This window comes from Trachypithecus francoisi, unplaced genomic scaffold (assembly GCF_009764315.1).
Source record: "Trachypithecus francoisi isolate TF-2019V2 unplaced genomic scaffold, Tfra_2.0 Lachesis_group13, whole genome shotgun sequence".
NCBI classification, from domain to species: Eukaryota; Metazoa; Chordata; class Mammalia; order Primates; family Cercopithecidae; genus Trachypithecus; species Trachypithecus francoisi.
In genome coordinates, this window is record NW_022681458.1 from 68213918 (window position 1) to 68358096 (window position 144179).

Below are 144179 nucleotides of genomic sequence, written 5' to 3' on the forward strand. Positions count from 1 at the left end.
TGGGAGGCTGAGGCAGGAGAATCGCTTGAACCCAGGAGGTGGAGACTGCAGTGGGCTGAGATCATGCCAGTGCACTCCAGCCTGGGCGACAAGAGTGAAACTTTGCTTAAAAAAAAAAAAAAAAAAAGGATATAGAACAAGAACTCAGGTGACAGGAGATAACTAGAGGTTTGGGAGTGAGTTTGGAGATGAGGCTGACATTATAGAACGCTGTGTTTCCAGCTTCTGAAGAAAAGCTCAGGGAACCGAAAACTGAAAAGAAACCCTAAAGTGGCACTGTCTGATATGACAGCCACTAGCCACATGTGGCCATTCGCATTTAACTTTAATTAAAATAAAAAAAACTTCAGTTCCTCAGTCACACTAGCCACATTTCCAAGTTCCTAATGGTCACATGTGGTTAGTGGCTATGGTAATAGGCAGTGCACACATAGAATATTTCCATCACCACAGGTAGCTTTTTATGGGACTGCACTGTAAAGATACAGAGAAATATATATTTGAGAGAAAACCAGAAAGCTGATAATGTTCAAGGGAGGAGAGAGTGTTAAGAAGGAAATGTTTACAGTGTTAGATGCTGAAATTGGGTATAGAATTATATTAGGAAGGCAGTAAGAAGACAGCAAGTTACTGAGACTTTGGACAAGGAAAGGGAGGAAAGAAAAAAGATAGTAGCTAGGGACAACCAGTTACATGGAGGATTTTTAAAGATAGGAAGGAATGTTTATCCTTCAAACATAGCTATGTTTAAAGACAAATGGACAAAGGCCTGTGAAGATGGTAAGTGTCCCCAAATCCAAGCCTGCCCTTGCTTCTCTTTGTGGCTCTAGACTCAATTTGACAACAGTCTGTTGGCTATCCATCTCATGGAAGTCCTGCTAGTGCCTCCAGCTCAGCACATCTAAGACCAAATTCATAATGGCCCACCACTTACTCATGCCCTTTTAAAATCCTTTATTTCAGTTCATCTTTCCATGTACTAAAAGCTGGCAAACTTAGTTATATTTGAATCATTCTCTCTTGCTTCCAGCCCTTTGATCAGTCACCTGAGCATACTTACTTATTGCAGTACTTCTCCTATCAGGTACTTTTTTTTTTTTTTTTTTTAGTTTAAAATAATGCTTAGTTTAAAATAGTATTTCAGGCAAAGAGAACAATATAGAGAATACAATAATAATACACTCAACCTAGCTTAAGTAAAACTTGCAAATGTAAACAAAGCCCATGGGAAACTCATTCAAATCCCATTCTCTTCATACCAAGGGTAATCACCATTTTAAATTTAGCACATCATTCCTTTGCAATTACAATGTTACTACATATGTACATACCCATATATAGTATAGAATATAATTTGGTACATTTAAAAACTTTATATAAATACAGTAGTAGCATGTTTATCCTTCTATAACTAGCTTTTTTCACACAATATTGAGATTTATCCATGATGGTCATCTCTTTTATTATGGATTGTTCTGTTTATATATTAATGCATATATTATACATAGTTATGTGTGTATAGATTATACATATATATGTGTGTATAATTGCATTTTTTATTCCAGCTGTTTGGTTGGAATGAAGTGATGTTATGGTGCAGCACTCAGCCATTTTAGGGGGAAGTGGAAACATTCTGTTCCTTAAAGGCAAGTAAAAACTGCCAGCACAGAATTTCCTCAAATTGTTTTGGAAGAAAAAGTATAAATAATATCCAGCACTGTGATTCTCTCCGTTAAGCAATTGCAATTTTGGGTTACTATGTAAATGTAGCAGTAGGTGCCACTGAGAAGCAGTTTCTATTAAGAAAGTAAGTATTTTAATTAAATTGTATTTCAGCCGGGCTCATGCCTGTAATCCCAGCACTTTAGGAGGCAGAGGCAGGCAGATCACAAGGTCAGCAGTTTGAGACCAGCTTGGCCAACATGGTGAAACCCTGTCTCTACTAAAAATACAAAAATTAGCTAGGCGTGGTGGTGCGCGCCTGTAATCCCAGCTACCGGGGAGGCTGAAGCAGGAGAATTGCTTGAAGCCGGGAGGCAGAGGTTGTAGTGAGCCAAGACCAGGCCATTGCACTGCAGCCGGGATGACAGAGCGAGACTCCCTCTCAAAAAAAAAAAAATTGTATTTCATGACTTGACTACAATACTGAAATAGGTAGGAAAAGGTGTTCTTTCAAGAGACTATCCTCATTTCCAGCCATTTTAAAAAGATATTCCATGACAGTAACTCAAGTGTGGTCTAAGAAGGTTCTCTGAATCTGACTAAAGTAGCGAGTGATGCTTTTGGTATATGCATCTTTTGTTGTTAAAAAAATTGATACATTTGTACACATTTACGGGGTACATGTGGTATTTTGATACACGTATACCGTGTTGTAACGTCAAATCAGAGTGTTTAGGGTATCTATCACTTTGGACATTTTTTTTCTGCCCCCTCTCCCCTGTCACCTTGAACATTTGTCATTTCTTGTGTTGGGAACATTTCAAATCTTCCCTTCTGGTTATTTTGAAATATATAATATATTGCTATTTACTATAGTCACCCTACTGTGCTACTGAACACTAGAACTTATTCCTTCTATCTAACTGTATGTTTGTACCAATTAACCAACCTCTCTTTGTCACCCCACCTCTATATACATCTCTTAAAAGCATCCCATCAAAAGCAGTATAGTTAGTTCAGGTAGGTCATTTAAAAATTTTTTTTAGACAGTCTCTGTCTTGCTGGAGTGCAGTAGTGCCATCTCAGCTCACTGCAAACTCCACTTCCCAGGTTCAAGCGATTCTCCTGTCTCAGCCTCTTGAGTAGCTGGGATTACATGTGTGCGCCACCATGCCTGGTTAATTTTTGTATTTCAAGTTGAGACGGGGTTTTACCATGGCAGTCAGGCTGGTCTTGAACTTCTGACCTCAAGTGATCTGCCTGCCTCGGCCTCCCAAAGTGCTGGGATTACAGGTATGAGCCACTGCACCCAGCTAGGCTATTTTTTTTGTGTGTAAGTGTTTTTTGTTTGTTGAAATGGTCTACAGATGTGCCAAAAAAGAAAGAAAAAAGACTCATGTCTTATATCATTTGCCAACTGGTATGAATGAAGAAATGAATTTAATTCCTGTGGCCAAATACTTTGTTCTCTAGGTGGCTGGACTAACACTTTGCAAAAATGGTATGGCAATAGTGTAGAACATATCCCCACTCCTGAAAAAACAAACAAACAATCTGAAAATACCTGAAATATCCTTTCTAGGGAAAGAGCTACCTTCCACCCAACAGATCCAGGTAGGAACAGAGTGATAATAGTGACTTCCCTTCCTCTCTCCCAGTCTATTTATTTTCACTTTTCACCTATCCTGCTCTTCAGGGCACCCATCTCTTTTTCCCTTCCCCCCACCCCAAATCAGGTTATTTTGTGACTTTTATTTCCTTAAAAGTTTTTGTTGTAAAATAGTACACAGGTTATACCATTCAACTTTGAAAGTTATTTTTCCACTTAAATGAGACTACAAGGTCTTACTATTAGGAGAGATGAACCTTATTCTTGGACTCAGAATTTTGAGTCTCGTTTCCGCATGTTTGTGGTTTTTAGGTCAATTCCCTAGAAATTTGATCTTTGTACAATTAAGAGCAAAGTAACCATACAATGCTTCTGATCCTGTGAGCATAGGCGGTTAACTGCTTTGGAACTGGGATGCAAACTCACTATCTCACAAATGGATTACCTATTAAGTTAGTACACACAAAATCTAGTTCAAGTGCTTCACAACCTCATCCACCAAGCACATCATCACATATCACATATCACACAGAACACAATTATCACAGTAATGGGAAAACTGATTCTTGAGCCAGATTTCTAAAAAAGAGGTATTGTGGACAGTGTTTCCACCTCTTGAATTTAACTTCTTTGTTGGCAACTATACTTGAAGGTAACAGGGAGAGATATCTCTTAGTTGGCAAAACACAGACATAAAACCTCAGCATTTCCCCCCAGGATGACAGCAAGATATCAAGGATGCCAAAGAAGGAAGGAGTGTTAACCTAATCCAGTGAGTGAAACAAGATTTTAAAATACAACAAAAATGTTCCAATGGGGGAAAAAAGGTACTTCACCAGTTCACGACTTTAAAAACGTTGGCAATGGTTGATGGGCTTGTTTCAGGAGATATCTGACTTGGTACCAAGAGGATTAAGAGGCTGGGAATAATACGTTTGTGCAGCAAAATGATTATGTGACTGACTTTTAAAAAACAGTATTCTGCCCCATTGGATACATACACATACCACAGGTAAAATGAAATATACTTTTAAGTGCCCGTTTTGGTGCCACTGGGCAAAATTAATACTCTCCTTCCGTATGTGAGGTGACTTGAGATTTCTTTTTTGCTTTAAATGCCTGCCTTCACGGTACGTGAAAGTGGGAGACTGGTTGGAAAGCTGGGGCTAAGGGGGCTGGGAGCGAGATGGCTGTCTGTGAATCAGAAAGCTGGATGTGTGTGAGAAAAATCCTCCTCCAGCCTCGGAGGGGGTGTCTCCCCTAATACCAGCTCCCTCCCCCCGGGCTCGTGGGGCGGGTCTGGTTTGCTCAGTAGCGGCAGCGGCCGCAGCAGCAGCCCCGGGGCTGAGCGGCGGTGGCCTCCTGGCAGCACAGGCAAGCGGCGGCTCCAAGAGCGCGAGGCCCTGGGGAGATCCGGCCGAGGCTGCTGCCGGGATGGAGGAAGCCTCCAGTGGAGCCGGAGCCACCGGGGACGAATTTCCTCCCCAGCTCAGCTCCCCTACAGCTTGGCTAGGCCTGCTCCGAGCGCCTGCGAGGTGGAGGAGGCCTACGCCTCGGGCCTGGAAGCGGCAGCCGGCGAGAGAGGCGGACACAGCGGGGTAACCGGCGAGCCGTAGCCGCTTTCGGAAACCTACGCTGCCACGGCCGCTCATTGTCTCTCCCCTTCCACCCGGGGGGCAAACAGGAAGCGCGCCGCCTGGCACAGCGACGGACGGGCGCCTAGACCAATGAGCACATCCGACGGAGAACACGGCGGCGAATGAGGGCCAAGAAGAGGGGCGGGAGTTCCGGGCAGGCTGTCACCCTCTTCCCCCCTTTTGGGCTGGAGGCTCCACCTTTTGTGTTTCCCGCACAGTCAATCAAAATAGGAAAAAAAAATCCCCGGACCGCTCCGGCCGTGTCCGCCGCCGCTTCCCGCATCCTCTCCCGCCGCCGCCGCCTTCGCTCCTCACCATGTGTAAGGCGGCGGGGAGCCCCGCCTGAGGTGCCCTAAACACACTATGACCGGTACGTAAAGCCGAGAGAGCAACCCTTGCTGCTGCCGCCGCCGCCGCTGCCGCCGACCACAGCCAGCCCGGGGCCGCTGCCGCCGGTCCGGGCCCCGTGTGTGCGACCGAGTGTCTGTGAGAGGCAGAAAGCTGCACTCCCCTGCGCCTCCCTCCCCTCCCTGCCAGCCACCGTCCACCCCCGAAGCCCCAGCAACGCCGTTTCCCCGCCAGGCCCCAGGGCGGGCGGCCCGGTCCGCCGGGAGCGCATCCCCCTGTGTGCGGGCGCGGGCGGGTGTGTGTGAGTGACTGACGGTGCGAGAGGAGCGAGCGCGAGTGAGAGCGAGCGGCGCGAAGGGAAAGGGGAGGAGAGGAGAGGGGGCAGGGGCAGCGCGGGGAGGAGGAGGAGGAGGGAAAGAGGAGGAGGAGGAGGGTTACAGGCAGCGGCGGGCGGGGGCAGCAGCAGGAGGGGAGGAGGGAGCCGCCGCCGCCGCCGCCGCCGGGGGGCGGGTGGGGGAGGGGAAGGGGCCTGGGTCCGGGCTTTGGGAGTAATTTCGCCTCGGCCCACGGGCCCCCTCCCTCTCCGCCACCCGCCTTCCTCCCCACCCCCACCCCCCCGCGCTGTGCCTGCAGCTCCCGAAAAGCCCGTGAAACAAGAGGAAATGGCTGCCTTGGACGTGGACAGCGGCGGCGGCGGCGGTGGCGGCGGCGGCCACGGCGAGTATCTGCAGCAGCAACAACAGCACGGAAACGGCGCGGTGGCGGCGGCGGCGGCGGCGGCCCAGGTGAGGAGCTGCTGAGCCCCGGCCCGGCTCCCCCCTCGCGCCGCTTTCTCCTCCCCTCGCCTCTCCCCTCCCTCCTCGCCTCACCCCTCCCTCCTCGCCTCTTCCCTCCCCTCCACTCCCCTCCCCCCGCCTCGGGAGCTGCCCGCCCGAGGCGCCAACGCTCCGACCCCGCCCGCGCCGCCCCGCCCCGCCCGCCTGCCGCCTTTTTGTGCGCGTGTGAGTGTGGGCCCCAGCGTGCCCTCTCGGGGGTGGGTTCCGGGCGGAAGGCGGAGGCCCGGCGCGCAGCCCGCCGCCCGCCTGCCCGCAGACCGGGGAGTCGGGGTTCGGGGAGCGGGGGACGCCAGGCGGGGGCCGGCGGCGGGACCAGGAGGAGGAGGAGAGTGCGGGCTGGCGCTCGCCCGGGCGCAGTCGGCGGGGACCGAGTCGCACTTCCTGTGCGAGCGGCGGCCCGGCCCTAACCGCCACCCCCTCCCCCTGTCTCCCTCTCTGAACCCGCCCATTGGGGGTAGGACACTCAGCCGTCACCGCTCGCTCTGCTGGCCGCTACCTGCAGCAAGATAGGGCCGCCATCGCCGGGCGACGACGAGGAGGAGGCGGCCGCCGCAGCCGGGGCCCCCGCTGCCGCCGGAGCGGTAAGTCCCGCGCGCGGCCCGCCCCCGCTGAGGCCCGGCGCCCGCCATCCGGGGCCCGTGGCGCGCCCGCCCAAAAGGCCTCCCCGGCGCCCGCGCTGCCCCCGAGCCGCACGGGCCGCTGGGCTCCAGGGCGCCCTTTCCTGCTCTTTCTTTCGCATCCCTGTTTGGATCTGAAGCCAGCCCAGGCTTTCTCGAAATTGTCACTGCGGCACCTCGCGCAAAATTCTTCACAAAATGAAGTCTGAGAGGGCGGGGGTAGAGGACTCCAAAATGGATGTTTGAGCAATTCATATCAGTGCTGAAAACTCCTTCGCTGAACACTACAAAATTTTCAAGCACAGCCTATCGGCCATAGATAGTATCAACTAGAAGCAGTGTCTTTAGTTTTTAGTATTTTTGAACCTGGAGCATTTTCTATTGGAAGTTACAGGATCTTACTGTTTTAAATCATACATTATTTTTAAAAAATGAGGGTTTATTCTTTGAATTACCCTTTTGTATGCAGGAGTGAACACTTTGCTTTTTTAGTGACCATTCAAAATCGTTGAATTTTAGTTTTTGCAGACTACTTAAATTTGCAGTGACTTTTTTTTGTAAGAGGCGTAAGTGAAACATTTAGCAGCCTTTGAAATTAGCAAGTTGCTTAGATAGTACTTTATCTTTTGAAATTGAATATGACTATCAGTGTTAGAAAAATATATATAAGATTGTATTTACATGCATGCTAATACTGCAATACTTACAGTTGAATATGATTGGCAAAAGTATATTTTCGTTTTATTACGACTGCTAGTCAGGTAAGATGTGGGATTCCTTCTGTAGTGTTTTCACAGTGTCGGGGCAAGGGGAGGAGCTCGCCTGTGTTATGTGAGGGGTTAATACAAATAGGGTAGGAATAGTTTTTAGACTGTTAATTGTGAATTTTACATTTAGATCATTACTGTTGTGTAGATTTGTTCACCTGTTAAAATAATGAAAACCCTCTCGTGTGTGTGTGTGTGTGTGTGTGTGTGTGTGTGGTGGATCATAGGAATTGATTTGTGGAGTGATATTTTGAATAGTCACTGAAGAAAGAGAAGTTTAGTATTTGGTATAGTCTACAGCAAATGCTTAGTATGTCCAGATTTTTTTTTTTTAAGTTAAACCAATGTTAAGCTATTATTGGTAAATAGATTTGTAATTTTAGTGTTTCGTTATAGGGGATGTGAATAGTTTTAGTGTCTTTTTTCATAAGCAGATTAAGATGTAAAAATGTAAAATTGTATTAGGTACTGTTATTTTTAAATACATTTATGGATTGGTAGGCCTTTATTTCACCTCATTTCAGCTTCACTGAGGGTTGGTATACCTTTTTTATGAACTGTATCCCTCTAGTTCCAAAGTGCCAAAAGAAATTGACTGTATCTTAAACTGCGTAAGTAAAATTGAAAAGCAGATTGCTTCTACTGATCTTTTTTATATTTCAAATGGAACAAAACTTTTCTTGTAGCTGTAATTTGTAAAGTTTAGGTATCAGTTTACAGATGGGGGAGGGGAGAAGTAAGGAACTATGGGTGAAAAATGTGTATGTACATGTATATGTGAGTCTGAGGCCCAAGGATAGAATACTGTCTCCAGCCTTAGCCAGCTGTGGCCATATGCTTGTAGGGAAGTTTCCATGCTGCTTTAGCTGCTTCTCTGAATTACCAAATCATTCCTGACAACACATATTTTGCCAGATGAACATGAACTAAAATCAATCTGATAAATCTGAGATTTATCAATCAAATCATACTTTGCCAATCATAGTAAAATGAAAATAGTTTTGCCTAAAAAAAAATCCTAAATCATATATTTCTTTATGATGTTTGGTACCTGCGCCCAAGATTTTTCGCTTTGAGTAAAATTGGTAAGACTGGCTTGTGTATATTTGCCTTAGCAAATAGAAAAATTATTTTTCCAGTGCAGATATGAACTTGACATTTTTTCAGCACATCTTAGAAAAGGAAGGAAATTTACGTGAGTTCATGAGCTTAGATAATCTTTTATTACTCAAATGATTCGGAATTATGAGAGGTTATAGCTGTGTTTTTAAATAATTGTATTTTGGAATAACTTTAAATTTATAGAAAAGTTGGAAATATAGAACTAAGAATTGTCTCATACCCTTCATCCAGCTTCCCCTAATGTTAGCATCATGATGACACATTTGTCCAAACTAAAAAATGAGCATTGTTATGATATTACTAACTAGACTTTGTTTGCATTTCACCAGCTTTTCCACTAATGTCCATTTTCTCTTCTGGGATCCAGTCTAGGATTCCACATTGCTTATATATTGTGTTTAAACAAGTGGAAATACACACGTACAGATCAACTTCATGCCAGTTTAGCTTGGTATTTTGAGGTTAAAAGGGCCTTGAAAAGCCAATCAGCTGTGCTGAAGATTGCTTTTAATATTTGGATTTTGAATTTGGAATTTGTCATAAAAGAGCAACCTAGCCAAGGGTGTTTGCTTACCCACAGTACATTGCTGAAGAAGTCTAGTCACAAAGCAGTCTCACATGTAATGTTCTACAATGTGGACTCTGAAAGATGGTTTTATAGCAGTGCTCCTTTGTGCTTAAGTTGTGTGGCTAATTTTCGTAGTAAACCAGAAAATAGAAAAAAGTAGACCTTTGTGCAAGTATTAACTTTGACCAGTTTGCATTTATGTGAACTTGTGGATTTTTAATTTACCTTATTTGCACTTTAGTGGAATAAAATAAGTGACTATTATTTTGAGACGGAGTGTTGGCTCTGTCGCCCAGGCTGGAGTGCAGTGGCGCCATCTTGGCTCACTGCAAGCTCTGCCTCCCTGGGTTTACGCCATTCTCCTGCCTCAGCCTCCTGAGTAGCTCAGACTACAGGCGTGTGCCACCATGCCTGGCTAATTTTTTTTTTTTTTTTTGTATTTTTTAATAGAGACGGGGTTTCACCCTGTTAGCCAGGATGGTCTCAGTCTCCTGACCTTGTAATCCACCCGTCTCAGCAATCTACCCGCCTCAGCCTTCCAGAGTGCTGGGATTACAGACGTGAGCCACTGCGTTTAGCCTATAAAATAAGTGACTATTATGAAAGTGATTGCCTGATCTTTGGTTTAGGTTGTAAATTTAGTGTTCCTTAATTTGGCACATAAATGTTGTTGAGCTAAAAAATAAGTAATAGCTTACTTCAAAAAATGTTATTTTGCCGTTATTTAAATAAGACCTATGCTGCTGTTGTATCTAATTCATTGGGTAGGGTAATTCTATTTGAAGTCTGTTTCAGTTCTTTTAGTGTTCTTTGAAGATTTTAAGAAACTTGAATATTTGCTTAAGTTCTTAGTTTGTTTCCACCTCAGCTTCACACTTGTTCTTGTTTCCAGTTATGCTCCTTCCTTTCCTGTTTCTGGCTTTCATAAAGGCATTCGTAGGAACTAAGTTAATGATCATTTCCAAATACTATGCAATAGATGGTGTGAATTTTTTCTTTTTTCGTTTCCACAGGTATATTTGTATGTAGAGAGACTTAGAGTGCCTTAGTTACAATTTCTTACCGTACTAATGTCAACATTCATATTAGTTGGTGTTTTGTTTGTTTTTTGAGAAAGTCTCACTTTGTCTCCCAGTCTGGAGTGCAGATGCGCTTTTACAGCTCACTGCAACCTCAACCACTGGGCTCAATTGATCCTCCCACCTCAGCCTCCCTAGTAGCTGAGACTACAGGCACATGCCACCACAGTTGGCTAATTTTTGTATTTTTTGTAGAGATGGAGTTTTGCCATGTTGCCTAGGCAGGTCTTGAACTCCTAGACTCAAAGAATCCACCTGCCTGTGTTTTGTTAGTTGTCCAGTAAGAATATTAGGTATTGAGAGAAACACTGGTGGATTTTTAGTTTAGTTTGTAAACTTATGTAGACATAAGTTATGTAGAGGATTATCTTGCGTCTAAATCAAATACTAGTTCTCGTCTAGGTTGCCTGTTTTAATTTTTTTTACTTTTATTTTTTTGAGACTGAGTCTCACCCTGTCACCCAGGCTGGAGTGTGGTGGCGGAATCTCGGCTCACTGCGACCTCCGCCTCCCGGGCCCAAGCCATTCTTCTGCCTCAGCCCCCGAGTAGCTGGGACTGCAGATGTACACCATGCCAGGCTAATTTTTGTCTTTTTAGTAGAGGCAGGGTTTTACCATGTTGGTCAGGCTGGTCTCGAACTCCTGACCTCAAGTGATCTGCCCGCCTCAGCCTCCCACAGTGCTGGGATTACAGATGTGAGCCACCGGCCCAGCCGTGGTTGTATGTTTTTAAATCTCCTTTTCTTCTTTTGTTTTTGTGGTATTTCCAGTAGTCTAACATCAAACATTTTTCATACTTGTTTTTTTTTTTTTGGTCTCAGATGATTTTCTAATTTATTCTTCTCCCATTTGATATTTAGTGTACTTCATCTCTTTTAGTGGTATATTGGTGATGAAATTTACACGATTGTGCTTTACAAGGCTTTGTAGTTTTGAAATATTTGGAGCTGATTCATTGTGGAATTGTGGAAATAGGTTTAAAATTGGTTTAGACTTTTTCATAGAAGGCTCTTAATACCTCAAAATTTGTTTTGATCTGTTCTGTCATTGTGTTTGCAATGATTTTAAAGTAAAATAACTATTCAGTAAATATATATAGATCTTACTGAGTGCTGGGAATTGTGCTAGGCATTTTAATGGATATTTTTCAAATCTATTCTCATAATCTTAGCAATCACAGTGATCTTGGGATTGCACAGTGCTCAGTAGTTTATAAAACTTAATATTTTTCTTATGGTTCTTATGACCCTGCAAGGTAATGTTTTTCCAGTTGTTGACATGAGGAAATTGAGTTGCTCTAACTCACACAATTCCACAGTGTAGTCAGAACTAGAACTCAGTTCTGAGCTCTCTTTTTTCTAGTGTAATATATTATTTGTCGAGTGTAGTTTTAGCATAATTCATCTAGTAGTTTTCTGATTGAGTGTGTTTTTTCCATTCCATTTAGAAAATAGGGTATTTAGGCCGGGCGAGGTGGCTCAAGCCTGTAATCTCAGCACTTTGGGAGGCTGAGACGGGTGGAGGAGGTCAGGAGATCGAGACCATCCTGGCTAACCCGGTGAAACCCCGTCTCTGCTAAAAAAATACAAAAAAAAAACTAGCCGGACTAGGTGGTGGGCGCCTGTAGTCCCAGCTACTCTGGAGGCTGAGGCAGGAGAATGACGTGAACCCGGGAGGCGGAGCTTGCAGTGAGCTGAAATCCGGCCACTGCACTCCAGCCTGCGTGACAGAGCGAGACTCCATCTCAAAAAAAAAAAAAAAAAAAGGGTATTTAGCAAATTTTTTACAACTGCAAATTTATTACATTGAAAAAGTCCCTTTTTTTGCTTATTTTCCTTAAATTACCTGTTGCTTTTTTTTTTCCCCCCCATCGTTGTGCTTCACAGGTATTTTAATATATGCTTTTCATTTCAGGCTTATTCAGAGAAATTCAGAATACATCATTTTGCTCTAGGTTTAGAGATTTTCCTTCAATTAATGGCCTGAATTGCTGGGAAAAATGGCATTACAGTTTATTTTTATCTAACTTCTAGAGAGGGGATGACTTGGGCAATATTTACTCAGATTTGTCATTTGAGTAGCTGTATTTATTTTCAAGGAATTTCTTGACTAGAAAGCTGTTCAATGATGGTTGAATATCTGTCTTTATTACTATTTTGTAAAAAAAAAAAAAACTTTAGATGCTGTAAATTTGACTTTTTTTTTTTTTTTAAAGAAAGTAAAGGGGACATAATGCCAGTATTGTAAAACTAATTTGTGTCTGAGTTACTATGTTCTTTGATAAAAGCTCAGTACTTCTAAATTTTATGCTGGTCAGAAAAAATTTCAGTGGATCCTCCAGGTGAGCAGTAACCTTAAGAAGATAAAGATTGGATTTTAGACACACTTTAGATTCTAGTGTATAGGTTTAAATATTTGTAGTTGACTCAAAATGCCAAGAGACTGAAATGAAACATTCGTCACTGTAATGTTAGGAAAGGTGACTTAACACATTGTAATTTCTATACCAGATTGAAGTTGCAGAGTGACATGTGACTTTAATGTCTGATGCTTCATTTTAAAATTTAGTAAGTATAATTTGAGTGTATTTAAGACAGATCACTATTTTAGATCAGGCCTAGAGATTTGTATTGGGTTCCACAATTTCTCAGCCTTTAGTCTCTCCTCCCTTTCTTTTCAGTCTCCTTCACTGAGTCTTAGTTTATCTTTATAAAACACAGATGTGATTGCACCACTCACTTGCTTATAAACCTTTTATAGCTTTCACTCACTATCTACAGGATAAAGTCCAAACAATTTAGTGGGATCTGTGAAGCCATTTACAAGCCTTGATAAAAATGTCTAGTTTTGTTCCCCATTGTTTTCCTCTATGAATATGAGCCTTTTTGGGATCTTTTCTTCAATTCCAAACTTCATATTATTTTTTAGGATTTCTTTTTGTCTGTGGTTTTATTGTTTCTGTGCCTTTATTAGTGCTTCTTTTTTTAACTCACTACAGGAAAATCTTACATTTTAATACTACTTTAAAATATATCTATATGAAATCTTTTTTCAATCTTGTATCTTCCACAGTGTTTTGATTATATGACTAGTCTGTGCTACTTTTCACATTGTATTAGCATGGATGTGTGTATGTCTGCTTGGATTGACAGTGAACCATTTGAAGATTGGGATTGTATGTCATGGGTTTACTCACATGTGTATTTCATCTTGGTAAATTACTTTCAAATATTTGAGTTTAGTCATTTAACTGTGGTTCATCCACTGAAATAACTAACTATATACTTCTCAACTATGTCTTCATGAAAATTAGGTAGTGCGTTTCTTTAAGAAACTTACGGGTTTTTTTGTTTGTCTTATTTGCCTTAAGTTTTATGGAATGGTTTATGTTGAGATAACTGTGTATGTCTTAACTGATTTTTTGGTCATAGATTCTCACTGAGAATATAATGAAACCCTAGATTATCTTTCTCTCCCTCAAATTGTATTAGTAGTTTGTCAGAAAGTTGGCATGCTGTTTTAAAGGGCTTCCTTGAAGCCCAATCATGGATCTTAGGTTGACAGTGCTGGGCTAGATATGCTTATGTTCACATTGTCTAATGATATGTGGAGTTACGGAACTCACAGGTAGATCTAGAAGGAAGTAGGAGAAGGATGACTTTATTTTGATGATAAATTACATAGGTCTTATTCCCTATCTTTGCCATTGGTCTTGGGGGTAGGAATGACACAAACATGATACAGTGTTTAAGGGCCTGGGTTTTGGAGTTAAGCTTAGCCTAGTTTTAAATCCTGTCTTGTCTATTTGATAGCCATGTGATTTTGTCCCTCAATTTTCTCAGCTGTGAAATAGGGATAATACCTATCTCATAGGATTATTTTAAGGAGTAAATTACATAATCCTGTAAACCCTTCTCATAGTACTTGGCATATAAAAGAAAACCTTAAATGTTAGACATTATTGCTATTATTCCCTTAAGAAAATCTGCTCTTGGACATTGACAGGTAGGGTTTTATTGCTTTCTGCTTTTCTACATTGGATGTTTTCCAATCTTGCCTAATCCATAAACTATGGGGATGGTAACTGAGCTGCTAGTAGGTCCAGAAGCATACAGACTGTGGCTTTACCTGCTATTCTAAGTTTGCAGAAGAATGCCAGACATACACCAGAATACAAAAGATATATGCCAGGCATTCTACTGAGAACTTACAATAGTAGGTAAAGTCACAGTGTGTATGCTCCAGCTTCTGATTCTAGAAAAACCTTTCAGATGGGGCTATGTTGTCATGTGGTCACAGGGCAATGACTTTTTCTCATTAAGTTTTTTTAACATCTTTATTTTTCAATAGTTCATGGAAAAAGTAAAGAGTTTGATAGCTTAATGGAATAGCTCTAGCAATGAGTTTACTTCAGAGTATGTTAATAGATGCCACAAAAGAGTAGATTTCATTGTTTGGTTTTAGGTTTATAGCAATAATAAATCTTTTCTAACTCGGATGACTTAACACACTTTGCTAATGTTTCCTTTTTATACACAAATATAATGCACCTGATTTAGTCATAGCCATCTCCACTGTTGTGTTTTGTGTTTTAACTATGTAGTGTTAGAGATCATAGATGCAGGATTAGAAGATTGGTCTGTGGTTGTGATGAACATTCTGAGAATTTTTTCTGTCCCACTCAAATAGGATGAATTGTCTTTGCAATAACAAAACTAGAAATGATAATTGTAGTTCATATAGTACTGCTACTGTATTTGAACCCTATTGTGTTTTAAGATAAGTTGAATTTTCAGGTAGTAGGATTTATACCAGTTTTTAGAATTTTTTGAGGGTTGGTTTAAATATACCACAAAAACATCACGTTTTTGTTTTCTTCATCCAGACAGGTGATTTGGCTTCTGCACAGTTAGGAGGAGCACCAAACCGATGGGAGGTTTTGTCAGCCACACCTACAACTATAAAAGATGAAGCTGGTAATCTAGTACAGATTCCAAGTGCTGCTACTTCAAGTGGGCAGTATGTTCTTCCCCTTCAGAATTTGCAGAATCAACAAATATTTTCCGTTGCACCTGGATCAGATTCATCAAATGGTACAGTGTCCAGTGTTCAATATCAAGTGATACCACAGATCCAGTCAACAGATGGTCAGCAGGTTCAAATTGGTTTCACAGGCTCTTCAGATAATGGGGGTATAAATCAAGAAAGCAGTCAAATTCAGATCATTCCTGGCTCTAATCAAACCTTACTTGCCTCTGGAACACCTCCTGCTAACATCCAGAATCTCATACCACAGACTGGTCAAGTCCAGGTTCAGGGAGTTGCAATTGGTGGTTCATCTTTTCCTGGTCAAACCCAAGTAGTTGCTAATGTGCCTCTTGGTCTGCCAGGAAATATAACGTTTGTACCAATCAATAGTGTCGATCTAGATTCTTTGGGACTCTCGGGCAGTTCTCAGACAATGACTGCAGGCATTAATGCCGATGGACATTTGATAAACACAGGACAAGCTATGGATAGTTCAGACAATTCAGAAAGGACTGGTGAGCGGGTTTCTCCTGATATTAATGAAACTAATACTGATACAGATTTATTTGTGCCAACATCCTCTTCATCACAGTTGCCTGTTACGATAGATAGTACAGGTATATTACAACAAAACACAAATAGCTTGACTACATCTAGTGGGCAAGTTCATTCTTCAGATCTTCAGGGAAATTATATCCAGTCGCCTGTTTCTGAAGAGACACAGGCACAGAATATTCAGGTTTCTACAGCACAGCCTGTTGTACAGCATCTACAACTTCAAGAGTCTCAGCAGCCAACCAGTCAAGCCCAGATTGTGCAAGGTATTACACCACAGACAATCCATGGTGTGCAAGCCAGTGGTCAAAATATATCACAACAGGCTTTGCAAAATCTTCAGTTGCAGCTGAATCCTGGAACCTTTTTAATTCAGGCACAGACAGTGACCCCTTCTGGACAGGTAACTTGGCAAACGTTTCAAGTACAAGGGGTCCAGAACTTGCAGAATTTGCAAATACAGAATACTGCTGCCCAACAAATAACTTTGACGCCTGTTCAAACACTCACACTTGGTCAAGTTGCGGCAGGTGGAGCCTTCACTTCAACTCCAGTTAGTCTAAGCACTGGTCAGTTGCCAAATCTACAAACAGTTACAGTAAACTCTATAGATTCTACTGGTATACAGCTACATCCAGGAGAAAATGCTGACAGTCCTGCAGGTGAGTCTTAAGTTATGTCATGCCATAAATAAGTTCAGTGAAAATACACAGAGGGAAATTTTTTGCTTCAGGTATTTATCAGCATCAGGCTCACATTAGAAGTAATGATCAATGTTTGTGTGAAAATACGTTTGTATGAAAGTAGACATCAAAGTATCTTCCAAATTATTGTTCTTTGAAAGTTTGTAGTTTTTGAAGTTAGGGATTCATTTTTCTAGTATGCCAATTACATTTATAGTTTTTTCTTAATTTTTTATTTGTTTTGACATTTGATTCAGACATTATAACATTTTTATTTGGCAGGTAGGCTGTCTTGGTTGGCCTTAGTGTAATGCGAATTAAAAATTTTATGCATTATATTTGGTCGAGGCATCAGGTTGGTACAGTGAAAACATGGTACAGGGAATAAATATGCCTCTTAGCCACTTGCTAGGTGTGTGATTTTGGCCAGGTTATTTTTCTTTTGCAAACTTGGTTTCCTCCTTGTCTAAAATGGAGATGTTGGCCTAGGTAACTGTCTAGGTGACCTTCCAGACCAAAAATTCTTTGATTCTGTGATAGTGGTCGTTACATTAATCTTAACTGTGCTAGAAATAGTTGTCAATAGTATTAGTAGACATTTCAGAAGTCTACTCTTTGAATGTTGTATGAGAATTAAATAATAAAGTTTAAAAAGAGATAGTGTAATTTTTACCCTATTAATGTTGTCTGTCTAGATAACATATGATTGAATGTTTTGTTGTGCAGTAAGTCCTGAACTTTATTACTTTAATTCTGTTTTGTATTTGGATTTCTGTGGAGATTGTACTATTAACATTCTTTCACCAGGTCAGTGATTGTAAACTCTTAAAAGTGGGACACTTTAACTGAACTGATTCACGTAACTCCCATCACCATTTAAATTTAAAGATTATCTTTTTTCTTTTGATAAATTTGTGATACATGCCTAGAAAATTGGAATGGCCTTAGAACCTCAGATCTGTATTTGGAAATCCTTTAATTACATTTGAGCCTTCTGAAGCTGTGATGATTTTTTTTAGGGGTTGGGATTAGGATTTCTGAAGCTGGTTTAGAGCAGTGGTTTTTTTTTTTCTTTTTTTGAGATGGAGTCTCGCTCTGTCACACAGGCTGGAGTGCAGTGGCGCGATCTCAGCTCACTGCAACCTCTGCCTTCTGGGTTCAAGCAGTTACCGTGCCTCAACCTCCTGGGTAGCTGGGATTAGCTCCTGACTAGCTGGGATTGCAGGTGCATGCCACCACGTCCAGCTAATTTTTGTATTTTTAATAGAGATGGGGTTTCACCATGTTGGCCAGGCTGGTTACAAACTCCTGACCTCAAGTGATCCGCCCACCTTGGCCTCCCAAAGTGCTGGAATTAGAGGTGTGAGCCACCACTCTGCTCTTGGCCTAGAGCAGTAGTTCTTAAAATGTGATCTGTGGACCATTGGATATCCCTGAGACCCTCTGAGAGGTCCTTCTTATCAAGCTACGCTAAGAAATTATTTGCCTTTTTCTCTGTGTTGACACTTTCAGTGGTGGTGGATAAGACTGCTTGTGTCTTAGCTTATATCAAGGCAGTGACAGCAGACTGTAATAGTTGTTGCTATATTCTTCATGACCATGCACTTGCAGTTAAAGAAAAATCCCAGTTTCACTCAAGAATGACCTTGATGAACAGTAAGAAATTTACTAAATCTTGACCCTTGAGGGCTGCATGTCTTTTAAAAAATAATAGCTTTACTGGGATATAATTCACATACCATAAAACTCACTGTTTATACAATTTGCTGGTTTTAACTATGGTCATAGAGTTGTACAATCATCATCACTATCTAGTTTTAGAGCATTTTTATTACCCCAAAAGGAAACCTATACTCTTCAGCAGTCACTCTTCATTCCCTTCCCCTCAGACCCTGACAACCACTGCTCTACTTTCTGTCCCTTTGGATTTGCCAGTTATTTCGTATCAGTGTAATTGTACAATATGTGACCTTTGGTGTTGTGGTTTCTTTCATTTAGCATGATGTTTTCAAGGTTCATCTGTGTCATAGTATGTGTCAGAACCTCATTTCTTTATATGGCTGAGTACTATTCCATTGTATGCATATGCCACATTTTATTTATCTGCCGATAGACATTTAGGTTGTTTCCACTTTTTGGCTCTTACGAATAGTGCTGCTGTGAGCATTTGTGTAGGTAGCATTTTGTGTGGAAATGTTTTCTTTTGAGTATGTACCTGGGACTGGATTGCCGAGTTGTATGGCAGTTGAGTTTAACTGGTTTTCTACCATACCATTTTACATTCTCATTGACAGTGTGTTGAGGGTCCCGGTTTCTCTCTAGCGCCACCAACCTTTTATTGCACATCTTTCTGATTACAGCCATCCTAATGGGTATGAAGTGGTATCTCTTTATGGTTTTGGTTTGTAGTTACTACTACATGTCTTTGTAGTATTCTCTGTGATGAAATGGGAAATACGCTTTAATAAAGCATTTTTGCTGCATATCAAAATAAGAATTGTTTAAAAAACCGCTTTTTTCCCCTCAGTTATACAGTTCTGTGAGTTGCAAGCTGAACTAGATGCTGTTTTCATCAAATACTGTTTTTACTTTAAAGAATGATAAACTGTGGTTTTGAGATTAATGTAGTTAAGTGACAGATATTTCCTCAAAAAAAAAAAAAATTGAAGTGAGCCTGTCATGTGAAGGAAAAAAACTGGAAAGCATTTGCTGCTAATGACAAAATTTGCACTTTCCAGTGAAAATTAGAATTTTGGGAAACTCAAATCTATTATGAGCTTGATACCTTCTTAATACTAAATGTTTTTCTGATGAGATGGATAGTGATACTAACAGCTTTTTTGATATTGTATTTTAATGAAATGTGCTAACACTTGGAAGATGTGTGTGGTAGTTCAGTGAATCAGCAGATTTCAAATGACCAACTCATTATATTACAAAATTGTTCATGGGTAAAAGATCCATTCAAAGTGCAAGATAGACCAATAACAGTATAGAAAGTTTACAGTAGTGTCAGGTTCCACATTTGTACTGAACTTTAAGAAACTGCCACCTTTAAATTTGTTGTAGTATTCAAAGAAAACCCACAATTGGCTGAAAGAGTACTTTATTCTTACCCTTTCCAGGTACGTATCTGTGAGGGTAGATACTCTATTCATAAATAAGCTTCAGCCCGAACCATGTATTGCAAGAGATTGAATGCAGGAGCAGATCTGAGACTTTAAATGTCTTCTTTTATTCACTCTAGACATTACAGAGATTTGTGAAAATGTAAAACATGGTTTTCTCATTAAACTTTTTTTGTTGTTTTGAAAAATGTTTTTCATAAAATGTTAATTTATGTTAACGAAATGGGTTTATTTTTAAATGAATTAAATTTAAATTCGTTTATGATTCAGTAAATATCAATTTACACATACACTACATGAACAAAAGTTTTTTGTGAACGTCAGTAAATGTAAGTTTGGAAAGGAGTTCTGAGACTAAAAGGTTTGAGAGTTAGGTGACAGATTACTAAAGACATGAAAGATAGTTTTTAGAAACCAGTTTTTAATGTGTTTACAAAATTCATGTTACAGAGTTCTATAGGTGTTAGAAAAAAAATCTCTAGAAACTTTGATTTTTGTGGTCATAAACTGATTTATGTTGGTCATGAAATGATGTTGTTATGAAGCACTAAGTTCTTCAGTAATTTCTTTTCAAATGTTACCAGAATAGAAACACTGTATGTATTTAATACAAAATGGAATTTTAGTTTATTGAATGGTGTCCAAGAAGGGTAAAATAAATACTCCAGAAAGCCATTAAATTTGAAGTTTTTCCTGATTTTAAAGGAATGGGGATATTAGTTGTGAAAGTAAAAGTTAAAGAAAGTGAGAATAAAAATGCTGGATAAGACATAGCATATTTAGTAATAAAAACTAGGAAGTTTTCATTTTGAGGATATAAACTTTCTCTTGGTATACTTTCTAATCGGCAAGAAGGGAGATACATTAAGATGCTTTTTCTCACCAGAAAATCAGAGCAAAACATTAGTTTCAGTGTTACATGTAGTATGCCCAGATGAAAATGCTGAAAACTTTGACATCCTTGGTTTGCCTTTTTTTTTTTTTTTTTTTAAGAGACAGGGTTTCTGTCTTCTAGGCTGAAATGCAGTGCCGTGATTATAACACATTGTGATCTCAAACTTCTGGCCTGAGCCTCCTGAATGTGTAGAACTGCAGGCTGGCACCACCATGCCCAGCTAAGTTTTAAATGTAGAGATGACATCTTGCTATGTTGCCCAGGTTGGTCTTGAACTGCTTGGCACAAGGAGTCCTCTTGCCTTGGCTTCCCAAAGCGTTGGAATTACAGGCATGAGCCACTGTGCCTAGCCTGTACTGTACTTTTGATAAGCATGACATTTATGTAACAATTTCCCAAAATAAAGGAGAAAGTATTTATTTATTTATTTTTTAAACCAGGGCTCTGGAATTTGCCTTTTTGTTTGTTTTTGTTAAGTTTAAAGGACCCCTTTAATAAAAATGACCTCTACTCCAGCCTGTTTTAAGCAGTAAGTCTGACTGGTTCCTTCTTTTTTGGGGTACTTTTACTACTCTTTATCCTTTAGAAACCAAATTTCCATCTTCCTGGAAACATCAGGCGCCAAACTGAAACCCTGCTAATCTTACATATTTCTGTCCATTTGTGGCTCACTGAGAAAAGCATGCTGCTTTAGGAAACTTCGTTGTCTCATTTTTACTTTATCATTGCTGTGTATTTGAAACTGGGTAAGAGGAGGCAAAGTATGAATTTATGTATCTTTCCAGTGTCAAAATTTTCCCCCAATTTAAGCCAAGACTTAATTCAGTCTCAAATTTTAGTCCTCTACCAGATTTTGTTTTATCTAAAATACAGTTTTTCAAGACTGGGCACATTTAAAATGGAGTAAGGTGTTTGAAGTTGGAAGAAGAGTTTATAGAAGTCATTTCTTCTTAAAAGCAAACAACTTAATGTTTAGAATTCCCCATTCATGAAAAACGACAGTTGCAGGTTAACTGGTAGCTGTCTTTTTGTATTAGAGAAAATAGAAACCTTACAAAAGGTAGGAATTTTTAACTTAATATTTAAGGTTTTTTTTTTAAATTATACTTTAAGTTCTAGGGTACATGTGCACAACGTGCAGGTTTGTTACATATGTATACATGTGCCATGTTGGTGTGCTGCACCCTGTAACTCATCATTTACATTAGGTATATCTCCTAATGCTATCCTTCCCCCCTTCCCACATGCAGAAAAGCCCAGAGTTAGATTCATTGCTGAAAACAAGAGCCCAGTAGGGCTCATTTTTGCTAAAGGGGAGCTACAGAAAGTTGTTGCTGTTTGTTATCCTGAGGTATGACTTAAATGAAGATTTACAGAGATGAGACGACAATGCAGGAAAATAGGAGGACATCAGCACAGTCTTACGACCACCACATATGAACCAGTCTGAACCATTGAACTGTTAGCTGAGTGTTTGGATTTGTAATATAGCCAGTATTACTACTTGGAAGACTTATATATGAGTTCTGGGGCTTGCAAAAATGGCAGACCCATAATTGTAATACTGAGAAAGCAAAAAGTTATATTCAAGATGATCCTGAAAACCTAAATTCCAAAATACATGAAGGCAAAATCTATGAAAGATAGCTGATAAAATCAACAATTAGGAGATGAATTCATGTCAGATTAAAGAAAATAAACCATTCTGTTAAAGACTTTAAAAATCAGTATGCTTGTAATTGTCAGTGAGATAAAAGAAGCAATAGCATCTATAGAAAAGAAGTGAAACAAAAACAGTAGATATGAAAAAACAATCAAATCCTGGACATGAGAAACACATTTCATTGATTCTAAGACACATTTCTGAAATTGGGGTGCATCTTGCAATTCAAGGCATGTCAGTGTTTCTCTGTCTCTCTCTTTTTTTTAAACTGGTAGTGCTTTCTCTTAGATGAAATATTAAAGTTTTTCGAAAAAAGACAACCTTTAGAATGGATTGAGCAAATAGTAATATTACTGAGGAATTTACCCAGAATACCACACAGATAATGAACGAGCAGTTAAGACACGGAGGATAGTTTGAGAGCCACCAGTGTAGAAATTTCAGAGAAAAAGAATAAAGTGAATGGCAAGAGAAGCAACGTTTGATGAAATAATGGCTAAGAATTTTCTTGTGTTGAAGAAATACAATCTACAGATCAAGTTTTATTTCAAGTATGTGGATAAGTAGAAATAAGTTCATCTCTGACTTAAACTGAAATCACAGACATTACAGAGATATTACATTAACATCTTAAATGTTAACAGAGAGAAGACAGATAACTTACAAGGAATGATAGATAGCCCAGCCAAGCATGGTGGCTCATGCCTGTAATCCCCCCAAAAAATAAAGCCAGGTGTGGTGGTATGCATTTGTAGTTGTAGTTACTGGGGAGGCTAAGTTGGGAGGATTGCTTGAGCCTGGCAGGTCGAGGCTGCAGTGAGCTGTGATTGTGCCACTGCGCTCCACACTGGTGACAGAGTGAGGTCCCGTCTCAAAAAAAAAGAAGGCATATCTTTCTTTTTAGCCACACAGATGTCAGAAGATCATGGAGTAGTATTCAGAGTGCTGAGAGAAAATAACCAGCTGCCCAGAATTCAGTGGGCAATTAAACTATTCAAGATTTAGAGTTTAGTGAAGATGTTTAAAATACTAATATTCAAAGACCTTTATTGAACTGACTACCGTAGGATTAAGTAGAAAAAATGGATCCTGAGGAAATGAGTTGGAAATGATGAAATAACAGTAATTACAGAAATGGATTTTAAAAATTGGTAATTTGAATCCCAATGTGGTGGTATATGCCTTTAGTTCCAGCTACTCAGGAGGCTGAGGTGGGAGAATTGCTTGAGGCCAGGAGTTTAAGACCAGCTTGGGCAAGATAGACCACCATCTCTTAAAAAAAAAAAAAAAAATTGATAATATTGGTAACTTAAAAATGTAGAAAATTTCAAAAGTACACAAAAACAATACGTAATGAGCCTTCCATGTACCCCTTTCTCAGCTTTAGCAATGATGATCACCCTGCTATTCTTCTTTCCTTTATTTCTACCATTTAAAGTTTTATTTTTGCTGAGTTAATCAATTTATTATTATTTTTGAGACCGTATCTTGCTCTGTCACCCAGGCTGGAGTGCAGTGGTGCAATTTTGGCTCGTTGCAGCCTCCACCTCCTGGGTTCAAGTGATTCTCCTGCCTCATCTTCTTGAGTAGCTGGGATTACAGGAGCCTGCCACCATGCCTGGCTAATTTTTGTATTTTTTAGTAGAGATGGGATTTCACCATGTTGGCCAGGCTAGTCTTGAACTTCCAACCTCAAATGATCCGTCCACCTCAGCCTTCCAAAGTGCTGGGATTAAGGCATGAGCCAACAGGCCTGACCTTTGCTGGGTTATTTTAAAGCAAATCTGACATCATATAATGTCCCAAAATACTAATGGAGTGGTTCTCAGTGTGTGGTCTGAGACCCCTGGGGGAGGTGTCCCTGTGATCCTTTAATGGGAGAGTGAAGTCAAAGCTATTTTCATAATATTAAGATGTTATTTACCTCTTTCACCTCACAAGTAGTGTACAGTGGGGTTTTTTATTAGGGAAGCTGAACATTTTTGCATGTTTATTGGCTATTTGTGTTTTTTTGTTAAATTACCTTTTATGTTTTCTGCTTATTTTCCCCAACTAGTATAGCATACTTCTTGTATACTGTATACATAAAGATGTTGTAAAATGTCTTTATATGTCTGGGATATTAATCTTTTGTCCCACACTACAAATAGTGTCATCATTTTTTTGCCTTCAAGTTTAGTCATGTTGGGTTGAGGTATACATAAATTCTTACTAGACTTTTTTTTAGTATAATAATTTAGAAACTTTGAGGTGTAATGTTTGAATTTAGTTTGTATTGATTTACATGTCTTCTGATGTAGTGGGAACAGTATGTGGAAGAAATTGGGAATTTTAAATTATACTTTCTTAGACTAGAAGATCTAAAATGCATTATGTGACCTTTAAAGTAATTTTAAATATATGGTTTTGGTCACACTTTGGTTTCTTAGTGTTCTATGGAAAAATAGTGTTCATAGTTCTATGAGACCCATCCTTGAGGATGATACTTTCCATCAACCTGAAGTGTACGTAATTTAGTAAATTAGTAAATACTATAACCATTTACTTGTTCTGATATAGCTGTGTGATTTAAACCATATAATTTTAGAGAGCTCAAAGAATTCAACTTATTAAATGCATCTTGAATAAATGGCTGCTCAGTGTTTTTTGTGGAGACAGGGTTTCACCATGTTGGCTAGGCTGGTCTCAAACTCCTAGTTTCAAGTGATCCAGCTGCCTTGGCCTCCCAAAGTGCTGGGATTACAGGCGTGAACCACTGCCCCACCATTGGTGGTTTTTTTTTTTTTTTTAAATACTTTTCTCTTTAATTTGTTTTCTGGAGTAGTGTATTTAGTATGTAATTAACCAAATTTACCCCATAATTTAGTCAGCAACAATAATGCAAATAAGGATTCTGGATGAACGTAAAAGAATGGAAATCACCTGATGTGTGCTCTTCATTAGAGTGTTGATATATTTTTCAGTAATGCCGTATTTTAATCCAAGAGGAGAACTTTATTACAGCTTGTTCTCTAAACTGCCTCATCATTTTAGTGGTTCTTGGGTACAATTTTTGTATTCAACTTCATGTTTTTTGAGACAAGGTCTAGCTCTGTCACCTAGGTTGGAGTGCAGTGGTGTAGTTTTGGCTCACTGCAATCTCCAGCTCCCAGGTTCAAGCAATCCTCCTGAGTTAGCTGGGACTACAGGTGTGTGCCACCACACCCGGCTAATCTTTTGTATTTTTTCCAGAGATGGGGTTTTGCCATGTTGCCCAGGGTGGCCTCGAATTCCTGAGCTCAAGCGGTCCGCCTGCCTTGGCCTCCCGAAGTGTTGGGATTATAGGTGTGAGCCACCATGCCTGGCCTTCGGCTTTATTTTATGAGGGTACTTAACGTGTGACATTGTTTTCGTAAATCTCATGAATTCTCTGATTCAGTGTGTGGTCTGAGACCCCTGGGGGAGGTGTCCCTGTGATCCTTTAATGGGAGAGTGAAGTCAAAGCTGTTTTCATAATATTAAGATGTTATTTACCTCTTTCACCTCACAAATAGTGTACAGTGGAGCCATGTGTACATAGGACCATCATTCTCCCAGCAACCTAGGTTAGTCATTGATTCAGTCAACAAATGTTTGAGGGTACAGTCACATGCTGCATAATGATGTTTCAGTCAACAACAAACCACATATACGATGGTGGTCCCATAAGATGTAAGACTTTTATTTTTACAGTTCCTTTTCTGTTATGTTTAGATACACAGATAACGTACCATCATATTTATAGTTGCCTGTAGTACTCAGTATAGTAACTTGTTATACAGGTTCTTAGCCTGTGAACAACAGACTATACCTATAGCCTAGATGTGTAGTAGACTATACCATCTAGGTTTGTGTAAGAAAGAGTGTGCGATGTTTGCACAGTAATGAAATCCCCTAATGATGTATTTCTCAGAATGTATCCCAGTCATTGACAAATGGTTTTATACTACAATATTCTAGGTAGTATTCTTTGCAACAGTGAAAAAGACTTAAGTCCCTACTCTCATGAATCTTGTATTCTAGTGGATGAAGACAAGTAAGCAAGTATAATAATTTCACATAATTAGTGTTATGAAGAAAATAAAGCGGCGCTGGGAGTGGTGGTTCACGTCTTTAATTCCAGCACATTGGGAGACCATAGTGGGAGGTTCACTTAAGCTCAGGAGTTTGAGAGCAGCCTGGGCAACATAGTGAGACCCCCCATCTCATAACAAAATAAAAATTAAATTAAAAAAGAAAATAAAGCAGAGTTATGGAATAACTGTGGAGTATGGTGGTTATTTTAAATATGGTGGTTAGGAAATCCCGCCTTATAAGAAAATGAAATTGAGCTACAGATCTGAATATTGATAAAGGAGCCTGTCACTGACATTTGGAGGAAAGAGTATTCCAGGAAGAGGGAATGAGCAAGATGGCTGGAATTTCGTGAATGACGAGTGTTAGAAAATAAGATTGGAATCAGTTAGGGGCCAGATAATATATGCCATGGTAGGGAAATTGGATTTATTTCATGTCTCATAGGAAAACATTGGCAGGTTTTAAGTAGGGAACTGGTATAATTTATGTATTTAAAAGATCACTCTAGCAGGTCCCTGCCTCAGTAAGCATAAGGCTGATGGAGCAATAGAGTCATCCCTCAGTATCCAATGGGGATTGGTTCTAGGATACTTCCTACACCCCCTAGAATATCAAAATCCCCAGATGCTCTAGTCTCTTGTAGTATTTGCATATAACCTGCACACATCCTCCCACAAGCTTTAAATCATCTCTAGGTTACTTACAATACCTAATATAATGTAAATGCTATATAAATAGTTGTACTGTATTTTAAATTTTGTGTTTTTAAAAAAACTTTTGATTTGCAGTTAGTTGGATCCACAGATACAGAACCCGTGGAGGGTTGACTATACAATCAAAAGATGATAGTTTGGCTAGGCTAGTAATGGGGAAAATCTGGGGAAGGGTGGAGTAAAGTGGGAATTAAGTCTATTATGGCTTTGTTAAATTTGAAATGACTATTAGATCTACAAGTGGATGGTTCCAGTAAATAGTGGAATATCAGAATCTAGTGGTCAGGTTGGGCTGGAGGTAGAATTTAGGGTGTCATTACTGTATACAGATATGACTCAATGAAATCATTCACGTCATAGTTTCTTTTCCAGTCGCCCAGGCTGGAGTGCAGTGGCATGATCCTAGCTGACTGTAACTCCCGCCTCCTGGGTTCAAGCGTTTCTCCTGCCTCAGCCTCCCAAGTAGCTGGAATTACAGGTGTGCGCCACCACGCCTAGCTAATTTTTGTATTTTTCATTGGGATGGGGTTTCACCAGGCTGGCCAGGCTGGTATTGAACTTCTGACCTCAAGTGATTCGCCTGCCTCGGCCTCCGAAAGTGCTGGGATTACAGGCTTACAGGTGTGAGCCATCGCGCCTGGCCCCAACTGTTGACTGCATTGTAGAATCTCTCAGAGAACTTTCTAGAAATGCCAACAACTTGTGTTCATCCTCCTCCCAATTCTAGTTTAATTGCTCTACATGAAGCCAGAAAAGTTGTGTCATAAAAGTCCCCAAGTGATTTTGAAGTGCAGCTGGTTTAAGAATTTCTAACTTAGTAGAGAAAGAATATACATAGAGAAGAGCTTGGGAAATCATATTCTGAGCCTCAGGTTATTTCTGTAGACTTTTTAAATGTAGGGTCTGGCAAAGTATCAAATGTAACCCACCAGGCATATGAGAAGGTAAGACAACATGAATGAGAACCAGCAGAAACAATGGAAATAGACAAAAAACTACTTAACTGTGGTCTAGGGAATACAAGCCACGCTTGAAAAAATTTTAACAGAGTTGGAGACTGTAAGAGAAATGACACTGCAGATTTGTAAAAGAACCAAATAGAAATTCAGGAATTGAAACTTAAGTATCCAAAATTGAAGGAAAGCCTTAGGAATGAGTCTTAGGGCATTCTCAACATTTAGAGGGTGAGAAGTAGAGGGAGAACTCGCAAAGGAAACAGAAGAAGCTTCCATGAAAGCCAAGTATATTTTGGAAGCCAAGTGAGTAAATTACTTAAGAACAGAGGAGGGAATGCTTATCCCTTTCTTTTCTTTTTTTTTAGACAGGGTCTCACTATCACCCAGGCTGGAGTGCAGTGGCATGATCACTGCCTCGACCTTCCAGGCTCAGATGACCTTACCACCACAGCTTCCCAAGTAACTGGGACTGCATGTGTGTGCTGCCATGTCTGGCTTATGTTTTGTAATTTTTAGTAGAGATGGGGTTTTGCCACGTTGACCAGGCTGGTCTCGAACTCCTGGGCTCAAGGTATCCACCTGCCTTAGTCTCCCAAAGTGCTGGGATTACAGGCGTGAGCCACTGTGCCTAACATTATCTATTCATATATCGTGGAGCGTACATAAGATGAGAGAGAATGGGATATTGGATTTAGCAAGATAATGATTGTTGGTGACTTTTAACAAGTGGTTTCATTGGAGTGCTGACGAGGAAAGCATGAGTAGAATGATTTAAAAGGAGAAGAGGATTTAGTGAGAGAAATTACAATTTTTTTTTCTCTTGTTATAAGCAACATTGAAATAGATGGTAGCTGGAGGTGGACCTGGTTGAGGGGGTTGGTTTTCTAAAAATGTCGCCACAAATTAATGATTGGAAGCTGCTTATGAAGATGTAATGCCTGATGATCTGAGTGAGTGGAACAGTTTCATCCTGAAACCATCTCCCCTTTCGGCGGTAAAATTGTCTTCCATGAAACTGGTCTCTGGTGCCAAAAAGGTTGGGGACCACTGTCGTAGACTACTGTTAAGACATCTAATCTAGGCTGAATGTGGTGTCATAATCCCAGCACTTTGGGAAGCTGAGGCTGGGAGAATTGCTTGAAGCCGGGAAGTTGAAACCAGTCTGGGCAACTAAGCAAGACCTTGCCTTTACCCAAAAAAACAAAAAATTAGCTGATCACAGTAACGTGTGCCCATAGTCCTATTTGCTCAGAGAGGCTGAGATGGGAGGATTGCTTGAACCCAGGAGATCAAGGCTGCAGTGAGTTATGATTGAGTCATTGCACTCCAGCCTGGGTGACTCTCTCTTAAAAACAACTTTTATTTTCCACGCCTCCAATCTTTCCTTTTTTCTGGTGCATCAACACAAATTTCTTTTTTTAAAAAAATTTTACGTTTTTTATGTTTTTAATTCCTCTCCCAAAATCAGATGTAACTTTTTTTTTTTCGAGATGGAGTCTCGCTCTGTTGCTCAGGCTAGAGTGCAGTGGCACGATCTTGGCTCACTGCAACTTCCGCCTCTGGCTCAAGTGATCCTCCTGCCTCAGCCTCCTGAGTAGCTGGGACTATAGGCCCACGCCACCACACCCAGCTAATTTTTTGTATTTTTCATAGAGACTGTGTTTCACCATGTTGGCCAGATGGTCTCAGACTCCTGACCTCAGGTGATTCACCTGCCTCGGCCTCTCAGAGTGCTGGGAATACAGGCATGAGCCACTGTGCCTGGCCAGATGTCACAAAAATTTTTAATCTTCAAAAATGCTGCAGTGGATATCCTTATGCAGATGTATCATTTCTTTTGTTTAAGTATGCATATCTGAAGCATATACATCTGAAAGCAAAATCCCAACGTTGGAGAATATGTGCATTTTTAATTTTGTAAGACAGTAGAAACTGCTCCAATACATCATTTTTGTATCAGTCATTTTCCCTAAACACAGATCATGTTGTTCTTTCTGTAAAGTCTTGACTGGCTCTTCCATTACCTTTAAATTGAGGTCTCTTGAGTCTACTTATACGCTCTTGCTGTGCATGCCAGATACTGGAGTTACAAAGATGAATATGATAATTCTTGCACTAAAGGTGCTCATAATCTAACAGGTTAGACTATGATTTCTCAACCTCTGCACTGTTGATATTTTGGGCCTGGTGATTCTTCATTGTGGGGTTGTCCTCTGCATTGTAGGATATTGAGGAGCATTCTTGACTTACCCACTAGATGCTGGTAGCACTCTGTACCTCCTGCAGTTGTGACAATAAAGAAAATGGCTTCACACATTTGCCACATGTCCCCTGGAGGACAGTTCTTCATCTCCCCCTTAAGAATCATTGGGTTAGACAGACGTGCACACGATTCTAGTATAATGTGATAAATGGTATATTAACATTGAACCCCACAGCACTTTAGAAACAGGAATAGTGGAGTAACCTTCAGGTTGACATCTTTCAAGACTTAGCTCAGATACTACCTCATCCTGCAGCCTTCCTTGCTTCTTGCCACCTTTGAATTACTGCTTGTTTAATAGCCCTTGTCCTTTGTCTTGTATTATAGCTAACATGTATTTCTTATTTTGGAATTGGGCAGTCATTTCTTACTCATCTTTTTTTTCCTACCTCCTTTTTTTTTAAATGGATAAAATGAAGAGATGCCAGTAATAGATACAGAATAAACGTAGATTTGTGTGGAAATGTATAATGTAAATGTTACCTATTTGTTTGCTTGCTTTTTTTTTTCTTTTTGGAGACAAAAGTTTAGCTCTTGTTGCCCACGTGGGAGCACAATGGCACTATCTCAGCTCACTGCAACCTCTGCCTTTTGGGTTCAAGCGATTCTCCTGCCTCAGCCTCCCGAGTAGCTGGGATTACAGGTGCCCGCCACCACGCCCGGCTAGTTTTTGTATATTTAGTAGAGACAGGGTTTCACCATGTCGACCAGGCTGGTCTTGAACTTTTGACCTCAGGTGATCCACCCTCCTTGGCCTCCCAAAGTGCTGGGATTATAACTTTGTTCAGATGTGATAGTTGCATTCTGTTTGTTTCATACTTCTGCCAGTTCTGTAATTGTGTTAAATTTGTAGCTTTTTAAAAACTCTTGACATTCAGAATTATGTTTCAGAAGCCAACATATAAACCTGTAGTGGAAGAAACTAAGAGAAGCAAAAGGAACATTAGGTTTAGTCTTACCTGCGTGTGAGAGAATTTAGGAGAATTAAATAACTTGCCCCAAAGTCATTTTTTAACACTGTAGATTTTGTGTATTTTTATTCTAATAACATGATGAGAGATTTTTAAAATGTAAATTCTTTATCTTTGAGCAGTACATAATGAAATATTTGCAGATGAAATGTTATATCTAGGATTTGTTTCAAAATGGCAGTTTGGGTTATACATGAAATACGGTTGTCCCAGAGTTTGTGGAATTTGGGTGATGGCTACATGGGAATTTGTTATACTTTTCTACTTTGGTATATATTGGAGATTTTCTAGAATAAAAAGATTTTGAGAATGTGAGTTTTAGCCTCATGTTTTTAATGAGTAGAAAATTTGGATTAAAAATATTATAAAATTTCTTTTTAAACATTTTTTTCTCAGACTTTAGTGAGCATCAGAAGGATTATTTTAAAAATTTTTTCAAGAAATTTAACGTTAAGTAAGATTGGACTTTAATTTTGGTTCCAACATCTCCTGTGATGTTTGGGTTAGTAAACTTTGTTCATAGTAACAGCTTGGGCAGGGTTTGAATACTTCCTTGATTCACAAGTGGAAGAGGATTTTATGGTTCTGTTGTGAAAGCCTTGAAGATGAAGTTTTTACTGTTTAGGCTATTTTCCTGCATTATCTCTTGTGTTAATGAAGAAGGTAGTTGATAAATTTCAGGGAATAGCCAGTCACACAAAGCTGCAGTAGAAGTGTTCTTGGTTTTTCTTGCATATAAAGGGGAAAGTCAGATACATTTTTAATAAATGTCTTTGCTGCTTTCATTTGGCAGCCTTTTTTGGGCACGGGGATAATAAAGCCTCAAGAACTTGAGAGAGCGGGTGAACAAGTTTCTTACATTGAAACTGTATTTAGTCAAATATGTACTTTTTTTGTATTGTCTGTAAAAGTATTCATTTTCTCAGGAAGCTTACAGATTTATTGGAGTATTTAAGATAGATACATGGAGCAGTAATCAATATAAATCAATGTAATAAGTCACTAAATTGCGTGATACAGGTAACTGTGTAGAATTTCAGAGGAAAAGAAAATCAAAGAAGGCTCCAGGAGACCTAATAGAGAAGAGAGAAGAGAAGGGTAATGGGGAATCTAGATTTGTATAGGTAGAGAGATGAGAGGAAGATGTTTACTAACAAGGTTTAAAAAAAAAAAAAGAATACAGGCAAGGCAAAGCATTTCTCCAAAAATGGTTTGTAAGATATTAATAGGTGTTATTAAATGTTATAAAAATGCTCATTAGCATGTTAAAGTTTCTGAGAAATCCTGTGGGAAATGAACGTATTTAAGGAAAGGAAGCAGCATTTTTTTTCTTTTTTAGATTATACCTCTGTAGTGATTAGTATTTCATTGGGTTAATTGTGAGGAACTACTTTGGGAAATGCTGTTATAGCATGAATAGAAATCTAGGCAGTTTGGTGACTAGTGGCTGATAGGACACATTTGAGTAAGTATGCTGAGAGAATGAAAAGCACTGAATACTATTGGTGAGGGTTTCACTATTTTTAACCTTACTTAAGTAGCCCATGAAAGTTTTTGAACAGATGAATAACGTGAGTAAATCAGTGCTTGGAAGACATATCTCCAGAACAGAGTGGAATGGGAAGAAACTAGCACCAAAGAAGGTAGGAGCGGGGCCAGGCGTGGTGGTTCACTCCTGTGATCCCAGCACTTTGGGAGGCCAACGCAGGCGGATCACCTGAGGTCAAGAGCAGCCTGACCAATATGGTGAAACCCTGTCTCTACTAAAAATACAAAAAAATTAGCCGAATGTGGTGGCGTGCGCCTTATAGTCCCAGCAACTCGGGAGACTGAGACAGAATTGCTTGAACCCGGGAGGCAGAGGTTGCAGTGAGCCGAGATTGCGCCACTGCACTCCAGCCTGAGTAACAGAGCAGGACTCCGTCTCAAAAAAAAGAAGGTGGTAACAGGCTACTTTAGTTAAACGGAGAAAGGAAGGAAGGAAGAATGCCAGGCATTTCAAAATACGACTTTATAGGATTGGTGATTAACTATCAGGAATACAAGAGATGAATCCATTGTTTTAAAGTTATAGCATTGGCACATTTGTGGGGGAAAACTGATCTGGTGACCCCAAAATGATACTAGTTTGAATTATGGTTGAAATAATTGTTGCTAGTAGAGATGGAGGGCTGAGCCTAGGACAAAGGAATGGAATTCTGTAGGAGAGGGGTGATAGACACAGTTGAGGTCAGGAGAATTGATAAAACTGAACAAGGGAATTATAAAAAGGAAGATGCTTTGGAATATTTTGGGCTTGGAGTGGGGACCATAAAACTGTTATGTTAACATCAGTAAAACATGCAGGAAATGTGTATTTTCTACCATTTCTAAGATACTCTTTTGGGATAATAAAGTTTTAGTGGGTAATATATTTCTTTGGGTAACAGGAAAACAGGATTTCTCTTTCCCCTGACATTTGGCGTTGGAAAGTTTAGTTTGGACTCAGCTGATAGTTTGGTGTTGGTGGTTCCGTTGGTTGGGTTTTGGTTTTGTCTTACTATTTTCCGTCAGGAAAGCATCTACATGGATTGTCTGTCAATTCTAGATATCACCTCTGCTTTATTTAAAAGAGCTTCTTTTAGCCTGAACTGATCATTAATAAGTTAGAACACCTAGCTTTGTATTTTTTGGAAACAGGGTCTCACTCTGTTGCCCAGGCTGGAGTGCAGTGGCATGATCATAGCTTACTGCAGCCCCGAACTCCTGGGCTCAATCAGTTCTCCCGCCTCGGCCTCCAATTACAGGCGTGAGTCACTGCACCTGGCCTAGAACATCGACTTTAAAACAGGTTTTGGAAGAAAGAATTAATTGCTGGTATCTGATACCAGTTAACATATCAGTACACTTATTCCCTAAGGAAAATTTGCCGCTATATTTACATAAGCCCTTCTTTTTGGTGCTTTTTAAATTTTCTGCCATTTAAAGTGTTTAATTCCCATTACTTCATGTAATTCAGTCATTCATTACCTTGGATCCTCTTATATGCCAAAATTCCTTCTTGAATGTTTAAGTGAAGATGGAATAGAATGTATTTATTTTTAGAAGAAAGGAGTTTCAGCCTTAGAACTGTAAAAGCAAAGCTTTTGACCTTGAAGGTAATACCTTATATTTGTTGATAAATAAGTAGAGAGCTGATTTAAATTTTTTTTTTTTTTTTTTACTTTTTATGTTTTACAGTGATGGGGTCTTGCTGTGTTGCTTAGGCTGGTCTTGAACCCCTCGCCTTGAGTAATCCTCCTGTCTGCCTGCTGAAGTGCTGGGATTACAGGCCTGGCAGTTGACTTTCTATGTTACAGTGTTAATAAATGGCAGAAGTTAACTTTAAAGGGTGTAAGGAAATCTTTTTGAAAATTGGTGAAAATATCTTTAGTTTTGATTAGCATTATGTCATTTATTTCCTGCTTTCTCCCTACTTTTTATAAATAAATTTTTTTTTCACTCCTATTTAATTTTCTTTCAGCCTACGCTTGTTTCAACAACAGTAATCACTCAAAAAGACTTGGTAAGAAAGTTTTAAAGAGGATTTGAAGTACCTGATGGCCAAAATGAATTTTAAAAAATGGTATTTGATGTCTATTCCCATTTTTGCTTTTTTTCCATTCTAATCAGTTAAGTTTTTGCTCTTACATATTTAGAGGCAAGTTCTCTCTCACCCAGAGTGGAGTACAGGGGTACGATTATAGCTCACTGCATCCTCAAACTCCTGGGCTCAAGGGATCCTGCTGCATTAGCCACCTGAGTAGGTGGGACTGCAGGTGCCCAGCACTGTGCCTTGCTAATTTTTTTATGATTTGATTTTTTGTTGTTTTTTTTTGTTTGTTTGTTTTGTTTTTTTTTTTTTTTTGAGACGGAGTCTCACTCTGTCGCCCAGGCTGGAGTGCAGTGGCCGGATCTCAGCTCACTGCAAGCTCCGCCTCCCGGGTTTACGCCATTCTCCTGCCTCAGCCTCCCGAGTAGCTGGGACTACAAGCGCCCGCCACCTCGCCCGGCTAGTTTTTTTGTATTTTTTAGTAGAGACGGGGTTTCACCGTGTTAGCCAGGATGGTCTCGATCTCCTGACTTCGTGATCCGCCCGTCTCGGCCTCCCAAAGTGCTGGGATTACAGGCTTGAGCCACCGCGCCCGGCTGATTTTTTGTAATGGTGGAATCTCACTATGTTGCCCAGGCTGGTCTTGAGCACCTGGGCTCAAGCTATCCTCCCACCTCTGCTTCCCAAATACTTAGGACTACATAATCCAACTCTTGATTTCCTCTTTTCATTTGCTTTTATTAAATCTTCAGGAATTTTGTTGAAGGGCAAATGATGTTCCATGGTAAAGAAATTTTATTTGTCTTAGATTTACTGTTTTATCTAGTTAGTAGAAGTAGTTTATTCAAGTAGAGCTCTACCACTTTATCATATCATTTGCTTTTTGAAGCAGGCTTATGTCAGAACAAAAGGAAAATAAAGGTAGAATTTATTGAAAACATAGTTTGAAAGTTTTAAATTGTGATTTTATAAAGGTTATTTTACAGATGTTATATATAATTTTATAAATGTTAGTTATTTGTACTGTCTTCCTGATATATCTGGTTCTCTTTTTCACCCAAGTTGGGTGTAGCCATGGCGCTTACTTTGGCCAATGAAATATGTCATGGTGATTGATCCATTGGTCAGGAAAGCATGCAGTACACCCTCAGCTGATTTATGATGGATGTGAATGAAAAATAGACCTTTGTTTTAAGCCACTGTGATTTGAGAGGTTGTTACTACAACTTAATTTTGCCCTGCTCTGTTATATAGGGGAGCCACTAGCCCTGTGATGCTATTAAACACTCGAAATGTGGCTAGACTGAATTGAGATGTGCTGTTAAGTGTAATAAAATACAAACTGAATTTTGAAGTTTTAGTATAAAAAATAGAATGTAAAACATTTCATGAATAATTTTTATTATTGATAAAACATTGGAATTTAATTCTTTGGATATATAGACATGCTTTATCTTATTGTGCTTCACAGATACTAAAAATGAAGGATGTGGCAACCTCACATTTGAGCAAGTCTTTTGACCCCGTTTTTCCATCAGCACGTGATCACCTTGTGTCTCTGTGTCACATTTTGGCAATTCTTGCAATATTTCAAACGTTTCCATTTTTTTTTTTTATTTTTGAGGCAGAGTCTCCCACTGTTGCCCAGGCTGGAGTGCAGTGGTGCAGTCTCGGCTCACTGCAAGCTCCACCTCCTGGGTTCACACCATTCTCCTGCCTCAGCCTCCTGAGTAACTGGGACTACAGGAGCTCACCACCACGCCTGGCTAATTTTTTGTATTTTTAGTAGAGACGGGGTTTCACTGTGTCAGCCAGGATGGTCTCGGATCTCCTGACTTCGTGATCCGCCCGCCTTGGCCTCCCAAAGTGCTGGGATTACAGGCGTGAGCCACCATGCCTGGCCTTCATTATTATTATACTTCTTAACAGTGATCTGTAATCAGTGGTCTTTGATGTTACTGTTGTAATTGTCTTGGGGCACAACAGACTATGCACCCATAGAAGGTGAACTTAACTGATACAAAGGTTGTATGTTCTGACTATTCCAACAACCAGCCGTTTCCCCATCTCTCTGCTTGGGCCTCCCTCCTCCCTGAGACACAACAATATTAAAACTAGGCCAATTCAGGGCACAGTGGCTCATGCCTGTAATTCCAGCACATTGGGAGGCCAAGATTGGCAGATCACTTGAGGTCAGGAGTTCGAGTCTGGTCTGGCCAACATGGTGAAAACTGTCTCTACTGAAAATACAAAAATTAGCCAGGTATGGTGGCAGGCGCCTGTCATCCCAGCCACTTGGGAGACTGAGGCAGAAGAATTGCTTGAACCCGGGAGGCAGATGTTGCGGTGAGCTGAGATCACACCACTGCTCCCCGACCTGGGCAAAAGAGCAAAACTCTGTCTCAAAAAAAAAAAAAAAAAAAAAAAAGAACCTAAGCCAATTAATAATAACCCTACAGTAGCCTCTAAGTGTTCAAGTGAAAGGAAGAATTGCACATATCTCACTTTAAGTCAAAAGCTAGAAATAATTAAGCTTAGTGAGGAAAGCATATTGAAAGCCCAGATAGACCAGAAGCTGGGCCTCTTGTGCCAAACAGCCAAGTTGTGAATGCAAAGGAAGGGTTCTTGAAGGAAATTAAAAGTCCTATTCCAGTGAACCATGTGATAAGAAAGCAAAACAGTCTCATTGCTGATATGGAGAAAATTTTAGTGGTCTGGCCAGATCATACCAGCCACAACTTTCTTTTAAACCAAAGCCTAATCCAGAGCAAGGCTCCTAACTCTCTTCAATTCTGTGAATGCTGATAGAGGTGAGGAAGCTGCAGAAAGAGTTGGAAGCTAGCAGATGAGTCCATGAGTTTTAAGAAAAGAAACTGTTCCCATAACATAAAGGCAAGGCTGCAAGTGCTGATGTAGAAGCTGCAAGAAGTTATCTGGAAATTAAGATCATTGATGAAAAGGGTCACACTAAACAGCAGATTTTCCGGCTGGGCACGGTGGCTCAAACCTGTAACCCCAGCACTTTGGGAGGCTGAGGCGGGAGGCTCACGAGGTCAGGAGTTCGAGACCAGCCTGGCCAATATGATGAAACCCCATTTCTACTAAAAATACAAAAATTAGCCGGACTTGGTGGCGCCTATCTCTAGTCCCAGCTACTCGGAAAGCTGAGGCAGAAGAATCGCTTGAACCCAGGAGGCGGTTCAGTGGTTGAGTGGTTCAGAGGTTGCAGCGAGCTGAGATTGCACCTCTGCACTCCAGCCTGGGAAACAGAGCGAGACTATCTCAACAACAAAACAAAACAAAAAAACCGCCAGGCTGGTCTCGAACTCCTGACCTCAAGTGATCCACTTGCCTTGGCTTCCCAAAGTGCTGGAATTACAGATGTGAACCACCATGCTCAGCCAGCAACCACCATCTTGATCTGTCAGCAGCAATCGACATTGAGACAAGACCCTCCACCAGCAAAAAGATTACAATTTACTGAAGACTCAGATGATTGTTGGCATTTTTTAGCAGTAAGATTTTTAAAATTAATGTACTTTTTGTTTTTTTAGACATAATGGTGTTGCACACTTAATAGACTGCAGTATAGTATAAACATTATATGTACTGGGGAACCAAAAAAAATGGGTGGCTTTGTTAATTGCAATATTAGCTTTATTGTACTTGTCTGGAATAAAATCTGCAGTGTTTCTGAGGTATGTCTCTATTAGGTTAAATGAAATATATTTTGCTTTTGAGTTTTACTTTTTTAGTGTGGCTGTTAGAAAATTTGAAGTTACTTATGTGAGTTGCATTGTATTTCTATTGGACAGCACCTATATTATTACAGCCTATCATCACTTAAGTCAAAATTTATACAAAGAATAGTATGCTCTAACAAAAAAACTTCAACTGTGGCATTGACCTGAGAATCAGGCAGCAAGGAAACTGATGTTAGATGCTAGGAACATTATGATGCAGAGAACAATATATAAAACTTACCTGCAATAACTTGGAAGGCAAGTAATGTACCTAATGCATTTGTAGCTTTTGGGACAAGGTTGGAAAACAAATTGCATTTTAACTGGTACTGGTTTCATTTGACAAGGTGTTATATAACAGAAAGAGATGAGCTAGAAAATAATTGTTTAGTTTCCAAGTATAAATGAAAAGCAATACAGAGGGTCCAGAAATTTGGGAATTTGTAGGATTAGAAGAAGTAGTTGCTGCTGCTCCTTTTTTTTTTCCTTTTTAAATAAATTAGAGACACAGTCTCCCTGTGTTGCCCAGGCTAGTCTCAAATTCCTGGGCTCAAGCAGTCCTCCCACCTTGGCCTCCCAAAGTGCTGGGATGAGCCACTTTGCCTGACCAGTAATTGCTTCTTACCTCCAATCAGTAGGAGACACAACTGAAAAGGCTTTTGAGTAAATAATTAAAATTCATTTTTTGGCAGGATCCAGTCAGGGTTATGAACATCACTTCCATTGTTAAAATGTCTGAAAGGATTAAGGTAATTCAGAGTAAAGGCCAACTTGAGAGGGAATTGCTTTTCAGTTGGGTTAGGGGAAAGAGACTAAAAGGTATGGATTCCCTGCTAAAGCCAGGTAAACTCAAGGTACCCATAGTTAGGTAGAGAGAAATAGACACATTGTCTCATGGGGCAAGAAAGCAAAGAAAAGTAGTAAATCTAAGAGGCATATCTTAGAAAAAAGCTTTGTTTCTGGACATTGGCGCTTGGAACTGGATAGTATCAAATAGATAAGCCTTCTAATTTTTTCATTTAGAGGCATAGCCAGAAGTCTGAATAAAGTATATAACTGCTTAATACATAATGATCTTGCTCTCTGCCCCGTGCCTGCCTAACCTATTTGCTTCCTGAGAATTCTGCTCTGCTAAGGAGTCACTTTCTGATACCCACTTCACTTTTAGCGGTAGAAGATAACAGACCAGGAAAAGCCTTCCAGAAGGCAGAATCTAGAGGCACAGAGAACAGCAGACTTAGAAACTCCTCCCAAGGGTCAATCAGAGCATTCCCCACCTTCCAGGACAGAGAGCCCTTGCACAATCTGTTCAGCCTGGCTTATGAATTGCTGTGAACGACTGACTGTTGTCTTATTTTCTTCTTTTGAACTGGAACATTTTTTATATTCTGTCAGTGTGTATTGTGTGTGTGAAGGGAGGTAGATTACTTGTTTTAATAAATAGGTCTCTGTGAAGAGGGGCTGCATCTGGACTTGATATAGAGGTGATTTCCCCAACAACACAGATCCTGTCCTTTGAGCTTGCTGCTGAGATTGGATGGGATATTTGGATTACCTTCTGAATGGAGGGACAGGTGTGTTTTTTCGTGTGGGAAGAATAAATATTTGACTACAGGGGACTAGGGAGTCATGATTCTTCATAAAATAATCATAGAATTGCCCTTTCCTTTAATTCTTGATGTCAGGCATGGCCATATACTTTTTTGTAACAAAACGTGAGTGGAAGTTTAAGAGCAGAATGTGATATTCCACGTTTTCTTTCACCTTTGGCGAGGCAACCTTGGAAGCATGTATCAAGTGTAGCCTGGTCCCCTGAGGCGCTATCATGATCAGATCTCCCTTACCAACCTGAATTGGACATTTGAAATTAGTGAAAAATAAACTTTCGTTTTATCAAAGCCATTGAGCTTTTGTGATTGATGTTACTGTAGCACAACTTCACTGATTCTCATTAATGTGTTAGATTGTAATTTTGGTCAACAAATGTTCACCCAATATAGTTGTTCAATAAATGTTTGACTCAAATATGTAAAAATTTGAGGGCAAAAGAAAAATGTAAAAATTCTAAAACTGCCAAGATCCAGGTCTTTGGCTTTTATTCTTTGTGTGATAACCAACTCACATGTTGACTACGGGTCCTCTAATTATATAGGTAATATGGCAGGGATTATTCAGGTAGCAGACACAGGGGAAAATAGAAAACAAGCTTGTAAATAGGAGTTCAAAGCAGTACATAGGTGTGGTTTAGTGGATCATTTAAAGCATTGTTTCTTCTATTTCTATTGATACCAACTCAAATTAGGATTGTTTACAGTCTGCAGAAAGTGTTGGAATGGAATCGTTTTGTTTAAAGGCAGTTTTTTTTTAATGAAGGAAGAAACCCCCAAACCATGTTTTTTTGTTGTTGTTTGGTGGTTTTCCCCCTAGCCATTGCAGCAGTGGCAGAAACATCAGTTTTAGTCCAGTGCTAGAGCAGAGCCTTTTCTTCAGATGACATCTTAGGCAGAACTCCAGTGTATAAAACTAATATTAATGGGGCTGCTCTGACTTTTATGAGGACCTGGGGCCCTCTTCTCTGCTGACACAGTATCCTTTATGGAAACAGTTTGAAATTCCCTATATGAAGCAGATATACCTGCCGTGGCCATCTCTTCATTTTCAAGAGTTTGGGTTTCTTAAGAGTAGCCACGTGCCTCATCTAAGGCTAAGAGTAGCCTTAGATCTTTCTTTAGTCCTGATTTATTTAATGTTTATATACAGTTTTAACAGTTCCGACTGATTTCCAAGTTTAAAACTGGCTTGGAGGATGTACAGTAGAAAGGATGATGGGTACGGTAACCTGGTAAGTGGAGAATGGAGAGTGGATATCACCAGAGTTGGGAAGAAGGCAGGAAAAACAAGTAGAAGAAATGAAAAACTGTAATTATGAATGTTTTCAGTTCAGTGTTCTAGGGCCTATTTGATACCATAAATTAGTTTTAATGATGAATTGGAATCATTAGACAAAGATTAAATAACATTCTGAGCTTCCTGCCAAGGAAAGTAGGTAAATGTGTAATTGATTCTGTAGGAATTTTTGTTCAAGATATGATAACTATTTTAAATAACTCATGTCCTAAAAGTTTTGAATTTTAGAAGTTTTTGATGTATTTTTAAAGCAATACACAAATAATTAAAAGTAGTTTAATTAAAATATTTTATAATTAAAGCTTAAAAGGACCTCAAGTTAAATTTGAGAAAATGAATTTATATTGTGATATATGCCATTACTGTTACATTTCAACAAGTTATAAGAATGATACAGGCCGGGCGCGGTGGCTCATGTCTGTAATCCCAGCACTTTGGGAGACCGAGGTGGGTGGATCACCTGAGGTCAGGAGTTCGAGACCAGCCTGGCCAATGTGACGAAACCCAGTCTCTACTAAAAAATATAAAAATTAGCCAGGCGTGGTGGCAGACGCCTGTAGTCCCAGCTACTCAGGAGGCTGAAATAGGAGGATTGCTTGAACCCCGGGAAGTGAAAGTCGCAGTGAGCAGAGATCACATCACTGCACTCCAGCCTAGGTGACCGAGTGACACCCTGTCTTAAAAAAAAGATACGTAGTTGATATGGTTTGGATCTGTGTCCCCACCCAAATCTCATGTTCAGTTGTAATCCCCAGTGTGGGAGGAAGGACCTGGTGGTGATTTGATCATGGGAGTGGTGTCCCATGGTTTAACACCGTCCTCCTTGGTGTTGTCTTGGTGATAGTGAGTTCTTGTGAGATCTAGTTAAGCGTATGTGGCACCTCTTGCCACCCTCTTGCTGCCCTGGTCATGTGACTTGACAGCTATCCCTTTGCCTTCTGCCGTGATTGTAAGTTTCCTGAGGCCTCCCCAGAAGCAGAGCAGATGCCAGAATCCTGCTTCCTATACAGCCTGCAGGACCATGAGCCAATTAAACGTTTTTAAAAAATAAATTACCCAGTCTCAGGTATCTCTTCATAGCAGTGGGAGAACAGACTAATACAATAGTATCTAAAAAGCATAACCAGTTCTGTTCTGTCATGGCTATGTTTTTAGAATATTGTAATAACTTCAGGCCATTCAATTGAAAAGTTTTAACTGCAGTATGCAATTAGAATGACTTAGTTAATAGAATTAATGTGGAAGCCAGATAATTTTAAAATTATCTGGGCACTGTGGCCCAATTTATTTTTGGTAGAGACAGGTCTTACTGTGTTGCCCAGGCTGGTCTCAAACACCTAGACTCAAGTGACTTTCCCTCCTTGGCCTCCCAAAGTGCTGGGTATTATAGGCATGAGCCACCCTGCCCCTCCTCTGGTGCATTCTATAGGATGCTTAGCACTTGTCCTGTTGGAAGACAGGGCTTTTCTGGGAACCACGTGCCTCATTTTTGCATTCTTGGTGAGTAGCATAAATACATATATAGAACCTGAAAGAAAACATATATCTATTTGCTAGAAGGCATAAAAACCGAGAATAAGATTATAATAGGTACATCTATTAAACACTAAGAGATGAGGTTAAAAAATAATATATATTATTGCTATTTTGTATGTTTCCTTCATTGGTCTTACTAAAGAAGGAGGCTTGAAAAGCAGTGTATTTTGTCCTCAAGTAGTTAGACTAAGTTAGACTAGACATTGTGATACAATGTTTAGATTAGGTGATTGGGAGGTGGGAAAGGAGGTTAAACTACATTAAGATCCAATTTCTGTTGTAGTCATAATTTGTTTGAATCAAGAGCTGTTTGAATACTTAACCTTATTCATAATAGGCAGCTTCAGATCTTTAATTGTCCCTAAAAATTCAGTCTACTCTTGAGATGAACATTTAGTACATTTTAGTACATTTGATTTGAGAGTTGTGAGTTACTGCTGCTTATAGCAGATCACTTTCCTGCTGTTTCTTGGATAGCAGTTAGGAATTACTGAGAACTATCTTTTTGTGTGTGTGTGTACTATTTTAACCTGGTAGAATGGCTTTTAAAAAAAAACCTTTATAGTAAATTTAAAGTAGTCTCTCTTTTTTTTATCTGAAGGGGAGAGGAAAACTAGTCCCCAAAGCTTATGGGGACAAGGTGGAGCCTTAGGAAAAAGTATTGTGTGTTATAATAACTTGTAATATTGCTGTGTATCCTTTGTAGTTTCTCTGACTACCTGTGACACTGAGGATTTTATCCATTAGGTTTCTGAAATAAGTCCTCTGTGGGAGTGGGAAACAACAGGGGAGATTTGCCAGATTAAAAAAAAAAATTGTGAAAAACACATAACATTAAATTTACCATCTTAATGTTATGTATATTCACATTGTTGTGTAACACATATCTAGAATTTTTCATCTTGCAAAATTGAAACTCTTTACCTTTTAAATACCAACTTCCCTTTCCCTCTCTCCCCCATTTGGCAACTGCCTTTTTTCTTACTGTTTCTATGATTTTGACTACTTTAGGTACTTCATATTCATGGAATCATAGCTGTCCTTTTGTGACTAGTTTATTTCACTTAACATAATGTCCTTGAGGTTCATCAGTGTTGTAATGTGTGACAGGATTTCACATGCTACATACACATACTATATACATACAATAGAATATTTCACATATAATAATGTATGTGGCTGGGCGTGGTGGCTCACGCCTGTGATCCCAGCAGTTTGGGAGGCCGAGGTGGGCGGATCGCCTGAGGTCAGGAGTTCGAGACCAGCCTAACCAACATGGCAAAACTTGGTCTCTAATAAAATTACAGAAATTAGCCCGGTGTGGTGTTGCATGCCTGTAATTCCAGCTACTCGGGTGACTGAGGCAGGAGAATAGTTTGAACCCGGGAGGTGGAAGTTGCAGTGAGCTGAGATCACGCCCCTGCACTCCAGCCTGGGCAACAGCAAGACTCTGTCTCAAACAAACAAAAATAGTCTATGTATGTACTAAAGTTTCTTTATCCTTCCTAGATTTTTTAATTCACTTTGATTTAGTTAAACTAAAACTAATTAAAATTGCATATATTTATATACAGGGAAGCTAACTTAGAGCTTCTCTTCCTGTGAACTGGCCCTGGTAGGGAGTTGATCTTTAGCAATATATGCAATATAGTTTTGCGCAGTTTTCCATCTTACATCCTGGCTGCATCCATTTTCAACTGTGTGACTTCAAACTATATAACCTCTTTGTTTTCTCATCTAGAAAGGAGGGGGAAAAATAATAACCTCAGTGTAGTTGGGAGCATGACATGAGTTAATATATGTAAGTACTTAGAATAGTGCTCAACAAGTAGTAAATCCTTACCTTATGTGTTTAGCCATCATATTTATCATTGGGGAGAGTAGGACACTGTTCCCTTAACAAGGGCTTAACTAGTACTCCAGATTTAATAAGGTGAAGTGAATATCTCACTAGTCAGTGTACTAATTACAGGTCACATAGTCTTTTTCTCACATATTTGTGGTAAGACTATAAAATGAGATCTTCTGTAATACATATTAGAAAATCAGTCGTTTCTGGTTATGTTCATATGTATGGTATATGAGATAATTTGGAAAACTATAAAAATGAAAGATTAATAAAAGATTAATTTCAAATGGGAGGAAAGGAGCAGTTTATAGAAGAATAATGATCCAAATCTAAGGAGATGGCATTTGGGGGAAGAGATTGCTTGATGTTAAAGCAGAGATGGTGATTATCTATCAATCCATCTATATTTTTAAAATAATTATTATATTTGGTAAGGGGATAACATTTAGTTTTAAGAACCTACCCCTAAAGTATTAACTTCTTTTAGTATTAGTGAAGTAATATTTTTAGGAATTCATATCTATAATTTAGAACTATCCCCTTAGAAGAAAAGTTGAAAAAAACCTATGAAATATCCATAAGAATCTGAGGAATAATGAAACTTTATAATACATGAGCTATTGTAGGATTATCCGGTGGTTCTGTTAGATGATTTTTATGGCAGGTGAAGCTGATTAAAGGGAAAATGTAAATAAACTTTTAGAATCAAATGAAGTAATTTCATCAGTGCTTAAAAAAGTTGAAGGCAGAAAATATGAAAGACTTTGATAAGAACAACAAAATCTTAATGGCACACTATTGATAAAAGATAATGTCTCATTTTATCAACCATACTGTAATTCATATTTATCTAATGTTAGCTATTTAAATTAAATACGTGTGTTCCAGACTTGATAAATTGGTTAAGAATTTATCTTAAATGTTCTATTAGCTCTATTGATAAATAATTAGCAGTTAATTTTAGGAAGAGATATTTAGGATTTTCTTGTAATATTTTTAATAGAAATCTAGGCATGCCCTGAGTTATTGATACTTAACTAATATTGAAAATTAGCCTTATCTTTGTAATCATGTTTTTTGTGTGTGTATGTGTATATTTCATTATTTAAATTTTCTGTTTTCTTCTCTTCAGTTCTTGCCCAGGTGTGCAGAAATTGTTTTTCTTTTGTACATATCCCTTTTGCAAGCTTATTTTATTGGTAGGCCTTGAAAACAGCCATAATCACAGGACAGAGATACTGTCAGTGCAATACCTCGCCAAATGAAAAGGAAACATTTTGAGGTGGAAAATAGACACAATAAAAAAAAAGTGCTGTTTATAAAGTTCTTAAATGTGTCATGCACATTTCCTTGTATTTCTGTTTTCATTGCTTAAATTTTTTGCATACTTTTCCTCAAATATTAATCAAATTTAAATAAGCACATTCATTTCTTTATACTGCTAGCATGCACTATTGCTACAGAATATAAAGGCTGATTTACAAATATTTCAGGTACCTATGTGTCAAATCTACCTTTGTGGGCTGACCTAGGAACTGTACTGCCAGTTTTATAATGCTTGCTTTTACAGCAAAACTCTTGGAAACAGTTACCTGTACTTGTTTACAGTTCATCTCCTTCCACTTTCTGGAGTCTGTACTAGGCAGGGTTTTGTGCTCACAGTTCTTGTCAAGATCACCAGTGATTACCACAATGTTATATCCAAGGATCATTTCTTAGTCCTTATTTTACTTGACTTTTTAAGTATTTGACACAGTTATGTTCTTCTCGAAATGATTTCTTCAGTTTGGCTTCTGGACACCAGTTGCCTCATATCTCACTGGCCGCTCTCAGTCCTCTTTGCCGGTTCTTTTTAATCTCTGCTTGTCAAATTTGGAGTGCCACGGAATTTCCTCCTGTCTACATTATATTCCAGATGACTCCCAATACCTAACATATATGCTGATATTGTCAGGCCATATTTCTACCTGAACTCCAAACCCATTGACTGCCTTATCAACACCTTCATTTGGATATTCAATAGGCATTCAGAACTTTCATATTTCAAAATAGGCCCCTGACTGGCACCCCTCCCCTGCAATCTTTTCTACCTTCAGTTTACCCTATCTCAGTCAATGGCAAGTCCATCTTTCTAGTTGCTCAGGATTAAAACAAAAGAAAACAAAAACCTTGGGAGTGTTTTTAACTTCTTTCTGTTCTTGCTCCTCACATGATAACCTGTTATCAGTCTGTTAGCAGATGTCTTTGACTCTGCTTTAAACATATTTTCTGACTGACCAATTCTACCCCTCCTCATCAATACTCTAGCTTGGGGCCACCATCATCTCTTTTTAAGACTGTGTCAGACCATTCCTGTATTACTATAAAGAAATACCTGGTACTGGGTAATTTATAAGAGGTTTAATTGACTCAATTCTGCAGGTTGTACAAGAAGCATAGTACTGGCATCTGGTTCTGGGAAGGCCTCAAGAAGGTTTTACTCATGGCAGAAGGCAAAGGGGGAATGGGCACGTCACATGGTTAGAAGTAGGGGGAGGTGAGAGACAGAGAAAGAGAGTAGGAGGGAAGGTGCCACACGCTTAACCAGATCTCTTAACTATTGCAAGAACAGTGCCAGGACAGTGATGCTAAACCATTTACGAGAAATCCGCCCCCTTGATCCAGTCACCTCCCACCAGCCTCCACCATTGGGGATTACATTTCAACATAAGATTTGGTTGGGGACAAATATCTAAACTATGTCAGGGTCTTGCTTTGTTGCCCAGGCTGGAGGGCAATGATGTGATCATGGTTCACTGCAACCTGAACCTCCTGGGCTCAAGTGATTCTACTACTTTAGTCTCCTGAGTAGCTGGAACCACAAGGCATGTGCCACCATGTCTGCCTTGCCTTTTGTTTTGTTTTGTTTTGTTTTGTTTTGTTTTTGGGTAGTGACGGGACCCCTCTCTGTTGGCTCAGGCTGGTCTTGAACTCCTAGGCTCAATCGTTTCTCCTGCCTCAGTCTCCCAAAGTGCTGGTATTGCAGGCATGAGCCAACACACCCAGTCAGCTTGAACTTGTGACTTGCTAACTGCCTTATCCTTAGAACCTAGAACAGTGACTGGCACGTTGTAGCCGTACACATAGTTGTTGAATGAATAAAATTATATTCTAAATTTCGTATTATGAATTTAATTTGTGGGATACACTCATTTTAATGTTTTTTTTAATTTGTGTAAAAATGGGGGAGGTTTAGTAAACTGTGGGAACTAGAGGTAAAGCAAAAAAATTGTCTTTAACAGCTCCTAATCACCTATAAATTACGTGAAAATATTTAATTTAGAATAATGTTTATATTGAAGTATAATGTGCATTCAAAGAATGTACAGATCATATGTATATAACGATGAAATTTTACAAAATGAACACATAGGAGAACTACCACCAACCCAGAAATCTCCCTGTACTCAGTCATATATTTCCCTCAAAAGTAGGCAGTCACCACTCTTCTGTCACCATGGAGCACCCACTCCCTTAACATTTGAATAATGTTTTTTTAGACTGGGCTCGGTGGCTCATGCCTGTAATCCCGGCACTTTGGGAGGCTGAGGTGGGTAGATCACCTGAGGTCAGGAGTTTGAGACCAGCCTGGCCAACATGGTGAAACCCCTGTCTCTATTAAAAATACAAAAATTAGCCGGGCATGGTGGCGGGCACCTGTAATCACAGCTACTCGGGAGTAGTAGCTGAGGCAGGAGAATCACTTGAACCCAGGAGGCAGAGGTTGCAGTGAGCTGAGGTCATGCCACCACACTCCAGCCTGGGTGACAGAGCAAGACTCTGCCTCAAATAAAATAAAATAAAATAAAATAAATAATTTTTTAAAGAGCAGTTTAGATGCTTAGTAAAATTGAAAGGAAAGTATAGAGATACACCTTACCTCCCTGCCCCTGCACATGTATACCCTTCCCTATGTCAACATCCCCCATCATTCAAAGTGGTTCATTTGTTACAGTTGATAAATTTGCTTGATGTATTATCACCCAAAGTCCATACTTTACATTAGGGTTCCCTCTTCGTGTTTATACATTCTGTAAGTTTGAACAAATGTATGCCATGCATCCACCTATATTACATCATACATAGTATTTTCACTACTCTAGAATAAAAATACCTCTGTGCTGTGCCTATTCATCTCTCCCTGCCTTTAATTCCTGTCAACCGCTGATCTTTTTTACTGTCTCCATAGTTTTGCCGTTTCCAACGTGTCATATGGTTGGAATCATTGCCAGTTGTTATGAATCTTACATAAATGAAAATTTCTTTATATAAATATCACACACGATCCCATTCCCTGTGTATAAAGGGAATACATAGCGGGTACGAGGGGCTTTTGTTCGAAATGCTTTTGAGAGTCATTTCTGTTGCATGTAGGTTGTTGTTAATGTTCATTGTTTTAATATGTTCCATTGTATGAACAAATATGATTTATTTTTCCATTCCAATACTGGTGGATATATGAGTTTTTCTAGTTTAGGGTGATTACAAATAACGTTGTGTAAGTTTTATACTTGTATTTTGGTGTTAAGTGTATGCATTTCTGGAGGGTGTGTACCTAGGGGAAATGGTTTGAGCTATAGGGAATACATAGTTTCACTTTTAGAAGATATAGACGAAAGATTTTCCAAAGTGGTTGTACTGATCTACACACCTACCATCACTGTGGGAGTTTCAGTTGTTACACTTCTTTGCCAACAGTCTGTACGGTCTGTTTTAAAATTTCTAGTCATTTTGTGGGTGTGTAATGATACCTCATTGTGAATTAAATTTTCATTTCCCTGATATTTAACAATGTTGAGTACCTTTTCTTACTTTTATGGGTCATTTTGATGGATTATTACTTTCGTTCCTCCTGAGCCTGATAAATAGTGGATTTCTAAGAATGACTAGCTACCATGTAGGACATTAATACAGCACAGTAAAATAGTGTTTTCCTGTCATCTATACTTAGATATGAAGGAAGATGTAAACTTATGTGCCTGGTACTGATGACTTATATTTAAGGTACCTGTATTAAGTTGGTATGCAAAGGAGAATTATTTAGGGCCTACTACATTAATTGATTTTATGGTGAGAATTTGAAAGTATACCCAGATGTGTATGAATGAATTCAGTGATTAGAAATTGGGTATAACACTTTTTGGGCAATTAATTTATTGTCTTTAGTGAGCAGTTTGTGGTCTCATCTGTATCAGCTTAATCTTGTAACATCTCATTATGTATTATTTGAACATAGAAGGCATAGAAAAGTAGAGGACGAAGTTTTTCCAGATCGATTATTACCTATATTGGAAATTTCTTCTTAAGGAAGATTTGTTCATTTAGGGAGATTGTATTTTCTGAGAACTTTGAGTGAAGCAATTATTATCTAAAGGGACATATGAACTAATTAATGTAATTAATTCTATAAGCATTTATACAGGAGATTACTCTCCAACTAGTCTTGAAGGATAGGTAGAGGTTAGTTAGATGAAGAACAAAGTAACTAGAAAATAGTCTAGGCAAGAGAAGTAGTGCATGCAAAGGTGTGACATTGGGAGAGGACATGTAATTTCATGCTATTTTTTTGGGCCATTTGGTTGCTTCTCATCTGTATTTGTTTTTTGGTTTTGTTTTTGGTTTTTTCCTGTAGATATTAGGATCAAGGAAGAAGAACCTGATCCTGAAGAGTGGCAGCTCAGTGGTGATTCTACCTTGAATACCAATGACCTAACACACTTAAGAGTACAGGTGGTAGATGAAGAAGGGGACCAACAACATCAAGAAGGAAAAAGACTTCGGAGGGTAGCTTGTACCTGTCCCAACTGTAAAGAAGGTGGTGGAAGGTATGCATACATGAAACATGCGTATTTTTAAGAGTGCTAATATCATTCTAATGTTTGAAATGCTGCATGCTATGTCATTTAATTATGAGAAATTATTCATTACATGATCATTTTGGGTGTGTGTGTATGCGTGTGGCAGAAGTTAGAGAACAAAATATATGGAATTGGATTTTCAGTTCTAAATGTTTTTTAAACTGAAATTAGTAGTTTGCTGTTTCAAAAACAGTATAGCAGATGCCATTTAACAGGCCCATACCAATCAGAAATTAGCCTGTTTGCACACCAGCAATGGAAGTTGCCTTAAAAATATAGATAAAAAGTTGATTTTAAAGATTAAGTTCATCTGTGGCTGATAAGCATAAGTATTTCCATTTTCAGTAGAAGTGAAAAATAAGCCTTAATAGATTGAATTTTTTAAAAAATGAGATTGTATTTCAATTCAGTCTTTTTAAAGGTAAACATTAAGACAGAATAACATGACTGGAGTAAACTCAAAATGATCAGAAATTATGTTAAATGTGGATGTACTGAGCTTAATAATTTAGAGATTGAGACTCAGATCATCTTAAAAAAAAAAAAGGATCCAGACTGATGTTGATTATAAGGAACACCTCAAATAATTGGCACAGAAATATTGAAGATGAGGGATAGGAAAAGATTTATCAGGCAAGTATTAACAAAAAGAAAACTTGGATAGCAGCGTTAATATATCACACGAGGTGGGATTGAGGTGAAAGCCCCAAATAAGACAGAGATGTATTTCTTGTTAATAATACTAAATTTCCACTAAGAAGATTTAATAGTCACGGTCCCTTTTTTGTGCAGTTTTGAAATATATAGAGCAAAAATGGATAGAACTCTAAAGCCATACTTAACCAAATACCTTGTCATGGTGAAAGTTAACATACCTTTCTTAGAAATGCACTGTTTAAGTAGATAAAATGTACTTTTAATACAGTTAACAAACTTGATCTAATAGAGCTTTTCTATCTGCCTTTGAGTTGCACATTGGCCAGCCCTTTGCAGTAATAATAATAATTGCTAACAACTGGTAACATTGAGAGCTTACCGTTTTCCCAGTGGTGTTAGAAGTGAGACAGAGAGAGGTTGAATGACTCTTAAGAGCACACACAACAGGGATTTGGACCTAGTTTTACCCAGAGCCTTAACCGTTAAACTGTGCTGCCACTAAACTGTGCTGCCTCCCAAGTGACTCTCCTTCTACATCGGATCCTTAGGCATTCATGTTGTAATTAGTTTAAAAGTTTGTTTTTTGACATATTTTGATGAATTAAAATTGTGAATTCTAGCTAGGCAGTAACTTTTCTGAAATTCATTTTAGAGGGACTTTTAAGATAAATTATTCACAAAAGTCAAATCTAATGGAGGCCTTTTGTTTCACTTATTCTTTATTTTAAAATGAAAATGTTTTAATTTATGTTTATTAAACTAAGACATGCTCATAAAAATGCAGAAATATAGGACATTTAAAAACACCAGAATCCCACCCCACTTCAAGATAAGCTAGTAACATGTTTGTATATGTCCTTCAAGATGTTACGTGTATTTTAAAATAGAATCATCATCTTCTCACTGTTTTATATGTCTGTTCTTGTTTTGATAATTTTTGTGACCATATTTTCAAGTCTGTATAGTCTGCATCGTTTTTATGACTGTATAGTATTCTGTTGTATTCTATTGTATGGATGTAGAGTGATTTAACATCTTTTGTTGGGAATTTATTGTTATAATCTTACATGTATGTCTTGCACATTTGTCTGAATATTTTGTTTGTATAAGTTGGCAGAAGTGAAATTGCTGGGTTAAAGGTAATTGTCTGCCAGAAAGGCTAGTTTGTACTCTAACCAGCAGTGTGTGAGAGTATCTAGTTTCCCACATCCTTGCCAACAATGAATTTTACAATTATTTTTAACCTTTGAAAGTCTGACAGATGAAAAATACCTTAATATTGTCTTATTTAGTATATTTTTAAATTACTTGGTGAGGTTGAGCATTTTTGGGGATATTTTGCCATTTTAAAATTTATTTTTTGAATTGTTTCTTTTTTTTTGTGAATCTGTTAATTTATGTAATTGTCATGTGCAAATATTTTTTCCCAGTTTTACATTGCCTTTAACTTTTTCAGTGGTTTACAGAAGGCATTGTTATTACACAAGTAAAGAAACAGTTCCATCACTTACAGCTTGCAAAGCACAAAAATTTTAAGTTGATCAGCCTTTCCTTTATTAGATACCTTGTTACCATGCTATTACAAGTTTTCCATATTCTGAGAGTTATAAAAATGTTCATTTATATTTTTTCTAGAACTTTTGTGACTTCATTCTTCAATAGCTCACTTATTCTAAGCAATAAAAATTGAGATTCCTAAGAAAAGAAACTATATTGTTTCTTAGAGCTTGTTTGAACAAAATTCAGGTAGTATATGTGTGATAGATACACTTGTATAAATGACAGTTTTGTACCTAATTAATAGAAGCATAACATATGTAGTAAATCCAGACTATTCTGAAGTATTCTGCAAGGTGATACAGATAGTAGCTAAAAAAATTTTTTTAGAATTTTTTTTTTTGCAACCTTTTTTTTTTTTCAAAGAATATGGGCAAGGAACTAATTTTATTCATCCTTAGAGAAGTAAATTTTATTTATTTGTTTACCTTTTAAAGTAAGGTGTAAAATATAAAATATTTAAAAATTGTAATTATTTAGCAAATATTTATTGAGCGGAACCGGCTTTCAGAGACTGTTTAAACTAGTGAGAGACAAATAATTGTAAGTAAAATACGTTCTAGAGGCATGATTGTTAAATAGGTTTTGTATGGATTAAACATCAGTCCATATTTTTAAAATTGTGCACAATCTGTTTTCTTTGTCAGCATTTCAGTTTATGTCCTGTTTTTCCCACCCTGAGCAGAAGAGAGTGTATTTACTTAACTTTTCTTAACCCCTCTACCCACAGTTTAACTTCCACTCTATGTTAGCATTATTAAACTATTGGGAACAAGTTTAGACACTCAAGAAATAGAAATGTAAAATTATTAGCTTTTCCTTTATTATAGGCATTAGTGGTGTAGATATTAATCAAGAAGAAAACTTTAAATCTTTTCTTACCTGAAGTTTGTTGAGAAATTCACTTCAGTTCTCTCCCTTCAAGCCTTCATATAACATGCCGTAAATCCACATCTACCATATCTATATCTTATCTTGAATCAAATTTTCTTTTTAAATAGAATTTTGGGCCTGGATGTTGAGCTTTTTCCTTAAATTATATATGTGTGCAACCCTGCCCCTATGTTTTTTCTTTCTTAGATGCCTATCCCATTTTCAAATATTTCTTATCTCCTAATAATTCAGTTAAAAATACCTTCCCTAGCTTCTTGCTTCTTTGAGAACCCAGATTTGTTGCTGTTAATTTGTTAGTCTTGTGCTTTGTTAGTGTTCCCATGCTAAATTTTGCTAAGTTTGTGAAATACACTTCTGAGTTTGTAAAAGCGCGTTGATTGACCTGAGTGGTAGGCTTAGAGGAGAGGCATGAAATAATGAATACACGAGTGAACTGAATTGGGTTCTCTGTGAAATTGCTATGGTGAACACGATACGTAAAATTGGTTTGTACACCAGTAGCCACAAACATTGCTGTTTTTCTTAGGGCTTTTTAAATAATAAAATAAATTTAAAAATCTAAATTAAATGGAATCAATATTGGCTTTGGTTAATGAGACTTTGGCATTGCAAGGGAGCCAGAAAAACCTGTTTCACTCAACTCAGCTCTTTGAAGAGAGTTGTAGAAATTGGGGGTGGACTGGAGCAGAAACTAGAATTGTGTTAGATTATGACATCCTTGCCCTTGAGACAACAGCATGACTCCTCCTTGTCTTTACTTATGCTATTCCTCTGCCTGGAATGCCTTCCCTCCTTTCTATCTAAATCCTACCCACCTCCTCCACGAAGCCTTCTCTAACTACTGGAGCCCACATTGATGTCTCCCTGTTCAGAACACCTATGGCATCTAACAGCCAGCACTGCACCGTTTAGCACTGTTTGTCCTATGGCAATTTCACATGCTACTGAGTGTGAGTACATTAAAATATAAATGTGGGGAAATATGCATTTTTCCAGTAAATTTGAAAAACGATAGGTGTATTGTATACAGGAGGATTTACAGGCTATAGAAAGTTTTACAGGATATGACTAAACTGTGAGACTGGGGGAGGAGGGGAGTTGGGGAGGGGGCTAAATGTACTTTTTAAAAAAAAAACTCAGAAACATTGTAAAGTTTATAAAAATTGTTTTGTCCAAAGTGTCATGTTTTTTAAAAACTAATTTATTCAGTAACTAGCCTAATTTTTTAAAATTTATTTTAAAAGGTTGAGAAATAACATTTTCTGTAGTGTTTAATACTATTCAAATTATCAAATTCTGGGATCAAAAGTTTTCTTCTTGCTTAGGCTAAGATACCTCTGTTCACCCATCTAATCTCGTATCTTCTAAACCCTGTTCTTGGTATTAAATACTGAAATGTAATAAATGTCAAATTTGGTGATGTGGAGAAAACTGTATTTTATCTCTTGTGTCTAATTTTGGCTTTTACATGGTTAATATGAAGGGAATTTTAAATGTAAAGATAATTTTGATTTGTATTTATTTCATCTAATGCTAAGGGAGTTCAGACCATTGCTTTAGCTAGATTTTAAAAAAAGCTTTCTCCAAGCCAGTGTATATTCAGGGTGTGGCCACACAAATATGAATAAATACTCTTAAATCATGTTAAAGTCTGCTAAAGCTTCCTGTATCTTTTAATTGTACCTGTGATCAGTTATACATTCATTCTTTGGTTTAAATATATTTTTGATTATCTGACACCATGACTTTTGAATACAGACCACATTTAGTTTCCTATATAATTAATTGGATAAGGCTTATGCATAGAATTTGAATGGTTCTGCTAGAAGAATAAATAGCTTTATTGTACATTCTTTACATATGAAATGTCCTTTTAATTACATAATTCTTGAGCATATTTACATATGGACAGCAATCACAATTCTGGAGTAAGGTTAATATATAAAATGTATATGCTTGAAATACATAAATTTTCATTTAAACTGATTTTAAATGGTTTTGGTTTCTGATTGACTTCATAATGATAATGTCTTCTATTTAAAATTCAACATGGGGATATATGATATAAATGGTAATGTCCATTTGAATATTTTCATATAAGGTATATATTATTCTGTGTGTGTTTTTTAGAGGTACCAATCTTGGGAAAAAGAAGCAACACATTTGTCACATACCAGGATGTGGTAAAGTCTATGGGAAGACCTCACATCTGAGAGCTCATCTGCGTTGGCATTCTGGAGAACGCCCTTTTGTTTGTAACTGGATGTACTGTGGTAAAAGATTTACTCGAAGTGATGAATTACAGAGGCACAGAAGAACACATACAGGTTACTAATATTTACTTTTAACAGACAAAAATGAATTATAGGGCTACATAACTGCCTTGACATTTTTTTTTTTTTATTATCAGCATTTCTTACTGAACTGAATCTTTAAAATACAATGAGTTACATCCAATTTTTACCTTTAGGAACACCATCTTAACACAGATTCCAAAGAACAAGTCAGTATGGCTTATCTTCTAAAATAAAGTTATTTAAGTAGACTTTGGGTAGCTCTTGTTGACATTATTGAATGCTTTAAGCCACATTTATGCTATTTTTATTCTGTTAACATTTTTAATTAGTTACCAGCTTTTACTCTTCATCTATCCTATTCTTTTCTTTCTCCTTAACACTAACAAAAAATACTCCTGTTTCTTCTGATATATTTGGGCATTTCACCTTCTCTTTTGTTTTTAGTATCTCGGAGGTAAGGGAAAGGTATTTCACTGAGGAATAACTAAGGCAATGTTGATGTGAAGACTTTCTCTCATTATATTATTTTTACATAGTGTTGTGTGGTTGTTAAATGAAATGGACCTATGACTGATCTACACTGAAACCTAACAGTATTAACTTAGAGACTTAGTTTTCTCCTACTACCATGTAAATGATTACAGTGTTCATCAGTCTATGCTCAACACTGGAAAATTGAAAAATACGTATTTACAATCCCTAGAAAGCTTGGAAGAAGCATGGTGAAATGGAGAACAACATGGATTTTGAAGTCGTCTGGATTCCAATCCAAGTTCCCTATTAGGTTAAGCGAATAAACTATCTCTGACATTGCTTCACATCTCCTACTTTGGCCCTTCAGTATTGTATGAAATTACCTATGAGGTCTGTAGTAGTACACAGATGCTCTAATTGTTTTAGTTCCTCTCTCTCATTGGGTAGGTAGAGAGATGAGATGAACCTATATGAAACTGCAACAGACAATTAAAGTAGGTAAGGCTACTGGGCATGCCTGTCCATGCCTGTAATTCCGGCACTTTGGGAGGCCAAGGAAGGCAGATTCCTTGAGCCTCAGGAGTTTGAGACCAGCCTGGACAACATGGTGAAACCCTGTCTCTCCTAAAAAGACAACAAATAGCCAGGTGTGATGGTGTGTGCCTGTAGTCCCAACTACTCAGATTCATTTTTTCTACGGATTACTTATTCTTTTTGGATCTCAAACTTGTCGTGTCATTTCTTTAATCTAGAAATACCCTGTTGCTTTAATTCATATTTAAGAGTTGAAGGTTTAGTATCATGAACATGGCACGTTAGTATTTTAGTTATAGCGTGAAAGAATATACTTTTATTTAGACTTTAAAGTGTGTTATAGATGATTTTTTTTTAGCTGGCATCTTAACACAGGTATTTAAACAGCATAGTTGAGATATTAAAGTCTTATTTGAATATCCATCTATTATATAATACATGTTTGAATTTTGCTATTCATCAAAAAGTAAAGATGAAAGATTTATTTTAAGGAGAAATATTCTCTAAGAGAAATCTGACAGGGGTAGCTTGTAAAATGAATACAGTTTTAATAGACCCCTGCTCCCATTCTTACCTGTCAGCATTGACTGACTTTCTGTTTTAGGGGAAATGGTTGAGCTATTAAAGTTGAATTTTTAAAACCAAGTAACTTAATTTTTTTCCTAACAGGTGAGAAGAAATTCGTTTGTCCAGAATGTTCAAAACGCTTTATGAGAAGTGACCATCTTGCCAAACATATTAAAACACACCAGAATAAAAAAGGTATTCACTCTAGCAGTACAGTGCTGGCATCTGTGGAAGCTGCGCGAGATGATACTTTGATTACTGCAGGAGGAACAACGCTTATCCTTGCAAATATTCAACAAGGTTCTGTTTCAGGGATAGGAACTGTTAATACTTCCGCCACCAGCAATCAAGATATCCTTACCAACACTGAAATACCTTTACAGCTTGTCACAGTTTCTGGAAATGAGACAATGGAGTAAATATTACACAAATACTTATTCATTGTGGTTATTTTTATACAGTAGTGAGAAGAATATTGTTCCTAAGTTCTTAGATATCTTTTTATTGATGTGCAAAAATTTTTGGATTGACAGTAACTTGGTTATACATGACACTGAAATGCCTTACTTTGTATGATATTCCATAGTATATTAAAAATGGTAAAATTGCATGGGTTTTGTAGGTACTTTTGGAATCTAGAAGAAATGAAATTTTACCAAGTTATATAAAGAGAAAATTGAATTTAACAATGCGAATGGTAGTCTAACCAAATGCATCAATCCTGTGTGGTTTAGTGTAAAAATGAGAACATGTTGGTATTTATCTATTGTAAGATAAAAAAGCTGGTGGGTGAAAGAAATCATGTTATGATAAAAAATTTTGTAATTTTCTTGATGACTGGAATTTTTATTATGCATAACTGACAAATCAAGTTTCCAAGCAAATGTTACATAGTGTAGGCTTTACTTAGCTTATCAATTTGTCATTTTGAAGCTAATTATTTTAATTAGGTTAACTATGTACAATATTTTAAGCATTACTCTTGTAAGATTTTGAAAACTACATTTTAACATGGAACTCTAGGGATAGTCACCTTTTAAATCCTGTTGAAAAGCCATGTTTAAGATTTAATTTGCCAAAATAATGTCTTGTTAATATTCTTTCAATAACGAAGTTGGGCAATATAACCAATGTTTGAAAAAGTTTAAAATGTATAAGTTGAGGCATTTGGGTGGTAAGAGAATGTTATAGTGAATTATCCCTTTTCTTGACTATTGGAGGACCAAAAAAATAAGGTGTATTGCGTCTTAGCAGTGATTTTTATCCAATCTTGTTTCCAAAAACCATGTCTCCCAGGGCCTTAAAAGCCATCATGTAAATTACCAGTAAAGTATAACATATGCAAACATAACAAAATCACTTCCATAGTGACGATACTCCAACCATATGGATATTAGTCATAGAAAACTAGAGGTTTTATGGTATTTTTTTAAGTCTTTTTTTTTTTTTGTCTAGGTAGTCAGTCTGCACTTAAATATCAATCATTTTCCTTTTTTGCTTCTTCCCTTAAAATTTATATGTATCCAGTACATTTAATTGAGAAACGTATGTTTTTTATTATGCTGTATTTTCTTTTGATTTTTTAATTATTGTTTATATTTTCAATTTAAAAATGTACAAAATAAAGTTACATTGCTGGTCTTGTAAGAGCTATACAATTTTCCTAAATGTATACCTGTAACTGCAGCAGTTCACCTATTTCAAAAATTTGGAATTGTGTTCATTTGTTATTCTTAAGACCACCTCAAATTTAAAGGCTACCTTATTGTACGTTTAAAGTGTATTATAACAGTGTGGTAGTTAATAAAACACTATTTTTTTTTCTTTTGAGTTTGTTGTATTCCTATGCATTAAAAATATTGCAGTGGTATGGGGTAAGAGTTGGTGGTTTATTTTTCTTCAGCTTGGCTTTTTATTTTTAGATTCTTGATTTTAGACACTGAATTGTAAACAGGCATGTTTATTTGAAGAAGAGATATATGGAGACACTGGTCATTTACTAATTTTTTACTTACAGTAAGTAAGATTGAGCTTATTAAATACAATTTTTGGAAAAAAGTCTTAGTGTTAGCCCACATTGATTCATATCAGTTTTATCAGTACCATTTTGCAGATTTTTTTGTTTCCTGTTTTAAAGCAATGCAGAATATTTTGATTTATCGAAAACCCATATTTACGTTTAAACTCCTGAAAATGATAAGACAAGCGTTGGTAACCATGGCAGGAGTTACTTGAAAAAGTTGTGTTTTGAATTTGCATGTGTTTGATCATGATAAAGGCAGAGTAGGAAGAAAGTAATGTGATTGTATATTCTAGATATTTTAAAGTAAAAATCAAATTTATTAACACATGTATACAGTGGGGGTAAATATGTCCATTTTCTGTTTTCCAGGCCCAGTCTGACTCTGTCTGTAATAGCTGATTGCATTGGAGAACTCTAGACATGCATAAACATGGACAGTTTTTCTAAATGTGAGACTTAAGCTTGTGATGTAAAATAGGAAGTTCTACTTGGAATAATATAAATGAACCACTAGAATTTACAATTATTTTGAAGTTACAGGGATTAGATTTTGAATCTTTAAACTCCTTTAGGTAATTTTTAGAATTTTTAAATTAAGATTAATGTGAAGAGAATGAAGTGAGCAGCAGGTGGTTCATTTGAGCAAACTGCCCATTAAGTCAGATTAAACCATTTGAGTGATAGCAGAGACGTTTTAAGTAAGTAATACTGAATTTTTACAGTAAGTTTATGGTGTATTTTGAATCCATAGGTATTCATGCATATGTTATGAATTCATAGAGAATGAATGCAATGAAGAAAATAAGTAGTCTTGAAAATTATTTAAATTTTTAGATTTTTTTAGTGCCCACTAGGAATATATTAGTGAACTTTGGAACTTTTACCAAAGTTATGTAACCTCGGTGTAGATAATTTTAAATATTTCTATTTTTATATTTTAAAATGTTGAATATACTCTGGAAACATTTGAAGATTTGCTCTGATGTCAACTTTTTCTGGTTATAAAATCTATTAATATTGTATATAAGTATAATATTTCTCAGGGTAGGTATACTCTAATAGGTGTTAATTGCTTTATTTTTGTAAAGGCTAGAGTTAGTGCATATTGAATATATTTATGTACAAATAGTTCCTATTGTAACGTTTAGTGGACTCGATTATCTGTATACCTCAAATTTTAATTTAAGAAAATAATCACTTGAAGAGCATCTAATTTCCTATAGATTGAGGCTTAATTATTGAAAAGTGACTCAACCAAAAAGCACACAACCTTTTAAAGGAGCTACACCTACCACAGAAAGTCAAATGCCCTGTAAATAACTTTGGTCTTTCAAAATAGTGACAATGCTTAAGATACTTAAAAATGCACATAACATATAATCTGAAAGCATGTCAAACATTTCATAGAAAATAGTTCTGAAACAGTATTGTTCATCAGAAATTGCTGGGGAGCATTTTAAAGATTCCATAGGCCTGGTAGCCGCCTCAGCTTACTAAATCAACATCTCTGGGGATGGAGTGTATATGTGTTTTGAAACAGCTGCTCAGGTGGTTCTGTTAAACACTCCTGTGTTACAATCACTTAAAATAGAGCAAGCATCCCCTTAGGCTCTTAATTGTTGTTTAAATTCCAGTACTGCCTACTCGAGATCCAAAAGTTTTGTTTTTTGAAAAATTTGTATTGTGTTCAATATTTGAAATTTGGGGTTGCATAAATGATTATGGAATCACATTTGGTTTTAAAATATATAAACTGACATGTTATGCTACCTGTTAAAGAATTTGGTTTTCAGTTTTAATTATATGAAGCTGGTAACAATCGTTTTCATTGTAAAATAATTATTTTTCACTAAACAGTATGTTTAAAACTTACTGCCATGAATGAGTACTAAGTCTTTTGTTGTCTGACGATAAGCATGAAACAAATTAATTGATATCTTGGGTACAAAATTTGATATTTTGATGAAATCACCTCAATTTTGTTTAGTGTTGAAACAAAAATACATTGACCCTTTGCCTTGTTCAGACAGATTTGCATATGATGTAAATATATATTAGTGGCAGATGCAAAGTACTGTAGAAACCTAAAAGAGGGAGAATTCTGCATGAAGTCTAGGAAACTCAGCAGCAGAAATGGCGTTTGCAAAGGTACAGTGTGGTATGTTGTGTGATGGGGGTTCTTTGTGAGGGACAGAGTGGATAAAATTTTAAGAGGGGCTACCAAATTGCAAAAGAGAAGAATTTATTTTTTTATGAGTGATTCCTAGTTTTTTTGGGATCCTACACCTCCCCAAAAAAATTCAAGTCCAGGGTTTATTGTTTGTTTTTTCCCTATATTTGACAGGGTCTGTCTCTGTCACCCAGGCAGGAGTGCAGTGGTGCAATCATGGCTTACTGCAAGCTCCACTTGCTGGTCTCAAGCAATCCTCCCTACTTCGGCCCCTTAAGTAGCTTGGACCACAGGTGCGCATCACTATGCTCGACTAATTTTAATTTTTTTTTTTAGAGATGGGGTCTCACTATGTTGCCTAGGCTGGTCTTGAATTCCTGGGCTCAAGTGATCCTTCCACTTCTGCCTCCCAAAGTGTTGGGATTACAGGCGTGAGCCACCACGCCTGGCCAAATGTGTGGAGTTTAATACACATAACAAAATCGGAGTCTAAAGGATATACGAGGTTGTTTTTTTCCCTGTTGCTTTTATTTGATGTTATAAAGTCTTTATGATATGAATATGTTTTTAAAACTGTAAAAGCTGTCATGTATATTGTCATGTAATAAGTCATGCCACTTCATTGTGTTAAATACGTTTAGGATACAGTTTTTGATGTTAAGAATGATATCCTGAGAAGGCCTATCTCCTTCAGCCCGTCTCCCCATTTTTCACCTTTTAACTCTTCTAAATCTATTCTAAGACATACTAGATGTGTGATATTGATAGTTTTCTTACCTTCTTAAAACCTGATTTTCATCATTCATGGAGGCTAACCATAGTTACTCCCTCTTCATAGGATTGTTGTATTAAAATATAAGCAATTTAGCATAGTGCCTGACTTATGGTAAAGATTCAAATGGTAACCTTCCAATGCCCTCCTCCCCGCTTAACTCTGCAGATTCCATTTTTCTGTAGTGAAGTGTTTTAGAATTTTCATTGTTTGACTATGGTTCGTGCATTAATTTTTCCAAAATGAGGGGGAGTCTTGTTTCTAATGCAAAAATGTGAAAAGAACAGTTGGGACCTAAATTGATAGTGGATAAAGTGTCTGAAGTGACTGCCCTATCAGAAGAGGATGGAATAAGAAGAAAAGACTGAGGCACATAGATGTGTATTTTCTTGAGGATATTACACCCCCTATGTAAGATTCTATCCTATTTGAACATTTCTAAAAACCAGCCGAAGAATCTTCAGGTTCATTTTGACTGAAAGATAAAATTTAGCATCGAAGTGGTTTTTAAGGTTGGGAAAGGCCATCAGAGAAATGCAGTTATTTCTCCCCACCACCCTTCTACAAAAAAAGTCTAAGCCTCCAATTAATAGACAACAGGGAAATACAGGAAGTGTTGGCTTAGTGACCTTTTAGGATACCCGCCCAACTTACATCCCTTTTCTGAGCATTACTTTCTGCCACCTTCCATGAGGAGCTGTTCAGAAATCAGACAAGGAGTGGACATCTGGTCAAAGTTGAGCCAATTAGATGATTTCTCCTGAGAATTTGGAATTGGAAAACTGATGTCTTGGAAGGTCACATCTGGAACATAATATGGGAGGCAGAGAAAGCAAAGATGACATTCAACCCCAGAAGAAAAAGAAAATGGCTTGCTTGATTCCTGATAATTTGGCAGTGTTTGTTCCAGTGTCTTGCATTTCACTGTCTGCATTTCATCCTCCTGGGGATCCACAAGATAGCCTTAAAACCTTACAGAGAGACCCCCCAACTTAGTTTTTTCTTAAGCAAGTCAGTAGGCTGTTATTTGCTACCAAATAATGCCAACTAAGACAACTGAGATACAGTAGACTTGATCCTATAGAAAAGGGTCTCCAACCCCTGGGCCACAGACCGGTGCTGGTCCCTGGTCTGTGAGGAACCAGGCCATAACAGCAGGAGGTAAGGGAGCATTCCTGCCTGAGCTATGCCTCCTGTCAAATCAGCCACAACATTAGATTCTCATAGGAGTGCAAACCCCTTTGTGAACCCCACATGCGAGGGATCTAGGTAGTGCCCTCCTTAAGAGAATCTAATGCCTGATGATCTGAGAGCAGTTTCATCCTACAACCATCCCCGCCCCCCCCATCCTCCATCCATGAAAAAATTGTCTTCCACGAAACTAGTTCCTGGTGCCGAAAAGGTTGGGGACTGCCATTCTGAGAAATAGCAACAAAAAGTCACGTTTATTGCCTGCCAAGTGAGTCAGGTTTAGATGAGGCAGAACTTAGTATAGAGCTGGGATGAATCAGACAGGGTGGGCCTTGAAACACTGGTAGAATGTGTCCAAGAAAACTGATTAAAAGGCTGAGAAGTCCCTCTACAGTTTCAGGACACCCTCTTAACAGATGGTTGTATCTTTATCTGTGGTTGGTCTTGTGGAATATTGACCTTCTGCCAGCATTAGCCTATGTGTCTATCTCACACCACATCGTGTATATTTTCATTGTGTATTTGGACTCAGAATAAATTTGGGCCTTTTAATTATGGTATACCCAATTACTTAGTCCTACTCACACCCTGATCCTTTAAAAATTCTTGATTGTGTTAACTGCATTTTTCTCAAGTTTACTCCTTGTAACTCTGTGTGGTTTTTTAAATCTTTATTCATTTAGTAAAATTGAAACCTTTCATAGCACAATATAGTGATTAAGTGCATAGGCTTGGGACTTAAACACACGTGGGCTTGCTTGTCTCCCAGTTCTGCTGCTTACCACCTATGTGACCTTTCACTCTTTATCTTTCCACTCAGCCTGTTCTCTCACTATAAAGTGAGACTGATGCCAGCATCATCTTCACAGAGTGATTATGGAGATAAATAAGTTAATGCATGTAAACCACTTTCCATAATGCCTGGCACATACTATATTATGTATTAGTAAATGTAAGCACTGAAAAAATCACTATTCTTCCTACACTTGAAAATAATTGTCTTCATAGTGTATTAATGAGTTAATTCACCTTGATCCATCTAGTTGTCAGCCCGTATTAACTGCTAGTATTTGTATTGTGCCTTTATTATGAAACATTTCAATTAATACAGAAAAATGCAGAAAACAATGTAATAAATACCTAAGTATCTGTCATCCAGCTTTTATAATCTTACTTTTACCTATATATGTTTTTTCTTTTAAAAGGGAATGATTATGGTTGAAGTCTGTATAGCCCTGTCTCATTTCATTTATCTCCATTTACCCACTTAAGTAACTGCAGCTCTGAATTTGATATTTGTCAGAATGGTTTTATATCCTTATATGTATATATGCATACCTAGGATTGTTTTTCTGATTTTGAAACTTTATATAAATGCTATTATTCTGTACAAAACCTTCTGGGACTTGTTTTACCACTCATGTTTTTGAGATGTATTCACACTAACATGTTTCTCTAACTCATTCATTTAAATGCTGTAGTTCATTATCACAATGTATCCATTTTCTTCTTGAGCATCTCAGTTATTTCCAATTTTTGACTTATAAACAATGCTGCAATGAAATATTTGACATATTTCCTTGTGCACATGTGAGCATTTCTTGAGATAGGTATCTCGAACTTGAATCAGTGGCCAACAGGATATTCTTAATCTTCAGTTTCACCAGATACTTCCAAATTGATCTCCATAACATACATACCAAATTATACTCCTACCAGCAGTTTATAGTTCACATTTTTTCCATACCCTCCCAATCCTGCCTTGGCAGATTTTTTTTTCCAGTGAATGACAATGAAATTTTGGGATTTGACAAAATGATTCTAGATTCATCCGGAAGAAAAGCAAGTATAAGTAAGAAAGTTAAAAGGGACCTGAAAAACTAAGCCATGCGTATATTTAAAAATTGGTACCAGTAGGCATAATCAAATATTTGTTAGCTGTAGCAGAAACAATGCATGTTTTTCTCAGTGGTTCCACCTTCTAGCTCTCAGTCAAGCCCTGCCCAGGTGTGGTGGTACTCATAGTCTCTTACTGTAGGGGGTCTTCTCACATAGTAGACAGCTCTCTTGAGTTGAATATTGAAAAGAAGGCTTGGCTTGGGGCAGTGGCTCATGCTTGTGGTCCCAGTACTTTGGGAAGCCGAATCGGGCGGATTGCTTGAGGTCAGGAGTTTGAGAACAGCTGGCCAACGTGGTGAAAACCCGTCTGTATAAAAAGTACAGAGTTAGCTGGGGGTGGTGGCGCATGTCTGTAATTCCAGCTGCTCGGGAGGCTGAGGCACGAGAATCACTTGAACCCAGGAGGCATAGTTTGCAGTGAGCCTAGATCGCACCACTGCACTCCAGCCTGGGCGACAGAGAAAGATTTCGTCTCAAAAAAAAAAAAAAAAAAAAAACTTAAGTCCAGCTGTTTCCCTGCTGTTCATTTTATCCGAGAACTGGGGATATAGGCTACTGCACATGATGGGTTGATGGATGTGAAATGATAACTCAGGACTTTAATTCTAATTTTTCTATATTCTGGTGAGGTTGAGCATATTTTTACAAGTTCATAATCCATTTTCCTCTGATGGGAGTCACCTGTTTGAATCCTTTGCTCTCTTGCTTTTTGGGGTTATTTGCAATTTTTGCATTGATCTTTAAACATTCTTAATAAATCCCAGGTACATATTATTTTATATGTATATTATATATATTTTAGAGATTGCTGATAGTATCTTTTCTCAGTCTAAGGCTTATCTTTTAATTTTGTTTATGGTGTTTTGTGTGTTGTTTTGCAGAAGTTTTATTGTATCTGAATTGTGGCTTTTCTGTCTTTCTGAAGAAATTCTTTACCTACTGTCATACAAATTTTTCTCTAAAAATTTTATGATTTTGCCTTTCCATTTATCTTGTTAATTCACTTTGAAATTACTTTTGTTTATGGCATGAAGTCCATTATTTTCCATATGGATAATCAGTTGTCTTAGCAGTTTATTGAATGGTCGAGTGTTTCCCTGCTGATTGTAATGCCCTCTGTCATTTATCCTAAATTCTTGATATCCGGTAAGGAGGTCTCCTCTGCCCACCCTTCTCCGTATTTCAAAATGGTTTTGACTGTTCTTTACCCCTGGCTCTTTCTGTGAACTTTAGGATTAAATGATTACATAGAATTAAACAATCAGGTTAAGATTTTTGATTAGAATTACACTGAATCTATAGATTAATTTGGGGAAAGAATGTTATCTTTCTAGCCATGATCATTCTGTATCTCTCCATTAATTCAAGTATTTAATGGTTTTTAAAAATAAATGATTGTCTCTGAAAATTCTTACACATCCTTTATTGCACTGATTCCTATGTAGCTTTATGTTTTAGTTGTTGCTTTGGAGAATAGGCTTCTTAAAATTAAATGTTAAATTGATCAATGCTGCAATATATAAATGCTATTGATTTTTATAAAATGATTTTGTCTAATAATCTTACATAATTCTTTTGATATTCTAATAGTTTGCCTGTAGATCCTATATGACTTTCTATGGAGACCGTCATATTGTCCTCAAATAAGAAAATGTTTGTCTCTTCATTTCCAAGTCTTATGCCTCTACTTTTAATCAACAGCTTAATGTTAAACAGAAGTGGTGGTGCCAGACATCTCTGTCCTGATTCTATTACTATTTACTTTTCTTTCTCACATGTAACTATAACATTATTCAATTCTTATGACATGGTGAGATAGGTGGAATAGGCATTGTCTCCATTTCTAGTTAAGGCTTAGCAGGCCAGAGTATCACTCAAAAACACACAGCTAGTAGATGTCAGAATATGGATTCCAGATTTTCTAGCTTCAAATCCTATGTGATTATCTCAAGTATCACAGCTGTCTTCATACAACCTAAAACAGGATTGATGGCATTTATTTATTCAACAAACATTTGAGTGCATGTTGTATACCCGATACTCAAGATGAAATGATCATTTCATAATTTCTAACCTGAAGGTTATAGTAAGAGAAGCTGATGACATTCTGACTATAATCACCTTTCTGACTTTAAAAAAAAAAAAAAAATCTATCTGGTTTCTCTAGTTTCCTGTACTCTTTTCATTCTAACAACATACTCCTTTTATTTCAGTGTTAGGGAAGGGCTACTTTTTTTTGTTTTTTGTTTATCCTTAAACATGATCCTCTAAGAGCTACAGTATAACTCTGCTAAATATCCACAGATGTGACATCTGGAGCACCATGCCCCAAGCCTGGGAGAGCCTGCATGTAGGCCTTGTCTACTTGACATGGTTAGATTCATGAGGAGACCTAATAAACCTTTTATGACTTTCAAAGAAAGAACATAGGGCCTTACTTGCTCAGGCTCTAGTGTTAAGCTTGAGGCTCACTTGATAAGCCAAATTCAGGGCAGGAAAAAACTAAGAAAAGTGGATGATAGGAGTGTATCTTTCTAACCAAAGTGTTCCTCAAATCTACTCCAATATTGGAGACAGTGAGTCAACCCTGAAATGGAGACTAGAAACTATGAGGCAGCAACATATGCACAAAACCAACTGTTTTTTTTGTTTTGTTTTGTTTTGTTTTGAGACAGTTTCACTCTCTCACCCAGGCTGAGTGCAGTGGCGTGATCTTGGCTCACTGCAATCTCCACCTCCCAGATTCAAGCAGTTCTTCTGCCTCAGCCTCTGCAGTAGCTGGGACTCCAGGCACATGCCACCATGCCCAGCTAATTTTTTTGTATTTTTAGTAGAGATGGGATTTCACCATGTTTTGATCTCCTGACCTGTGATCCGCCCACCTCGGCCTCCCAAAGTGCTGGGATTACAGGCGTGAGCCACTGCGCCTGGCCAAAACCAACTTTTTAAAGCAATATTCTGACCTATAAATCATTATTTAACTGATGATGTACAGCAAAAGCGATAGTAGGTGTGGCCACCACCCAGAACCAAGGTCTTGTGTTACCTAATCTCTTCGCTGCTGGGCTGGTTTCTTTTTCAATTGGCAAAGGATAAAGGGACAGTTTTTTGAGATATTTCTCTATCCTGGAATTTAAACTTAGGACACAGAGGGCAAAGCCTTGGAGGAAAGAAGTGAGCCATTAACAGCTATGGCTGTGGAGAAAGAAGGTGTCCTAGAATGTGCGGGAACATCATGGGGCTGGACTCAGCCTGCAGCGCCAGTGCTGAGCGACCTCTTTTAACACTCTGTACTTAACCACCAAAGGTGGTATACAGTCTTAACATTATTTGAAGCTGGCTTTTTGGACTCTGACCCAGTGTGATTGCAACTTCTTTGTTCTTGAGGACTTTTCCCCACAACAACGGTGAGATCTGGTGGGGAGCAAACTGCAAACTTGAATTTCTCCCTGGTTTTGCTCTACAAGGGCAGAGAAAACTGTCCCTTTGCAAACAGTCATAAAATTAACAGGGTCACGGCATGGGTTCTATCAACTTGCTAGACTGTCAGGCAACCAGCTGCAGAAGGACCTAGGCCTTGCTTGTCATTGAGCTCTAAGAATTAGCAGCATCAGGTTGCTAACTCCTTTGCTTTTGGCAGTTACTTCTGCCTTAGTTTCCCTATTGCCCCATGGGCAGGCAGCTAGGTGAGTGAAGTCGGGGTTTGGCTTGTCTCATTGCCACCTCCTCACGCACAATCAGGTTCTTGAAAGAGTTGCCCACACACTTTTCACTTCCTTTTCCCCTACTCTTCTCAAATAACTCCCATTTGGTTTCTGCTCCTTCACTTCACTGAAGATGGTCTTGAAAAGGTCAACAGTGACCTCCTTGTCACTAACCCATTAACATTTAAAGATTCACATACTGCCTGACCTCAGTGTTCACATCAGTTGGTTGTTCTCCATTTCTTGAAGTGGACTCTTTCCTGATATCTACCCATGGCGCAGCTGTTTCCTTCTTCCTCTTTCCACTTCTGTCTCTCCTTTGCTAGCTTTTCTTCTTGTACATGGCACTTAAATGTCGAATTTTCCCCAGGCTTGATCCTGAGCTGATTTCTCTTCTCACTCTGCACTCTTTTACTGGATGATCTCATTTGTTCTGGGAATTTCCTTTTACTCCAGACATGGGCAACTCCCAAGTTTTCCATCTTCACTCTACTCCTCAATTGAGTTGCAGGTAAAATATTGAATTACCTATTTGGCCCCTGCTTTGGAACTTCCACAGGTACCTCAAACTTCATGTGTTCAGAATTCAATTTCTGAATGTCTACCCCTAACCCTGGACCTTCAGTATTTATCTCAATGAATAACATCATATGCTTCTCAATGCTCATGCCAGAAAGGGGAAGGTTAATGTTGACGCCCTCTCCTTCCCATTCCCCATATTGATCTTGTTGATTGTCCAAGTGTCTCAAAGCCATGCATCTCTCTACATCTCCTCTACCAGCATCTGAGCAAGAGCCATCATTTTTTGCTTGGATTACAGCAGTATCCTGGAATTTGGGCTCCTCGTAACCACTCTTCCTGACTCCGACTAGTCCACACTCCAATCAGCAGCCCAGAGTGATCTTTGAAAATATCAGTCTCCTTAAAACTCTTTTTTGGGCCGGGCGCGGTGGCTCAAGCCTGTAATCCCAGCACTTTGGGAGGCCGAGACGGGCGGATCACGAGGTCAGGAGATCGAGACCATCCTGGCTAATACGGTGAAACCCCTTCTCTACTAAAAAATACAAAAAACTAGCCGGGCGAGGTGACGGGCCCCTGTAGTCCCAGCTACTCCAGAGGCTAAGGCAGGAGAATGGCGTAAACCCGGGAGGCGGAGCTTGCAGTGAGCTGAGATCCGGCCACTGCACTCTAGCCCGGGCAACAGAGCAAGACTCCGTCTCAAAAAAAAAAACAAAAACAAAAAAAACCTCTTTTTTGGCAGTTCACCTAACATCCTGAGGCTTTGCCATGCCTGGCTGGGCCTCTGCCGGCTTCCCCAGCCTCCGCACACGTGAGCCTGTCCCTTACTTGCTGTGCTCTGACCAACTACCCTTTCTCACTCAGATGGCTCAGGTTCATTCTGCTTGTCTCTGCATCCTGTGCTCTCGGTTAGGGCTGCATTACGACTTTCATAGGTCCTAGGCACTTTTGCCTTATAGACCTCTTCATAAATATTTTTAAAAAAATTATGACTATATTGGTACAAAGATGAATATAATCTAGGTTGGTTTCTTTTTTATTGAGAAATTTACATAAACCATTAGCACTAAAAATTTTTAATTGACAAAAATTTTACATAGTTATGATGTACAGCATATTTTGAAATATATACTTATACATTGTGTAATGGCTAAATCAAGCCAATGAACATATGCATTACTTCACATGCTTATTCTGTGTCAAGAACACTTAAAATCTACTGTGTTAGAAATTTTCAAGTATACAATACGTTATTAACCATAATCACCATGCTGTACCACTAACCATCTTAAAGCATACAATTGAGTGGCATTTCATACACTGACAATATTGTGCAAGCACTACCTCTACCTACTTCCAAAACATTACCTCAAAGAAAATCCTGTGCCCATTAAGCAGACATGTCCCCATAAGCCTCTCCTCCCAACCCCTGAGAACCGTTAATCTGTCTTCTGTCTCTATGGATTTACTTGTTCTAGATGTTTCATATAAATGGAATCATATAATATGTAACCTTTTGTGTCTGGAATCTTAATGTAGTGTTTTCAAGGTTCATTCACATTGTAACATGTACTAGTAATTAATTCCTTCTTGTGGTTGAATAATGTTCCATGGTATGTATTTACCACATTTTGTTTACCCACTCATCAGTGATGAACACTTGTGTTTTTTTTTCCTACCTTTTTGCTATTATGAGTAGTGCTCGATACGGTTTAGCTATGTCCCCACTCAAATCTCATCTTGAATTGTAACTCCCGTAATTCCCACATGTTGTGGGTGGAACTCCGTGGGAGGTAATTGAATCATGGGGGCGGGTCTTTCCTGTGCTGTACTCGTGGTAGTGAATACGTCTCACGAGATCTGATGGTTTTATAAACAAGAGCTCCCCTGAACAACCTCTATTTTCTTTTTTTTTGTTTTTGGCCAACCACCATGTAAGACATCCCTTTGTTTTTCCTTTGTCTTCCCAGCCATGTGGAACTGTGAGTCAATTAAACCTCTGTCCTTTATAAATTACCCAGTCTCGGGTATGTCTTTATCAGCAGCATGAGAACAGACTAATACAGTGCTGCTGTGAACATTCGCGTACAAACACTTGTTTGAATGCCTGTTTTCAATTATTTCGGGTATATACCTAGGAATGGGATTGCTGAATTCATTACTGTCCTGATCTTAAAATAAATTAAAAACATGTTCATGGACCCCTAAATGTGTTGTGAGCCTAGGCACTGCACCTACTATGCCTGATGGCTATGTTGACACTTCATCCTATTCCTTCTGCCTGAACTGCTTCTAGTGCACCTTTGGTGCACCAGGAGAGGGGTAGCCCTACCTAGCAAATTGTCCATTGGGAAGACAAACTGTGCCTCGTAGAGCAGAAAGGGCCCCCAGTAGGATGGACAGTGGATCTATTCTCAATTCCCATCCTAGAATAAACATGGGAGGAACATGAATTGGTTGCAATAGGCAACCTGAGCTCAAAGCAAAGAACCATTCTGCACATCTGTGCAATCTGTTCAATATCCCCACTTGCTCCTGACTTGCATGTAGGCAACCAGGGCCTTTTTGAGATGGACCTTCACTCTGTTGGCCAGGCTGGAGTGCAGTGGTGTGATTGAAGCTCACTGCAGCCTTGAACTCCTGAGCTCAAGCTAGGACTGTAGGTGCACACCACTGTACCTGGGTAGCCAGGGCCCCCTTGGTTCTTATATACTTTCCACCTCACTTACCTTCTCTTGGGGAGCCTGACCTTAAAAAAAGAAAGATAACTGATTCCCCTAGTTTTGAGTACAGCACTGGTGGTGGTAGACAGTAAAATACAAACAAGTATTACTTATTATGCTGACATTATTATTTTTTTCAAGACCTTGGGATTATATTCTTGTGTTAACTGGTAAATGTCAGGTAAATTTTGAACTTTAGGAAGAAATGCCAAGTAGAATAAATTATAGTACAGGGACTGGGTGCAGTGGCTCATGCCCATAATCCTAACATTTTGGGAGGCCGAGGCAGGAGGATTTCTTGAGCCCAGAAGTTCAAGACCAGCTTGGGCAATATAGTGAAATCCCATCTCTACTAAAAAAAAAAAAAAAGAAAAGAAAACCAAGAAATTAGCTGGGCATAGTGGTGAGTACCTGTAGTCCCACCCTCTTGGGAGGCTGAGGTGGGAGGATCACCTGAGCAATGGAGGTGGAGGATGCAGTGAGCTGTGATCATACCACTGCACTCCAGCCAGGGCAACAGGAGTGAGACCTTGTCTCAAAAAAAGAAAAAAAAAAAAATTAAACTAGAGAGTATGAGGCTTTCTCTCGCACTCGGTCATATATCTCCTCTGGTATTTTTCCAGCAACCCAATGGTAGCAGAAAAGGAAGAGGAGTATTGTGTTTTGTTTGACACTATTCTTTCTTTTTTTAATGTTAACCTCAAAAGTCTTTTTCTTTTCTTCTTTTTCTTGCATGTTAAATCACGGAACCTAGTATGAGGTTTCATTAAAAAGGAACCTAAATGTACCAGCCTTATGTTCTAGACTTACCTCTGTCTTTCTTACTTGTCTGCATACCAGGTGGTTAAAAGGAAGGGTTTGGACGGATCATGTTATTTGCATCGATGCTTCCCTATGCTTACATTTGTAACAAGAGAAGATTATAGTCAGAAAAATTTCCTAGTTCCTAACCAATTTTTTTTAGTCAAACCCACAATATTTTCCATTCCTCCTTTTAATTGCATTTGTTCTGTGGTTTGGGTAAGCAGACCACATTGCTTGCTGCCTAAATTATTTTCCAACTACCAAATTGCTATGTCCCTGAAGATGTCCCAAATCATCTCCTACATGTTTTTAGGCCGGCTGTCTTCTAGGACATTGAATTATATCCTTTATTATGATGTATAATTATAGCATCAATGTCTACACACCTTTTGTTACAAGCATATGCCAGTTATTTTTCCTGTTTCAAGATTATTAAAGCAGTTCTTACGCATTAAAAGATACTGTCAACAGAGTACGTATTGAAAAGAAGATCAGGGGAAAATCCAGAGAAAGCAAAGTTTCCATAGATTCTCCTCTAACTTTACACTGGCTACAATGCCTCTTAATATGTTTTAGTTAGTTTGTTTCTTTAATCTTTTTTTTTTTCAATTCTCTCCATGAGTTGAGTATAATATGTTTTTATTAGTAATTGGTGAATTTATCTATATTCTTTTGAAATATTTTGTGAAATTGCATGTGTCATTTTGAAGCCTACATACTCAGTTATTTTATCTTGTCAAAATTAGCTCCATTTGGAGATGTGCAAATGGTATTTGTCATTACTTAGCAAGTGTTTTACCATGTTGAATATTTGCCTCTCTACTTTTGTCATGAGCTCAAGATGATCATAAATGCCAAGATACTACAGAATGGCTAATGGGTCTGGGAAACCTGGGAACATGGGCCAAGACCATCAGGGTTTCTTTTCTTTTCTTTTCTTTTCTCAATGCAAAGAACAGAAACAGTACAAAAGGCTTTCTGGGCCAGGCACGGTGGCTCATGCCTGTAATCCCAGCACTTTGGGAGGCCAAGATGGGAGGATCACTTGAGCTCAGGAGTTTGAGACCAGTGTGGGCAACATGGAGAAACTCTGTCTCTACAAAAAATTTTTTAAAAATTAGCCAGGCGTGACCAGGCAAGGTGGCTCACTCCTGTAATCCCAGCACTTTGGGAGTCTGAGGCGGGCGGATTACCTGAGGTCAGGAGTTAGAGACCAGCCTGACCAACATGGTGCAACCCCATCTCTACTAAAAATACAAAAATTAGCTGGGTATGGTGACATATGCCTGTAATCCCAGCTACTCGGGAGGCTGAGGCAGGAGAATTGCTTGAGTCTGGGAGTTGGAGTTTGCAGTGAGCCAAGATTGTGCCACTGCACCCCAGCCTGGCCAACAGAGTGAGACTCTGTCTCAAAAAGCAAAACAAAACAAAAAACAAAAAATTAGCCAGGCATGGTGGTGCATGTCTGTAGTCCCACCCAGTTACTTGGCAGGCTAAGGTAGGAGGATGGCTTGAGCCCAGAAGGTGGAGGTTGCAGTGAGCCAAGATCGCACGACTGCATTCCAGCCTGGGTGATACAGCAAGGCCCTGACTCAAAAAAAAAGAGACTTTCTGAACACAAGATACTGTGATTTTCCCCAAAACTCTATATTTTATGAGAGAAACTAAACATGAAAAGGTTTTCTGAGTCTGTTTGATAATTTTTCCCCCCTCTACTTTAGTTTCACTTTGGTTTTACATCTTTTGCTAGGATTTTTAGGTCTGGTTTTAAAAGTTTGAACATGGGACTTGGCCCCTGCACAATCTTAATTCTCAATGATAGGACCTGCTTGCCAAAATCATTCCATCTGGTGACCCAGGAACAGGCAGGAAGTTGTAAGAAGGTACATTGTAAAACTCAAAGACAAAATCTGGGCTATTAAAGTCTGGTGGCAAGAAGAGCTCTAGGTCTTTGCCCGTCAGGAGTGGAAAGCTGGGTGAAGAAGACAATTGTGTCTGTGCTGTGAGGACAGTGTTCATGATATTCCTAATTAAGATAATAAAGCAGAACCTATCAAGGCTTTACCAGAGTTAATTAGCTGCTGTTTCATTACCTTCTAAGGTTTCCTCTGGAAAGTCTCGCAAGAGGTGTTTTATGAGCAAGTTATCACTGTTTATGGATTTCGGTGATTTAGATCAGATTCATGACCCACAACTGCGTTTACCATTATGAGCAGTATAGACTTTATTTTTCCACATTTTGTGCACTGCATATCAATTTTTCTTTCCTTTGAGTAATGCTTAAGAATGATGTTTTGAGAGTTATTTTATGTGATCTTTTACAACTGAAATGAAAATGACAGGAGATTTTGAGATGGGTAAACTCATCTTTGTCCTCCTTTGAAATCCTGGGAACTCAGAGTTCCTTTTGAGTGCTAAGTGCCACGGCTTATGTACTGAATGTTACAGAAGAGTAGAAGAGAAGTTCCTCAAGCCAGAGGTAGGGCTCGTGGAAGACTTCCCAGAGGGGTGATAAAAGCCAAAGATGAAGAGTTGGTTAGGCAAGAATGGCAAACTAGACAGGAAACTCAATGTCTCTATTTTGCCTAGCACTAATTCCTCAGGCTTGGCAGAGAGAACCTGTTTCAGTAGAGTGGATAGTCCATAAGTATTTGTTGCGTGATTGAGGGAAGGGGCTAACAAACAGTGTGCTGTTCCTCTAAAGTAACATGCTTGCATCAGACCCTCTGGTGACATGATACCTTCATCCAAATCAAACATTTTGGGCAGCAGCAGACTTTGGGAAGCAGAGCTAAGAGCAGATGGTGCCTCAAGTTAATGTCCCCTATATGGCTGCCTTATCTATATTTAACACCTGTATTATGTCTTTGGGAAAATTGGAAGAAAAAACCAAGGAGGTAAGTGCTTGTCAAGGTTGCTAAGCTTCCTCTGAAGCTTAGCTGAGAGGAAATTGGGCTCTCATCCAGGCTCACTACAAGTGCATGGTGCTCTCTGGGGGTGGCAGTAATCTTGGGAGGACACCAGATAATCACTGACCTAAACTAAGGCTCACCTTCAACTACTAGCTAGAGAAAAGCTACAGAAAAGAGGTTGGGAAAAACCAAGCATTTGCTGGTTATTATCCCCAGGTAATGTTCTCTAAGGCTGGTGGGATTTTCTTCGAGCCTCTGTGTTAGTGAAATGATAGGAGGAACTAATATATCCACACTGCTCTAAAGAGAAAACTGTGCTAATTTACTACTTTCTCCTGGTCAAAATATGCCAGAAGCAGTTAACACTGTCCTGAAAGCAGTAGGAAGAATTACCTTGTTTTAATTTCCCTAACTTTGACTCTAGCCTTTCTTGCAGTAAGTAACTTAGCAGGGGACAACAATGTTTTAGTTTTGATTTTTTTATTGAGTAGTATTCCAGCCAGATTATTTCTTCCATTGTCCTTTACTTTTAACCACCCTAAACAATATATCAATATGCACAAAAATTATCAGTATAGTTTGCACCAGTAGCTCTGTCTTTGGAGGTAATTTGATGACTGCTTTAAAGCTCTTTCCTGAGCTAGAGAGCCTTCTGTGCTCTGCGTCCTGCCACCTTCAAAACAGGCCTGAGTACCAAGAGGGCGATGGGGTGATGGTAGCCTGGATATACAGTTAAGGCATGTATTAGTCCATTTTCATACTGCTATGAAGAAATACCCGAGACTGGATAATTTATTAAGAGAAGACATTTAATGGACTCAGAGTTCCATGTGGCTGGGGAGGCCTCACAATCTTGGCAGAAGGTGATGGAGGAGCAAAGGCACATCTTACATGGTGGCAGGCAAGAGAGCATGTGCGGGAGAACTACCCTTTATAAAACCATCAGATCTCATGAGACTTCTTCACTATCATGAGAACAGAAGGAGAAAAACCCACCACCATGATTCAATTACCTCCCACTGAGTCCCTCCCATGACATGTGGGGATTATGGCAGCTGCAATTCAAGCTGAGATTTGGGTGGGAACAGAGCCAAACCATATCATTCCACCCCTGGCACCTCCCAAATCTCATGGTCTCACATTTCAAAACCAATTAAGCCTTCCCCAAAGTCTCCCAAAGTCCCAACTCATTTCAGCATTCACTCAAAGGTTCATAGTACAAAGTCTCATCTGAGACAAGGCAAATCCTTTCCACTATAAGCCTGTAAAATCAAAAGCAAATTAGTTATTTCCTATACAATGAGGGTACAGGCATTGGATAAATATTCCCATTCCAAATGGGAGAAATTGGCCAAAATGAAGGGGCTACAGACCCCATGCCAGTCCAAAACCCAGCAGGGCAGTCAAATCTTAAAGCTCTGAAATGATCTCCTTTGACTCCATGTCTCATATCCAGGTCACACAGATGAAAGAGGTGGGTTCCTGTGGTCTTGGACAGCTCTGCTGCTGTGGCTTTGCAGGGTACAGCCCCCCACCTAGCTGCTTTCATGGGCTGGCCATTGAGTGTCTCTGGCTTTTCCAGGCACATGGAGCAAGCTGTTGATGGATCTACCATTCTGGGGTCTGGAGGATGGTGGCCCTCTTCTCATAGCTCCACTAGGCAGTGCCCCATGGGGCCTCTGTGTGGAGGCTTGCACCCCACATTTCCCTTCAGCACTGCCCTAGCAGAGGTTCTCCAAGAGGGCTTTGCCCCTACAGCATACCTCTACCTGGACATCCAGGCATTTCCATACACCCTCTAAAATCTAGGTGGAGGTTCTCAAACCTCAGTTCTTGGCTTCTGTGCACCTGCAGGGTGAACACCATGTGGAAACTGCAAGGCTTGGGGCTTGCACCCTCTGAAGCAATGTCCCAAGCTGTACGTTGGCCCCTTTTAGCCACAGCTAGGATACAAGACCAAATCCCGAGACTGCACAAAGAAGCAAGGCCCTTGGCCTCGCCCACAAAATCATTTTTTTCTCCTAGGCCTCTGGGCTTGTGATGGAAGGGGCTGCTGACATGCCCTAGAGATATTTTCCCCATTGTCTTGGCGATTAACAGTTGGCCCCTCATTACTTATGAAAATTTCTGCATCAGACTTAAATTTCTCCTCAGAAAATGGGTTTTCTTTGCTATTGCATCATCAGGCTGCACATTTTCCAAACTTTTATGCTCTGTTTCCCTTTTAAACATAAGTTCCAATTCCAAACCAAACTGATTGCTTTTAAGAGCACCCAAGTCACCTCTTGAATGCTTTGCTGCTTAGAAATTTCTTCTGCTAGATACCCTAAATCATCTCTCTCAAGTTCAAAGTTTAATGGATCTCTAGGGCAGGGGCAATATGCTGCCAGTCTCTTTGCTAAATTAGGATAGCAAGAATTACCTTTGCTCCAGTTCCCAATAAGTTCCTCAAGTCCATCTGAGACCACTTCAGTCTGGACTTTATTGTCCATATCACTATCAGCATTTTGGTCAAAACCATTCAACAAGTCTCTAGGAAGCTTCAAACTTTCTCACACATTCCTGTCTTCTGAGCTCTCCAAGTCTCTAGGAAGTTCTAACCTTTCCTACGTTTTCCTGTCTTCTTCTGAGCCCTCCAATCTGTTCCAACCTCTGACTGTTACCCAGTTTCAAAGTTGCTTCCACATTTTGGGGTATCTTTATAGCAGTGCCCCACTACCTGGTACCAATTTACTGTATTAGTCTGTTCTCATGCTATAAGACTGGGTAATTTATAGAGAAAAAGACGTTTAATGGACTCAGTCCCACGTGGCTGGGGAGGCCTCACAATCACGGAAAAAGGCAAAGAGGAGCCAAGGCATGTCTTACATGGTGGCAGGCAAGAAAGCATGTGCAGGGGAACTGCTCTTTATAAAACCAACAGATCTCATAAGACTTATTCACTTTCACAAGAACAGCATGGGAAAAACCCCCCAACATGATTCAATTACCTTCCATGGGGTCACTCCCATGACACATGGGGATTATAGCTACAATTCAAGCTGAGATTTGGGTGGGGACACAGCCAAACCATATCAAGGAGGAAGGCAATGAGGTTTCTTGTCACAGTCTCAAAGTGGAAGAGGATTGTATAACCAGAAAATGTCAACATGCCCTTTTCCTCCTTGGGCAAAAAAGCCTTAAAAATTATTTTGGTGAAGGGCTGCCCTTGCAAAACTTTTGCATAAATTAGAGAAAGGCATTGCTCTGGGCAGCTGCAGCCCCTGCAGGACTTGCAGCTTGGCAAAGGGAGCTTGGGCTGGATTTAGTCATTACTTGTAACAGGTTGTCCAGGAACAACCTGAATAACTGAGTGATGGCCCTGATCTGTGTGTCCCATAAAGAATGCTTGTATTATTCCTGAAAATGGTAGTTATGAACAGGTATTGTTGGCAGGGTTGCTGTTGACACTGTGCTGTTTTTTCTCTTGCTCCTTTTCTCTCTGCTACTCTTTCTTTTCTCCCCTAGTACCTTTGAGTGGGATCCCCAGAGTCAGCACATGTCTCTTAGACTTCAGACCCTTCCTTTCTTCTAGTCATTCATTAAAAATTACTCACTCTATGTCCCATCCCTCCAAGACCCTACCATGGGACATACATTAATTTGATTAATAAATTGGGGCTAAGTTGCTAATGATTAATAATATGTTAATAGTATATTACTCCTTCAGAGAGCACTGAGATGAATATTTATTGATTAGACCATAGCATTTACATTTTAAGAGAGCGAGGTCTTAACCCAAAATGAGATGAATGCAGTGAATTTCATGTTCTGTGGCATGGCCAATAGAATCATGTTTTAGGGCTGAGTTTTCTTACATTTCTCAGAAACACTATTTAGGTAGGTGGTCTACTTATGGAAAAAGTGAATTCAGTTGATAACCCAAAGTGGCATTCAAAAGTATTGGGCAAATTGAAGAGGCATATTTACAAACATTTCAAACTTTCATTTAAAAAAATACTAATGGCACTATTCTAACATTTTGTAAATTGCAGCTCTTATTTGCTTTCCTGGCTGAACACTTTTCCCCTTCTTTCTTTTCAATGGCCTGTGAATTTACTATACTTATCTAAATTTAGTATTGTGTTAAGTGTAGTGAATTTATTTGCACCCTTGTCCAGGAACTACCAGAAAGTCCTGGAGTAAATTAGCTGCCATCATAGCGTGGTTCAGAAGCTCATATGATGTCATCAGGTCCTTGGGTCCCTTTTCTTCTTTTCCTTGCCCTTTAATCTTCAGTGACCCTCTAAACTTTCACCTTCTATATTAAAAAAAAAAAAAAAAAAAAAAAAAAACTCTTTTGGAATAATTTAAAACTTATAGAGAAGCTACAAAATAGTGAAGAAAGTTTCTGGATACTCTGCACCCAGCCTCCTCTCACATTAAAGTCATGCATGACAATAAAACAGTGACCAAAACTAAGAACTTAACACTGGTACAATACATAAAACCAGATATTAAATTTCACCAATTTTTCCATTAAAGTCTGTTCCAGCATCTAGTCGAGGGTCTCATGTCACCGCTAGTTGTCATACCTCCTTAGTGGCCTCCATTTAATGACATTTCCTCAATCTTTGCCACCTTTCATGACCTTGACACTTCTAAAGAGCAGTGGCCAGTTATTTTGTAGAATGTCCTTCAAGTTGGGTTTGTCTACTCTTTTCTTATGATTAGCCTGAGGTTATGCATTTGTGTTAAGAATATCTTAGGAATTATTACAGGCTTCTGAGGCCATCAAATTAGTTGTACACAATGTCAACATATCATATTATGGAGAACATTAACCTTAAGTGATGTCTGCTAGGTTTCTCCAATGGAAAGCTATCATACCCTTTGTCATTACTAAATACCTTGAATTAGATACTTTGAGACTATGCAACTATCTTATTTCTCCTCAAAAATTTCCCCACTAATTTTAGAGACCATTGGCGTACCTTGCCTGCAAAATTTCTTACTGTACTTTTCTAATAGTAATTTTCTATTTCCCTCGTTTCTTCTGCATTTATTAGTTGGATTTTTTCTGTAAGAAGAGCTGTGTCTTTTCTGTTGATTTGTTCAGTTATTTGTTGAAAAAATAAAATTTATTGATACCATAAATGTTTATTTTATTCCAGTATTATAATGCAATACTTATTCTGTTGATCAAATGGTTCCAGGTTTTGCTTTGGGAAACTCTTTTATGCTCTCTAATATGCCTTCATCATTTTTTTTTTTTTTTGAGCTCTTGCCTACTTTACAGCACCAAGAGATATTACAGGCTCATTTTATATTTTCTCTACCCCAGCCATGGATTCATTCACTTCTCCAAGGAGTCCCAGTTCTTTTTATTGGAGAATGGTATTTAGAACCCAAGATCTGACTGGTAGGTGTGCTCATCATTACTGGGATGTCATTGCATCTATGCCTGCTTAGCAGATATGGCTAGCAAATATATGTATTTTTCCCATTATACATGCACACATACATATATCTGTATTTATTTCTGTATTATCTATCTGGGTATATATTGGGGAGAAAAACCCAGTATATGAGTTCATACTGGTACCTCCAATTCTAATCCCCAAATCTCAAGGTTCATTCTAGACTTCCCCCCCTTTCCTGATTTTAATTTCTTTCTTTGATAGTGAGAAACCTGGCTTTCTTAATCTACAATATATTTACCTATTTGCTCAACCCTAGTACAAATATATAAAGCAGTTTTCCAATTGTTAACCTATGCACCTATGAGGAACTCCTCTATCTTGATTCTGCTTTGTCCTGTGAAAGCCTGTCTCTCATCAGGTTCTATCCATGTGCTGGCCTAGCATCTCCAAGCTTATATTCTCCCCACCTTAAAGAAAGAGTGCTTCCTTTCTCTTTCCCAGAAGTTTCAGAAAAAGCCCTGAGGTGGGTTCTTATTGGACTGACTGGGTTCTATGCTTATCTCTAATATATTGACTGTGACCAGAGGAATGGAATAACCTGACTGGTTGGACCTGAGATACATGCCCAGCTCTGAGCCTCAGAGGTGGTGATTGGCCCACCCAACCCACGGAGAAGAGTGTAGGTGAGGAGTGGTTATCTAAAGAAAATAAGAATCCTCTTATCAGAATAAAGGAAAAAATTCTGTGCAGTGTAAACCCACATAGATCCACTGCATCCTCAAATGAGACAGTAGCACGGCAATGCCAATTGAGGGGGTAGCAATATTTTTTTTTTTTTTTTTGAGGCAGAGTCTCGCTCTGTCGCCCGGACTGGAGTGCAATGGCCAGATCTCAGCTCACTGCAAGCTCTGCCTCCCGGGTTTACGCCATTCTCCTGCCTCAGCCTCCCGAGTAGCTGGGACTACAGGCACCCGCCACCTCGCCCGGCTAGTTTTTGTATTTTTAGTAGAGACGGGGTTTCACCGTGTTAGCCAGGATGGTCTCGATCTCCTGACCTCGTGATCCGCCCGTCTCGGCCTCCCAAAGTGCTGGGATTACAGGCTTGAGCCACCGCGCCCAGCCGGGGGTAGCAATATTGTGGGGACATCAGGAGTGGAGGGTTGGAGAAGTGTAGGTAATACTGCATAGATGCAACTCCCACAAAACAGCAGTTTAAAAAGATGTATGGGCCAGGCACGTTGGCTCACGCCTGTAATCCCAGCACTTTGGGAGGCTAGGGCGGGTGGATCACGAGGTCAGGAATTCAAGACCAGCCTGGACAATATGGCGAAACCCTGTCTCTACTAAAAAAAAATTACAAAAATTAGCTGGGCGTGGTGGCATGCACCTGTAGTCCCAGCTACTCGGGAGGCTGAGGCAGGAGAATTGCTTGAACCTGGGAGGCACAAGTTACAGTGAGCAGAGATCACGCTACTGCACTCCAGCCTAGGCGACAGAGTGAGACTCCATCTCAAAAAACAAAAAAAAACCAAAAAGTATGTTCAGTTGATATGAAAAGGAATCTTGCTCCAATTTAACAAGAATGACTGCCAGGTTTGTTAAAAGGAAATAGGTGTTTGAATAACTTGATAACTTGAATGCTTTTCATCCAAATTTATGTTAAAACTCTATGACATATCTTCTAGACTGTTTAGTTCCAATAGGTCACTTTGCCTAAGATTTGGGCAACTGCCACCTTGTGGCCAAGACTGCCCCATGGATTAGGAGGGGGCAGCTTGGGCTTCTGGCGTTGTTGCCAGCAGATGTCCAAGATCACTTTTCTATTGCTAATAAAATGACTACAGCTTAAAGCTTCTATACAGTGGAACAACTTAGAAATCCAATCTGTTTTTTTCAAGATTTGAAAGCCATAGAAAACTTTTAAGTAAGATATAGTAGAGGGTTTTGTTTTGTTTTTATATGTAGAGTTAATAAATGCTATTTAGTCTTGGACTATCAACTTATTCTGAACCTTTCCTTCAGGCTAAACTTGTGGGATTTTACTTGCTCTGGTCTCCAGTCCTAAAAAGAAACCAGCTGTATCCTGTAGTTGGCCACCTGTCCTGAATGTGAGAGAGTTAGTTCCAAGGACAAGCCTAGGGTCTCTGTCAGCCTCATTCTAGGCAGGAGGAATGTTTCCTTGGTGTGCCTGGTAACCTCGCTGCTGACGTTTGCTCCCTCTTTTACTGCCATTTGTGTAAATAATACTTCATTTACATAGAAAGGAATTTCTCTAATTAAATGTTACATTTCATTAATCTAGAATTCTGCTAAAAATCGTATTTTAGCAAGATTTGTGACTACCAGCCTCTTTTAAAAATGGTCTGTATCTTTAAAGGGGCTAGGCCCTTTTTTTCTTCTGAGATGTTAGAATGTATCTATAATAGATGACAACAGTTTTTATGCAGCTACCCAGTGGTTTAATCACAATGCAAAAACAACACTGCTAATCTGAACAATCTACATGGATGACAACTCATTGAAATAACTATCAATTAACAACATAATTGTCAGTTATAAGTTGCCAACATTAAAATAAGCAATTGTTACTTCTATGAGGCTTTTGTGCTTTTTTTCTCCTCCTCCGCAGGGTGTGGATATAGGGTAGGGGCGTGGGTTGAAAAGTTTAAACTGATGACCAAGTTACTTGTTGTTTTAATCATTAGATCCTCTTCCTTATAGGTTACTCTGAAGTGAAAACAGTGGTACTAGTCATAAAATTCCACTCCAGGCTTGGCAGGTCAACCTGGCCTTGGTTTTGAAATCTCTGTAGCATCAAATGTGATGCCAGGTCTCTATTCCCTTTAATCAGGGCCTGCTGTGGACAGAGCGTGACATGTGAGTTCTCTCCTATTCTGTTCGATCAAGATTGTGTCAAAGCAAACCCAGCCTCTGTATGAAGGCAGAGTCCACTTTTGCTCGAGCAGCTGAAAAGAATTTAACCCAGTATCGTCAGGATAATGGCCTCAATGTTTCCTCTCTACATGATTTCAGCTGAGAGTCCCCTCACCCCAAGCCTCTGTGGGTGAGCGAGCAAAATGTGCAGCAGAAAAAGACTCAGGACTTGGTGGAGGAGGGGCACTGTGAAAGTCAAAATTGCCACAGCCACATTTTGTGTTTCTATCGCTCTCACTTGGTAGAAGACAGGTGGCCAAGTGGACCCAGGTTCCTGGTCATGCAGGAACACCTTCAGGAGGAACTACCCCAAGGTAGGACTCCAGCTTGTGCTTGGGCACAAAACACTTCATGGTGCAAAATTATGCACCACGAGCCAACACCTGGAGCTAGCTGAAACTGGAATTATGACTGAATTACAACCGGCCCTTTTGCATTAGGCCAATCGATCTGCATCATCAATTGGTACTTCTCCATCTGAAGACAGTTTGACTTGGAACTTGCAACAAATAGCCACCTCCCACTTTGGGGGGCATGGTGATGGAATGGAGAAAAAATAGGCTTTTGAATTAGATTCCTGGAATTAGAATAGTGGTGCTATGAGTTACTGTCAGAGCATGGCCAGGCTTCTTTCTTGGGTCTTTAATTTCTTACCTCTAAAATGATGACAATAAATCCATCTTGCAGTGATGGTTAGAGTATTAAGTCAGCTGACACAGGTTAAGCACCTTGTGTGTTGTTGGTGCTTACAAGTGACTGGTCATGATTAATTTAGAGAGACAGCAACAAAGAGTCTTTTTTTTTTTTTTTTTTTTTTGAGATGGAGTCTTGATCTGTCACCCAGGCTGGAGTGCAATGGCACAATCTTGGCTCACTGCAACCTCTGCCTCCTGGGTTCAAGTGATTCTCGTGCCTCAGTCTCCCAAGTAGCTGGGATTACAGTCATGTGTTACCACGCCTAGCAAATTTTTGTATTTTTAGAAGAGACGGGGTTTCGTCATGTTGCCCAGGCTGGTCTCAAACTCCTGGGCCCAAGCAATCCACCTGCCTCCACCTCCCAAAGTGCTGGAATTACAGGTGTGAGCACCAAGCCCAGCCCAAAGACACTTTTATTGGCCTAAAAATATTTAAGTTAATGAAGTAGCTTTGCTTCTTTGATCACAATGAAAGGAAATTTAAGTTAAAAATTGTTAAAATTGTCATCAATATTTTCATTTTAAAACTTAAGATTCAGTGGACTGTTGTTACTATGCATAATAACTTTATTAATCATTCACTCTTGAATCAAGCTTTTCTGTGCAACCGAGTAGGTGCTATTTATAAGTGAACAAGTTTTACAAATAGTCTGTGACATGCACAGGTGACATTTAATAACAGTATAGCAAATATCCTTTGTGTTCTTCCCATGGTTATATCATTTGACTGTATGTACATAGCATAGTCAGCATTCCAAAGAAGTCAAGAACTCTCTGTTACCCTAATATCATGCTTGGAGAAGATATGACTCTGCTTTTTATGCTCATCAGCTTAGGGTGGGGGGGACTTTTTAGGTGCCAAAGAATAAGGTTTCCAGTTATTGAATATTTTGCATGTTTTTCTTTTCTAAATGCTTCTGCTAAGGCAGCCTACTGTTGTGCTTGTTGTGTCACTTGGGTGCCTCTAGACATCTGTACACTTCTCCAGCTGCGTGGGAGACACACTTCACCTTGTGGCTCCTCCTTTCAAAGGTTGCATGTGCTGCATGGAAGAACAGTTGACTTTGCTGATAGGGAACGTCTCATTGCACCCCCTTTCCACACCATCTGTCTGACCTGGACCCATTCCAAACACTATGGCTTTGCTGGCAGAATGGTCTTCCTGCTACAGAAGTTTTGTAATCTGCTAATTGACAGGGTAAGGAAAATTTATATTTGGGTTACAGCTGAAAAGTTGGATGTTTCTTTGATGGGGCTTTAAATGCTGACATATGCTGCCTTGGTTTTTGATTTTAGGCATCCCCGTCTGAGCACAATCACATGCTCTCCCCTGTGTTCTCTGCCTCATTGAGAATATGGCAGCCTTTGGAGAAGAACACCAATATGATCTACTAGGGAATTATCATCTACTTAGTTTACTCATTAAGCAATGATTTTATTATCATTATCTCTTTGTAGTATGAGACAGATGGCAAAGAAGGAGTTTGCTTTATTGAACAAGATGCAGTATTGGGCATGGCAGATCTCCCTGAATGGTTAACATTTTCCACAGTCACTCAGTCTAATAAGCATCTTTGCTTTTGTACAGGGTCTGATTCTACACTCAGCTGCTAATTTAAGTGCAAAGCTGTTAATTTTTTTTTTTTTTCAGGGACAGCATCTCACTATGTTGTCCCAGGCTGGAGCACAGTGGGGCTATTCACAGGTGTGATCACAGCATACTACAGCCTCTAACTCCTGGGCTCAAATGATTCTCTGCCTCAGCCTCCCGAGTAGTCAATTCTTTTTTTCTACAGGTGGGCTGAGGACAGAAAAATCCTAAAGATGGAAGTATCGTTAAAATCGTGCTGATCCAGTTAACGTTTGTGGTTGCCCTCATCTTGTAATTGTGCTTTAAAACTCAATGTAAGCAACCCCCACTGAAGTGAGTACAGTCACGCTTACTGATCCAGACCTGAGTCCTTCAAGCGGCGTCCTCTGTGCACAAAAGCTACATGCACAAAACTGAAGGCAGTGCATGAGTGTGGTATGACATCTTGCCTCTGGAATCCTGGGGCCCTTCTCTCAGTTGCAGCCCCTTCAACCTGCCCTTGAACAATGATCAGCAGAAAGATGAGAATGAAAGAGAAGAAAGAGAATTTCTTCCATACTTTTCAAAACTTCAAAGAAGTTGTCCCCAGTCTGGTTCTGATGATTCATGTCTCAACGCAAAGCACATATAAATATCTGAAATCTGCATACTGATCGGAAATAGTTTTTGGGAAGTTGGATTTAATCCCATGAGACAAATGATCACTACCAACAGCGATCAGGGAAAACCAAAGTCCACAGCAAATTTTAATTTGGCAAATGCATAAAATGTTCAAAAGAGCAGAGGTCTCATTTACATTCCTCCCTCTTATATGGGATTTTCTTCTATATTAGTAATTAAAGGGTGCAGGCTATCGAGCGCAACTGTATCACATAATAGCCATCGGGGGCACACTAACAACTTCCTTGAAGGAACGCACACTAGGGTGTTTATGGTTCAGTGTCACATAGACTCTCTTTGATCTAAATTAGGATTCATTGGCAAACTCACAATAGGCTCCACATGTACCCCTCTCAACCTCTTTCTTTTAATCATGGAAATTAAAGATGGAAAATACCCATTAAGTCACTTAGTCCATTTCTCTGTTAGGGCGAAATTGTTGCCTGTGATACACGGGAGTGCTTGGTCCAGCTTAAATGTAAATGTCTTAGCCAGTATGCAGCCTCCTGATTTTATCATTTTCTTCTTTCCCTTCAGAGGGGAAGAAATATAAAACAGAGGCGGAGATTTCCTCCCTTCCTTATGGGTCGGAGGTAATGGTCGTGGGATGGGCAAATGAACTCACATGCTGTCAGCTTTCTGGAAACCACACCACTTGCTATGGCAATTCCATCACTCATGAAGCACACAGCTAATTCAATCCCCGTCTCCAACACGTTTTACTTTTCAGCTCAATGGAACGATTCTGATTCCTGAACTATTCGTATAAACTTGAGTGAGCAGGTATTCCAGATTTGGTGAGGGAGAACAAGGCCCAGGGAAGGAGAACCTTTCTCTTTTAGGCTCCCTCTTTGATTAGTTGGAAACAGCACAGCCCTCCCAATTGGAGTGTGAAGTCATGGGTGCAGTGTGAGCTCACGATTGGGGCACTGCCTATCTTATTCTGGGGAGTGGCCAGTGGAGGTATTTTTATCCTTTGAACATTTGGCACCTGAAAGCTGTGAAATGTGTGTCATTGCACAGTGAATTCCCTCCCTGACTCATGTTCCACAACGGAAGGAAAATTGTCACTCAGCATCTGCCCACATCTCTAGCTGTTGAAGTGAGTTCTATGGGAAAGTTGCAAAACCCCAGTGACCAACTCTCCAGTGAGGTCTCTAGGGGACACATAGCAGTGGCTGAGATGAGACTTCAAAAGGGAAATCATGAGCCGTTATTAGGTTTGCATTGGGTTTGTTTTAGAGATTTTCTTTTAATCTGTTAAAATCACTAGTGAAATTGTACTGCCTTAGGAAAATTGAATAAGGGAACATTTCCAATTCTGATGCAGATGTGCTAGAGTGTGATTGTTCACATTATAAGACGGAAGTCTTACCTCCAAAATTCACTCAGTGGACTTCCCTCCTGCATCTGAAGGAGGATCAGGTTTGCAAAACCCGATGTACTTATCAAGAAGGCTTCTGATTGTCTAAAGCAATGGCAGGGTTCTATCAGACAGAAAAAGTGCTTTCAGTCATGTCCAAACACCATGGATAATACTAACTGTACATTCACAGAGAGATAATGTTCAGGGCCTCTATCATGTGTAATATATTCCCAAGATATTTCTGATTTTAAATATCCCATCGGTGGTAATATATAATGAATCTTTGAATGGATGCACACATACAAAATCAGAATCAGTTCTAACTTGATGGTCTAGCGTCAGAATCTACTGAATGCAATTCTAATATGGGATCCTATCTTTTGCTAATGAAAATGTCAAGTTTTAAGGCAGATGTGGCCGAGACTGCTTGTTGTTCTCCCAGTAACCATTCTCCCTGATTTTTAGTGCCTGCATCTCCCACCCACCAGTATGGCTGGAGAACTGTATTCTGGCCAATGAGATGTAGGGGGAAGCGGCGTGGGGCATTCCTGGATGGTGTCCTTATAGAGCACCATCATATCCCCTGCTCCCCTTCCCTGCCACCTGGAAAGCGGCCATGGTGGTTGGAGATCTAGCTGCCACCTTTAATCCCAGGAATGAGGATCACATCCTAGGAACACCTGGAAGGTGCCTGCACCCCACATAATTTCGTGGAGTGTCCAGACTAACCCTAGAGACCCTTCCTCTGGACATTTTTGTACATGTATGAATAAAACCTAGTGTGTTAAAGTCACTGTTTTCTAAGGGTTTTTGTCACCCAAATCTAACCCTAATCCTAATTTTGTCACTGGTCTTAACCTTTATTTTGTTTTTTGCACTTTTTTTTTTTTTTGAGATGGGGTGTCACTCTGTTGCCCAGGCTGGAGAACAGTGGCACGATCTCAGCTCACTGCAATCTCCATCTCCTGGGCTCAAGCCATCCTCCCACCTCAGCCTCCTGAGTAGCTGGGACTACAGGTGCATGACACCATGCCTGGCTAATTTTTGTAATTTTTGTAGAGGCGGGAGTCTCCCTATATTGCCCAGGCTGGTCTCAAACTCCTGAGCTCAAGCTGTGTGCCTGCCTGGGCCTCTCAAAGTGCTGGGGTTACAAGTGGGAGCCACTGCACCTGGCCTTAATCTTTATTTTGATACAACTTAACATCTTCTTAAAGTCTAGGTATTTCAGTTTCAGTTGATAATCAATGCTGGTTGATAATCATGTTACATTTATTCCTCAGTTGATAATCATGTTGCAGTGGATAATCACATTTCATTTATTCCTCTGAACATGACCTTGAAGGGTTTGCAGATAAAGGTGCATGGAAGAACCCCAAACTTACAGATTCCCAAATATGTGATTAGGCAAAATAACAAGATGGACATTGAGAGTGGGAAGCCTCATTCAGTTTCTTGCATCCATTCTGTTTGCAACATGTAGAAATATGTACTTCCATTCCATAAATGGTTTAATGAGAACCCAGGCAAAAATAATGGTTACTATAAATAAAACTCAAGAGTGAGGGCCCAAAGTCAGGACGAGTCAGGACCAGGAAAACATAAAAATGGATGGAGGGACAGATAGTGAGTTCCAAAGTGGTGTGTATCCACAGACTCAACTGTGGTATGGGAAAACATATGCTAATACTAGAATGTTTAGGTATGTTTAGCCAGAGTCACTCTTCATCCCAAAAGGAGAGGCATGAAGATTTAGTCATATTTAACATGGAGACTGGCGTATGCTTCACTCTACCAGCCCACAACACCAAGGGAAGACACGGGGCCCTGAGGAAGGCGGGGCAGGAGCTCCACACCACAGGGAAGCCGGCAGGGCCACCTCCCTGCTTGGGCTGCTCTCGGCAGGCTGTGGCATCCTGCAGTACACTCATGCTTGTCATCTCACTCATGGCCAAAGCAAAAATATTTACTATGGTCTATGAGACCCAGCGGGATCTGGCCTTGCGTGAAGTCTCTGAGTTCCTCTCCGACTCCTCTCGTTCATTTCTCTCCAGCCACTTGGGGCTCCTTGTTCCTCCCACAAACCAGGCACACTCCTGCCCCAGGGCTTTTCCACTGGCTGTTGACTCTGCCTGTAACGCTCTTCCCCTAGACAACTGTCTAGCTGGTTCCCTCACTTCCTTTGGGTCTTGATTTCATGTCACCTGCGTCCGGTTCCATGGGTTTGTGGCTTATACTCTTCATGTTTATGTGAATCCTCACAGAAGGAGGATAGCAAGCTGAAACTTACTTCCGCACAGAAACTGCTGCTTTCACTTCACATGCTAGCATTATATTCAAGCAAATAAGAAAATAGCAAAGCTGGTGCTTCTCCTACTACTCAGACAAGTTCTTTGTTAGCCTCATTAGAAGTAAATGTAATGACAGTCCAATCTAACTGGGTGTGAAAGAAGAAATTAAAACAATTTGAAATTATTAGAAGACTTTTTTTTTAAGACTGTTTCACTCTTGTTGCCCAGGCTGGAGTGCAGTGGTATGATCTCGGCTCGCTGCAACCCCTTCCTCCCAGATTCAAGGGATTCTCTTGCCTCAACCTCCCAAGTAGCTGGGACTACAGGCACCTGGCACCACGCCTGGCTAATTTTTGTAGTTTTGGTAGAGGCAGGGTTTTGCCATGTTGGCCAGGCTGGTCTCGAGCTCCTGACCTCAGGTGATCTGCCCACCTCAGTCTCCCAGAGTGCTGGGATTACAGGCGTGAGCCACCATGCCCGGCCCCTAGAAGACCCTTTGAAATATGGATTTACATCCTCAGTCATTGACAATGAGCCCTGGCCTCTGTGTATATTATGCTTTAAAATATCAGGTAATAATAGACGTACATGTATTTTATCTGTGTATTTATTTAGAGACAAGTTCTCACTCTGCAGTGGCACAATCATAGCTCATTGCAGCCTCAACCTCTCAGCCTCAAGTGATCCTCCCTCCTCAGCCTCTCAAGTAGCTGAGACTACAGGCATGTGCCACCATGCCTGGCTAATTTTTAATTTTTTTGTAGATATGGGGTCTTGTTATGTTACCCAGGCTGGTGTCAAACTCCTGGATGCAAGTGATCCGCCTGCTTCAGCCTCCCAAAGTGCCATCATTACAGTCATGAGCCACCATGCCTGGCCATGTATATGATTTATAAATAAATAAATAAATACACATCTAGTAGGGAGTTGTCCTTAAATTTTTCCCTATGGGGATGGTGAGATTAAAAAGTGATTTTGAGATCAATGGTATAGGCGATCAAGACCTATGCTATATTTGAATTTTGATTTGACTGTGAGCTTCCTAAAACCGTTAAAAAATGTGTGAGAGAGAGAGAGAGAGAGAGAGAGAGAGAGAGAGAGAGAGAGGGGCAGGGCGCATTGGCTCATGCCTATAATCCCAGCACTTTAGGAGGCTGAGGTGGGCAGATCATGAGGTCAGGAGTTTGAGACCAGCCTGGCCGATATGGTGAAACCCCATCTCTACTAAAAATACAAAAATTAGCTAGGCGTGATGGTGCACGCCTGTAGTCCCAGCTACTCAGGAGGCTGAGGCAGAAGAATCACTTGAACCCGGAAGGCGGAGCTTGCAGTGAGCTGAGATCACGCCACTTCTCTCCAGCCTGGGTGACAGAGGGAGACTCCGTTTCAAAAAAAGAAAAAAAAAAGAAAGAGAAATGAACAGTTAGGACATAACTTTCGTGCTCAGGAGTGACAGACTGTTTCCTCAAGGGAAGTAAAGCTTGTCTCAGCTTTCAGAAAAAAAGAAGAAGAAATTTTTTAATGGGGTCTTTCCTGTGGGGACCTGGGTGATACAGTGGACAATATCCTCCACATTTTTCCCACGGCAGATGCTGCGAGTTTCATTTGACTGTTTCTCAAAGGACTTTTGAGCATTCTGTAATTGTTGGCTGTTATTACTGTAAATGCTGTGTCAGTGATTGGGGTCTACGTAGTGCTAGGTTCATTTCACAACCAAACAGTTTAGTTTTCACTTTGCCCTGTAACTATCAACTGGTGGTTGAACGCTTGGCTGATCATTTTTCACCCTTTGCCTGGCATAAGCATTGGCTTGGGTGCTTCCCCTTTCTTGTGCTCTGATTTCTTAAATCTGTGCAAAATGCTTGTCATAGTATTGCCTGACAATATATATCAGTCCATATTTTTCTTTATGAATGTTTATTCCACAATTTGATCTACATCATTGAAGCAGCAGCCTTGTGATTTGTTTTCACCGTATTCTCCTGAGACTCCCAGCCGGGCCCCAATCTTCTGACCTTGTGGGCCTCTTCACTGAATGAGGTTTTCTCTAAAGTTGCCTAAGCCGAGGCTTTCCTGCCTAACAGACTGAAAACTTGCAACACTGAAGCAAAGAGCTGCTCCTGTTGGTTATATTTTGGGGCATTTCTTGCAGCTCAGATGGGAAATTTGAGATACATTTGTGTAATGTTTTAGGAATTTATCCCCTGCTCTCCCTACCACGGTATCCATCAGGTTCTTCCTATTCAACAATTATATGCACTGGCTTTCAAAAAGAGCCCCCAGGATGGGCCCTCTAGTGGGGGGGGGAGCCCCATCTTCAGGGATGCAGTTAGACATGCTTGTGCTTGTGGCCCAGTTGAGACATCTGGGACCTCACTAAGAATGAGGCTTAAGGAAGATGCCAAAGGGCTTTTAAAAGATATGAATCTCTGAAACCACAAAAAACCTTATGCTCTATATCCGCACCCGGTGAAACCAGGGCTCACCTTTCGCTGACACTCACTGATGTAGCTGCATTGGTTGTCTGGATGTGGAAATCCATCCATGTGCGCCATTACGTGGCCACTGCCCCAGGCCCGCTTCCTGTGCGCTTTCCCTCACCCCAGCTGCTCTGGATGCCACAGGAAGCCTCCATTCCTTCCCCACCATCCAGAACCTCACCCCTGGATTAAAGTAGATGGAAAGGCTGACTTTTGCACGGCCTCACTATACTGTGGGCCTGGCCCAGCGGCCTCCTGTGTCTCCCCTCTCAGAGTCTCTTTCCTGCTTGCCCCCCACATCCTTGATTCCTCCGGGGCATTCACTGTCTCTACTGGAGAGTGCTTTTGCCACTCACAGAAATGACCTGGGGCAAGTCCTGTGGCCTCAGATCATCCACTGCCAAATGGAGTTGCTGTGTGAAATGACTGAGGCCCTGGGCTTAGCATATGGGAACCTCACAGGAAGGTGAGCTCCCTCCTTTTCCTTCTCCTCTTCCTTCCCCTTCCCCTACTCTCTTTCTCACTATCACCTTCACCATCATCCTGCACCCTGGGACCCAGTCCTGCTCTCAGCCACTGTTTGCCAAGCCCCATTAGGGCGGGAGATGTGAATTAAAGGGCTGGTAGTGCTCAAGTGTGTTCAGGAAGGGTCGAGAGGGGCAGGTGAAAACTTTTATCCTTCCTGCTTCAATCTATCCACTTCTTGAGTCTTGGGGCACGTTCAGGAGAATGAGGGTGTGTTCCAAATTCCCCAGTGACTTCCGGGAAACCTTTCTAGTCTTTTTATCCTGTAAAAGATAGTTTCCTACACGCCCTGCCTTGCTTCTAAACACTTCTTTTGAAGCACAGTAGTGAATAAATGAGGGAAGCTCCCTGCTGGGCCTTCTCTATGATCTCCTACCCCCTTGCTTGTCTGCGTCGTAATTGTTACTTTTTCTGGCAAGTCTGATTTCAGGGGCTTTGTTAGGTGCTCTGACAGTGGTTCCCAAACTGGTCTGCACATTGGAACCACCTGGTTAGCTTAAGCAAGTGCAGATGCCTGGTTCCCATGCTCAGAGGTTCTGATTTGATGGGTGTGGGGTGCTGTCTGGGCAGCGGGAGCTTTAAAAGCTCCCCAGGTGATTCTAAATGTGTGGCTGAGTCTAGAACGATGGTCACAGCAACCTAATGCCATGGGGGCACCAGGACACTGGAGAGATTCTTGCTGAGTCTTTTGGTACAGGCGGGCTGTGGACTAATGAATGAATGGTTAAGCGAATAAATTGTTATTTACTGCCTGTTTATCATTTCCTGAAGGCAGTGGTTCTCAAACTTTAAAGCATATGAGAATTCCCTGAAAGGCTGTGTAAACCCAGGTTACTGAGTCCCACACCCAGATTTTCTGGTTTAACAGGTTTGAGGTGGTTGATTTGTAACCAGTTCCCTGGAAATGTTGTTGCTGAGGGCCCAAGGACCACACTTTGAGAACCACCGCCTTAAAGCGGCGTTTCTCCACCCTCCCTGGGCACTTGTTAATAAGCCAAGATTCTTGGGTCCCACTCTAACCTGCTGAATTGGCCTCTCCAGGGAAGGTGCCTGGACTGTTTGGTAACCAGGCATGTTTTTGTTCTTATTGTCAGGGGGCCTGGAACCAATACCTTAAAACAACACCAAGCGAGGAACCAGACACACAAGCCTAGGTTAGAATAATAAATGTTCACATTTAGAGTTGACAGTGGTTTAGATGGTAATTAAAAGGACAAAAAGATCCCCCCAACACCCCCAGTGATATTGGGCCTGCAGGTCTGTGTCGAGCTTCAGACATAGGTCTCTGTTCCTCAGGATGGCATTTGGTACAGTTGTCAGGAATAGGCCTACTTTAAATGATACCAAGTGAAATTTAGAAGATGAAGGGGTAAAACTGATTACTATGGTTGGAAACGCTTGGTGATACAGGATAAAAATAAGTACAACATGTCCAAATCCAGGATGATAGTTCATGTAACTCCTAACAGAGATATTATTTGTCAGATTGCTTATGCCTGTATGCAAGGGCATGTGACTGTCTGTGCAGTTTAGGCACACAAAGTACCAAAATATGGTGTGAAGGCTGGCCTGACAAATTATGCTTCAGCACATCGTAGTGGCCTGCAGGCTTCTCAACACATTTGGCATGGATGCCATCTAGGAAGGCCAAGAGGAGGTGACCAGAGATGAATATGATGCGGAGAGCATTGATGGTCAGCCTGATGCCTTCACCTACTATTTGGATGCAGGCCTTGCCAGAACCACCACTGACAATAAAGTTTTTGGGGCCCTGGAAGCTGTGGATGGAGGCTTGTCTATCCCACAAAGTACTAAATGATTCCCTGGATATGATTCTGAAGGCAAGGAATTTAATGCACAAGTGCATTAGAAGCACATCACAAGTCAGAATGTTGCAGATTATGTGCATCATCTAATAGAAGATGAAGATGCTTACAGGAAACGGTTCTCACAATACATAAAGAACTGTGTAACTCCAGACTTGGTGGAGGAGAGATATAAGAAAGCTCATGCTGCTGAAGGAGAGAATTCAGTCTATGAGAAGCCCAAGAAAGAAGCTAAAAAGAAGAGGTGGGACCTGTCTCCCAAACTGTTCCCTGCCCAGAAGAATGATCAGGTAGCTCAAAAGCAGGCAGGCTTCCTTAGAGCTCAGGAGCTCTGAGGTCTGCTGAGTGCTAAACTTAACAATTTTCTATGAAGATTTTTTCAGATAAGACAATAAACGTATTGACCAAGCAGAGAAAAACAAAAGGCTAAAGTGAACATATTAGTAGAGCGATGCTGAAAGCATTCTTTCCTTATATCATAGGACTTCCCCTTCTTTTCATCCCACACTCAAGCCCTAGGCATTACTATTGGGTCTTCCAGTGGATGGCATGAAATGAGTTAGGCAAAGCAATAAATCTCTTGCTGAATATTGGTCAGTATTATAGGCCTTTAAAAAAATAGAATATAATTGATCTCAATTTATTTTTGAACACTGTTCAACAAACGGTTTGGAGGCTGGGGAAGAATTTATATTTGAAAGCTAAAGACATATACCTCAATATTTTCTGGTTTAAAGCAGTTAGATCAGGCACTTATTGGTCAATGTTCAATCTTTGGGAGTTTCTCCCTCTTCCACCTTCTTCTAGTCAAGCTGGTTTCAGGAACAGGGAATGCTTAGGTATCCAATGTGCCAAGGGAGAGGGGATAGCTGGTCCCTAATTCTGAGGGTCACCTGCCAGTGGTCTTAATGGCCCAGGCCACATTGCTGTGATTATTCCAGCAGTCCTCAGGACTGCAGGTGATTTTTCTCCTGGGCTGGAAAGTCTTTTGCTAGGCTGACAATAGGTCTGTTCCTTAGACCTTCAAATAGATGCTTTCTAAGCCCTGCAGGAAATGTTCTTCTGATGGGGAGGTGGGAACCTGTATACACATTGGTAGATGTCCATGAATTTTCTTGGGCTTGGGAATTTAGATGACTTTTGCTGTATTACAGATCCTGCTTTTTAGTGATTGACCAGGGACAGAATGCAGGTCACTTGCTTCCTGGAGCAGGATTTGGTATGCTGGCTCATCTCCTTTCTCTGTCCCCACCCTATGCTTGGCCATAACTCCATGCCATCTCTACATGGCTCCCTGTTTCTTTCTATCTCCATATGCTGATCTTAGCTTCTCCAGATCCAAGAGACAATTTGTTATAGGAAGAACTGACAGAGTTGAGCCAAAATCTGCTGTCTTTAGACTCAGGTCTGATATACAACTCAATTCCTAAAGACTAGAAACGCCAACCCATGTAGGAAGCATTCTGTTCATGTCTGCATTTGTGCATGTATTTGTGGAGCCTCTGCTGTGCGTTGGCATTGTGCTAGGCTTTGTGTTGGGTGCTGCTGACCACAGAAAGGTCCCAGACATAGGAATGCAAAAATAAAATTGCAATAGCAGGCAGCCTTTAATTAAGATCAAAGTACTGATGATCTAAGTAAGTGTTAGGTAAGAATGTGACTGTGCACTGGAATAGTAAGAGAAGACTTCTTTGAAACAGTAGGTCTGGGTCAAGCCAAAGCTCAAGGAGGGGAATGAAGCTGACAAAGTGGTGAGACAACTGGATAAGACTCTACCCCCCACACTGATGAAGCATTGGCCATTGCCCTCAGTAGCCCACGAGTGCCCAGGGAAACGAAAGGCTGGGGCAGGTGAATTCTAGTGAGTTGATAGATGTCATGGTCCGTTACAAGCTGGAGGAGAAGATGATGTGGGGAATACCAAAGAAAGTGATGTGAAACACGAGGGGAGTGGAGTTTGATTCTGTGCCACCATTGAGATACTACATTTCATGTTATTTTATCAAGAACAGATGTCGGTGTGTCAAATTGATTCAAATGCAGAAAGGCCGAACTGTAGATGCACTAAATTTGCAAAGCTTTAGGGAAACTGGAAATTTTATAATCTGCTGATTTTAATACTCCATCAGTGTAGTATTCTTACCTAAGAAATGCAGAATATGAAGTCTGTTTTTCCTTTCATAAAACTTAAGGATGAGATGTATGAGGGAAGACAACATAGGGAATATTTGTGTAGAACTAGTCGTAAATTCAAGTTATCTGACTGTGTAGCCAGGTATGCTCATTGGACTGACTCCAAAAAGTTATCAAGGGAATATGAGCAAATGCAGCTTTTGCTCCTCAGAGTTCATCAAAATCCATATCTTTTACAATTCTTTTTATGTTGGCCCTAAAATGCTACTTGACTGAAATAATCTTCCCCTCGATAGCAAAGAATGTCTTATAAGCTACAGATTAATTGGTCAACTTGACATTCCATGTTCCCAATAGCTAATGCTAGTGCCCCTTTTCCTAGAACACAGATCTTGTGGATGATTTATGGGTGGGAATGACTTAAGGCTCAATTACCCTCCGTTTAACAACTCCTGTAGTGCCTCTTACTCGGAATTGTATTGCATTTCCCATTCCGTTCCCTGTGCTTCAAATAATTTTCCTCTCCATTTTAACGTGCTAACTTCTTCCTTGACTTTAAGATTCACCTTGGAAGAAAAATGAACATTTATTGATGCTTCATGTACCAACCTAGCCCAAGGCTTTGACATTGGTTATCTATGTAAAACGATCAACAGCTCTTTGAAGAAGGTATTATTTTTGTCACCACTCACTCACTTTTTCATTTTACAATGGAGAAACCAAGGCTCAGAGGAGTGAGGGAACTTGCCTATTGCCACATATTGGGGTAGATGTAAACTGAAGTGACTGTGAGGCTCAATGATCTCCCCTCATCTGAGCAAGGCTCTCAATACCCATGAGTGGACATAGGCACCTGACTCTTGTCAGTCCAACTGAATCATTTCTCAGGGGATTTGCAACTGGAATTGCAGAAAAAGGGTTAATCCTACTCTGATGGTTAAGCTGGGGAATGAAGACTGGCTCCCAGTTTCACTACACAGGCAAAGCCAGTCTGGTGGAAATAAAGCTAAATCACCGAGAAATGCAGAGAAGAGAGAGAGAGAGCGAGCACATGAGCATGCGAGCATGATGTGCGCTGGGGTTCGCAAGTCTCTGATCCCGTCTCTGATGTCCAGTGGCACCTCCTCCTTCCAGATGGGTGTGAACCTTCTAATAAGTTTCCCGTTTTGCTCAAGCAACTAGCTTGGGTTGAGTTTCTGTCTTTTATAATCAAGTGTCCTAATTTTGCTGGTGAGCAGGACAGAGTTTCCAGATCACATGTTTTTTTCTGTCTGCCATATGACGTGCATTGAGTTTATCATCATCAGGACTTTCCTGAATTAGTTCCATTGACAACTTGTAATCAGTTCATTTGGTCACTTCCACCCCATGACCTTCTTACATCTGGGGGAACAAGGAGGAAGGCAGGAGTTTGCCAGTATAAAACTGTATTCCATGCTAGGGCCACAACAAATGCTGTGTTCCATTCAGAATGTGAGTTACCTGAGAGCAGAGACGGGACTTTTGAATTATGATATGTAATTATGGAACACTCTAATTGTAAGCACATTTAATAATGTGACTTTGAAGACTGAAACTAAATGAAGTCTTGTAAGAAAATCTGGAATTATACTGTCTTAGAGTTCACAAAAAGGCATGTAAAATAAACCCTCCAAGCTCATGAAGTATGCACAGGGCTACATTTGGTTGAGAGAGAGAAAAACAAGCAGAAAGTGTTTGGAAAGAAGGTTAACAACAGCAATATGGTAGGGGAGGATGAGTGAAAGCCCAGTGGTCCTCTGACTGTTTGCACATGCAACACCGCTCTGGTTCCTTAGGACTTGGGAAATAGACTATATAAGGAAGAGGTTCCTCACTTGAAGGAACTTTTGTCTGTTTTAAATATTAGGTCAGCTGAGAAGTGTGGATTCAAAAGACAGGCTCAGTATTTGGAAGGGGGCACTAGAGACTTCAATAGGCTGGATCATCTCAGTCACTCCCTTAAGCTCCCTTGGTGCTGGACTCCTCCCTGCTAATATGAAGATAGTCACAGACGTTCCCTTCTGGCTTTACAAAACAACTGACCTATGAGGATGAATGGAAAGGGAAGGATTCCAATTCTGTTGGAATCCCTATAGATATCTCAGATAACATGCATCTTCTGGAAAAGGCAGAGGACACTTGATTAACTTTGTTGCTGCTCTGCTCAGTTGCGGCTGATAGAGGAGATGCAGCACTGGGAGCTAGAGGCCGTTCGACTCAACCATTTTCCACCACTGAGTTGTCTTTGTCAGCTGCTTGTAATTAAAAAGACGAAAACAATTCTTCCATCCCCACAAAAACTCCCCACCCCTGGCCTTTTAAAAGGAGTAAAATCAAATCTAAAAATAACAGGAGGAGACAGGCTTAAACTAACAAGGAAATTCTGGAAAATCAGAAGTGGAGCATGGAAGCAGTTTAGCTGAAAGCATCTGTGCAGAAATTGCCTGAGTTGGAACAGACGAGACAATCTGTGAGATTGTCCTTTGTAACCTCAGGACTGGATTTCAGATTTCAGCTTCTGGATCCCAGTGGAAAGTGGCTGATTCCTTCTACCACAGGGGGAAGAGAAAAATGCAGAAACATGAGTCTTAGGAACAGAGGGAGAAGGTGGCATCTCTGATAGGTAGGGAGGCAAGTCTTTGTGTACTTTTCAGAAAAGCTGGCAGTGAACTGAATTCAGTGAGGGGCTGGAAAGGAGCCAGGGGGTCGGCTGAGGGCAAGAGAACTTCCTGCGGGAGCTGGTGTCTGCGCCTGGGCTTCCTGGGAGGCGGGTCCTGGAAGTGAGTCCTGGCCGCACAGGGATTACCAGCAATTGTCTTCCAAGAATGCCCAAAAATGTGTTTGGAAAGAGGAGAGGAGTGCTGAGGCGGGGCTAGAGGAAGGTGGCATTTCTTGAGGTTGAAGGCACCTCCTGGGGAATCCTGGGTCTGTGCAACTAAATTTGTGTGACCTGTTCCGTGGCAGGAAAGTAGACTTGCTGGAGAGTGGGCAGAACCTTTACAGGGGAAATACCTGGTCCAGGTGTCTCAGGAGCAACGCCAACTCATCGCATTCATCAGAATACCGTAGAAACAAACAGCCCTACAGCTGCCTTCACTCCTAGCTCTGCTGCCTGTTTCACCGAAGCTGGCAGGGGGCTGTGCTCCACACAGTCCTGGACAAAGACTCCCACGATAACTGAGGCCCCACTACCTTGTAGCTGCACTGTCTGGGGTGTGTTGCCTCCGCATCGCTCTGGAGGAGCCCACATGGACTTTTCTGAGCTTTATCCCATCCATGGCACTCCTTTTTCCTTGAAGCTCATTGGGTAGGACTAGCCCCATGCCCTGCCCAACTGCAAGAGGGCTGAGGCCGGGAGTTCACCATGTGCCCCAGTCAAGCACTGGTGAGGCTTCACTGGCCACATGGCACTGGTCACCAGGCAGTGCTGAAGGGGTGACTTACGAAAGAACAGTTTAGCACAACCTCTGACAATACAGAGGAGATGGAGGGATAGTGAAGCACCAGAAATATGCGTACTTATAAGTACAGCACAGTCTTCCTAGAAGGTCATTGTCTGGCATGAAACTGGCCCTTTGCCAGGTGGGACAAATCAGTTGTGTGTGAAAGGGGCTGGAATCCAGGCCGGTGTGATTCCTACAGTATTGTTTTGGTGAATACTCCTGGAAACTGACAGAGTTAATTTGCAGGGTGTCAGAGTATTTGTCTTTTTTGTGTGTGTGATTGCTTACTCACAGTATGAAGAGTAATGAAGGCCTGTTTTTTATGAAGAATATATTGTTTAAGCTATTTGGGGTTAATATTGATTGCATATCCATATGAAGTCAGACATAATACTTTGTGTAACCCCCCCACCAACCACACGCAAAAAGAGGTAGAGGAGAGCTGAAATATAAGAGTGGGGATGAAACTTTCATTTACGCATCTCTTCCAAAGAAATTAAGCACTCTGCATATAATCAAAATCCCACATGAGGGCAAAGTGGCACAAAGTATGTAAACTCATTGAATTTATGGCTGCATATTTCCAGATAGAAGGCTTTTTCAGTGTTCCAAATGTTTTTGTCATTTAAATGTATTTACAACATCTTTGGATAAAGAAAGAAAGCAGGGGGCCAGGCATGGTGGCTCACACCTGTAATCCCAGCATTTTGGGAGGCTGAGGCCAGCGGATCACCTGAAGTCAGGAGTTCAAGACCAGCCTGGCCAACATGGTGAAACCCCGTCTGTATTAAAAAATACAAAAAATTAGCTGGGCGCAGTGGCATGCACCTGTAATCCCAGCTACATGGGAGGCTGAGGCAGGATAATCGCTTGAACCCAGGAGATGGAGGTTGCGGTGAGCTGAGATGGCGCCACTGCACTCCAACGTGGGTGAGAGAGCGAGACTTCGACTCAAAGTAAATAAATAAATAAATAATAAATAAATAAAGCAGTGATTAGAACATTTTACCATTTTATTTGTTTTGGGTTTTCCTGTGGATTATTAAGCAAATAATCTACCTATCACATGAGGCCATTCTGATGTTAATGCATTGATGGTACCTGCTGAATTTAGTCCCAATGAGTCTATTTTTTGAAAAAGATAACTGCTTAACAAACATGTCCTGGTTTGTTTTGCTGAATGAACCAATTACTATTTTTCTTACTACTTAAAAAATGCCTCCCTAGCATTCAGTGTCATATGGGTTTTAAAACTTTAACTACAGTAATTCACCCAATGCACACTTCTTGAGCATGTCCTTCATGCACCAGAAATATGTGTACTTATAAGTACAGCACAGTTCATGTACATCTAATTCCTAAGAGGATTTTTAAAAATTGGATCTAGAAGACTTAAAAAATGGAGCTAGAAGTGAGGAGGGAAAGATTTTTTGAGAGACAATACAAGTATTTCAGAGCTTCAGAACAACTTTAAAACCTTGCTACAAGGAAACCAGCCACAGTCTAACAGGGTAAAGTTGCCACCTTCCTTCGTAAACCTGAGTACTCCTGATGGGGTCCAGTCACCATGAGGTGGATGCTGAGTGAGAGGATGTTCTCCTTCTTCCAGCAGAGAATGTCCTCTGGGCTCTTTGCCTGCCACATAGAGCACCTTTCCTTTGGCACTGAAGTGCACATTCTCTGTTCCAAGATGACTCTGCCAAGCTCTCCAAGAAACAAGAAAGATTGCCAGGGGGATGAAGTGCTGGAAAGTAGTGGTCACCAACATTGATATATTCTAAGGATATTACAAAAAGTAATAGCAAATATAATAATGGGAAGTTTTCTGACTCTTCCTGCGTCATGGCACAAACATTTCAGTAGCACTTGGGGGAAGTGCTGTGACATGTGGCTGCTTGAGATCATGTTCTGAGGAAATTGCTATCCGAAAGTCTCACGGATCAAAAGAATTAGGATCTTCGGATGTTTCCAGAGAGAGCCATACAAAGCCTATTCGCATGCAATTTCAGCTATCCCTGTTTTTTTTGTTTTTTTTGTTTTTTTTTTTGAGACGGAGTCTCGCTCTGTCGCCCAGGCTGGAGTGCAGTGGCCGGATCTCAGCTCACTGCAAGCTCTGCCTCCGGGGTTTACAGGCGCCCGCCACCTTGCCCGGCTAGTCTTTTTTTTTTTTTGAGGTGGAGTCTCGCTCTGTCGCCCGGGCTGGAGTGCAGTGGCAGGATCTCAGCTCACTGCAAGCTCCGCCTCCCAGATTCACGCCATTCTCCTGCCTCAGCCTCCCGAGTAGCTGGGACTATAGGCGCCCGCCACCTCGCCCAGCTAGTTTTTTTGTATTTTTTAGTAGAGACGGGGTTTCACTGTGTTAGCCAGGATGGTCTCGATCTCCTGACCTCGTGATCCGCCAGTCTCGGTCTCCCAAAGTGCTGGGATTACAGGCTTGAGCCACTGCGCCCGGCCTCAACTATCCCTGTTTTTAAGAGGTTTCAGAGCTGTCTTTATAAGAACAGTTTGGCATGGCCACTTCTTAGCACACTTCTGCACCATAGAGAGCTGCACTTCATGTATTGGGGGCACCACTGAGAGGTGATCAGAGGGCAGGGTCTTTGTCTAGGCTCTGCTGCTAACCAGCTATGTACCTCTAGCTAATCTATAGACTCTTTTTCATGACCTGTAAAATCATGAAACCGATGCTTCTTGAGGATCCCAGCACTGCAAGTACAGGATACAGCCAACAGTACACATTCATGCATTTTTAAAAAGAGGATGACCAGCTTTTACATTTGGGTGATCCTGTCATATTTTTGTCGATTTTCACAAAGGTTAGTTACAGGGGTCTCAGAAGTTGAGCCAGCAAGGTCTCCAACAACTCTTTGAGCCTGGCTGTGTTGTGCCCTGGGCAGGTCCCCTGGCCATGCTGGTGACCCGAGAAGCAGAGAAAGGCTCTTCTCTGCTAGGATGGAAGAAGCCAAGCACCAATGGTATTAAAAATTCATTCTAAGAGGCCAGGCATGTTGGCTCATGCCTGTAATCCCAGCACTTTGGGAAGCTGAGGTGAGTGGATCACCTGAGGTCAGGAGTTCAAGACCATCCTGGCCAACATGGTGGCGCATGCCTGTAATCCCAGCTACTTGGGAGGCTTAGGTGGGAGGATCGTTTCAACCTGGGAGGCGGAGCTTGCAGTGAGCCAGGATTGTACTCGGTGACAGGGTGAGGCTCTGTCTCAAAAAATAAAATAAAAAAAAGTTCATTCTGAGAGAATCAAGACGTGGGGAGTGTGCAGAGAACATGATGGCTAATGAGTGCTAACTGACTTCATGGTGAGACCTGGCCTGTAGCCTTCATCACAGTTGGCAAGATTGTATCTGTTGGGCAGTGTTCAGGGCCATGTACGAGCTCAGATGTACTTGGTGCCAGCTCACTGTTGCCATTTGGCTTGGACTTGGTAATCTGATAGTTTAGTTTATCCTTTTGAGTAGGAGAAGATGGAACACCTAACTATCTTTTCCAACTATAACTAAAACCCAGTTGCTCCTAGAACATATAAAATAATAATATGACATGTTTTTTCTTGAGTGTTTTGCAACATTCTCTATTGCTCTGGATTTTGTTTGGCCTGCTCCACCCCGGGTCTTCCCTATTTCAGATGATGGCAACTCCATCTTTTCAGTTACTCAGGCCAAGAACCCTGGAGTCATCCCACATTCAACTGGCCAGGAAATCCTCTTGGCTCTACCTACACGATGTCCAGAATCCAACTCCTCCTGGAATCTCACTCACAGTAAAAGCAAAATTCCTATGATGGTCTATGAGGCCCAGCAGATCTGGCCCTGTGCTGTCTCTGAGCTCCTCTCCTATTCCTCTTGTTCATTCCTCTCCAGCCACACAGGGCTCCTTGAACCTCATGCAAACCAGGCACACTCCTGCCCCAGGGCCCTTGCACTGGCTGTTTACTCTGCCTGCAACACTCCCCGCTGTCTAGCTTGCTCCCTCACTTCCTTTGGGTCTTGACTCAATGTCACCTTCTCAAGGAAGCCTACCTGGGCTCCACTATTAAAAGTGCAGACTACCACTGATAGCGCCTATTTCCTTCCTGCTTTACATTCCTGCATGGTACTGACACCAACAAACATCCTGCGTGTTTTTACTCAATTTGTTTTCTTTCCCCATTAGAAAATAAGCTTCTTGGAGGCAGGGATTTTTGCCTGGTTTGTTTGCTGCGGTATCCCCAGCAGCTAGGAGAGCACCTGATGCATAGTAGGTGCTCAGTGATGACCGAGTGTTGGTGGGAACACTACCCAGAGCCTGTGGAATATGCAGCAGGAACACCTCCTGCAAAAGCTACACCCTCAGATCAGCTTCCCATCCCTTTCAGAGAATGTTAAGGAATTGTCCCATGTTGTCCCTCATCTGGAATTTGATATATAGACTATGGCTGGATTTTGAGTCAGGCTTGGACACTTTTCTCTTTCCCCAGAGATTCACATCTTGATGAGAATCCTGGCAATGAGACTGCAGAGCTCTAGTGACTTTGAGGGCTGAGCAGCAGCTTTGGGGATGGGTACCTTGCCTCCTAGCGCATGCTTCTCCCGCTCTGATGTGCACACGGATCAGCTGGGGGGCTTGTTAAAAGTGCAGATTCTGATTGAGAAGATCAGTGGGGCTGAGGTTCTGCATTTCCAGTGAGCTCCCAGGTGGTGTTGATGCTGCTGAACCGGGGCCACATTACAAACAGCAAGCTTCCAGCACACATCTTCTCTACAGACAGACATTAGAATGGAGCCCCCAAATACTGTATCAGACCCCCAAAGTGAGCAATTAAAAAGGCCAGAGCACAGAGAGATAAATACCCCATGATCTGACTCATATGTGGAATCTAAAAAAGTCAAAATCACAGAAGTAGAGAGGAGAACGGTGGCTACCAGGGGCTGCAGGCAGTGGGAGGGTGCGGGGGAAGGGGAGAGGTTAGTCAATGGATACAAAGTTTCAGTTAGATGTGACGAATACCATCTGAAGTTCATTGTTCAACTGCACAGCATGGTGACTATAGTTAATAATAATGTATTGTATATTTAAAAATAGCTAAAAGAGGATTTTAAATGTTCTCAACACAAATAAATGTATTTGAGGTACTGGATATGCTAACTAGCCTGATTTGATCATTCCACAGTGTATATGTATATAGAAATATCACCTTGTACCCTCTAAATGTATTTAATTATTATTTGTCAATTAAAAATAAAACTTTCTTTTTTTTTTTTTTTTGAGACGGAGTCTTGCTCTGTCGCCCAGGCTGAGTGCAGTGGCCGGATCTCGGCTCACTGCAAGCTCTGCTTGCCGGGTTTACGCCATTCTCCTGCCTCAGCCTCCTGAATAGCTGGGACTACAGGCTCCCACCACCTCGCCCGGCTAGTTTTTTGTATTTTTTAGTAGAGACGGGGTTTCACTGTGTTAGCTAGGATGGTCTCGATCTCCTGACCTTGTGATCCGCCCGTCTCGGCCTCCCAAAGTGCTGGGATTACAGGCTTGAGCCACCGCACCCAGCTAAAAATAAAACTTTTAAAGAAGGCCAGAGCTCTGGGGCTGGACCCTGTCAACGCCACCCCCAACTCCTCCTCTGGGGCCCCCTGACTTCATAAGCAGCACCCATCCCGGGCAGCCCTTTCTTGATTAGGGCAGCACCCCTCTTGCTCCTTCTCCCAGCCTCTCAGGGCCTCAACCCCTTCCAGGAAATCCTCAGCCTTAGCGTTCACCACGATCACTCCCCTTTCAACTCTTTCATAGAAACCAGACCTCAACTGACTTCCTTCTCCAATGCCAGACTTGACCTTGCCCACTTCCCCTCCGCCCTCAGAGGAAGAGGGGTCCTTCCTCCTGTCCAGGTTTTTATTCCCCCAGGGCTCCGCCTCAGCAGCGCAGTCAGAGTGCTTGGGGTGGTTTGATGTCAGGCAGCCTGGGGTCTGAGGGCAGGATGCCTTAGGGCAGATTACTCACCATCACTAAGCCTCATGTTACTCATCTGCAAAGTGGGGATGATGACAGTGTCTACTTTGTAGGGTTGTGGGGATTTGAGGAATAATGTAGGAAAAACATTTAGAAAGAGGCTTGGCACACAGTCCGTCGGTTAAAGGCTCTTATTTTGTTCAGTGATCTCTTCCCTCATACCTTCAGTTTCAGATGGGAGGAACAATGAGAAGTACTGAATGTTCCCCCTATTACCTTGGGGTTTGGGGGAAGGTTTAATGTTCTCTTTTTCTAGAAAGTAGAAAGAATCTTTATAACAAGGTTCTCCAGTCTTTGTTGGCAGGTGTCTGCAAGCTCACTGGTGGGTGATGGTCAATGGTGTCTGCTCAGGTCCTTCCTGTCTTTTGAATCAAGTAGACCCACTGGGACCACCCCAGCCTGGACTCTTCAGCCCTGCCCACAGGAGCATGTTCCAGATCTTCCCTCTCAGCAGTGTGCTCTTGGCTTCCTACTCAGTTCCTGCATCTGCCTGAGCTTCCTTGTTTCTTATTTCTGTCTCTGTGCTAGTCCCCTAACCTTGAGGACAAATTTTGGCTTTTCTAGCTTTGGCCTTTGGCACCCCAAGGACACTTCCCCCCTCATTTTCTGGCTCTCTTTACTCCTGGTCATCTGGGTGCCCTCGCCTGCTAAGCCCCAGCCTGCAGGACCTCATATGCATGTGGGGTGGACTGGCCAGCTTGGCTTGCCCCTACCCCTGGGGGTGATTGGACAAGAGTGCATGATTTTAAAAATGATGATGGTTTATGTTTGTTGAGCACTTACTGTTGTCTTGAGTAGTTTAAATGGATTGTTGCATTTTATTTTGATTGCACATCTGGAAAGTTTTATCCCATTTTGGAGGTGAGGAAAGTAAGGCTCAGGAAGGTTAAACTAAAAACCACACACGTGGTTGAAGCAGATCAGAATACACCTCTGCAACATCCGACACTGGCATGAGGATTGTTTTGAAGGGAAGGCAATTGAAAATCAGTAGAGGCGGGAAGTAGTCTCTGCCCTCCCTTATCTGCCTAAAAGCACGAATTTCCCTTTGTGAAAGTGCCCTCTGTCTTCCGCCCCGTATAGGAAGGGAATGGCCACTCTTATCACCGGAGATGAGGAGTCCACCCGAAGATGAATTTGCGTAAACAGACCTTATTGTAATATATATATATTTTGAGACAGGGTTTCACTCTGTCCCCCAGGCTGGAGTGCAGTGGCAGGATCTTGACTCACTGCAACCTCCACTTCCCAGGTTCAAGTGATTCTCCTGGCTCAACCTCCCGAATAGCTGGAATCACAGGTGTGTGCCACCACGCCCCGCTAATTTTTGTATTTTTAGTAGAGACGACGTTTCACTGTGTTGGCCAGGCTGGTCTCAAACTCCTGGCCTCAAGAGATCCACCTGACTTGGCCTCCCAAAGTACTGGGATTACAGGCGTGAGCCACCATGCCTGGCCCGTTTTTATCTTCCATTAGTTTTCCATGTATTTCCTAGTTACTTCCCTATGATTTATCATCCCTTGAAGCCCCAAAATCCCCCTTCTTTTTGTTAAAATGGTATACAAGCCCCTGAGTATAATTGCTTGAGTTTCACTTCTGTGAACCCTCATGCACATAAAGATTAGCAAAATCTCTGTGCCTTTTTTCCCATTCATCGCTCTCTCTCTCTTTTTCTTTTCTTTTCTTTTTTTTTAAAGTTTAATTCACAGGCTCCAGGTACTGAACCTAGGAGGGTAGAGGAAAAGTTTTTCTCCCCATAGTGATCAATGTAATTCAGTTACTGGGCTGCAGAAAGCCTCCTCCTCCTTCAGCAGCCCCGTCCTCTCTTCCCTTGCTCCTGCCACTCACTGCCTTAACCCAGATCCTCATCGGCTCATTCAGTGAATATAGGAGCTTTGCCATAGCTCAGTGCCTCTGCCTTTGGCCACTCTTCCCTTGATCCACGTTCTGCACTGCTGCCAGAGGACTTTCTAGAAGGCAGGTCTGTGTGTGCCGAGCTCCTGTGGGAGGCCCTTCAGTGGGTCTCTCTGTCAATAGGAGAAAGTCCCTTGGCCTCACCGCTCATCTCTGCCCCACACCTGTCCCACTCTGACCAGACTTCCTTTCTCAGAACTTGCTGGGCTCCTTTGGTTCATACTTCCTCCCTCGCCCAGATTTTCTTCCCTCATACTTGGCTACCTGTACAGATGCTCTAGGCTCATCTTGAACATCCCCTCCTCGGTTAGGTCATTGTGGGGGAGGGTTTGCCACCTCCCCACTGGGTTCTTTGCCTACTATCTTCTTAGGATGCTTTTGACATTGCACTTTCATGATCTGTTTGCACGCTGTCTCCCCTCCACAGCTCTTGGACTGCAACATGCTTGCTCATCTGTATCCCTGACACCCAGCCCCGAAGGTGGCAAGGGGCCGTGTAACCATTTAATGACCAAGAGACTGACAACTAGCTGGATTGTAAGAGATTAAGATAAAATGGCTCTTTTATTTTTTTCTTTTATTTATTTTTTAAAAATTGAGAAGGGATCTTGCCCAGGCTGGCTCAAACTCCTGGCCTCAAGTGATCCACCCGCCTCCGCCTCCCAAAGTGTTGGGATTACACGCATGAGCCACTGGCACCTGGCAAATGCTCTTTTATGTCACAACTATGTTGTTCTTTTCTGTTAGAATTCAATTTTTTTTTTTTTTTTTTTGAGACAAAGTCTTGCTCTGTCGCTCAGGCTGGAGTGCAGTGGCGTGATCTCGGCTCACTGCAAGCTCTGCCTCCTGGGTTCATGCCATTCTCCTGCCTCAGCCTCCTGAGTAGCTGGGACTACAGGCACCCACCACCACGCCCAGCTAATTTTGTTTTTGTATTTTTAGTAGAGACGGGGTTTCACTGTTTTAGTCAGGATGGTCTTGATCTCCTGACCTCGTGATCTGCCCACCTTGGCCTCCCAAAGTTCTGGGATTACAGGTGTGAGCCACCGTGCCCGGCCTAGAATTCTAATTTTTTAAAGTCAAAATTAACAAAACTCTTTATTGGAATTATAACAGTTTAGATCTGTAAAGTTCATCTACTCTAGTCTTTTTTTTTTTTTTTTTGAGACAGAGTCTCTGTCACCCAGGCTGGAATGCAGTGGCACGATCTTGGCTCACTGCAACCTCTGCTTCCCAGGTTCAAGCAATTCTTGTGCCTCAGCCTCCCTAGTAGCTGGTATTACAGGCGCACACCACCATGCCCGGCTAATTTTTGTAGTTTTAGTAAAGGTAGAGTTTCACCATGATGATCAGATTGGTCTCAAACTCCTGGCCTCAAGTGATCCGCCCAGCTTGACCTCCCAAAGTGCTGGGATTATAGGTGTGAGCCACCGCACCTGGCCAGTCCTATCAGTTTTACAGGCAAGGAAACAGTGGTCCTGAGTAGTGACAGCAGCACTGTTAAGGGGGGCACTGGGCTAGCCTCTAGCTCCTCTGGTCAACTGATTGAGGTACCCAACACTGAGTGGAAAAGCCGCCTTTCTATTGGCTCCTAGGATTGCACAGTTAGGCGTACGTGATGAAGGAAATGGCCATTTCCACTCATAACATGTTTATGGTATTATCACTTAGCTTTTAGGCACTGCTGATATTGCTGAATTAGAACAATTTTAGAACATTTATTATTATGTGGAAAGATCATTCATGGCTCTCTAAAATTATTAGTGTGGCCTATTGTAAGTGAAGAGAGAGAGAGAAAGAGAAAACACTTTAATGTTTTGTTTTATGTCCAGAAAGACCTAGTACTTGAATATCAGAGAATACTAGAAATGGAGAAAATATATTCACTTAATGTCACTATAAAACTATTTCTTTTCATGTTGAATCGTTGCTAACAAGTCACACAATTATAATTTTATATTAGAGAAACAACATCTTTGATATAAAGTAATTTAAGTTGCTTTCTGGTATCTTAAATGTCAAAGCAGGGCAAAATCTTACCTGGTAGAAACTGTAGAGTTATGATTGCCACATACCTCGGGTGAGCATTTATTGTTTTGTGTTCTAAGCTTGCTCCCTTCCCACTGAGACTATTTTGGGAAACTGCTGGTCTAATATAGGATGCAAAAGGGAGTTGCACTTTAAACTTCGACCTCGACTCCCTGGTGTTGTGATTGTTACCGGGTGTGAGGTTGGCATGGGAGAGCCAATTAGACTACCATATTCTTTGGCAACAATGATTGCTCTGAGAAGGGGCATATGTCCTAAACTAGACCCAGTAGACTTGTTCCTTGCCATTTTTAAAGGACAGAAGCTGGTAGCAGGGGAGAAGAGTTTCTTTACTTTCTTGTCTTGATGCTGAGAAAATATGACTTAGAAGTGGCTCTAGTCGTAGCCTTAGGTAGATAAAGGTGATCTGCAAGAATGAAGCCAGCCCGCAGAGAGAAGCAGAGAGGAGAAAGGATGAGAGAAAGGGAGAGAGCTCCTTGACAGTGTTAGAGGCCCTGGTTGTAGTTGTGCATGAGGCTCTCCTCTTACTGTAACCAAGTTATCAGCCAGTAATTTTTGTTTTTTCTTTTTTGCTGGTTTGGGTTTTGAAGCTTTGCAGCTAATCATTGATCAAGTTTTAACACACGAAGATTTTGTTTTGCTTTGTTAACTAAACAAGTTGAATAAGGTAGATATTTATAAGGATGCTGTATTATTTTTCCTCTCTCCTATCTTGACGTTTACTCTATATTACTTATGTAACAGGAAATTAGAAAAAGTTTGAGAAATGTGTCTAGCAGCCTGGCTAAATTTGTCCAACTGCCAAGCAGTCCAGTCTGCCAGGCTGACTTTAATCTGGAAAAGTTCTTTAAAAACCAACCAGTTTGATACAAATGTTTTTGTTGAAATGTTTTCTATTATGGAGCAGAACTGGCTCTGTCACAAAGCAGCCGATTTATAGTAATAATTCCTTTGAAAAAATTTTTTTGTCTGAGTACATGATCACAATAACAGCAGAACATTGAATGGATGCATTAATCCAGTAAGATATTTAAGTTTGTATTAAATTCTAGAAACTTGAAGGCAGGACAACTGCAATGGATTTCACTCAGCATAGTGTAAATCATAGTTCTTGATGGGGCGTATTAAAAAGAAAATCTCCTATGGTTTTACTATCTTTAGGATTTTTCTGTAGGAGAGAGTTAGGGCCTGGTGAGTAGGTAAAAGAAATAAGGAGAAAAAATCATTGTAAAAGTTAAAATGCCACCATATGTGCATCGACACCTGAGAATGACAGGGGCAAGGAAAGCCACTATTTCTCAAACATCATCTACCGGCCTTGGAATTGGTTCTTGCCCGAAGTATTCCTTCCACAGGCAAAAGGAAAAAAACAGCAGAAAATGAGAAAATTTTGATTGAGTTCTGCAGAGCTGAGGGCAAATCAATAGTTCATTTCCCTGACTCTGATATTCAAAACTTGATTTGGAATCAATTTGTGTTTAGAAGGTTTCCACAAATTCTAAGGTAACAAGAATGAAGACGTATCACAGAATTTAATGTCTTGTTTGCAGCCCTTCCCCTGCCCAGGAATTGACAGATGCAGGAGGGACAGCTGGCAGGAGGAAGGCTTGGATGAAGTCACCAAGGGAATTGTTTGGCTGGTGACTAATGGCTTAAGTTTAATTGTTTTGGCAAAGTCAATATGTTGCTCTTGTGTAGAAACAGAAATAATGAGGATATTTGGGTTGATGTTTTGATATTTTGAAGGAGTTGCAGTAGTCTTGAATAAATAGAATGGAGATTGGGACCTAGTAAACGGAGACGGGGGCGATGGCATCCATTGCTTCCTTCAAGGTTTTAATGAAAACTGGTGTCCTCTGGGAACAGAAATGCAGTCCCTTGGGAAGCAATCTTGTAATAGAGAGGAAAAGACAGCTTTCGGATAATGGTTTCATTCGTAAATATTAAAAATACCTTGTAACTGGAAATTGTGTTGTGACTAGAAACCTATAATTTTCTTAATAATGATTTCTGTTTATGTGTGTATATATCTGTTCATGGTGACATCCGACTTATCAATATTTCTCAACTATCTGCAACTTGGCTGAGAACCAGAAAGTGAGGGGAAAAAAAATGACCAAATGAGATGCCCGGAGCTCAGTGAGTAAAGCCCTTGTGCTTTACCCATAGATGTCCTTGTGGTCTTTTTCTTCTAGTGTTTTCTTCCTTGATTAAAGGCGCCACTGCTCATCCACTTGCATAAACCAGACCCCTAGAAACTCTCCCAGGCACCTTGTTTCCCTTCATCCGAGTGCAGCCATTCACCTTGAGGTCATGCCACACTGACCTTCTATAAAGCTCTCAAATCATCCACTCCTCTTCACATGTAGGGAGCCTTGACCTACTTTTTGCAATGAAACCCTTCGGCCGTCTGGTGAAGCCCATGTGTCCCGTTTCAAAGTAAAGTTTTTACTTTTTAATTTTTTTGGCAAACTAACACAGAAAGAATAAAGCTTTAAAATGCATTAAATAAAACACAGGATTACAAAGAAAACCAATTATGTTAAAATATAGTTATCAAAGTATTAATAATTTTGAGTTATAATAATATATGTGCTTCTTTATAAATGCATTATGTAACATGACATAGTAGCAGGCCTAACAACTACAGTAATTTTTCAAGTAGTGGTGAGTATAAATGGCACGCATATATATATATATACACACACACACATACACATATACATATATATATATATTTTTTGAGATGGAGTCTCGCTTTGTCACCCAGGCTAGAATGTAGTGGCACAATCTCGGCTCACTGCAACCTCCGTCTCCCAGCTTCAAGTGATTCTCTTGCTTCAGCCTGGGATTACAGGCACACACCAGAATGCCCGGCTAATTTTTGTATTTTTAGTAGAAACAAGATTTTACCATGTTGGCTAGGCTGGACTCGAACTTCTGACCTCAGGTGATTTGCCTGCCTCGGTCTCCCAAAGTGCTAGGATTACAGGTGTGAGCCACCGCGAAAGGCCGAGTATAAATGATATCTTGATATATCTACAGCAACTGTAATGTGATCTGAAAACACCTGTGATTTCTCTCAGTAGCAAGGTCACAGATGCTGTTAATACTCCTGTGGTTTGCTGCCTACATTTATAATGGAAGGAAATACTAAATTTCAATTAGAGATTGATGAAAATAAAGATATGCTTGTTTTCCCACCTAAATTCACAGAATTCTGTGGAGCCTGGACTGAGAATACTGTCTTTAGGCCAAGCCACCATAGTTTTTGCCGGACTTACTGCGACAGGCTCCTACTGGATGTAAAGCTTGCCCATGTCCAAAATGTCCTCTACTCTGCAGCCAAGGTGGTGCTTTCAAAATGCAACCGCCCACTTATACACTTGAACTGCCTTCCATTGCTCTTGGAGACCAAAAGGCTGCGTCTTAGCCACAGGGCTCCTCTTCCTATGTGGCAGATTTTGTGTTCTCTTCCACCACAGGGCTTTGGAACGTGTGTTTCCCTCTAAGAATGCTCTTCACACCCTTCCTCACCAGTGAACTCTTTAGGAGATCTGCTCAACCATCACAAGGGAGTCTCCTCTGACCTTCTGGATCAGTTCCTGGTTGTCTGTTGCCTCATATCCCTCTTGTTTCTCCGAGGTGATGTTACATTTATTCTCATGATTCTTTGACTAATGCTTGTCCACCCATCAGCTGTGGGTTTCATTAGAACTGGTTTCCAGCCAGGCCAACATGGTGAAACCCCATCTCTACTAAAAATACAAAAATTAGCCGGGTGTGATGGTGGGCACCTGTAGTCCCAGCTACTTGGGAGGCTGAAGCAGGAGAATCGCTTGAACCCGGGAGGTGGAGGTTGCAATGAGCCGAGATCTTGCCACCGCACTCCAGCCTGGGCGACAGAGCAAGACTGTGACTCAAGAAAAAAAAAAAAAAAAAAAGAGCTGGTTTCATGCTATTCCCAGGACAGTACCTGGCATATAGTAGAGGCTCATTAAATGCTTGTAGAATAAATAGATGAATGAATGAACAGTTCTAGTAGCATTTTAGGAGCAGAAAAACCCAATGATGTGGTAGGGATTGAGATGAGAAGAAAAGTTTACATGACAGCAGGGTGGAGTGATAACTTCTTATTCAGGGAGGAGACAGGGAGGCTCACAGAAGTGGCCAAAACCAGATACCCCCTCCTCCTGAACTGAAGTCTGCCAGTGTAACTAAAATGGTGAGTTTTATGTACATCAACAGGCCTCAAGAGCACCACTATGTTATAGGAGATAATATTAATTTATATTTCTAAGGTCAACCCTAAATATTAAGAAAAAGTTAAATTACATTGTTGGTATTCACATATTTAAAAAGAAATGTTATAAAAATGCAAAAGTTTATATTTCTCTTGAAAAGAAAAGGTTATTTGGAAAATATATGAGGTCTGATGATTGTGCCGTGTGTATGTACGTATATGTATATATTTATTTCCTGGAATATATTCTTTGATGCCAACACTTAGATACTTAATTATTAGGTCTAAGATATGTTTCTTCAACAGTATAACCTAGAAGTGGAATTTTCAGTGGGCTGATGATATCAGTGGAGAAGGATACTAATGAGGCCATATTATGGGTAATTTTCTCACAAAGTCATGATGACATTGCATCCTGTGGTATAGATTTCATTCTCGATTCCAGCTAAACATAGTGCAAATGCAGGCTTAGGGTATTGAATAAAAGTGCATCGATAGATGGTGCAAATCCACCTTTGGTAGTTAAGAAATAAGTCAAGGTTGACTTGTGTAATATAATTTTGAGTTTCTATCATGTTCAAGGCTTGTTGGCAGGTCCTGGATGTGTAGCCGTCTCATCCCTGCTGTAATACCATTGGATCAATTGTCCTACATGAATGGATGTATTACTTCAGTAATAACTGAAGTTGGACTGTTTCATGGGAGACATGTTTCATGGGGGGCTAATATCTGTGTATCTTTCAAAATACACAGATAGATAGAAAAGATAGAATGCTTTTATTCTGAATCCCTGTAGGGGAAGATGAATTTTTAGGCATTCACCCCACATACCTTTGTATATGAGGCAAAGGTTGGAACATCAACTCCCAAGAGACTGTTCCCTCTGTGCTGTTCCAGGGGCTGTTCCTATCTCTTTGATGAGTACCTGGAAACCATTGCCCAGGGTTTGGATTCAAACCTAAAGTTATCTGATTGGCTTACTTCCACATCAGTTGCTCATCATTTACTTAGAGCAAAATCATGTAAAATCCTCCCTCCTGTGGATCAAGTTGGCGAGCCCAGTCTGGAAAAGTGATGGACTGTGCCAACTGGCACTCAGAGCCTGGGCCATGGCCATCGGTGACTCGTTGGGCCAATTTTCATTTGCACTTTTCCACTGGGCTTGGACCCAGCAGCCTGAAACAGTGCCTATGAAGCTGTCACACTCTGTTGTGTCAAAGTGACTCAAGCACTTTGGGGCTGGGACCATTGAAATGATGGACTGTTATGGTTTTCCCTCTTAATGCGCATTTAATGCCTGTTCAGGGAGCACTTCATTTACACATCACTTACATGCTAGACTTATGCAATTTTGGTTGAAAATTCAGTATTGTTCTTGTATAGGAGCCATGCTCTAATTTAAATAAGATGAGCCCCTTGTACCCTAAAGGCAGGCCTGCATGTGTATTTGTAACCTCTTTGCAATATGAATCATCATGGAATTACATGACAGTTTCTAAGAAGGATAACATTCAGGTTTCAAAAGAGGAAAAATAGATTGAAATAAGAAAACATTCAGATTTTGCTTATGGTAATTCTCACAAAGAAATAAAAAGAATTACGGTCCTGTGCAATAAGCTTTAGACTAGAGATTTATTGCCTTACCTATATCTTAGGTTTGATAGATAGTAGAAATACAAATACCAACATGACACACACCTCGAGGAGGCCAGTCAAACCATTACGAGCTGTATTTACTGGGCAATTTCAGAGATCATCTACAAATATTGTTTCTTATTTCCGGTTCATAGAATTAAAAAGCATGGAAGGTGGCTTTATGCCTACGCAAGAGTAATCTAAGTTTAAGATAAAAGTAGAAAAGACTAATAATGGTCCATGGAGATCTCATCATACTCAGATATTAAAACAGAAATTTTTTTTTTTCAAGTCAGAGCTCTAATATGTTGAAGAAATGACTGGGGGACAATGAGTTATGTTTCCTTAGTGGTTAAATAAGTAGAGATACATATTTTACTTATTTATGATGATTATAAATGGCCAGAGTGAGAATTTTAAAGTCATTACCACAAGGGATAATATCAATCAATTTTAGTCCATGTTTGTTTTTAATGAGCGTGTAGAGCAACAGAAAATGCCATTCTCAGACTGTTCTTTTAATTAAAATTGGAAACAAAAAGTTATTTGGGGAATGTTTCTCCGAATGAAGAATATTGATGTTTTAAATTAAATTCTGAATTGAGTTTTCAATAAATTGGAATGCAGGGATTTCTTTCTAACTACATGGAACATTTCAGCAGATTAATGACTCGTCATTTCAAGAGTCAAAAGGACTCGACCAGCTTTTGATGGGAGAAAACAAACGACTACATTTCCGTTTTAAAAGCATATTCAGCAATAGAGTGTTGATATTACTAATTTATAATGGATGGTGCCGTTTGCAATGATTTAATGTGTGTTATAGCACCTCTGTCCCTGCCAACCTCAGTTCCACGCCTATGGTTTTGAAATACCGTTTCCCCTCAGTAATTATGAAGCTGGAAATGACTCTTTGCACCTGGTTCACAGTTCTTTTTACCTTTCACAGTCTTCCATGAATATAAAAGCCTGGGGTCTGGATGATTTGGGTGAGTGTTTCATTTCTGGTCCACACATCTTGAGATAGCAAGTGTAAATGGGCCTCCATTTTACAAAGATGACTGAGCACTGTGAAGGGATTTGTGGTCCCTGTAGAAAAGGTATTATAAAGCAGCAGAAAAAAAAATGGAAAATACAAAAAGCAAAAGAAAATTCCCCAAACAGCACAACAAAAAGATTTTCTGTAGCAATGGAGAGCCCTTCAGCACCCCAAATCCCACCTGAATGGCAGCGTTCACACGGCTTATGAATAGCAAGCACAGAGCCGGCCACAGATAAAACGATGGCGCGGGGCTCAGTTCTGTCTTTTGCTCAATTAGCTTCCCAGGTCGGCACTGGTTTTTCCAGGAGCGTCAGAGCAATTCCTCCACTTCAGGCGCTCAGCATCCTGTGCTCTGGTTATTCTTGTTTAGATAGCAATGCCTGCTCTCTGCACAGCCAGGACCCTCATACACACCCAGGAGCAGAGAGCCCAGAGGGGCTAGTCAGAAGATATGGTAGAGTGTGCAGAATCTCAGCAGATTCTATAAAGTCACCCAATTCAGATGCATACTTTGCTCATTTAGCCTCTAATCTCAAACACACCCTTTCAGCTCACATAGAGCTAAAAAAAGGATGGCTGGAGGTTGGGAATGTGGGTCTGAGGCTGTGAAAAGAGAAGCAGAGATGCAATGTTTAATTTGTGTTTTCTTACTTTCTCCCCTGTTATTCTTTTTCTTTCCTTCTTCTTTCTTTCTTCTTTTTTTGAGATGGGGTCTCACTCCTGTTGCCCAGGCGGGAGTGTAGTGGCACGATCAGAGCTCACTACAGTTTGTAACTCCTGGACTTGCTGGGACCACATGCAAGCAACACTACGCCCGGCTAAATTTTTAAGTTACTTTTTGTAGGGATAGAGTCTGACTATGTTGTTCAGGCTGCTCTCAAACTCCTGGGCTCAAGTGATCTTCCCATCTCAGCCTCCCAAAGTGCAGGAATTACAGGCGTGAGACACCATGCCAGCCCTCCTTTTTTTCAAATTGGTATCACAAAGATTTTATTAGTCTAATTGTAGAACCAACATTTGGCTTAATCATCTCAATTTGATCTTTGTTTTCTATTTCGTTCTCTTCTCCTTTCATATTTTTATCACCATTATAATTTAGATGTTTGTCCCCTCCAAATCTCATGTTGAAATGTGGCCTCTAGCATTTGAGGTGGGCCCAGTGGGAAGTGTTTGGGTCATGGGAGTTGATCCCTTATGAATGCTTGGTACCATCCTTGTGGTAATGAGTGACTTCTCACTCTATGAATTCACATGAGATCTGGTTGTTTAAAAGAGACTGGTACCCCATCCCTCTCTCTCTTGCTCCCCTTTCTCCATGTGACATGTCTGCTCCCCCTTTACATTCTGCCATGATTGGAAGCTTCCTGAGGCCTCACCAGAAGCAGATGCTGGTGCCATGCTTCCTGTACAGTCTGCAGAACCATGAGCCAAAGTAAACCTCTTTTCTTTATAAATTATTCTGTCTCTGGTATTCCTTTATAGCAATGCAAAACAGACTCACACAATCACTTTATTTTTCCTAATATCTAAATTGGATGCTTAGCTTATTACTTCTGTTTTAAACTTTTCTAGTATGGGCATTTAAGGATATACATTTCCCTCTATGTACTATTTTGCTACATCTACAAACTTTGATATGCAGTATTTTCATTATCATTCATTTCTGAGTCTATCTGGGTTTGCATTTTTTTCTTTGAGTAACTAGAAGTGTGTATTAAAACTTTCCAAACATGTGGGGTTCGGCTGCATTTTTTTTTCTGTTATTGACTTTAATCCCATACCACTGAAATGTTTTGTGATCAGAGAACAAGTTCTGTTTGATACGGACTTTTTAACTTTTGCTGAGACTTGTTTGTTGGCCTAGAACTGTAGCCGATTTTTGTATATGTTCTAGTTGTGTGCTTGCGAGGAATGTGTATTCCTTAATTGTTGGATCCAGTGTTCTTTTTTTAATCCGGAAAAGGAGACCGGTGCATTGTGTTGTTCAGATCATCTCTTTGTGCGCTGGAATTTTCCCTCTGCCCTCCAGAGCCCGCCTCCACATTTCCTCATCCTGCCTTGTGCATCAGCAGGCTGCCTGTGTGATCTGTAGCAAGGACGCCCTTGCTCTCTGGCTTCCGTGGGCTCACCCAGTGGGAGACTGGAAAGTGATAGAGAAAAAGGTCAGAGTACTCATTCCCCTAGCTCCGCCCTGCCAGGCTGTTTGGGCAAAGACTGCAATGCCCTGTCTAAGGCCACTGAGTTTGTGTGCACCCTCTCCTTTAGCTGCTGCTCTCCCTGTATTGGTGTCGGTGACCCCTCCCTGGCCTGGGTTCTTGGTGCTCCTGTTGCTAGCTCTGGATGTGTTTCTCCAGCCATCCTCAGTTGGTGTCTCTTAACCTCACCCATTCTTTGTGAATATTTCTTTGTTATACTATATATACTCACCATCTGAGTGTAGCATCTCTTTTCTGCCAGAACCCGAGATAGAATCTCTGGACTCACTTGTGCCTGCTTGACTTAACAATAATTGAGAGAGATGAAATGAAATCTTCCATTATGGTGGTGATTTGCCAATTTCTATGCTTTATATATACAGTCAGCCTCCCTGTCCTTGGGTTATACATCTGTGGAGTCAACTAACTGCAGATTGAAAATAATCAAAAATATATGCGCTAGATCATGTACTAAACCTGTATGGACTTGTTTTTCTTGTCATCATTTCCTAAGTAACACAGTATTACAACTATTTACATAACATTTACCTTGTAGAAGGTGTTATAAATAATCTAGGGATGATTTAAAGTACATGGGAGGATATGTACAGGTTATGTGCAAATACTACACCAGTGTCTATCAGGGACATGAGCATCTGGGGATTTTGGTATCCATGGTGGGGTGGGGTCCTGGAGCCAGTTCCTCCTGGATATCTGAATGTCCTACTGTGACCTGTTTCCTCACCTGGCCCAGAGGACAGATAGTGAAGGCTTGTTTTGAGGATTAGGCAGGGTAATCCCAGTAAGCCCTCATTAGCTTGCCTATCCTCCAGGTCTTTTTGATTTCTTTTTTCTCTTCTTTGTTATGAAACTCTGGAGAACTGTCCTCCAGCATGTCTTCACCTGGCGAGGTGGAAAGGCTGGACCTTGGCCTTGGCTTCAGGGCCCCTTCTGGGTGCCCCCTCCTCCTAGGGTTTTTAAAAGCCTTTACTTAGCAACATACCCTGTACCTGAGAGAGCTGCAGAGAACCTCCTGCGTGTCCAAACCAGAACACTTTGTTCCCTGATCCCAGGCCCTCCTCACACCCCCAAAGCCCAAATACTTTCAGGTGGCCAGCTTCAGACAAGAGTCTGAACTCAATGCTTGTTTTCTGGGGTCTACATAGCCCCGTATGATGAGGCTACCTCCATTCTACCCCTGTGCCTCCCCCAATCCATTAGGGGCCTCAACTCCAGTGATCCCTAACTGGGAGCAAGGTTCCCCAGGCAGGGACTGCAGCCCTCCCCAGGATGCTGGCCTGGCCAGGTCCCAGTGGACACCAATCCTGGAGCAAGAGGTCCAAGGCAGGGAGTTTCACCCCCCATTTCACCAGGTGTGGCGACCTTTCTGGGTTCCTAACCTTCAAGATGGGATTTTTACACTGTGCCACAGTGGGGGAAACCGAGGCACAGGGCCAGTGAGTGGTAAAGAAAGAAAACCTCTGTGACTAGGAAACGTGTCCCTTGCCCAGCACAGCCGCTCCAGGATAGCACCCTTTGGGATGTACCGCTAAGCTGTTCTTGGCACGTGGCATGGCACTGTGGTGGAGGTCAGCAGCTTGTGGAGTTGGGGGTGGGGGTGCTGGCAGGAGCAGGTAATTTTGGATCTACCATGGGGAGGAAGGGGACATTGCCCCTTTCCCCACACCTTGGGCACAGCAGGAATTTTCTTCTCTGATGTGTATGGGCACCAATGCCTATGTGGAGGTGGGTGCGTCCTCCCCTTTTGTTGATGAAGAAACTTCCTGCAGCCATTGGGGTGGGTATGGGCACCACATGTGCCTGGCAGCAGGGTGGGACCTGTGGAGGCTTGGCTACTGTATGTCCCACTGCCACCTCCCCAGGGGAAGCATACCCTGTGCCCTTAGTGCCCCTCATATCCAGTCCCTCACATTCTTCACTTGGCATCCCCCTGCGTGATTCTCCCGACGCAGCCCCTGCCAGGTTTCTCCAGGCCCTGTGGACCCTGGGATAGGATCAAAGGAGGCAGCAACTGTGCTGCCTGGCTCTGCCTGAAGTCAGGGATCCCTGGTCGCTACTGGCATCTGGTGGGCAGGGTAGGTGGGGAGGTCAGGGGTCAGCTTTTCCACTCCCCAGCCTGCACTGGCTAAGCCACCAGGTGTAACTGGCCTGGAGGCTGATCTGTGTCCCCCACAGTCCCTTGATGCATTATATTGAAGCCAAGTCTTGTGTGAATGACATGACCTGTTGTTACCGCCCAGATCAAACCAGAACCAAAGGACTGTTGCACTTGGGCCCAGAGCCTGGGAGCTGAGGCTGCCATGACCACCCTGTTCTCTTCCTACTGGGGTCCCCAGGAAGCTCCCAGGACTGAATGATCCCCACAAAACACAGTGGCCAGGATGGGAGGGCTGGAGGTCAACTCCCCCCCACCCCTGCCACCACAACCAAGAGGCCCCCATGGAGGTTGGCCCTGGGTCTCTGTGGGATGCAGGCTCCCACGGACACTTCAGGGGATGAGCATGGGTCCTCCTGGCTGACGGGAGCCTAGTGGGCACTGGGTGTGTGGGGCCTGTGTAGGTGGATTGGACAGCACTGGGCCTAGCCAAGGAGCCAGGGACTGGTGTGGCCAAAGTGGGCAGCAATATGTTGCCAGAACCAAAACTACAGTGCAGCCAGCCCAGCTGATAGGGAGAAGGAGCCCTGCCTAGCAGGACCATCCACCCCTGTCCTGGCCCCAAGCCCAGACTGCCTGCCTGTAGTAGACATTACCTGGTCCAGGAGGCCTGGGCATGATGGTCAGGTGGTGTGTCCCTGGGTTCCAGGCCTTGGTGGTCCCTTGGAAGCTGAGCATCCTCTGGGCAGGAGGAGGGTCCACGGTCCACTGTTTGCATCTGCCCCTGGGGGTGTGCCTGCACCCCAGCTTCTCAGCCCTCATGGGGATGTGGCCAGGGCTCCTTACCTGCTCCAGCTCTGATCAGCTCACTTGGTGACTCTGACAGCTTCCTCCCCAAAGCTTGGGTCGTCATTGGTGGGAATGGGGTATCCCAGGCCTCCTGCAGGCAGGAACCCACCCCCAGCTCCTCTGGTGGGCCCACCTGGGCTTTCTTACCCACTGGCTTGTGAGACCCGGTTGGCCAAACTTGGTGTCCTATTTTTATTTTGACCTTTTTCTTAGTGTGTGTTTTCTGTAACTACTGCTGTGTAGAACTTCTATGTGACTTTTAGGTAGAGAATTTTGCCCACCCAGAGGTCCCCCACCCCAGAGAGCCTCCACTTCGGCCCCCCTGGGCTGGTTCTGCCTCTGCTCCACTTGGTGTGAATGTTGAGTGTGTTCGATCCACACGGCTGCTTGACCCTGCATCTCCTTCCTTCTTGTTGCTGAGGCCAGTTCTGTTCTCTCTTTCCCCACCTGAACTGCACTTGAAGCCAAGATGAAGGATGAGAAGTGGTGGCTAAGAAGGACCCTCCTGCAGCGAATCTGCTGTGAGAGGCTGCGCTGGCCCAGCCTGTCATTTCCTTCTCTAAGCTCATTCCAGAGGTCGGCAAGGGGCAGCCTGTGCCTGCCTGCTCTTGTGGCCCGTGAATCAAGAATGGATTTTACATTTCTAAATGGTTGAACAAATAAAAAAAATAACACTTCATGACACTGAGAAGTTTCCATGTCCATAAGTAAAGTTTTATGGGGGTGCAGTCATGCCCATCTCTTCACAGGCCACCTGCAGAAGGCTGCTGTCGTGCAGCCATGGCAGAGTTGCATCCTTGAGGCAAAGATCAGTTGGCAAAGCTGAAAATACTGATATTGGCTCTTTAGGGAAACAGTTTCCAGTCCCTGGTTTAAGGGCTGTGTGGCAGGACCCCAGGATCTTGGTCAGATTTTTCCTCACTCAGGGCCTGCTGTGGCCTTCGCTAGTATGTCTGCAAAGTCTGCGTGCTATGGTGCCTCTCATGGGGGCGTTGAGCTCTGTCGTGCTAGATTTCAGGGTGTCTGCCTCATGGTCATCTGTCTCACCAACAGAGACCCTGTGGCCAGATTCAAACTAGCAGGAACAGTTGGTCTTTGGCAGCAGGGATATCTTAGAGCTGAGCTGCCACCCACCCTGAGGTGGTCCCATGACACCCACTGTCTGGGTCAAGGTTGGGGCAGGGCTGGTGTCCTGAACTGCCGTGCGATGTGGATCATAATAGCCAGGAGGGGAGAGGGGGTTGCTATTACTCCCCATATCGCGGGGGGTGCCTCACCCCCCTGCAATGTGGATTATAATAGCCAATTACTCCCCCTTGCAATGTGTATCCCTTATTAGCAGTCTCTTTTGTTCAGGATGTTAGGAACAATTTCACAGGTTGTGTGTACACAGCCTGCAATAGGAGAATGAATACCATCCTCTGCACCTCCGGATATTAGGAACCATATCACACAAGAGTGTACACTTTTTGGGAGATTTGGGGTAATGTCGTCCTGTGTTTCCCTGAATATTCAGAGAAATATCACAGGGCGGCTGTACACCCACTACTCTCGGCAGGAACATCATACTTTACCTACTGGAAATTAGGAGCAATATCACAGACTGGGTGTCAAGCCACTGTCATATCGGAAGTAATATCATCCTCTCCCCCACAAGTTATGAGGAACAATATCACAGGGGGGTGTGTACCTTCTCCGGTATTGGGAGTAGTATCATCATCTCTTCCTTTAGATGACAGGAACAATATCACAGGGTGGGTGTATGCCCCGTGTGTTTCTGGAAGCAATGTCATTCTCTCTTCTTCTAGGTTTTACGATTTATATCACAGGTGGGGTGTACACCCCTTGTTATATTGGATGGAATCTCATCCTCTTTCAACCTGTATCTTTAGAACAATATCCCATGGGGGCTGTCCATCCCTTTAATATTGGTAGTAATACCATCTTCTCCTTTCCTGGATATCAGAAACAATATCACAGGAGGGGTGTACACCCCTTGCAATATTGGTAGTAATATCACCTCTCTCCTGTGGTTATTAAGGACAAAATCCCAGGGTGGCTGTACGGTTCCTACTTTATTGGGAGTAATATCATCCACTCACCCCCTGGATATCAGGAACCATATCACAGAAGAGGTGTCCACCCCTTTCGATATTGTCAGCTATGTCATCTTCTTCCCGCCTGGATATTAGGAACGATACCCCAGGTTGGGGGCGGTGTACACCCACGGTGATATTGAAAGCAAAATCAGCCTCTTTCCCGCTGGATATTAGGAACTATATCACAGGTGTGTGTGCACCTTCTGGGATATTGGGAGTACTATCAGCCTCTACCCTGCTGTATATTAGGAACAATAGATGGGGGGCAGGGTGGTTACACCCCCTGTGATATTGAGAGCAATATTCTTCTCTTTTCCCTGTACAGTAGGAACTATATCACAGGGGTCTGTACACCTTCTGCGATATTGGGATTAATGTTATCCTCTCCCTCACTGAATGTCAAAAACAATATCACAGAAGGGTGTACACCCCCTGTGATATGGCCAGTAATATCATCATCTCTACCTTTGGATACTAGGAACAACATCACAGAGGGTGTGTACACTCCCCTGTGATATTGGGCATAATGTTATCCTCTCTTCCACTGGATATTAGGAACAATATCCCTGGTGGTGGGAGGTGGAGTACATTAAGAGCAATTTCACTGGGTGGGTGTACACCCCCTGCGATACTGGGTGTGGTATCATCCTCTCTTCCCTAGGATATTAAGAACAGTATCACAGGAGGGGTGTACAGCCACAGCCCCTGCGTTATTGGGAGTGATAGCATCTTCTTCCCCTCTCGATATAAGGAACAATATCCCAGGGTGGGTGTACATCCCCTGCGATATTGGGCGTAATGTCATCATCTCCCAACGTGGATATTGGGCATAGTGTCACAGGGGGATGTACACCTTCTTCGATATTGGGAGTAATATCATCCTCTCCCCTCAGGATTGTAGGCAAAATATGGAAGGGGTTTTACAACTCGTGCGATATGGGCAGTAATACCATCCTCTCCCCACCTAGATGTGAGGAACTATATCACAGGCGGCTGTACACTTCTTGCGATACTGGGAGTCATATCATCCTCTCCCATCATGGATATTAAGAACAATATTACAAAGGAGGTGTACACCCCCGTGATACTGAGAGTAATACTAAGCTCTCCCCTTCGGGATATTAGGAACAATATCGCAGGAGGTGTGTACAACCCCTGTGATACTGGGAGTAATATCATCCTCTCCCCTGAATATAAGAAACAATATCACTGGAGCATGTACACCCCCTGTGATATTGGGAGTCATATCATTTTCTCTCCTTCTGGATATTCGGAACAATATCGCAGTGGGTGTGTACACCCCCTGCAATATTGCCACTAGTATCATCATCTCCCTCACAGGATGTAAGGAACAATATCACAAGGGGTGTACACCCCCTGAGATATTGGGGGTAATATCTTCCTCTCCCCGCTGGCTATTAGGAACAATGTCACAGAAGGGGTGTACACTCCCTGCTCTATTGGGAGTGATGTCATCCTCTCTGTCCCTGGATATTAGGAACAATATCACTAGGGAGTGTACACCTCCTGCAATATTGAGACTAATATCATCCTCTCACCCCCTGGATATTAGGAACCATATCACAGGGGTGGTGTATACCCCCTGCAAAATTGGAATAATTTTATCATCCTCTCCACATTTGGATGTTAGGGACAATATCACAGGGGAGGTCTACAGCCCCTGCGATATTGGGAGTCATATCATCCTCTCCCACCCAGGATATAAGGAACAAGATGACCGAAGTGATGTACACCCACTGCGATAGTTTCAATAATGTCATCCTCTACCCCCTGGCTATTAGGAATAACATCATAGAGGGGTGTACACTTTCTTCGATATTGGGAGTAATATCATCCTCTCCCTGCCGGATATCAGGAACACGTGAGTCCATGGTGGACTCACAGCCTGGTGCCTCACACTCCTGTGAGGTGGATTGTAATAGCCAGCGGGGGGAAGGGGGTGGCTATTACTCCCCACCTCGCAGGGGGGTGCCTCACTCCCCTGCGAGGTGGATCGTAATAGCCAGGGGGGGAGAGTACCACACGGGGGTGTTCATGTCTGCGATACTGGGAGTAATATCAGCCTCTTGGCCTTGGAATGTTAAGAAGAATATCTCAGGGTGGAGGTTCACTCCCTGCCATATTGGAGTAATATCAGCCTCTCCGCTCCATGGATATTAGGAACAATATCCCAGGTTGGGTGTAGGCCTCTTGCTCTACAGGGAGTAATATCATCCTCTCCCTTCCAGGATATTAATAACAATATCACAGGGCGGGTGAACACAGCCTGCGATACTGGAATTATTGTCATCCTCTCCCCCTCCGGATACTAGGAACAATATCACAGAAGAGCTGTACCCTCCCTGCGATATTGGGAGTAATATCATACGCTTCTTTCGTGAATATTAGGAGCAATATCACCGGGCAGCTGTCCATTCATTGCTATGTTGGGAGTCATGTCATACTCTACCCCTCTGGATATTAGGATCAGTGTCACAGGGTGAGTGTACAACTACTGCGATATTAAAACTAAAATCATGCTCTCCATCCCTGGATATTAGGAACAACATCACAGGTAGGTAGGTGTACACTCCCTGTGGTATTAGGAGCAATAATATGATTAATTATTAAACATCGATGATCGATTTTAAAAATTATCAATGATACTATTAATTAATAGGACACCATTATTAATTATGGATAATTATTTTAAATATATGACTATGCATGCTTGAAATTATTCCTATTAATGTCATTTAACAATATTATTAGTTCTTAATATTAATTATTATTTTATTACCAACATCACAGTATTGATTTAAGTAACATTAATTGCTGATATCATTATTTTATTATTAATAGTGATCTTATCTATTAATTATTAATACTAATAATCATTAACACTTTTAACCAGTATTTTTGCTATCTTTATTGTGATTATTACTATCAATGATTACTATTAATTTTTCTTATATTTATTAATATTAATAATTAATAGACTTGTTCCTGATATCTGGCAGGGAGAGGATGATATTACTCCCAATATCGAAGAAAGTGTACACCCCTCTATGATGTTATTCCTAATAGCCAGGGGGTAGAGGATGACATTATTGAAACTATCGCAGTGGGTGTACATCACTTCGGTCATCTTGTTCCTTATATCCTGGGTGGGAGAGGATGATATGACTCCCAATATCGCAGGGGCTGTAGACCTCCCCTGTGATATTGTCCCTAACATCCAAATGTGGAGAGGATGATAAAATTATTCCAATTTTGCAGGGGGTATACACCACCCCTGTGATATGGTTCCTAATATCCAGGGGGTGAGAGGATGATATTAGTCTCAATATTGCAGGAGGTGTACACTCCCTAGTGATATTGTTCCTAATATCAGGGACAGAGAGGATGACATCACTCCCAATAGAGCAGGGAGTGTACACCCTTCTGTGACATTGTTCCTAATAGCCAGCGGGGAGAGGAAGATATTACCCCCAATATCTCAGGGGGTGTACACCCCTTGTGATATTGTTCCTTACATCCTGTGAGGGAGATGATGATACTAGTGGCAATATTGCAGGGGGTGTACACACCCACTGCGATATTGTTCCGAATATCCAGAAGGAGAGAAAATGATATGACTCCCAATATCACAGGGGGTGTACATGCTCCAGTGATATTGTTTCTTATATTCAGGGGAGAGGATGATATTACTCCCAGTATCACAGGGGTTGTACACACCTCCTGCGATATTGTTCCTAATATCCCGAAGGGGAGAGCTTAGTATTACTCTCAGTATCACGGGGGTGTACACCTCCTTTGTAATATTGTTCTTAATATCCATGATGGGAGAGGATGATATGACTCCCAGTATCGCAAGAAGTGTACAGCCGCCTGTGATATAGTTCCTCACATCTAGGTGGGGAGAGGATGGTATTACTGCCCATATCGCACGAGTTGTAAAACCCCTTCCATATTTTGCCTACAATCCTGAGGGGAGAGGATGATATTACTCCCAATATCGAAGAAGGTGTACATCCCCCTGTGACACTATGCCCAATATCCACGTTGGGAGATGATGACATTATGCCCAATATCGCAGGGGATGTACACCCACCCTGGGATATTGTTCCTTATATCGAGAGGGGAAGAAGATGCTATCACTCCCAATAACGCAGGGGCTGTGGCTGTACACCCCTCCTGTGATACTGTTCTTAATATCCTAGGGAAGAGAGGATGATACTACACCCAGTATCGCAGGGGGTGTACACCCACCCAGTGAAATTGCTCTTAATGTACTCCACCTCCCACCACCAGGGATATTGTTCCTAATATCCAGTGGAAGAGAGGATAACATTATGCCCAATATCACAGGGGAGTGTACACACCCTCTGTGATGTTGTTCCTAGTATCCAAAGGTAGAGATGATGATATTACTGGCCATATCACAGGGGGTGTACACCCTTCTGTGATATTGTTTTTGACATTCAGTGAGGGAGAGGATAACATTAATCCCAATATCGCAGAAGGTGTGCAGACCCCTGTGATATAGTTCCTACTGTACAGGGAAAAGAGAAGAATATTGCTCTCAATATCACAGGGGGTGTAACCACCCTGCCCCCCATCTATTGTTCCTAATATACAGCAGGGTGGAGGCTGATAGTACTCCCAATATCCCAGAAGGTGCACACACACCTGTGAAACCATAGCAATGAACTTTTCCTATTCTGTTACATTAAAGTGCATTGATCTATCTTGTACTTTGAGTGGATCTCTTATGCGTGTATGATTTTCTGATGTCATTCTTGGGTCATCTGGAAAATATTGGTTAAGCTTTGCAAATCTTCTACATGTTGTTACATTTCATTATACAATATTGAAAAATCACATATGTACCATGCATTGTATGTAATGAAGGAATTCTAGCTTCAGGTCCACTTCTCATTTCCTGTCCTTAGAAAGTTATTTCCAGCCTTAGTTTTCCCATGTGTAAAATAGGGATTGCAATTGTGCTTTTCTCTCCGGGTGTCTTGGAGAAAGAAATGAAATAAAGGTGGCGAATGCATTTTGTGAATTCTCAGGTGCAACATTAAATAAGCACAAGGATTAAAAGATTAGAAACTTGTGTCCTTATTGCTTCTTCTAAAAAATACCCAGATATTAATATTTTAGTAGAACAAAACAATGATTACATTTTCACTCATATCCTTCTATTCACAAAGTAACTGTTGTAATATTCACTTTTTGCCATGGGGATCAATAAAGCAATTAGCATTTTGAGTGAACAAATGAGCACACTCACTCCCTGACATGTTTATTTTTCTCGAATTAGCCCTTATTAACGAAGTCTGCTCTGGGTGATCAGGTTGAATCTTTTCATTGTATGGATGAGGTAGCTGAACCAGGATGGCTTGACATTACAATGAAGCTGTTTCCTTCTTCTGGCAGAAACTTGTACAAGACCTCAGGCTGCATACTGTGACCCATTCAGCTCAAGATTGTATCTGATAAACATTGCCAGTATGTGTTCTCAATGACAGCTAAAATATAGTTTACACATTGATCAAACTTTGATGGCAGCCCCTGCAGGGTTCAAGGTTCACCATGGTACCATGGCACATGGAAGAAAACGAGTGTGATGCAAGTGAATGTGTTGCCATAGTAACAGCCCAAGGATGCCAGGCCCTGCCTCATTGCCTCTGAGTGGGGGTCGCCATGAACTCCTTGTGGAACCTATCCTGCCCTATCTTCGGAACCAAAAAGGAAATATAGCAGAGACTCAGTGTCACCCCTCCTCGACTCCCTTGCCTATATTCACTGGGACTTGGTATGACTTTGATCCTTCCTTGTCCCAAGATCCAGGGGCACAGAAAGATTTAATCAGTCTCCCATTTGTTTGTAAGGCACATTGACTCTCAGTCAGTACCACAACCCAAAGAAAGCGCCACCAGATTTGTGAGTCGCTATCTGTGTTGCACCCCCTCATCCAGCTCATCTCCAATCCCTTTCTATAACTCTGTGGGCCTCCTTTGAATGCTAGTGTGATATGTAAGGGCCTGATTTCTGCCTTAATTTCACTGGTGTTTCTTTGGGGCTGAATCACCTGGATGGTAGGACAGGGCAAGGGGCTGAGGCTGGGTGGGGTGGAGGCAGTGGAATTGAGAACTTATCTTCAAGTGTTGATTTATTTATAGAGAATGTTGAAATCCACATTTCAGCCCTAATGAAATGTTCTCTAGAATCATTCCCAGAACACACACACACACACACACACACACACACACACACACGTTGAATTTGCCTAAGAGGTGCGCTCTTTAAAGGTAGAAAGGATGTAACTTAGAGTAAAAGGACACATTTCAAACTTTAACCCTAAGATTGGACCCAAAATTAACATTCGTTTCTCCCCAAAGAGTAAACAAACAAACAAGCAATTGTCCCAAAACAAAAAAATCAACAAAACAGACTCACAAACAACACAACTGGCAAGTTCACACGCATATTCTGCAGCTAATACTACAAGTGCCAACCCAGACTGACTGGGTCTTGAGCCACCCATTTGGATGCAGGACGGCATCTACCGCGTGAGAGAAACTGAAGATCAAATCGCCACCAAATTATTTGGAGAGAAAATGAGTCAAGCAGCTGACCAAACAACAACAAAAAAATATGGATGGAAAAGAAATGGCCGAATACACTGAGTTATGTAAGAGTCTCAGAAAGAATTCATAGGGTTTCTGGAAACACAATTTCATCAAGAGCTGAAGGAAAATGAAAAGGAAGACAGCAGGCGTAATTGCCGTGAGCAACAGCTCCCTGCTGAGACAGAAGACTCTTACCATCAGCTCGGTAAGAATACATCCAGGCAAATACAGAAAACACGGGAATAAATACTTCTCTTAAAATCGGGGTGGGAGGACAAAGGGCACACAGAGGCATGCCATATGTAGCAGAAAAGAGAGTGGGCAAAGGCCAGAGAAGGTGATAATAGAAAAAGCAAAGTAAGAAAATTACATCTCTGTGGGCATCATTAGGGTGAAGGAAAGCAGGCAAATAGAAGATACTAAAAATGTAACAGAGCAAAGCACCCAGCACACCACAGGTCAAATCCGGCAAGAGCAAACACTGTCACAAAGAAATTCTCTTTAGAGTGAAAAAAAAGAAGGCGAGGAGCTGTCAGTGCAAGAGACAAGTGGCAGCCGGAAGTCGGGAGAATCGGGTTGTAATTCTGGCTCTCTTACCACCTGGCTGTCTTTCCTCGGGCAAACGACCTAACCTTTCTGGGTCAGAGCCTTCTGGTCTGTAACTTCAAGGGCTTAACTCAGAGCGGTGATCTGTAACTTTTTGGTAGCATGACCCCTTTAAGACTCTGAGAAAGTTTATAAATCATCTCCCCAGAAAAGTTTACACAGCCTTTACTTGATTTTTCATACCATTTCCAGAGGGTCACGCATATTTTGAAAGGAGACATGGGACCTTAGATTTAGAATTATAGCTTTGATTGGTCTTTTATATCCCTCCCAGCTTGAAAAACCTGTGGTTCGATGCTTTCCAGATAGTTAAGTGTCTGTTTATTTAAAAAAAACATATATTTAATTCAACAAAACTCCAGTACAAGGAGATTCTGTTGGAGTACATTGGTGATTATGTCAAGGAGATTTTACTATTTAGTAGTGAAATGGGCCAGGCACAGTGGTTCACCCCTGTAACCTCAGCACTTTGGGAGGTCAAGGCAGGAGGATCGCTTGAGACTAGGAGTTCAAGACCAGCCTGGTCAACAAGGTGAGACCCTGTCTCTATATAAAATAAGAAAAATTAGCTGGGTGTGGTGGTGCATGCCTGTAGTCCCAGCTACTCGGGAGGTTGAGGTGGGAGGATCACTTGAACCCAGGAGTTCCAAACTGCAGTGAGCTATGATCGTACCACTGAATTCCAGCCTGGGTGACAGAGCAATACCCTGTTTTAAAAAAACCTCCAAAAACAAACAAAACGAAGCCCTCCCCCACCAAAAAACCCTTCAGTACAAGGAGATACTGTTGGAGTACACTGGAGATTGTGTCAAGTGGATTCTACTATTTTGTGGTGAAATGTGTGTGAGGAAGGCAGTGAGGGGATTGCTAAACTGGCTCATAATTCTTGCCCTTTTCCTTTCAGTAGGACTATTTTTTTTTTGTTTTTCAACTCAATATTTCAGTTCAATGTAACCTAATGTATTATTGTGGTTTATCTTGGCTCAATTCTTTCTGATGATCTTTGATTCTTTGACTTGTCTCATCTTCTCTCTTTTCTTCTTCTAACAGTCTCTTTTCATCCTCCTTTATCTACTTTGCTTTTTTTGAGATAGATTCTTGCTTTGTCACCCAGGCTGGAGTACAGTGGCACAATCTCTGCTCACTGCAACCTCTGCCTCCCAGGTTCAAGCTATTCTCGTGCCTCAGCCTCCTGAGTAGCTGGGATTACAGACGTGCACCACCATGCCCGGCTAATTTTCATATTTTCAGTAGAGACAGGGTTTCGCCATGTTGGCTAGGCTGGTCTTGAACTCCTGGCCTCATGTGATCCACCCATCTCGGTCTCCTGAAGTCCTTTAGCTTTTTTTTTTTTTTTTTGAAAGGGGGAAGCGATCAGGAATTAGTGGCTTGGAGGTGAATAACTTTATAAAGAACTTTCCATGGGCCAGGGATGGGGCCAGGACAGAGAGAACGATAAAGAAATATGAGACACAATCTCTGTTCTCAAGGGATTTATAGTAAGGTTAGGAAGATAAAATAGGAACACAGGAGAAATGAAGTCATCATAAAGGATGAGATGACGAGAGAGGATTACAGTATAAGAGGTGTCCTTAGAGATGCACTTCAGGGGTGGTTACCACTATTGTTAAACCACTATTGTTAAAGGAAGATGTTTCAGCAGATCTGGGAAGAGAGGCATCTTGGTGTTGGGCAGGGGCCAGGCCTGGAAGGATGTGGGGGTATGGATGGCTGGGAGTGTTCAAGAGAGAAGGAGGTGAGAGGACATGCGTATTCAAATTCATCTCCCTTTCCAGGGCCCCTACTGTTATAAAAGCACTGCCTTCCAAACTCTAACTCAAATTAATATTTAGAAAACAATCCACATAGCACGGCACATAAAATGGAGCCATCTTTGTACCAAGGAAAAGAGCATCTCTTCTCCATCTATCAGGACATAAAGGAAAAGCTAGAGTGTTCACTTTTTGGAAAAACCCTTTCATTCATTCAACAAATGTTTACTGAGCACCTATTCCTATGTTTCAGGCACTGTGCTACACTGTGGGAATATAGCAGTGAATAAGACACAGGTGGCTCCAACCTCTTAGAAGTTAGTGAAGAAAAGCCAGAAATCCAGACATCAATTTCCACTGTGTACCAGGGGCTCTGTCCACAGTGGACAGCTGACCACAGCACTGCTGTTTCAGATAGGATTAGAAGTCTGATCCAACCCACCTCTATTTTATCAAGACTTGTTCCATTATTTGGTTAGTGGTTGGTTGGTGGATACTACCAGGAACAGCCACTTGTCCAGGAGCAGAATTTCTAGTCTGGAAAATGACAAACATGCTAAGGGAAGACCAAAATCCAAACCATAAGTGGAATTTCAGCATTCAGCTCCAAACTAATGAAGCCAGCAGCATGGCAAGAATACAACACAGAAATCTTCTTGAAAGTTGGGAGAGGTGCACTGTAGCATTTGATGGTTTTACCAGGAATACAAATAGCAGGTAGGAACAAGTAGGGCTTTTGAAAAAATGCCCAAACTAGGTAGCACAACAGAGATAAATAAAATACACAGTAAAGAGACAAAATAATAAAATACTGTAATTTGGTCTCCCAGCATGAAGGAGGGAAGCTGAGACTAGAAGAATGGATTAGAATTCATGAGTCATTTGTTCAGCTTGGAATTGATGGAGCCCTGGCTGTTTGGAGAGGCTGGAGCAAGCTGGTTGTTCTTCCTTCCAGCCCTGAGATCCCAGTACAATGGACCTGCGCTCTCATTCTTTCTCCTTCGAGGTTAACCATTTTTTAAGCAACAACCTTGGGCCCGGCACTGTGCTTTTCATCTTCACAAAGCCCTGCAAGGAATATATAAGGAAACTGGGGCTCAGAGATGTGTCGCGACCTGCTCTGAGGTCACTCAGCTGGTGCAGAGGCCACAGCTAATCCCAATCTTTGTGACTGTTACTGGTGCTCCTCTTCCTATAGTCTAGTGCTTCTGGTGTCCTTTGACATTTGACAAATGACCTCTGTTTGAGAGGCAAAGCAAAAGTCTCACCAAAGTGAGCACCAGGGAGCCAAACAGTCTAGAAATATCCCTTTCCATGAATAAAAGGCAGAGACATTCTTTTAATTACTTACTTCTGAGGCTGCCTTAAGTCAGGGCCTGCTAAAGGAATGATTTGAGAAACAAGTTGCCTCTTGTAGTGCCAGAAAGTAAGAAAGTGATTAAAACAAAACAAAACTAAACCCCACATTGACTCAGGGGTAGGTCAAAGAAAGACAGGAGCCAACTGAAAGAACTTCCAATGACCAAAGCTGGAACAATTTGAACAACAAAATACATAAAGTATATTGAGTTATAACCCAAGTATAAAATAAATATCCAGGAGTCCATACTAATATAAATACATGACTGAATAAATAAATAGATGGAGAAGAGACAAATCTCCTGTGCACAAGAATTCTGAATAATTAATGTAGATACTATGATCTCAAGGAAGGGAGTGTAACTCCCCTTCACTACCTGTGGGTTGCAGGTAGTAACTTCTTTCCAATGAGTACAGTATGGAAAGGGGTAAAAGTGAGTAACTTAACACGGGAGAAACCTGACAAACATTTGAGCCAGGTGATCAAGGTCAACTTCAATAGTAATATCATGTGGATATTACATGCCCCTGATATAATGTGATGAAAATGGCATTCTATCTCTGTGGTCTCCCAAATCCCCATCATCCCAAGAGAAGAAGAACATTCTACAAATAACTGACCCATCATCCTCCAAACTGAAAGTCATGAAAAACAAAAAGCATCTGAGAAACTGTCAGAACCAAGAGAAACCTAAGGAGACGTGAAGACTAAATGAGATGTGGTAAGGGGGCTTGGGGGAGGTGGGGAAGGTTAGTGGGTACAAAAAGGGTAGTTAGAATGAATAATACCTACTATTTGATAGCACAACAGGGTTACTGTAGTCAATAATAACTGTACATCTTAAAATAATTTAAAGAATGTAATTGAATTGTTTGTAACTGAAAGGATAAATGCTTGAGTGGATGGATACCCCATTCTCCATGATGTGTTTATTTCACATTGCACACATGTATTAAACATCTCATGTACCCTGTAAATATATACACCTACCATGTACTCACAAAAATAAAAAATAAAATACAATTTAAAAAGTGTAATATGGTGTCCTGGATGGGATCTCGGAACAGAACAATGACATAAGGTAAAAACTAAGGAAATATGGATACCATATAGACTTTAGTTAATGATAATAATACTGGTTCATTAAGCTGAACAAAGATGTTAATAATAGGGAAAACTAGATATGGAGTATATGGAAACTTTGTGTTCTCTTCTCAATTTTTCTGTAAATCTAAAACTCTTCTTAAAAATTGTCTACTAAAAAACAGGCCAAACTCTAGCAGCAGGATACTTTTAGCATGAATTGAAACTGCTTCATGTAGACGGGGAATGTTGGCTTCTGTGATGCTGTTTATTGCAATTCCAGTCCAGTTCTTAACCTTCAGCTCATACAAAGAACTGTCTGGGCTGCCTTTTGCCCTTCAGAAAGGTTTTGTGGCATGGGCTGTCCCCAGGGAAGCCAGTGTGCACAGGGAGTGAAGCCTTGTTCCTTTCTCCTTGAGACTCTTGCCTGTGAGCAGCTTTGGCTGGAACAGGATGGCAGGAAGGGCCATTGAGAGCAGTCTCAGAAGTCAGGCTGTTTCCTGGTCTTCTCCTCCACACCCTCATGGGTCCAGTTTTATACCTGCATTGCCCCTTCCCAAAAGCCCCTGTACATTTTTGCAAACCCAAATCCTATTTTTCATTTTTCCTTTTGTTCATCTGAACACATTTCCACGGTGCACTTACTAAGTGCCTTGCATTGTGCCAGGTGCTGAGTCTATAACAATTACATTCCAGTAGGGAAGATGGATGAGAAGAATAAACTTGTGAGTGGCTACAGATGATGCTAAGTCCCTCGAAGGAAACAGAGTGCTGTAATGGAGAATAAGGGGAAGGGTCCTAATTTAGATGGGATAGTTAGAAAAGATATTTTTCCCCCAACTTAAGACAAAACAAAGGCTAATTTATAGAAATTAGGTTAGAGAAGGCAGACATCAACCAGGTAGAAGTTAGATATTATTCAGCATAAAACTTGGGAAGAAGTAAACAAAATCTGTGATCAGTGCTAGTCATGGATCAATTGACAGCCCACACCAGTTTTGCCAGAAATTAAGTACTGCCCCCTTTCTGAGCCCACAACTCCTAGGCCACTGAGTCACCTTCTCATTTTTACTTTGGTTTCCCAGGTGTTTCAAACTCAGGATGGAGGAGCCCTGGATGGATGACAGTATTCCAATCACTGGAAAAGATTGTGCCTCATTATAAATAAACATGCAGCCTGGTTTACAGTGCTTGCAGTATGATCACCACCCAACACAACGAAGACCAACTCCCAGGACAGCGACGCTCACACCCTGCCTCTGTTAGTGAAGTGAGGCAGGCACACGGCCTCTACAGACTCATCTACTGCCCTACTACTTAATGTAGTTAACTCTGAAACAGCCTGAAAAGGCCTTTCTGAAGAAGGCACATTTAAGCTGAGGCCTGAAGGATCAAAAGGAGAAGTCATGAAGGTGTGTAGCGTTCTTGTAGAGGGAACGGCATGTATGAGGGCTCAGAAGCAAGAATAAGTTTTGCATGTTTAAGGAACTGAAAGAAGGCCAGATGGCTGAACATAGGGAGGGAAGGAGAGGGGCACAAAGTGAGAACATGGAAGTAAAATCAGAGGCTTACTCGATGGCTAACAAACACACTTAACCCATCCAGACGGACCTGTTGATTTTCTCCCCAAAGCATGGCCCATCTTGGTGAGTGGCACCACCATCCACAAATCTAGTGGTTATATTTGATTCTTCTCTTTCTCTCACCTCCACATCTACTCCTTTGGTTATTCCTGTTGGTTCTACTCCCAAGATACATCCTTCTCGCCATCTTCAACCATTCACGGCCCAGGCCACCATCTTGTCTTGGATCTTCTCTCTTAGGCTTCAGCTTTCTCCTGGCCCCGAATGTGCCTGGCTGGTTTCCTTGCAAGGCCTTCACCGTTCTTCCTCTGAGTCTTCCCACAACTGACCTTTCCTCATCACTCAGGTCTCAATTCTCACCTCCTCTGAAAAGCCCTTTTACACACACTCTCAACTCCAGTTTTTCTTGCAATATTAACCTATTTTATTCTTCATAGTGCTTCTGAGAAATGGAAATCATATTATTTCTGTACCAGCTCACAGTCTGTCTCTCACTTGGGAGTGTTAGTTGCTTGAGGACAGACCCTCTTTCTCATTTGGCCCTGGTGGGTGCTGTTCTCCTCCTTTCAGATCTTATTAAACACCCAACCCAGGGGGACTGGGGCTCCGAAGAGAGCCAACTCCTGCCAGCCGGGGACAGAGCAGGAAGAGTGGGGGGCCTGGGAGGCAGGAGACCCCAGATGGTCATGGCAGTCTCGGTAAACTTGGACAATGACCTCCTTAGGCCTCACATTTCTCCTCTGTAAAATGAGTTTGAACTTGAGGACTTCCAAGTGTGAAGATTCTGTAATTATTACCTGTGAACATCAACTTGAATTAAAAGATTTGTCTGAAGAATTTGAAACTATTTTTTCATTTTCTTTTCTTTCTTTTTTTTTTTAAACTTTTTTCAAAAAACCCTGAATTGAGTTACTTTTTGTTTAGTTGTGCCTGTGGCTATTGTAAAAGAAAAAGCACAGAAGAATATTTTCCCAGGCTGCTAAATAAAGGCTTTCCTGATGAGCCTGTCCCTTGGAAAAACTCAAAAACTGGGAGATTCTGAATTTGAGTTCCTGCCCAATGGAAGACCTGCATGTACAGGATGTATGTCTTTCCTAAAATCAATTTTTTAAATTTAGAAAGCAATTTTTACATTTTGTAAATATACTTGTCCCCAGCACGTCCAGTTATCTTCATGGTAAATGATGCTGGTGCTTATATTTTATTCCACTAGAACTCAGAAGACTAATGGAAGGACAAGTTATAATTTGTATTTTAAGCAGCAACTTCAATGGAAACCTCACTGTCTCTGGCTCTTCTAACCTCTCGAGGAGAGAAAAAAATGGTTAATATGCTCTGTTGAATATTTGCAGTCATCCTTTTCCCCCGACATATTTAAAATTTATCTATCTCTCCATTCAACAAATATTTATGGACAGCCTACTGTATATGAGCCCTTATGTTAAGTGCTGGGGCCTGCTCTCCTGGGAAGTAGGGGTGACACAAGGCCATCAAGAAATCCTGTAATTCCTATAGTGCCATGGAAGAGAGGAGGCAAAGGGGTGAAGAGTGATGGGAGTAGGAGGCCCTGCTGTCGTTAAATGGTAAGGAAGACCTCTTGCTGGAGATCCAGTAATGCAGTGGCCCAGGTAGAGGGACAGCAAGTGGAAAGGACTGGAAGCTGGCCTGCTTCTTGAGAAACAGCAAGGGGTTCAGAGAATTGGAGCATAGACAGTGAACGAATCTTTCTGCAGTAGACTTGAGAAAAGGTGTCTTTACGTAGGGCAGCCATATGGGGTAACGCATGTTAATAAAAATGACAATAACAATAGCTACCAACTAGAGAACATGTGTTATATTCTCTGTTTTTTTTTTTTTTTTTTTTTTTTTTGAGATGGAGTCTCACTCTGTCACCAGGCTGGAGTGCAGTGGTGGGATCTTGGCTCATTGCAACCTCCGCCTCCTGGGTTCAAGTGATTCTGTAGCCTCAGCCTTCTGAGTAGCTGGGACTACAGATGTGCGCCACCATGCCCAGCTAATTTTTGTATTTTTAGTAGAGATGGGGTTTCACCATGTTGGACAGGATGACCTTGATCTCTTAACCTTGTGATCTGCCTGCCTTGGCTTCCCAAAGTGTAGGGATCACAGGTGTGAGCCACCGCACCTGGCTGGCTTTTCTTTAAAGAAAAATAGTATCCTGTTCTTGGTTCACGGCTACATTATCTTCTATATTTCTGAAGATTAAAGTTTTTTGGTCCCTGGTTTGCTTCTAGCCCTTTAATTCCTTTATTCCCACTTCCTTGTTTTGTTGTTTGTTGTTTACGCTACAGGTCGCATATTCCTGGAGGTTTCTGGTGATTCTTGGTTCTCCATCATAGTCAAAGATAAGGCACTAGAAAGCTGATTGGGGGCTCTGAGTGAGTGCGCAGGCTTGACGGCTGGTTCTTTTCCCCTCCTATTGTAGTGGTTGAATAGCCAGCTGGCTTTTTTGTTAGGGGATACCCAAATATGGGATGTTTCTTTGAAACTGTTCAGTTTCTCTAAAAATGAGTCTTTGGTCTTTTGTTGGGGTGGGGTTGGGTTTGGAGGAAGCACTGCAGTCCGGCTGTCAGCCTCGCAGGGCAGGGCAGGGGAACGGCCCTGGGTCTGCCATTCAGCATGCAGCCTTCCACACGATACCCAGTGTTGGCCCTAAAGCTGGCCCTCTCCTCCTTCTTGCCTCTCTGTCTTAATTTCTCCAGGGATTCTTGCTTTGATTATCTCAAGAGATGGGAGAGTGGTAGTTGGCGGCTGCTTGGGGTCAGGAGGGAATCTTGAGATCCACCCCTGCCTCACCCTTTCACTCAGCCCCCATTTTCATTCTGCTCCTGCTCCATGTCCTCCTAGGCCCTGGAGCCTCAGTCCCTACATCTTTCTGGACTTCTGAGGGAGCAACTCAGCTTGTTTCTCATTATCGTATCTCTCTGAATAAACTCTGGTGAGTCAGTCACCCTTCCTCTATCCACTTCCTAGCTCCCTAAAATTTGTTGACACTTCTTGCCCATTATCTTCTTGTCTCTCACACAATTTCTGAGTTTATGTCTGTTTTATTTCTTTTAGAAGAGAAGTGAGATAAGTGCCTGTGCTTAATCTGAGTATCTCACTGAGAATCTCTAAGTGCTGGCTTCAAGTATCTCTCTTATTTCTGATAGCAATTCTATGAGGTAAAGCCCTTTACAGGGAAGGTGGATAAGGCAAGAAGAGAGATATGCCTAGCGTCTCACATCCAGGGAGGAAGAAGAGGGTCCATAGGCAGGGTTTTCTGACTTCAAAACTCAGACACTTGAATTTTACACTAAATTGCCAATTGCCTTCTATTACGATAAAGTTCAATTTGCTTTCAGCTTAGCCTAAGATCATATGTTCTTATATAGAAAATAATATACTTCTTTTCTCAGGCAGAGTAATGGTCACAGAGCTTTGTTCATGGGTGTGGGAGAAATACAGTCAACCTCAAAAATTCTTTCTGGCCGGGTGCACTGGTTCACACCTGTAATCCCAGCACTTTGGGAGGGTCACTTCAGCCGAGGACCTTGAGATCAGCCTGGGCAACCTGGCAAGACCCGGTCTCTAGAAAAAAAAAGTTCTATTGAACTTGTAGCATTTTTTTATAGTAATCTATTTGAACCACATTATTAATATGGACACGTGAAAATGTATATTTATTATTAAGAACATTTTCTGGATAGAGTCAAGACAGAACTTTTTTTCCCAAGAAGGCAATTGCTGCCCTGGTGGTGCATTGTGCTTTTTTCAGAGTAAACACTTGGTGTTTGCTGACTGGTTGTTTTGTTTTGCCTGTGCATGAGTCTTGGTGTTTGCACACTAGCTTTTATAGATCCATCTTCACTCAGTTTCTGAGAAGGCTTATCCAACTCTCACTGAGATTTCTACTTCTTCTAATTCTAGCAATAACTTATAAGAAAAGTGGTCTCAAGCAAGTCATTTGTAACAGAGAGAAATGGACCGTGTGTGTTTTTTAATGTTTCTCTTGAATCATAGGTATTTTGGGAATGTGAAATCACGTACAATCATCTCTAAATCAGTTCCAAATGACTAGTGTTTATTACACAAAAACGATCACTTCAGATGCACAACGTATTTTGTATTTTATCTCATTTGGTCCTTGTCTTTATACCTCATTCCAGATATTGGAATATAACTTTGGTATAAGTACTATTCTTTGTAAAACATTGTTTTTGACCTTTGCTAAATAAAGGGAAGGCCAAAAGGCTGACTTTGATGCATGGTATAGGGGTGAGAGAACCTTCTCTTTTCCCTGTGGAAGTTTGATAATTGAGTCTGCTGAAATAAACTGAAAACACACAGATCAATAGGAGGAAAGGTGTACAAATATATTACATGCATGGGGACATCACAGGAAAGTGAGGACCCGAGAGCCCCATGGGATTCAGAAGCTTAAATACCCCTCTTCATAGGGCAGGTGGAAAGGGGGGCTATGGGTACTTCTAGAGGAAAAGCAAATGGTTTTTAGGGGAGATGACTGGGCCCAAAGAATAGAGAGCAAGCTGGGACCAAGTTTGTCTGGACTCCAGGTGTGCTGTCAACTCTACTTTTCCCGACAGTAATCTTCCCTGTGTGATGAGATCCTAGGGAGAGGGCTTAAGGAAATTGCATTCCTTTGGGAGGAGCACCCCTTAGTCAGATAAGGGAACCTCAGAGAGAGGTTCTTCCTGTGCTTCGGGAGAGGCAGAGGCCCGGGAGATGGGGGCCAGAGAAGGTTGGGAAGATCTTGGTTCTGAGGCTGCTGCTTTAGTTCAGAGTACTCTTTGTTCAAAGCACCATGCTCTGGGTATTGCTTTCTGAGCCCCAACAGTGGCTTAGGTGCAGCAGGATAGTTTTCTGACGTCACTCCTCCTTTTTGTTTGGAATCTTCCCCATCTGGTGGGAGCAGAATCTTTTAATAATTGGTCCTGCAGCCCAGCCATGCAAGGTGATCGATATTAGCAAAGATAAGCCTGTCTTGTCACTCTGCCCTGGAGGTCATGAGAGTCGGAGGCCGTCTCCTACTGCCTGCTGTGGGCATAGCTGGGGGGCTCTATCTAGCCCCTCAAAGGTCTTCAACCATTATGTTCCACTAGCTGCAGTGGGGCCGCCTTCTCTCCCCACCTTTTCTTCAGTCTAGTTACCCTGGCGTCCATGTGGAGTAGGCGGACGGGCCTGAACAAGGACTCACTCTCTGAAGTCCCTCCTGACG

General features: G+C 41.1%; 1 protein-coding gene and 1 pseudogene across 2 annotated transcripts; both read left to right on the forward strand.

Moving 5' to 3' along the window:
• The first annotated feature begins 4427 nt into the window (after window positions 1-4427).
• SP3 (Sp3 transcription factor) lies at window positions 4428-61569 on the forward strand. Of its 2 annotated transcripts, XM_033231096.1 has the most exons (8): window positions 4428-5278; window positions 5890-6041; window positions 6551-6673; window positions 15131-16490; window positions 34698-34739; window positions 50473-50665; window positions 55937-56133; window positions 57781-61569. In XM_033231096.1, exons 1-8 carry the CDS (start codon window positions 5272-5274, stop codon window positions 58095-58097), a joined length of 2391 nt encoding a protein of 796 aa, XP_033086987.1. In that variant the 5' UTR covers window positions 4428-5271; the 3' UTR covers window positions 58098-61569. The 2 variants fall into 2 exon arrangements, with proteins under 2 accessions (XP_033086987.1, XP_033086988.1); XM_033231097.1 differs by lacking the exon at window positions 34698-34739.
• A 34180-nt stretch (window positions 61570-95749) lies between these two features.
• Window positions 95750-96497, forward strand: LOC117094197 (annotated as a pseudogene).
• The last annotated feature ends 47682 nt before the right edge of the window (window positions 96498-144179 follow it).

What these genes read in the sequence shown, in the direction of transcription:
- SP3 (XM_033231096.1), top strand. An exon ending in AAATGCTGACAGTCCTGCAG is followed by an intron (nt 16,491 to 34,697) that starts GTGAGTCTTAAG and finishes ATTTTCTTTCAG; the next exon opens with CCTACGCTTGTTTCAACAAC. An exon ending in GCACAGAAGAACACATACAG is followed by an intron (nt 56,134 to 57,780) that starts GTTACTAATATT and finishes TTTTCCTAACAG; the next exon opens with GTGAGAAGAAATTCGTTTGT.